Source organism: Chrysemys picta, chromosome 1 (genome assembly GCF_011386835.1).
Source record: "Chrysemys picta bellii isolate R12L10 chromosome 1, ASM1138683v2, whole genome shotgun sequence".
Lineage (NCBI taxonomy): Eukaryota > Metazoa > Chordata > Testudines > Emydidae > Chrysemys > Chrysemys picta.
Window position 1 is genome coordinate 94895002 of NC_088791.1, and position 108138 is coordinate 95003139.

Sequence of the window (108138 nt, forward strand, 5' to 3'; positions counted from 1 at the left end):
GCTGAAGTGGTGGAGCTTCCAGCTTTTCTGGCAATACTATTCCACAGTCTAATAGACCGCACTGTTGATAAATGCTTCCTGATGTTCTGTCCTGGCTCTTGTACACCCCTCATCACTGTGGTATCGGAACATCTTCCAGTAGTGCATTAAGCAGTGTGACTAACATCTCTCACTGTGGTTCTTCCTGTCTCTCGTCCGCTCCCTGAGAGGAAATGGTGTGAGGATATTTTAAATGTGTACATACATCGTATTATATATTTAGATTGGTAAATGCGAGATCAAAGAAGGGGACTCTGCACTTGGAGCGGAAGGTGGTGACGTTTATGATAATTCTTAGTTCCTGTGGAAGTTTGGTCCGAATCTTGAATTAGCAGCTGAGAGAGCTCTGCGCAAACTGCACTCCTGCTGCAGGCAGTTTTGTTGTTGCTAAGGAGCGGAGCAATTGACTGCAGTCTTTGTCTCTGAGCTATAGTAGCCTGGACTTTTTTTTTTGCAAATAGTAAATTAGCCAAAAAACGCATGGATTTGATACAAATTTGCAGAATTGTTTCAGCCAAAAATTCTTTTTGGGGACTAAGGTGTCATTTCACACAACAGCTGGAGTAGGTGGTGCTACTGCCTCCTTTAAAATCTCAGGACTGTGGGTAGGATAATCATCTGGGTTGTGGAAGGTCCAGCATCAGTTCCTCCCTCTGCCTGATGTGGAGACAGGATTTAAACTTAGCTCTCCCACACTGCAGGAGTGTGCTATGGGCTATTCTGATATGGGCCTTTCTCAATCTCTACTGTTGAAGCTCTTCCAGTGGGTATAAATAATAGAGCAAGATTTGAAGTTGGGCTTCCCATCTCCCAGAGGTGAGTGCCCAAACCACCAGGCTATAGAGGCAATCGCTCAGGCCTGCTCTGTAATGAGTTATACGAAGTGGAACAGCTTCAACAGGTGAGAATGAAACCCAGTGGCTAGAGTATACGCCTGCAACATGGGAGACCCAAGTGTCAAATCCATTCTCCATATCAGACAGAGGGGAAAATTGAACCCAAGTTTCCCACAACCCAGCTGAATGCCCTCACCCCTAAACACTCTAAAGCTTCTCAAGGAGGTGGTGCCTGCACTACCTCCTCTTGGGTTTTGGATCTAGCCTTTTAAAAGCACCCTGCCCAAGATGTTCCAGATCAAACATTTCATTCATCCCAAAATGGTCTTTTTCAAGTCACCAGCATTTTTCAAATTCAGTTAGACCCAAACCAGCATTTTTTCAGAACTGCCACCAAACTGAAAAATCATGTATTCACACAACTGTAATTGAATGCTTTGAAGATAAAGGCTAAGGCCTTAAACTGGACACTGTCTTCCATAGGTAGCCAGTGGAGGAAGCAGAGGACAGCTGTGATGTGCTCGCAGTAGCCCATGTTGCTGAGATGAGTGGTCACATTGTGCTAATATTCATTCCCTACATCTACCCTAGCTCAGTTTCATCCCATTTGATCATGCTAAAATTCCACTTTCCTCTTCAGGGTTTACACCTTTTAAATACTTGTATAGCTGCCAGGACCCAACTTGAGGAACGCAGAGAAAATTGCTGAGCAGGTATCTTGAAATGACATGGCATAGGGGAAGAGGAGGAGTCACCTTTTGCATCAAGAATATTTTTTGTATGACCGTGCTGACTATTCAACACCACTGTAGCATGGCCATGAGGTTGGTGTTGTCTAGGCAGTGTATGCCCCACAGTAGTCGGTGGTGAATGTGGATGTGACACTCAATCAGAATTGGAAAAGTTTCTTCAGCTGGATTTTCTTCTTTGCCAGGCTCTATGCTTGAAGTAGGACCAGCTCCTTTACTGCCACAAGTCATCAATGGCAGCAACCTGTGCTGATGGCCCATTGAGCAGAACCACTTTGGCCAGGATTGCCCAAGGGGCTTTCCCAGTCAGACTCTGCCCCCTCAGATGAGGCTGGAGGTAGGGATTATAACAAAACCATCTCCCCTCCCTTGAGAACAGCATTAGTGACATTCCTAGTATGACTGCTGCTGAATGCCCTGCATTCCTCCAGTTTCAACCAGTGCCAGGCACCACATCTAGCTGAGCCCATCTTTCCACCCCAAGGACTGCAGCGCCTTTGGCTTCTTTCCACAAAGCCAGCCCCTTTCAGTTAACCTTTCACAGCCTCTACTCCAGGGCACAGAGCCAGTCATACCGGCTGCAAATGTGTAACATATTATGTGCAGCATGAGGAAATCTTTTGACAGATGCAAGCTGTGGAACTGGCATGTTTGACTATCTGAGAACAATGCATGCGACTGTAATTATTTAAGGTTTAAAATGGTGTATGTGCAATTAAAGTGTCTATAATCCTAACATACCAGTGACAGATTAAGAGTAGGCTGGGTCCCTTTAGCAGCACTCTTGCCTTACAGCAGTGGTTCCCAAACTTAACAATCTGTGAACCCCTTTCACTAAAATATCAAGTCTCATGAACCCCCTCCTAAAAATGAATATTTCCAGGGATTTTCTCCTTTACCTGAGTATAAATTATAAAAGCAGAGATCTTGGAAATATAATTTTTTTATGACAAGCTTATTACACTTATTACGGTATTTTTATTACACTATGAAAACAGCAACACACTTCCAAGATCTCACTTTCATAGCTTGTATCACTATGAATAAGCCTGTTATAAGACAAGGCCCTATGTTTCATCAAGGAGTATCAGATGTGAAACAGCATGAAGGTATTTAAGAGTTCCTCATACACAAACATTCAGGTCTTGAGCAGTCCAGGCAAACAACACACGTTACAACAAAGCTTAAACTTGTTCTTCATAATTTTAAAAACAATACTAGCTGCCTATTTAATTTTAAAAACAGCAAAAAATATCCACCTCCCTTTCCATTTCTTATAAGGAGTCTTGAAGTTTAAATCTCAGTGTGATAGATATGCTTGCTTTGATCTGCGGAGCTCTTGGAAGTCCAAGGGCTCCAGGCCCCATGCTATCCGGAGTCCCTAGGGACAGCTGTCTGCCATTAGGGAATTCCCCCCCCCCCCCCCCGAGAACCCCCTGTAACATTTTGCAAACCCCAATTTGGGAACCACTGCCTTACAGGAAATAGCTAATGCATTCATTTGCAACTCTAAGCAGAGGTACTACCCTGCTAGGTGTCTCCCTGCAGAAGAGATGTTGAAACAAGTTTGCTGCTGTCTACTGCAGCTGGCTACTGGCCAGATGGAAGTAGAGATCCCATTACACTTTTGGGAAAAATAAGAGTAGCTCAGTAACTCCACTGTTCTACCTTAGCCCGTTTTGAGAAAGCTGTTAGTGTTGGATGCGGTGTACTAGTGATCATGGAAGGGGCACTGTTTGCTGCCATAATTACTCTGCTACTCGTGGCAGATTTACCCTGTCAAAACTGCCAGCCTCATGTACCTGTGTCTGGCTCTTCCCCATAGCCACTCGTGCAGTGGTGCACCCTCCCTGTGCTAGTCCATGAGATCTGTGCCATCTCCTCCTTGAATCCCTCAAGACCCAGTTGTAGTGTGACGCCTCAAGAAAATGCCACCTAATAGCAACTAGGAAGAGGACCAGAACAAATGCCTGATGCAATCTCTTCTCCCACCCATCCACTCTTGCTAAATTGCCTGTTTTCTCAGCGTCTGACTTCTTTGGAGCAGAAAGTGCAGCTTGTATTTGGACAGTGCCTAGTACATAGTCAACATGCTTATAAGGCACAAAAATGAAGTCTAATTATTCCAGAACACTAATTAAACAGAAAATAGTGTGTGAAACAAGCAAAGCCTGACTGCAAAGACCCTCTCAGCAGAAAGGAATGGGTACTAACACTTGGTATATATGGCACATGCTTTCTGATCACTTGGTATATATGGCACATGCTTTCCCCTTACATCAGTTGCTTCCTCTCAGACATTCAGAACTATTTAAAGTTCATCTGCAAGGAGAAAAAAATTGGGACTGGACCTTTTTTGCTTCATTAGCTCATTCAAATAATGCCCAAGAGATTTCTGTAAAAAAAAAAAATTGCTTTTCTACTGGTTTTTCACATCAGGAATTCAGGTCTTGTCAAGCCTGGGGGGGATGTACTGGTGATTGGAGAACTAGAGAAATTGACACAGGTCAAAACATTAAGAGATTTAATCGAAGTAAAATTGTCAATTCATATGAGCAAAATCTCGCCCCACTCCCCTGTGAATGTTTGGGAGAGAGGAAGTCTCACTCCTGGCCCTTCTGTTAAGGTCTGAGAGCTCACACTACACACTGTCTACAAGACCACCAGCTGAGTCTCCAGCAAAACCAGATCTGGTCAGAAGAGCAGACTTATCATTCCTGATATTTCTGAGGTAAAAATAAGCAGAATCCCCTTCCTTTAAAAACCCTCAACCAGCTGCCAGGCCTTTTTACCTCAAAGCAGCAAAAAAAGATCTACCTTTTAACAGAGTCAGAGGCAGCTCAGTTTAAATTCAAGAGGAGAATAGAAGAAAGAGAATGGATGACCAATTTGGTTTATAACCTCCCCCAGCCCCACACTGTGTGATTGCTAGCATTCTCCCTGCCGGTCAATCACCCCTACAGTCTTCTGGGTTCACAGGGTATGTCTTCACTACCCGCCCGATCGGCAGGTAGTAATCGATCTATCGGGGATTGATTTATCGCGTCTAGATGAGACGCGATAAATCGATCCCTGAATGCACTCCCCGTCAACTCCAGAACTCCACCAGAGCGAGAGGCGGTAGCGGAGTCGACGGGGGAGCCGCAGCCGTCGATCCCGCGCTGTGAGGACCTGAGGTAAATCATGTAGCTGAAGTAGCGTATCTTAGATCGATCCCCCCAGTGCAGACCAGCCCACAGTGTCCATAGAGTTTTAGAAAGCAGGGAAGGGGTCTGTTCCCCATCCTTGTTACCCAGAGAGACTGAGAAAGAGAACACACTGGTAGCAACTGCCCCTAGAATGCAACCACCTTCTCCCAAAAAGAAGTTATTGTATCTGGTACTGAAAACACAGCAGAGATTTCAATTGTTTATTAGATGATCTCAGTCCTTTGTTTGGTGGTGTGATCTGAGCAACCTGCTTAGCAAAGAAAGAAATGTCAGCGCCACAGGAGATTCCAGAAATGCCACAATCCTTAACTTCCCTCTCCCACAGCAAATAGAATAATTTCCCCTCCCCCTCCACATTGCCGGTCAGCCTGAGCAGATCTTTCAGGGTCTCTGGCCCATCTTCTTCAGAGTTCGATTCAGCTGGAAGAAAAGAAGCAGCCTGTTAGAGAGGGGAGTTTAAGAAAACACTCACTGCTGGGACTCTCACAAGTGCACCTTCCCAAACACTCCCACACTCAACTGTGCAAACACCCTGAGGCAGTAGTAAGCGTAGTCCACAGTAAGGAGAAAAAATAGTAAAAACCTCCCCACCCCACAACGGGAGATCCGGGACAAGAGGGTATAAGTGTTTTCATTAAATGATAGGGCAAGGAATGGGGTTGACCTGCTTCCATCACAGACAGTTCACATTCTCTCTGCAGTGAGCACTTGAATACAACTGGTCCTGCAGTGGCCCCTGCTGGAAGAATGGGGCCGAGACAGTGTGTTCCTCCTTGCTGAGCATTCAGCAGCAAGAAAGGGCGGGGCTGCTGGAGCAGTGTCCCAAGGCCTTCAGAAGGGTCCCTCCTGCCCTACATAGGATGGTGGCCGTAATGGATTCCCACTGGTGTTACTAATGGAAATCTGTTAGACTCATCTAAGGAAAACTGAGCCCCCACAAGGTGGCAGCAAAACATATCAGAATGATGTGGGAGGAGAACACATCAGAGGTGGATACCCCAGGGAATAGCTTAAAGTTGTGTCTTCCCTGCTGGCACCACTAAATGAGTTAACCTAATCCCTCCCCCCCTCCCATTTTGCAACCGGGACAGTGGTCATGCTGGGCTGCAACAGAGAAGCACATCCTTCCGCCAAAGGGGGGTTCCTGCAATCCTTCCCGATGGCTTTGGTGAGCCACTGAATGGAAACATTCCAGCTGTTTGGTCTGGTCTCACAGAAGCACCCCTACCCACACAGACATCTCTCCCACTAGTCCTAGACCTTCCCCTGACTCCCCATCAGGGATTATTCAGAGTCCCGTGCCCTAGTTACACCCAGAGCTCACCTCTTCAAATTTGTGGATCTGGCGGATGAAGAAGTCCCCATAGCGCCGAGCGACCTTTGTGTCTGCAATATGGATCATGTCCTGCCAAGAGAACATGGAGCAATCAGGAAAGGAGCAGAGTTAATTCTGGGGTACACAGTAGCATTACTGGGGGAAAGGACCCACTGAGGCCTGAGATCAGTGTCAGAGACACCCCTCAGCTGCACTAGTCAACAGAAAGAGCCCAAAATTAAGCCATAACACTCTAATTTAAATTTTCCCTTCGGGGTAGGCTCTTGTTTACTCTTACAAATGGTGGAATCCAAGTCCACAATGTTTTAACTTCCTGTGGCCATGTCTCCATTCAGCCCTGATAACCAATTTGATGGTGGAGGCTCCCCATCTCAGCTCTCGGGCCTTTCAGGGTAGCTTTCCCCTGCAAGGTCTGGTTCACTCTCTGCCTCCCTCTAGCAGCAGAGAAAGAGCAGGGCTCCTGCTAATGTTTGGGAGTCAGTGGCAGTTCCACTTGGTTTGGGTGGGTGGGGCAGGCAAAGCAAGAGCCAGGCCTTGCAGGAAGAGGGTTACCTCAAGGTCCAAGAGGCTAGAAGCGACAATCCTTTCTATCCACCAGGCTCCCTGACAAGATTCAGGTTGGGGGGGGGGGGGGGAAGAGAGAGAGAGAGAGAGAGACCTTCTTTGAAGAGCCAAGTGGCAATGTACCTGGAGGCCCTCGCTTAGCAGGAAGAACTCTTTTCTCCTCCCTGTGCGCACTTGCTGGCCTTGAGCTTCAGGGACAGGCTGGAGTCTGATCATTCTTTGGGTCTGGATTTCCAGCAGAGCAAGCGCTAGCTAAGAGCTGAGGGTGGGCAGAGCTAAAGGCTTTAGCACTTCGTGACGCAACAGCGTGGCCAAGCAAGACTCCCACTTGGTGGGGAAATGAGATGGGCAGGGGAGGCGCTGAAAGCTGGCAAAGCTAGACACTGCATTTAAATTGAAGTCTTGAGCTATTATTTAAACATATCCTGCCCAGGATCAGTGACATGGAGAGAGCTCTGGGACAGGAGTATTTGGGGCCTGTTTACTCAGGCCAATAGGTCTGATGTGTTTCTAGTAGCACAGGCCTAAAGGTTGGCAAAGAGCCTGCCCAGACACATGGCTCCTGGCTCTACCACTTCTCCATTAAGGACGCTGTTGAACAGCAAGATTCTGGCATCATAGCAGCAGTCTGAACCATGTCCGGGGATGAGCTCCCCATTAAGAGTATGAAATGAGGAGAGAAGGCGTATACGCCAGAGACTGGGCTGAATATCTGATCATGGTTTTTCATGCCTGGGGCAGAGGGAAAGAGAAACTGACCTTGTCAATGTAGAAGTCAACCTCAGAGGCTGACTGGAACTCCCCATCCAGGGCTGAGATGCCGCTGGTCCAGACCAGGTTCTTCATCTTATGTTTGAAGACTAGCAGCTGGATGCGAAACTCCTGCTCCGTGAGGTCCAAGAAGCCAGCCAGCTTGGCCACAGGCATGGTTGTGTAAAGCTTCAGGAAGCTGCGGATGGTGGACAGCTGGGCCTGCTGCTGCACCTCATCGGCGAATACCTTCAGCTGCTGCAGGAAGGGCTCCTTGTGGTAGTTGGGATGCACATTGTCATAGTTGGGGACCACGGGAGAGAGGAATTTGGGGCAGGCATAGCTGAAGAGCTCCTCATACACCTGTGGGTCACCCTTCTGCATGCGCAGCATCTTGTCCCCATACTTCTCCCTCAGCTGCAAGTGGATGCTCTCATCTATTCGCATGGGGTACATGGTGAGAGCAATGGCCAGAAGGGCATGCATCTGCTCGTTCTGCTTGTTAATCTGAGACAGAGAAGACAGTCATTAGAAGCCGTCCCTCCAGTGTTATTTTACAGTGCCCAGGAGAGAGCTTGGTGCCACACAGTACAGAGACATGCCCTTTCCCCAAAGCATTTATAACCTGGGACACCAGGTGATGAGCGTGGAGTAACAATAGGAGGGGAAGGCATGAGGTAAGACATGAGTTACAGAAATGCTGCTAATGCTCGCCTGGTTAATCAGTTTAGACACACGCCTCTATTGGTAGTACAAAGATCTCCCTTTCAGTACCTACCATTCACTCAGTTGTTGTATGCACTGTGGAAAAGCAGAGTCTAAAGCAGTGGTTTTCAAACTTTTCTGGTGACCCAGTTGAAGAAAATTGTTGATGCCCGCGATCCAATGGAGCTGCAGATGAGGGGTTCAGGATGTGGGAGTGGGTTCTGGGCTGTGGTGCAGGAGGGGGTCAGGCCTCTGGGCTGGGGGTGCAGCCTCTGGGGTGGGGCTGGGGATGAGGGGTTTGGGGTGCAGGAGGGGGCTCAGGGCTGGGGCAGGGGGTTGAGGCGTGGGAGAGGTGCAGGGCTCAGGGTGCAGGCTCTGGGGTGGGGCCAGGGATGAGGGATTTGGGGTGCAGGAAGGGGGTCTGGGTTTTGGGGGGCTCGAGGCTGAGGCAGGGGATTGGGGCACAGGGTTACCTCGGGTGGCTCCCGGTCAGCGGTGAAGGGTGGGATGCTAAGGCAGGCTTCCTGCCTGTCCTGGCACTGCAGACCACACTGCGCCCCGGAAGCGGCCAGCAGCAGGTCCGTCTCCTAGCCAGAGGAGCACAAGCAGCTCTGCATGGCTCTCATCTGCAGGCACCGCCTGCCCCCCAGCTCCCAATGGGAGTGCAGCGCTGATGCTCAGGGCGGGGGCAGCACACAGAGCCCCATGGCCCCCCTGCCTAGGAGAAGGACCTGCTGCTGGCCACTTCCAGAGCGCAGCGAGGTGTCAGAACAGGTAGGGACTAGCCTGCCTTAGCTGGGCAGCACCGCTGACGGGATTTAACGGCCTGGTCGGCAGTGCTGACCGGAGTCGCCGCAACCTAGTGTCTCACATTCCGCGACCCAGTACTGGGTCATGACCCGCAGTTTGAAAACCACTGGTCTAAAGGAGGGGGCTTGAAGAAGGAGTTGGTATTGGCTTGGCACACCAGAATTGAGGTGTACCAGGAGAAAGGGGTTATGGAAGAAGCAGACAACTGAGACAGCAAGCCTGGCACCAGTGGCAAAGCAGAGAGTGCAGGAATGATGCGATAAAAGACAAGGTCAGATATGTAAACCTAGGCAGAGTTATACAGGGTCTTGAAGGGGAGAACATATTTAAAAACTGATGGTGGGTGGAACAGAGAGTCGGGGGACAAGTTTAGATCAATATGCAAGGAAGACAATTTTAGCAGTCACATTTTGAATGCATGTGGTGGGGGATGTGTGTGTCATGGAGGCCAACAAGGAGGTGATCACAGCAGCTGAAAGGTGAGTCAGGCTGTGGAGAGCACTGTTAGCTGTCTGGCTAGAAAGGAAGAACCAAATCTTTGAAATGTCCTGGAGTCAGAAACAGTGGGATCTGGACATGTGAGGAGCGAGAGGGAGGAGTCAAATGATCCATCAGGATACAGAACCTGGTGTTGTCAACAGTAAAAGAACAGGAGAGTAGAAATTAAGACATAAGACATACTGGGTCAGACCAAAGGTCCATCCAGCCCAGTATTCTGTCTAGCAACAGTGGCCAATGCCAGATGCCCCAGAGGAAGTGAACCTAACAGGTAATGATCAAGTGAGCTCTCTCCTGCCATCCATCTCCACCCTCTGACAAACAGAGGCTAGGGACACCATTCCTTACCCATCCTGGCTAATAGCCATTAATGGACTTAACCTCCATGAATTTATCCAGTTCTCTTAAACGCTATTATAGTCCTAGCCTTCACAACCTCCTTAGGCAAGCAGTTCCACAGGTTGACTGTGTGCTGTGTGAAGAAGAACTTCCTTTTATTTGTTTTAAACCTGCTGCCCATTAATTTCATTTGGTAGCCCCTAGTTCTTGTATTATGGGAATAAGTAAATAACTTTTCCTTATCTACTTTCTCCACATCACTCATGATTTTATATACCTCTACCATATCCCCCACCCCTTAGTCTCCTCTTTTCCAAGCTGAAAAGTCCTAGCCTCTTTAATCTCTCCTCATATGGGACCCGTTCCAAACCCCTAATCATTTTAGTTGCCCTTCTCTGAACCTTTTCTAGTGCCAGTATATCTTTTTTGAGATGAGGAGACCACATCTGTACGCAGTATTCAAGATATGGGCGTACCATCGATTTATATAAGGGCAATAAGATATTCTCAGTCTTATTCTCTATCCCCTTTTTAATGACTCCTAACATCCAGTTTGCTTTTTTAACCGCCTCTGCACACTGCGTGGACATCTTCAGAGAACTATTCACGATGACTCCAAGATCTTTTTCCTGATTAATTGTAGCTAAATTAGCCCCCATCATATTGTATGTATAATTGGGATTATTTTTTCCAATGTGCATTACTTTACATTTATCCACATTAAATTTAATTTGTCATTTTGTTGCCCAATTACTTAGTTTTGTGAGATCTTTTTGAAGTTCTTCACAGTCTCTTTGGTCTTAATTATCTTGAGCAATTTAGTATCATCTGCAAACTTTGCCACCTCACTTTTTACCTCTTTCTCCAGATCATTTATGAATAAGTTGAATAGGATTGGTCCTAGGACTGACCCTTGGGGAACACCACTAGTTACCCCTCTTCATTCTGAGAATCTACCCTTTGTTCCCTGTCTTTTAACCAGTTCTCAATCCATGAAAGGATCTTCCCTTTAATCCCATGACAACTTAATTTACATAAGAGCCTTTGGTGAGGCTCTAATTTGCCCGGTACTGATGTTAGACTTACCGGCCTGTAATTGCCGGGATCACCTCTAGAGCCCTTTTTAAATATTGGCGTTACATTAGCTATCTTCCAGTCATTGGGTACGGAAGCTGATTTAAAGGACAGGTTACAAACCATAGTTAATAGTTCTGCAACTTCACATTTGAGTTCTTTCAGAACTCTTGGTTGAATGCCATATGGTCCCGGTGACTTGTTAATGTTAAATTTATCAATTAATTCCAAAACCTCCTCTAGTGACACTTCAATCTGTGACAGTTCCTCAGATTTGTCATCTACAAAAGCCGGCTCAGGTTTGGGAATCTCCCTAACATCCTCAGCCATGAAGACTGAAGCAAAGAATCCATTTAGTTTCTCCGCAATGACTTTATCATCTTTAAGCGCCCCTTTTGTATCTCGATCATCTAGGGGTCCCACTGGTTGTTTAGCAGGCTTCCTGCTTCTGATGTACTTAAAAAACATTTTGTTATTACCTTTTGAGGGTTTGGCTAGGCATTCTTCAAACTCCTCTTTGGCTTTTCTTATTACATTTTTACACTTAATTTGGCAGTGTTTATGCTCCTTTCAATGTACCTCACTAGGATTTGACTTCCACTTTTTAAAAGATGCCTTTTTATCTCTCACTGCTTCTTTTACATGGTTGTTAAGGCATGGTGGCTCTTTTTTAGTTCTTTTGCTGTGTTTCTTAATTTGGGGTATACATTTAAATTGGGCCTCTATTATGGTGTCTTTAAAAAGCGTCCATGCAGCTTGCAGGGATTTCACTCTAGTCACTGTACCTTTTAATTTCGGTTTAACTAACCCCCTCATTTTTGCATAATTCCCCTTTTTTAAATTAAATGCCACAGTGTTGGGCTGTTGAGATGTTCTTCCCACCACAGGGGTGTTAAATGTTGTTATATTATGGTCACTATTTCCAAGCGGTCTGTTATAGTTACCTCTTGGACCAGTTCCTGCGCTCCACTCAGGACTAAATCAAGAGTTGCCTCTCCCCTTGTGTGTTCCCGTACCAGCTGCTCCAAAAAGCAGTCATTTAAAGTATCAAGAAATTTTGTCTCTGCATTTCGTCCTGAGGTGACATATTCCCAGTCAATATGGGGATAATTGAAATCCCCCACTATTACTGAGTTCTTAATTTTGATAGCCTCTCTAATTTCCCTTAGGATTTCATCATCACTATCACCGTCCTGGTCAGGTGGTCGATAATAGATCCCTAATGTTATATTCTTATTAGAGCATGAAATTACTATCCATAGGGATTCTATGGAACATGTGGATTCACTTAAGATTTTTACTTCATTTGATTCTACATTTTCTTTCACATATAGTGCCACTCCCCCCGCCCCCCGCACGACCTGTTCTGTCCTTCTGATATATTTTGTACCCCGGAATGATCGTGTCCCATTGATTGTCCTCAGTCCACCAGGTTTCTGTGATGCCTATTATATCAATATCCTCCTTTATCACAAGGCACTCTAGTTCACCCATCTTATTATTTAGACTTCTAGCATTTGTGTACAAGCACTTTAAAAATGTGTCACTATTTATTTGTCTGCCCTTTTTTTATGTGTCTGATTCTTTGTGTGAATATTTTTCTTCTGATTTGGCCCTTACATTATCCTCTTCCATCCTCTGCTCCTGACTATAACCTAGAGATTCCCTATCATTAGACTCTCCTCTAAGAAAAGTCTCCGTCCGATCCACATGCTCCTCTGCAGCAGTCGGCGTTCCCCCATCTCCAAGTTTAAAAACTGCTCTGCAACCTTTTTAATGTTAAGTGCCGGCAGTCTGGTTCCACTTTGATTTAGGTGGAGCCCATCTCTCCTGTATAGGCTCCCCCCATCCCAAAAGTTTCCCCAGTTCCTAATGAATCTAAACCCCTCCTCTCTACACCATCGTCTCATCCACGCATTGAGATTCTGAAGCTCTGCCTGCCTACCTGGCCCTGCGCGTGGAACTGGGAGCATTTCTGAGAATGCCACCATAGAGGTCCTGGATTTCAGTCTCTTTCCTAGCAGCCTAAATTTGGCCTCCAGGACGTCTCTCCTACCCATCCCTATGTCATTGGTACCTACACGTACCACTACCACCGGCTCCTCCCCAGCACTACACATAAGTCTATCCAGATGCCTCAAGAGATCCGCAACCTTCGTACCAGGCAGGCAAGTCACCATACAGTCCTCCCGGTCATTACAAACCCAGCTATCTATGTTTCTGATGATCAAATCTCCCATTACTAACACCTGCTTTTTCCTAGTGATTGGAGTTCCCTCCCCCGGAGAGGTGACCTCAGTGCGAGAGGATACCCTAACACCATCTGGAAGGAGGGTCCCAACTATGGGAAGGTTTCCCTCTGCTCCCGTTGACTGCTCTGCTTCCCTGGGCCTTTCATCCTCCTCAACAGCGCAGGGGCTGTCTGACCAGAGGTGGGACAATTCTACAGTGTCCCGGAAAGCCTCATCAACATACCTCTCTGCCTCCCTTAGCTCCTCCAGTTCCACCACCCTGGCCTCCAAAGCCTGTACGCGGTCTTTGAGGGCCAGGAGCTCCTTGCACCAAAAGTGAGGTGCTTGGTTCTAACAGTCAGTGAGACATCCAAGAACTGAGACAGGCTGAAATGCAAGATTGGATGGAAAGAGACAGGTCATGGAATGGAAAGACAGACTGGTGAACTGTCAGCAAGAAGATGGCACTGAAAATATGTAAGTGAATAAGGCTGTCTAGAAATAGGACGTAGAGGGAGAAGGAGGGGCCATGGATCTAACTCTGTGGGATTGGGAAGGACAACGACTCACCCAAGGAGCTGCTGAGAGAATATTACCACACAAGGCAAGGGAGGACAGAAGGTTAAGGAGGAAGTTATTAACAGTATCAACAGCAGCAGAGAGGTCAAAGATGGTATGAGAAGGATAGTGCACTGGCCTCGCTCCCCTTACCATTTCATACTTATAGGTAGTCCTCTGAAACATGCTCTTTGTCCTCTGGATGTAAAGAAGGATATTGGCAAAGACGCGGATGGCATCCTGGTAACGCCGCATCATAAGGTAAGCAAAGCCCACGTAGTAATAGGTGGTGACCTGGCACTCCGGCACCCGGGAATACATGCTCTGGGGAGGAAGAGAGACACAAACATGCAAAGTTAGAAAAGACATCTTCCCCCAACAACCTTTAGCACCTCTTTCCTTCAGGGAGCCCATCTCTATCAGTCTCCAAACCAGTCCTACCATAGAGAAAGGAGAGGGTTGACCTGCTGCCCTCTGTGTTTCCTGTACAGGGAAGTGAGAAAGCTATCATAGAAGACAGACTGGATGATCTAACAGATCATTTCCATCTCCCTGGCAATGGAGGATTGTTGCCAGCACTATGTTCATCTCTTCTTGTCCAGGCTAGTGTTTAAAAGTTCTCTCCTTCCCTGGACAGATTATTTACAGGCTAACAGACACCACTGTTGGGGATTTCCCTCCTCAATATTCTCACTCCCCTCCCCCCCAAAAAAATTTCTCTTCATTTCATCCCACACATGCTAGTTTTATCTGTGTGTCACACTAAACACATCCCATGCCTTCCCACCGGTAATAGGCCTCGGGCTCAGTAGTTAGAATTCCATACATTGCAGGGTGTTTGCAGTCCCTCCACAGCAAGCTGTTTAAGTAGCCCATTCCACACCCCACAGTACAAGCACACAGATGGATAACATGCAGAGCTCCAGACCAGTCCAGTGACCACCCTGGACTGCAATAATCACAACTGTCACAGGGGATGCATGATCCTAGAAAAAGCATTAGATATGTGGGGTAGAATGGTTGGTACCAGCAGGGCTGGGGCTAAGGGAAACAGCAGCTAACCAAGACGGGACCAGGGTGCCATACTATTAAGGGACACTATCCAGCCCAACTAACTAGCACTGCAACATCACTTTAGCGTATGATGCTTCAATCAACATTCCCCTCAGCATGCAATCGTACCCTAGACCCCAGAAAGCAAACAAGCAAGAACACATATACATGCTAGAACAGCCACAACGGCCATCAGGGGACAGCTATGTGTGTGTAGGATTTGCATTAAGTGTTGCATTACGCTGTGATTACAGCCCCATGTGAGGGTGGAAGTAGACACCCCCACCTGACATTCAAAGCAGGAATGAATAGCTCCATAGTTGGGCAGTTCATTGTGATGATCGGGGCCCCCACACCTTTAGATAGCATTTGCTGCCCTTTCAAATAAAGGCACTTTAGACACAGAAGGGAGCATTTAAGAGCTGTGGCTTATTACCTTCTTGTTGAGCTCAATATTCTCCAGAACCTTGATGGCTTGGTAGTAATCCCCCAGCAGTGAATGGAGGCGCAGCAGCCCCACAAGACTGAAGTAGCCCAACATCTTATAGAGGGAGTGACGACCATACTCTCCAGCCACGCTCTCGGGATCACCTGGAAAGAGAGGAAGTGTCACACTTTCTACAGGGGGAATGGGCTCTCTCCCCACAGCTCAACTACCTTGGTGCAAGGAGCTCCTGGCCCTCAGGGACCGCGTACAGGCTTTGGAGGCCAGGGTGTTGGAACTGGAAGAGCTAAGGGAGGCAGAGAGGTATGTTGACATCAGTGGGGTAGATAAGTCAGGAGATGCAACCTTCAGCACTCCTCCCACCCTGTTTCCCAATCAACCTCAAATAATTATCCCTTTCCATGGTAACACTTGCCAGAATTAAAGGTTTAGTTCAACTGCCAATGAAACCAATAGGAAGTCAAAGGGCATTAAACAAGGATTTGTCCCAATCTTTAAAACGTTGCAGTCTCATCCACGCAGCGAACAGTAACACTCTAATGGTACATTTGCATCTCTGGGGGGCACAGACAGCTGAACTTGAAAAGCCCAGACAGCAGCTACTCATTGCCTGCTTTTACCTATTTTTAGAGTGAGTTTGGTGCAGGTGAGAAGTGCAAGACCGACAGCATTGGAGTTTGAAGCCTTCTCTCCTCAGCACAGACGGCAGCAGTGTAAGCATACACCAACCTACCATGTGCATTTGGATGAGAAGGGAGTTATATCTCAGGACCACTCAATCCTGGGCCTCCAAGCTGAGGCTGCTAACAAGGGGGACAATTACTGTCACTTGTGATGGGCTTTTGGTAAATACGATTGAGGCACCTCAGCTCATTTCACAGAACAGTCCCCAGTCACTTCCACCCCAGACTAGAACCAGTAACTTCAAGGAGAAAGACTTTGCATCCCATTCTTAATCTCCCTTTCCCTTTGATCACTCCTCTTGGCCAGGACAGCATACTTGGGAACCCTGACCCCTCACCTCCACTGGTGTAGACCTCTAGCTGTCGGTTGATGTTGGACTTGTCCACCAGGGAGTGCAGCACATTGAGGACACTGTGGACATTCCAGATCTTGGGGTTTGACCGAAGGAAATCAATTTCTTCTTCAGACTTCTTAGCTGTTTTGCAGCGGTACTGGCTGAACGACTGGAACTATGGGACGAGGAAAGGACAAGCAGATAAGGAGCTAGCACGGAAACGCTCATCTAAACACCTGCCCTACGGTTCTATCATATGACTGAAGTACAGGAAGCCACAGGTCCCAACAGCAGCTTAATCTGAGTTATTACTTGGCAGCTCAAGAGGACAAGTTATACAAACACAATGCACCTAGGGCAAGACTAATGTGAAGCAGATACTCCGCATGAGGGAGAACCTAGAAAGCAGCATCACTAAGGACCCAAGGGGTAAGTGAAGGACAGACAATTAGACATGACTGAAGTGGCAGCGAGAATGTGGCTCACATACACACATAGAGGGATCGGTATCACAACAAGAAGGTGACAGTCCATCTCCATATGCAGTTGACAAGATAACACCTGGAATAGTGTGATCAGTGCCAGGCATCTTCACACCAAGACATCAAACAGAAGGGAATTCAGAGAGACAAAAATAATTTAAGGTCTGGGAGGGTGGACTGATGCAAGGGGAAAATAAGGGATATTTCAGCTGGTATCAGGAAATGTCTCCTGACAGCAAGATCTCAGAATGTGGACTAGTTATATTGCTCTGCATGTTTGGACTTGGAGATTATTCCAAATAGAAGCCATACAAGCACCATCAACTGAGAAATTTAAAAGGTGGAAAAAAATACAATATATAGGAAACAATCCTGCACTGGTCAGTTAGGGTGGACAAACACTCTAATAAGTTCTGTAACTCTAGATGATTTTAGCCAGGCAGCTTCCCATCATTTAGATGTGGGAGAGCTGGGGTCAGGGAAGATGCACTTTACAGAAATAGGCCAGGATGCAGGAACTTGAAATGGAAATATGGGTAAAATGCCAGAGTTTCCCAAATATCCCCCAATAACGTGAAGGAATTGTTATAATTTGAAAAAAAGGTCTTTGCTTCCTATGGACCTCAAATCTGAGTACCCCCTTGGATACTCTGCATGTGGGGAGATCTCAGCTACAGGAATCACGTGAGATGGAAGGGGGAACGATGGAGAACTGAACAGCCTTAAGCACCTATGCTACCAGGAAGCCCAGCAACAGGCCATGTACCTGGTAGATGAATTCATCAATAATATCCCACAGCCACTGGTTGGGCAGTTCCAGAGGAGCAGGGCCATCAGCATCTGTAGGAGAAAAACACAGGTAATCACCCACAATCAAGGGGTAGGATGACAGTGACATGCAGCTGTAGGGGGAAATATGGGCATCACTGTAACTTTCCCCGTCAAGGGTGGAGACAGAGCAGAACTCGCCCATTGAGCGAGGTCCCCAGCAGAGAGATGATGCAATAGCTCTGGCTGCACCCACTGCCTCCTCATTTGAGGAAAACACAGCAAGGGCTTCATGACTTAAAAGCCCAGCTTTTTGAGTTTGATTACTAAATACTCTACAGCAGTATTTCTCAACTGGTGGGTTCTGAGCCCCCCCAAGGGAGACGGGGAACAAAAGACAATCTGTGCGTTGTGAGGCACTGAAAGCTTAATACAATCTAAATTCAAAGAAAATCTCACACCCCCACTTCCTCCCACCTCACTATTCCCCTTCAAAATCAAGTATTCTCTATCAGACTCTCTAACCACAAATGGATAAATAGGCATAGCATTGTTATTGATGCATTTACTATAGAGTAATAAGTGCAAGGGGATGACAAAAATGCGTGACTTTGAATAATGGGTCTCCAACCTGAAAAGGTACAGAAACACTGCTCTCTCTTTCTCTCCATTTGCTCACAGCTTCACTCACGCCCTCTCTCCCCCCCGTGCAAAAGGAGAAGACACCTCCAATAACTCACCTACCATTTGCAGACCTAAAGAAGGCTGATTCTCTTTTTTTGCTCAGAGCAGTTCAGATTAGTGGAGGGATTTGGAATGTGTGTGTTTTCAGATGGATGAATGAGACGTGCTATCAATTCAACAATTTCTTTCCTTGGGTAAGACCATGGGATTCTTTCCTCTATAATCCATAAACAAGCATGCTTCTGTTCTTCCTCCCTCCCTCCCCCCCCCCCCCAAAAAAAATTCACACACCAGTAAGTGGATCATAGTAACTCACTCAGAATGTAGTTGAAGAGATTGCAGTAGTTGTAATAAGACTCAAATCTCTGCTCCAGAGAGGGGCCACCCTGTAATGAAAAGGGGAGAGAGTGGGGAAGTCAATACCGTCTACTTAGCTTCACTAACTGCCTAGGGCCCCCCAAGTGTGGCAGGAATGGGTTCAGGGCTATCATCATGCCTTTTGTGCAGCCACAATCTAGAATAGCTGAGACATTCTTCCACTGACAGTAGAGCTGCCAATGTCTTTATACTCAACCAGGCTAATCATCATCATACACCCCACCACCACGACCATGAGTGCACACCATTGTTATCAAGAAGCAGTCTTGACTGTTCATGTGCAATGAACTCCTTTCAGAGGTCCTGCTGCTTTCCCAAACTAAACATTTCACGAATGGAACTTCTCCCCTTTCCTCCTAAACATCCTCCTATCACCACCCAGACTCAAAATCTTCAGATTATCTTAAAGAACTCTGTCCTCCTCCCCTCACAGGCAGGCTCTTGACAAATCCTGTCGAACTACCATGAAGAGGAAGAATTAAGTGTTTCATTATTTTATTGACCACTTTGTAAAATGAGCAAGCGTGTCAGGGAAGCACCCCCATCCCTCAGTATTTCATTTTTAAGAACTCCACAGCACAGAATCACCGTGCTACACCTGTAAAATCTGCTCTCCCGCCCCCTGCCCTATCTATTCCTACTAGTAAATCCCTGGATCATGTCTCACGCTAATGAAACATCTCTTTCCTAATCTCCCTGCTTCTCCCCTCTCTAAGTCTATTCAAACAGTGCAGCTAGATCTTCTTCCTTTTCCACCCGCTCTGAACCATCACCTGACCATCTTCCTATTCTGGCATTCATTTCAAGTCTCGCATCCTCCCTTTCAAGTCTCTAATTAGCTTCATTCCTCCCTACGTCTCAGCTCTCTCCTTCTTCCTGTTCCCACCTCTTGAACCATTTACTCTGCCCAATCTTCCTTCTCCACTAGGGATTCAGAACCCTCTTTCACACTCCTCCTCTCTGTACTGGTAGGCTGTATTTTCTTGCACATCAGTTTCATTTTCACTCTAGCACTCCACCACCAGTCTCCATTCCACTGCTTCTTACACCCACCCATCTGACAGTTGTAAAAGTTGAGTAAAAAGCCACAAAACAAGCTACACTTCTCCTGGAATTACAGCTCTGTCAAGGAGAGAATCCAATTGTTTTCTGTTGTCTCTTCTTTCCTTAATTCACCCACCACAATAATCAGGTGTCATTTGTAGTTATTTATGTGTATGTCCATAGCACCTAGAAGCCCCAGTCACGGCCAGGGCCTCACTGTGCTAGGTGCCGCACAAACACAGAACAAAAAGACTGCCACTGCCCCAAGGAGGTGTTACCTAATTTAGATCATAGACTTCTCAAAGACCTTGTCTTCTTACATGAACGAATTATTATGAACTTTGTGCTAGTAATCACTAGCAAGAAGTAGAAAGCAACGAAGAGTCCTGTGGCACCTTAAAGACTAACAGATGTATTGGAGCATAAGCTTTCGTGGGTGAATACCCACTTTGTCAGATGCATGTTGTATTCACCCACGAAAGCTTATGCTCCAATACATCTGTTACTCTTTAAGGTGCCACAGGACTCTTTGTTGCTTTTTACAGATCCAGACTAACACGGCTACCCCTCTGATACTTAGCAAGAAGTAGAGCCAGATTACAAGCCTCGGCAGGGGATGGAAGATCAAGTCTTAAAATGTCAGAACTTAAATGAGGCATTACCAACCATAAGCTTGCACAAGTTTCTCAAGATCCAATCAGAACCTCATGACAGCATATCAGAAGTGTGAACAGATTTGTTCTGCAGGAGTTATTTGAATCACAGACAGTGTGGTCCAGAGGGAGGAAAGGGCAAGTTTTACAGAACAGCCATCGGAAAGCCTGCACGTAATTAGCAGGACCACATAGGCAAATACTCACACTGACTTTGGCGTAGATGTGCCTGTAGTAGAGCTCCTTGTACAGAATCAGGAAGACCGCATCTGGAAGAGATGGCAGAACTGGACATTAGCAAGACATTTGGCCAAGTTGTCAACATAGCCAGATTTTTCAGGTACATTGGTGGTCTTCCCCCTGCTACAGTAAGAGAAAGAGGAGCAAGAGGGTCCCGCTATGGGGCTTGAGTAGGGAAAATATTTAAGAACTTGTGTTTCCCAACCTTGGGGACATTGGACAGAGGAAAGGAGCAGAGAGCATAGGGAGAGTTGCATGGCTTTGGATTCACTCCCATTGCCAATGACAGATATGCTGTTGTGGATAAAACAGTGGGCAATTCTTTGAAGCCCACTTTCCCACCCTTCTTCTTTGGCAGTTCCTGAAACAGTAGGCCACAGGAACAGCGTTCAGTGGTTACAGGCTTGGGAAGCTCTCACCATAGAATTGAGCTCCAAAGCATATGTCTCAGCCCTACCAAACACCAGCAATAGCCAACCCTCAACTTGAGGAGCATGAAATCTGGTGTGCTGGGAGGGAAGGAGACAAAACTAAACAAACAGAAAGCAAAGAACAAAATAAGGGGGGAGGGAGAGAGAGAAGAGACAGAAGGAGAGAGAAAACAGACAGAAGCAGCAAAGACAGCATCTGTGCCAGGGAACAATATGAAGATGTATTGGGGGTCCAGCTGCCAAATCAGCAGGGGAGGCTCCAACAGAAAGGAGCGAGATTGCAAATCACTGCTTTCTTTGCATAGGAGATACTCTCCGCTCCCTTGACATTTTACCACATTTATAGCACTTCCACTTCTCATTATGATGCTTAGAAAGCCTGCTTCTGAACTGAGTGGATTCTCAGCCACACAGAGTGGGGACGAAGAAAAATAGAAAAAGTGCTGGAGAAAATCCAGTGTCTGCCTCGACCAGAAGGATTAGATTGCACTCCTCCCATGCAATTCTTGCTCAGATAGCCAGAAGGACTACTCCTAGGGGAGAAAGTTTGATCTCCAGATCTCATTCAATTCTTGGCCTGTCTGCTCTCAAGAGTGCCAAAGGAGTCAGTTATGGCTAATGGGTGGATGTGTAACAGGAAGGCACAGGACAGAGACATCAGCTGGGTCTCTTTCCAAAGTAAAGCAGTTTGCTTCTCTCTTTCCTCCAATAAACAAAATACCTACCGTTTCCAACCTGTGGTGCAATGGCCTCTGCCTCTGGCCATGGGGTGTTCTTAAAGAACCTTTCAGTCAGTTTGGTCCAGCTGTGAAAAAACACATGCAGAGGGGATTACAAATTAAACTATTCATTCATCAGTGAAAGAAGGATCGAGTTAAAGATTTCCAATCCTGAAGACATGCTTTGTTAGATCAAAACTATTTCCACACACAGATTTATAAATGAGTCTAGTATACATGAAAGGGACCAGTTCAACAGATCTGGAAACTGAAGTCCTCTTTTACCCTTAACACAGAGAAGTAATGCAAGCTTGTCTCACACACCACCTGTGCCAGTGCGACTTAGTCATGAGCTGGAGGGACCATCGCTAGAAAAGAATCAGACACGCCATGGCCTATTTGACCCTCGGCATGTTCTGATGTTATCAGCAAGTGAGCTAATTAACACCAACGGGAGCACTATTTTTGTAACATGCACATTAGGAACTGGACTGAGACTCATTTGGTATGAATTTCAATCACTAGTGACCTCGGTTTGAGTCAAATCAGTTATCTAGAAGTGAAAGGACCTCTTCCTTCTCAGACATCCAAATCTACTCCCAGTCCACATTTTAAATAGAGTCCAAATTTGGATCAAATCAACTGACTGGTGCTCCCTTTAATAAAAAAAAAAACAACAACACAAAACCCCCACAGGAGCAGTTACAACAGCAATTCCCACCCTGGGAGTGATAGCTTTGTACCTGTTTTCATAGATATCTTGGATCTCATACACCTTCTGGTCAATGACATCGCTGGAGACACGGCTAGCCTGAAGCTCATACACCTTCTGATCAATCAGATCCGAGACAGTTTTATGAAAATACTGGATGAAGTTTTTGATCACTTCAGGGATCACCTGGTAGGTCTGTTGCTCATATTGGCGTTCATAGGCTAAATCCTGCTTGGGGTCTCCTGTGGAAGAAAAGGGCAACAATGCAGCAGATGATTTATGAGCATAGCTCTGTGTCTTTCCTGAATTTAATAAAATGCCAGGAACCTCAGAGGGATGCCCAGAGACAGCACAACCAGGCTGTATCTTGGATCCAAACCAGCTGGCCCCAGGGTGAGATGAAGACACCTCCAGTACCAAAACAGCAGAATAGAGTTGAGTAACATTTCAGGAAGTGCCTTGCTTGGTCAGGGTCCTTCCCTGGGAATTCCCACCCCTTAGAGCAGTGGTTCTCAACCGGGGTCTTCCAGGGGGTACATCAACTCATCTAGATATTTGCCTAATTTTACAACAGACTACATAAAAAGCACTATCAAAGTCAGTACAAACTAAAAGTTTATACAATGACTTGATTATACTGCTGTATATACTATACACTGAAATGTAAGTACAATATTTATATTCCAATTGATTTATTTTATATTTGTATGGTAAAAATGAGACAGTGAGCAATTTTTCAGCAATAATGTGCTGTGACACTTTTGTATTTTTAGTCTGATTTTATAAGCAAGTAGTTTTTACATGAGGTGTAACTTGGGAGTACGCAAGACAAATCAGACTCCTGAAAGGGGTACAGTAGTCTGGAAAGGTTGAGAGCCACTGACTTAGTGACATACCATGTCTCTGACCAACTACCAACACACACAAAAACAGGGAAATCACTAACGGGACTGTGGAGTGGGCAGGGATGAGATCCCCACCTCCGTTGGATAATCACATGAATGTCCCCTATGTGCCAGGTTTCAGAGTGGTAGCCGTGTTAGTCTGTATCAGCAAAAAGAATGAGGAGTACTTGTGGCACCTTAGAGACTAACACATTTATTTGAGCATAAGCTTTTGTGGGCTAAAACCCTAACGCCCCTACTCTACTTACGCTACATTGATGACATCTTCTTCATCTGGACCCATGGAAAAGAAGCCCTTGAGGAATTCCACCCATGATTTCAACAATTTCCATCCCACCATCAACCTCAGCCTAGACCAGTCCACACAAGAGATCCACTTCCTGGACACTACAGAGCTAATAAGTGATGGTCACATAACCACAACCCTATACCGGAAACCTACTGACCGCTATACTTACCTACATGCCTCCAGCTTTCATCCAGACCACACCACACAATCCACTGTCTACAGCCAAGCTCTAAGATACAACCGCATTTGCTCCAACCCCTCAGACAGAGACAAACGCTTACAAGATCTCTATCAAGCATTCTTACAACTACAATACCCACCTGCTGAAGTGAAGAAACAGATTGACAGAGCCAGAAGAGTACCCAGAAGTCACTTACTACAGGACAGGCCCAACAAAGTAACAGAACGCCACTAGCCATCACCTTCAGCCCCCAACTAAAACCTCTCCAGCGCATCATCAAGGATCTACAACCTACCCTGAAGGATGATCCCTCACTCTCACTGACCTTGGGAGACAGGCCAGTCCTCGCTTACAGACAGCCCCCCAACCTGAAGCAAATACTCACCAGCAACCACATACCACAGAACAAAAACACTAACCCAGGAACCTATCCTTGCAACAAAGCCCGTTGCCAACTCTGTCCACATATCTATTCAGGGGACACCATCATAGGACCTAATCACATCAGCCACACAATCAGAGGCTCGTTCACCTGCACATCTACCAATGTGATATAAGCCATCATGTGCCAGCAATGCCCCTCTGCCATGTACATTGGCCAATCCGGACAGTCTCTACGCAAAAGAATAAATGGACACAAATCAGACCTCAAGAATTATAACATTCAAAAACCAGCCGGAGAACACTTCAACCTCCTTGGTCACTCAATTACAGATCTCAAAGTCGCAATACGCCAACAAAAAAAACTTCAAAAACAGACTCCAACGAGAAACTGCAGAGTTGGAATTAATTTGCAAACTAGACACCATTAAATTAGGCTGGAATAAAAATTGGGAGTTGATGGGTCATTACACAAAGTAAAACTGTTTTCCCATGCTAATTTTTCCCCCTACTGTTACTCACACCTTCTTGTCAACGGTTGGAAATGGGCCATCCTGATTATCACTACAAAAAATTTTTTTCTGCTAATAGCTCACCTTAATTAATTACCCTCGCTATAGTTGGTATAGCAACACCCATTTTTTCCATGTTATGTGTATATATATTTTCCTACTGTATCTTCCACTACATGTATCCGTTGAAGTGGGTTTTAGCTCATGAAAGCTTATGCCCAAATAAATGTGTTAGTCTCTAAGGTGCCACAAGTACTCCCTATGTGCCAGTTCTAGCTCAGGGACACACGGGCGGGAAGGGACTCCTGGGGGGTGATCTGGGGCGGGGGCAGGACAATGCGTGGGCACCCTGGCTCGGCCGGGCAGCAGGACTCACCTGTGTGCATGTCATAGTCACCCTGGTACGTGTAGGTTTCCTGAGGGGAGAAAGAGACGCAGAAGGGGGGGTCACCACGGGGAGCTCAGATACACAACAGACGCTCCCTTCCCCCGGGCGGGCCTGGGCCTCCCCCACGGGCCCGGGTCAGGAGGGGAAGCCAGGCCCTTTCCCGCCCCGTCCGGGGGGGAGGGGAGCTTTCCCCGGGCCCCTCAACCAGCTTCTGGCCGTGAGTCAGGCCCCCACGCCCGGCCTCTTCGCGCTGCCGGGCCGGGCCGCCATGCGGGCTCCTGGAGCCGCGGCTGGCCGGGTCCCCGGGGGGGGGGGGGGGCGGGTACCTCAGTGTCGTAGTCCTCGGCCGGGTAGGCCATGGTGCGGGCGGGGGGGTTCGGCACGCGGCGGCGGCGGCGGCGCAGCAGGGAAAAGGCTCCGACCGGGCACGCGGCCGCTTCCTGTAGAGAACCGGAAGGGGCGGGGCTTAGGCTGCGCTCGGGAGGGGGCGGGCTTAGGGCTTGGCTACAGCTAGATAGAGTACAACTGGACTAGGGGGTGGGGCTCGGTGGGGGGGATGAGTCGTGGCTTTGACGGGCAGGTTGGGGTGACGGGGCGGGCAGGTGAGTGCTTGGGGAGTTGTCCCCCGCCCCTTCCTCTTTCCAAACCCAAATAAAGCCTTATTTACTTCTCCGGCCTCACCCCTTCTCTGATTGACTGCTGGTCGGAATACCTAGATCTTTCATTGGGTGAAATACCGATCTGTCATCCTCAGACTTTCTCTCATTGGCTGCTGCCTGGAGATTCTCCTCCATTTGGATGAAGCAGTTGCCTGTCATTCATTTCCTTCTCCGGCGCTTCCCTCATTCCACCCCGCCCCCGTTCCCCCCTTTCTGATTGGCTGCGTGGGGCCGGATTCTGTGATTGGGGAAGGCAGTCACGCTTCTGACTCCCCGCCCTCGTTACTATAGTTACTAGGTTCTGCCCGCCCTCTGTCAGCGCGTCTGGGCCCGGCCCTCGGAAGGCCGCGCGGGGGCGGCGGGGATGGACGGCGCTGGCGCTGGCGGGGCCGTGGCGGCCTCGGACGAGGAGCCGAGTCCCCCGGGGGGCGGGTTCGCGCTGGCGGAGTTCGGGGCCGCGCTGCGAGGCCCCCCGGAGGCGCTGGGCCCGGCCTCGCTCGGCTACCTGCACGTCCTGTGGCAGCGCGACCCGCCGGCGGGCAAGATCCCCGCCCGCCGCCAGCGCAGGGCCGCCCGGCTGCACCGCGCCCTGGGGCCCACGGGCAAAGAGATCCACGGTGAGGGGCGAGCGCGGGGCGGGGAGATGGGCGCGATCCCCGCAAGGGAGGGGCCCTCGGCCGCAGCCCCCCTGCTGGCATGAGGCTCGAGCGCAAGGAGGGAGCCCCCTCCCCTCCCGGCCAAGGGGAGAAGCGGGGGGCCCCACTCTGCGAATTCTTCCCCTCGGTTGGAGGCGACTTGCTGGGTCCAGCTGGTGCAGGGGAGCAGGCAATGCAATCTAGGACTCTACTCCAGCCTGGGCCCCTGCCCTGTCCCCCTGAAGACCATATGTCTGATTGGAAAACAATAAATGGTGGTACTCTCCTCCAGTCAGGCACCAGCCCCAGCTCTGTCCTCTAATACATCATAATGAGAGTCCATTCACAGGTAAATCGAGCTGCGCTAAACAATTGATTAGCACTGAAATGGCTAGCATAAGTCATATCACTAGGCTTTAGAACTAAAACTCTGCCAAACTGTTGGGTCAAGTTGGTTGTAGGCTCTGACAGATGTCCTGGCATATATTTCGTTTACAGCGTGCCCTTTGCAACCATAAGGGCTGGAGACTTATTCTGGTGCACAGGATGGCAACCACCAAAGAGGAATACAGGTCACTCAGTTGCTGCCAGTCAAACCCCATCAAGAGCCATTTCCCACTCTGCTGCTAAGAATACAAAAGAGCACAATACTTTCCATTAATATATAAGGAAGAAACACTCTGAAATGCTTTGGGAAGGAAAAAGGATGGTAGGAATAGCATGACATTGCAGCAACCTGACACTGAGTCAATGCTGGCAATGGGACATGAGATGGGTAACCAGGTACAGACACATAACCAAGTTCTCAGAGTCTAGGTGGAAGCCCTTGTATAACCTACCATTCCAATAAAGATGTTTTATTAGAATGCATACACCCTTTGTTGGTGGAATAGAGAGGAGATGGCTGAATCTAAGGGCTTGTCTACATTACCCACTGGATAAACAGCCAGCGATCCAGCGGGTGTCGATTTATCGTGTCTAGACTAGACGCGATAAATCGACCACTGAGCGCTCTCCCTTGGACTCCATCATGGCAAGAGGCGCAGGCGGAGTCAACGGGAGAGCGTCAGCCATTGACTTACCGCAGTGAAGACACCACGGTAAGTAGATCTAAGTACATCGACTTCAGCTATGTTATTCATGTAGCTGAAGTTGCGTAAGTTAGATGGATTCCTTCCCCCAGTGTAGACCAGGCCTAAGATTAGCTGCATGCGGGAGTTGGGAAAAGGTTCTCATTCACTTTCAAATTTGAGCTACTGTAACCCACTCACCTCCTGGGTGTGGTTTTCTGCCCCATCTAGTGGCACCAAGACCACTTAAGAGAGGTTAATGAGTCTACTCTACAGCCTTAGCTAACAGCCATATGGCTTTTAGCTCATGCTAAGGCTAAGGCTCATGCACTTAGCTCCAGAGGTCCCAGGTTGAGGACCAGGATCTGTTGGTGTTACACTACAAAGAGGCTTCCTTGGGAAGTGCTGGCTGGCAGGAAAGGCTAATGACCGCCTTACAAGAAAAGCATGAAGTCTCCTACTATCTGGGGCCTTGATCTCACATATCCCTTCCTCTAGGGACAAGCCAATCCTTCCAGTGTGGTTTAGCTCCTGAATTTGGGACTTGACCTGAAGAGAGGGTTCTAATAATGGAACTACTCCTGTTCTCTATGCTCTTTGCAGTAACCCTCTCTCTTTTCCACAGCTCTGAAACGATTGAGAGAATCCGCCAATGCTAACGACTTAGAAACAGGTGAGCCTGCACCAGCCAGGTCAACTCAGAACCTTTCAGTTTTGCAATTGGCTTTGTAGGGGAGGAAAGGGAAATGCAGGTGGTTTGTAGAACCAGCAGTTCAGACGTTGCACATGCAGAAATAGTTTTGTTCTGCTAGGACAGGGCTGGGTGTAAAGTTCAGTCTAGCATGTCTACCCTCTCCAGTTCATGGTTTTTTATATATGTGATAGAGGCTTCAGCCAAGGTATCAACAATAATAACATGTCCTGCTGCAGAGTGACAGGAGAGCAAAGCTCTTTTTGAAAGAAAGACAAGTAACTGTTGCACAAACGGCCCCAGTCTGTTGTCAGGCAGCATGGCACACTAGATAGGAGAACAAGACTCGGGCAACGCAGATTCTATTCCTGCCTCTGCTACTGTTATTTGTATGACCATATCACCTAGGCATCCCAGTCACAGACCAGGTGCTGTACACAAAACAAAAAGATGATCCCTGCCCAAAAAGAGATTACAATCTAAGTATAAGACAAGAGACAACCCATGGATACAGACAGATGGGGGAGAACAAAGCAACAATATTGAGTATTGACTCACTCTATGACTTTAGGCAAGTCACTGCGTGCCCATTTTCCCATCTGTAAGGCAGGGAGATGACACTTGCTCATTTTTGTGAAGGGCTTTGAAATCTGTTGCTGCAGAGCGCTAATGAACATGTCTCGGTTTGAGGTACTGAGTCAGAAATGACTTATACAGTATGACCCTTTTGTATTAAAAGCCATGTGTCCCACTATATTATAGTTGCAAAACGTGTTCTAAATCTATATGCAGATCCCTTGTGTATTAAATCTTGCAATGTTTTATATCTTGTCGTGCCAGTGAAGTGATTGCTATTGAATCAGTTACTCATCAGCTTGGAAATAATCTTTGATCTTTTCTGTCATTGCACCAAATCTTCACTCATCTCAAAACATTGTCAGAGTGAGAAAGGTTAAATTGTTTCCTGCGGGTCTTGGGAGATGATTAGGTGGGACTTTACATTAACGTTTCCTCCTAGTTGGCCTGTCAGTCTTTCTCCTTGTCCCCTGGCTAAGATAGCAGAATTGCACCTATTCTAAGGGCACAGTCATCTTTTCAGGTGTTACTTCCAATTTTAACCCCAAACCATTTTCTGCCACCAAGTTTAGAAATAATCCAGGAGGGGCGGGGGAAGGAATCCCAGTTGTAATAATGGTTCCAACCCTAGAACCCAGGAGGAAGGTAACGTCGGAACCGCCACACTAGAACAGGCCAATAGCTGGATCACTTCAGTGTCCTGCCTCCAACACTGGCCAGTAATGAATGCTTCAGAGAAAGACTTAAAGCCCCCTAATTGAATAACCATGGCGGGGAGCTTCTTTCTGAGCTGGGGATTAATTTATACCCCAAAGAATGAGGATTGATAACTCTTGTAATCTTAACCTCGCTCATTTCACTGCTACTCTTAGTCATACAAAGGTCACTGACCTTGAAGAAGAGCCATGAGAATGCTTAAGGGATTAGAAAAGATGCTTTACAGTGATAGATTCAAAGAGCTGAATCTAGATAGTTTAACAAAGAGACGGTTAAGCAGTGATTTGATTACAGTCCATAAGTATCTACATGTGGAACAAATGTTTGATAATGGGCTCTTCACTCTAGCACACAAAGGCATAACACAATCCAGTGGGTGGAAGTGGAAGCTAGACAAATTCAGACTGGAAATAAGATGTCAATATTGAACAGTGAGGGTAATTAACCACTGGAACAATTTACCAAGGGTCATGGTGGATTCTCCATCACTGACCATTTTTAAATCGAGGGTGGATTCTAAAAAAAAATATGCTCTGTAGCCTGTGTTATACAGGAGGTCAGACTAGATGACCACAGTGGTCCCTTTGGGCCTTGGAATCCATGAATTCTGTTTGCTCCAATAATATCCCATGACTGTGAGTTGTACTTGTTACTCATTCTCCATATAAAGAAACATTTCCTTCTCTGCTGAGGAACGGAGGCAGTCTAAGTTGTACCAGGGTCTCCCTTCCATTGGCGTTAAAGGGGTAGTTGGATGGATGGGAGCAGAGAGGAACAAGTAAGGTGGGACAAGGGGATCCCTTTCCATCATCAGTCTCTCTCATTCCCATATCTGGGCTCTAGCACTCATCTGGTTGCATGTCTCATAGCTGCTCTATGGATCAGCTTTCCCTCCCGATTAACACGGTCTCTCCTTCTCTCTTTCTCGGCGATGTCAGTGCAGCAACTCTTAGAAGATGGGGTTGACCCCTGTGCTGCAGATGACAAAGGCCGTACAGCCCTGCACTTTGCCTCCTGCAATGGCAATGATCGCATCGGTGAGTGGGAAGGGGTTGTTCCATGAGCCGATTTCCTTGTGGGAGGGGTTTTGGAGGAATCTGTGCGTTTCTTTCATTGCGCACCTTGCTAAAAGCAGCATTTCCCCGTCAATCCCTGGCATGTGCACGTGCTGCCTCTCAAGATCCTCTAAACCGTTCAGTGCGGGCAATGCTGGCTCTTCCCTCTTAGACCTGCTGGGCAAAGGGAAGAGACTGAAATGGGCCCATTTAATTGTTTCTAGTGCAGTTGCTTTTGGACCATGGGGCAGACCCGAACCAGAGAGATGGACTGGGGAACACTGCATTACACTTGGGTAAGTGCCAGGAGCTTGAAATCAGGGCTTCTGTAACCTGATGATCTTTGTGCCCAGAGTTGTGAAGATCCCCATTAGTTTCCTTCCTTTCTTTCCTCCTCTGTATTGTGGCAACCAATCCCTGTCCTGGACTCTTTGGGTTCCATCAGCTTTGTTCTTTAATTGAAGACTTAACGGTCAGAGCTGAAGGAAGTACATCTCCTTTCTCCTGCTGGCCCTGAGAAACAAGAGGCCCGTTTCAGACACTATCCAGCTTGCTGGCAGAGGCAGTAAACCCTGATCGTTGAGCAGGCTTCAAAGGGGAGTGCTGCCCTACCCTCTGACAAAGAACCCTGTAGGGAGCTGGTTGCCTGTGCTGTGGTGCCCAGGGAACTTAGTCCTTGCAGGATCCCCTTCCCTGGACTGTAGCTCTACTCTGAGTTGTGTGTCTCGTGTTTTCCCTTCCCAGCTGCCTGCACGAACCATGTTCCTGTCATCACCCTGCTGCTGCGCGGAGGTAACATTTCCTCTTTACAAATTATAAAGCTACCACCACCACCTCTTTGACCTTCCCTCAGGGCCGCCGCCGCTTTTAAACCAACCTCTCTCTCCCCATGCACGTGCACCTTTCAGGAGCCAGAGTCGATGCCTTGGATCGAGCCGGGAGAACTCCTCTGCACCTCGCCAAGTCCAAGCTGAACATCCTGCAGGAAGGGCTCTCTCAGAGCCTGGAGGCCGTGCGCCTTGAAGTGAAGCAGGTGAGAAACGTTCATGCTCCCTGATACTGTGTGCATCTGCTCTCCAAGCACTGCCTTTCTTCAGTGCACTCTGTAGGACTCTGGGGGTTTAGTAACTGCTTTAAGTGCCTCGCTTGAGTACCTCAGCTGCTCCAGCATGAGGTCAGGACTCGTGACCTTCTCCCTCCCAGACTCTGATAACCCACCTCTCTCTGCCTCTGGAGAATATCTCCCTAAACACCACTTGGAATTGTTGCAGGATTTCTCCAGGGCTTGTGGGTCCTAGAATGCACTGAATGGCAGCTAGTGAGAACTAAGAAATGGCTATAGGAGGGACCCCTTAGAAATCCCCTTATGTTCTTCCAGTGCAAGCATTAGGCGAGGCTAGCTACTAATAGGAACAGCCATGCACTTTCCTGGAGTACTGGTTGGCAGGCCCTGAACCCCCACCTGTCCAGGTTCACAAGTCAGGGAACAGAGGAGAGGAAAGGGAGGCGATTTGGGTAACGCAGACCTGAGGGGGAGAAAGCAACAAGAATTTTTTACCCAGGGAACTACTGGATGTGAGGCTGGTCCTTTGAGGACTTTGGTCTTTTGGTCTCATCACTATGTTCTAATAGCCATGGATAGGAATCAATTGAATGACCAGCCCCTCTGAAAAAACGCAGCATCTGATTAATATGTGGCCTGTCTTCTGGTGACACATTGGACTGCGCCTCTACAAATGGCATTGTCCAGCTGTTTTGGAGCATGGCTCTGATCTCCTGTGTGGGTGCCTACCTCCAGACCTCAGAAGTGACACTGTGCTTGTGGCAGTACTGCTAATAGCTTGCCTACTGCGGTTGTCCCTCTGTCCTTGTACCACCAGTGCCCTGCCTTGGTTACAGCTGTCCTGCTCTTGCATCTCACCACACTGCCTGTTTCAGATTATCCAGATGTTGCGGGAATACCTGGAGCGCCTTGGGCAGCATGAGCAGCGGGAGCAGTTGGATGATCTCTGCTCCAGGTTGCAGATGACCAGTACTAAGGAGCAGGTGAGAGGCAGCCAGAGTGACTCCCATACTGCGTTGCTGGCTTCACACATACATCCAAGAGAGAATAGACAGCTTCAGTAGGGTAACATCCGAGACTGGGACCAGGATACAGACACATTCCCCTCCATGTCACTGGTTCACATTAGAGCCCAGATGTAATGACTGAAAGATTCACAGTAGCTAGGTGTTGTAGTAACTCATTTGGTGGGAGTGGGTAGTGAAAAGAATGTCTGTCTGTATTCTGGTGGGTAGATATTCACAACACAGAAAGCATTGCCAGTGCCCAGGGTACCCTTAACGGTAGACTCAGCAGAGAGGTCAAAGACCAGATGGACTAAGAACATTGAATTTCCACACTCATCTACACACATGGGCCCTTCCAGGCAAGGAAGAGGTACATCCCACATTAAGCTCAGTCTTCCTTCCTTTGCCGCCTCTGCTTGTCTTATGATAACAAACTGCATTGTTTCTACGGCAGGTGGATGAGGTCACTGACCTCCTGGCCAGCTTCACCTCACTCAGTCTACAGATGCAGAAGATGGAGAAGAGGTAACGGGATTTCAGATCATTCCCCTGGTCAACAGGAGAGGCCCCAGGGGAGGGGCAGCTGGAGCGCATCACCTAGAATATAAACATTGCTGCCACTGCCAGATACCCTGTTCCTGCTGGACCCTCTCCCCAGTGTAGCACTCAACTCTCAGACTATCCCCTCCAGTGCTGCCATCATCACCTTCTTCTGAGGCACCTAGGAGGACAATTGAATGCTGGAGCTCCTGACTTTTGGAGCAAAGGGCCCCTCTTATCATCCTGCTCTAGATCGGATGGTTTAACGAATGTGCTGGCCTTGTGTGGCATGTCCCTCTTTTGAACACGCAGCCTTCCTCAAAGCATCCCAAGCTCAGAGTGGTTGGCACTTACCAGTGTGCCCCTGGTCACCAGGTGCATTCAGGCAGGGACAGCTCTCAGACATGCCTTTGTACAGATCTGCTTGTACTAGGCACCACTGGACATGGTCACAGTATCTAGTTGCACAGGGTGAGTAGACTTGTTCAAATGGTGGGAGAGACTGACTTCCTGCACTCACGGGAAATGAAGATGGAAATTCAGCAGAGCTCACTGAGCAGTGGTTGGAGTAGGTGGAACCAGGAAGAGGGGGGGAAAAAAATAAATCAGAGTCTGGGCCTTCATCCTCAACTCCCACGGGGGCCTGCTGTCAAAGGGGAAAGAGTCTGTCAGTGTGGGACTGGGATACAAGCTTTTCACCACAAGGTTGCGGCTTCCAATGTGATCCCACCTCAAGGAATCACTAAAACTTTGTGTTCAGAGACCACAGCAATCGGTTTGTTCAAAATAAATATATAGATAAAGTTGTTACCAGATTATGGCTGCCCAGTTACAGAGTTGGGGGACACACACCCACTCCTAGTCCAGTTCTAAGGGGACAGATATCTATGTCTCACAAGACAGCACCATGGCTGACTTCGATCTTCCCTTTTATTAGCCGTCTCAGCCAGGAGATCAGGCCTTGATTTGAGCCATTAGAACAGCTCATCTTTCCACCTCAATGTGGCTGACCTGTAACTTAGACCTGAGCCATGTTGCTAGCATGGGGGCAAACTTATGTTGTTGCTGCCCACGTATCACTAATCCTGGGGCTAAAATAAGTGCCAGTCTGAAGGCCTATCAATCGGACACATTTTATCAGCACTAAATTCATTTGAGGGGAAGGGATCTTAAGTAAGTTCAATGGACTGGATGAGTTGTGATGCCCACAAGAGGCCTGAAACGGGGAGCATGGAAAGGATGCAGGGAGTTGCCACAGAACAGCATGTTCTTCGCCATCTGTTGGGGTGTGGTCATTCATAAGAGCTGGGTGGATTCTGTTTAAGGTACTGATTCTCAAGAGCAGCCAGTACTTTCCCTGAATCATGAACATTCCAAGTTGTTTTTTTAGACCCAGAGGACAATAGGATTGGATGCTGTTTCGTAACAGGTGTATCCCTTGTCTGAGAGGAGACTGACTAGACGCATGTATCCAAAGCTTCGATTTCACCCTGATGCATGCAGCTTAGCGTGGTCTATAAGCTCTTCAGGGGAGGGAAGTCTGGGACTGACTCTGTGTTTTGATTTTGCTGGAGCTGTCAGTGTGAATATTAAGATGTTGTTCTGACATGCTGGCTAAAAGACACACAAAGGGGGTGGACGACAATCTGAACTCCTACATTTTACATTCATTAAAAATACTGTCCGCTTTTTTGAGTCCTCCACCAGTTCTTTCGTCTCAGGACTCACATCTCTCCCTCCGTCTATCTCCTGTGCCTGGGGCCTGACACTGGACCTGGTAACAACGTCTCTGAAAAAGCAGTGCTTGAATTAAAGATGACAATGTCGAGTTGCCGTGAGCACAAACGCTGGCCTCTTTGCAGACCCCTGGACCCTGCTGCTGATTCACCATCTGATCTTAAATCCCATTGCTGATGAATCCAAACCATAAATACATGAATTTGCTGTAGAACCTACACATCACAGTGTGTTGTAGGGCTCCAGGCCAGGAGCTATCGTGCACTCTGCAGAGAGGAAAGCAATGCTGTCTGACCACAACTGGTCTGAGAGCAAGCATTGGCGTGCAGCAGGAGGGGAGAAAACATGGTAAAATCATCGCGGTTTGCCAAGTGAAGAATGTGACAACGTGCTGGGGCTCAGACTGGTATTGGCCAGATTCTAAAAATTACAGGGGAAAGAGCATCCCACAAGTGAGACAGAAGGGACTATTAAAATAGCTAAAGAAAGAGCAGCTAGGGTTGTTTTTAATGCCACAGTTGCTGTCGGTGATGCTCGTATTGAAGCTAGAACTGCGGTTTGCTTTTGTTGCGGTTCACATCTTAGATCAGAGCTCTTTTGGCTAGGAGCACAAGAAGTTGCTGCATGCAGTGTGTCATGGCCCCACAGTGTGAGGTTAGCTGCTGAGCTTTTACAACACCTCCTCCTTAAACAGGGTTGGAGTCATAAAGGGTGATGTCTGGGTGTTGTTGATGGTGGTTGCCTGCTCTGAGCTCCTGCAACTACCCACTAATGTCTACCTCTCTCAGAGGGCAGCTTTTTAGGTTTCTCACTCATCAACCCACTAGCTGGGCCATCAGCTGTATGGATGATGGGATTTTGGGGGAAATTGCCACTGCTGCTGGTTAGTAAGAGCACTTGGTTGCAGATAAAATACCTTAGGGGAATTAGATCCTTTTTAAATGGTGAGCAGACCGATCACATGGTACAAGTTGCCCTTCGCAGTTCTGCTTTTCTACTGCCAGTCCAATGGGATGAGACATACCCACAGACCAAGCTGGCACCAGGGCTCACAGTGACATTCCACAGGGCTCTTTCCCTCTGGCCAGAGAGCAGCACATTTCTGTCATCCAGCCATGCACAATCCTGGGCTGGAAACAGTCAAATCTACCATCCCGCTCAGTTCGGCAGTCCTCATCTGAAGCCGATCTCCCAGTTGCTCTAGTTTACTATAAGAGTGAAGGGGTGGCTATGAATGTAGAAATTGTATCTTCATCATGCTTCACTGTGTCTGCGGTACCTGATTTCCTTTAGCTGTCCTGCCCACATTGCCTGTTATGCATCACCTAATAGGATCCCAGAGCTTTCCCTTGGTGGAAGGCCCCATGTGCTTTACTGCAGGCTTATGTAGCACTCTTCTGTGGCAGCTTCAGGTACATTTTACAAATGTAGGTTTTTACTGAATTAAAGATGAACATGAATAATCCAGTCAATACAATCTCCCCTGTGCTGTTTATTTTGATATTGAATTCAGCTTCCCGTTGGTCTCACACAAATTGTCATCAGTAGGTTTCAGAATTAACAAATGGCACAGTTGACACCACTCAGAGCTATTGGACCAGGCCGGCTGCACACTCAGGCAGGCAGCATGTTACGTACCATTCCCATTTTCAAGCTTTTCCTCGCAACCATGAGACCTAAGACATTTTTCAATTTCAGCTTAGATTCTGCAGCAAGGAGTGAATTCCACAGCGACTGAACACGCAGCCCCCAGCCTTGGGGACTGGCCTTGGCACTGAAGGCCATGCCAACGAGCATGGAACACAAGCCATAGAACCTCATGGATAGTGCCAGCCAGTTTGAGGGATGGGTTTGTCAAGGCACATCCAATGTACGGGGCTAATACGTGGCTGCATTGCACTGAGGCGCTGGAGCACATCCGTGACTACGTACAAATACTATGGAGAAATTATATCGATGCCAAAGAACAAAAGGACTTACTCCAAAGCAGCTGCTCCCATGTATGATTACAAATGAATGGGAAACATACTCTCCAGCGTGTGCAGGCACATATTCACGCAGAAATACCTCGCTCTTCAGCTGCTGAAATAATTAAACTCTAGGGCATCAAGACAACTTTCTCTTCAGAAGAGAAAACTATATTACTCCCACCCTTCATCTCCCTTTACTAGCTTCCTCGTGATCTCCAAATCCTGGTAATTATCCTTGTTGCCAAAAAGATGCAGGAAACATCTCCAGCTGCCCCCCACCCAACCTTTCATCTACCTCTGTCTGCTCCCTCAGTACTTGCGTCTGATCTTTTATCCTCCCTGCTACAGAAAGATCCGTGCAGAACGAGCATCATTTCTCTTCATAGAGCCAGGCCAGCGTGGGAAAGCAGCCTTGGCAGCTCTGAGCCCACTGGTGAATCAGTGAGGAGCCAGAGTTTGATTAGCAAGCAGATAAAGAAGAACTGGCAGATAGAGAGTTTATTTGGATTTGTCTGAAAGCTTCTGAGAGAGTCTGTAACATGAGGTTATTAAGAAAATAAAGTACGCAATTGAGATACAAACCATGATCATGGATCAGGAACTGGTTAAGAGACAGAAAATAAAGGCTAGGAACTTACGGACAATTTTCATTGTGGTTTACGGCTAACAATAGGATGTCCCAGAGCTTCAGTATTTAAATAGGATTGCCCCTTTGGCCCAAGCGGTTAGCCAGTATTCAGGCTCTTGCAGGATGTTTTCTGTTAGGATGGGAAATCCGTTATGTGTCAGGTACAGTAACTCCTCGCTTAACGTTGTTATGTTCCTGAAAAATGTGACTTTAAGCGAAACGATGTTAAGCTAATCCAATTTCCCCATATGAATTAATGTAAACGGGGGGGTTAGGTTCCAGGGAAATTTTTTTCACCAGACAAAAAACTATATATTATAGCTCAATGGTTTGAGCATTGGCCTGCTAAACCCAGGGTTGTGAGTTCAATCCTTGAGGGGGCACTTGGGGATCTGGGGCAAAACCAGTACTTGGTCCTGCTAGTGAAGGCAGGGGGCTGGACTCGATGACCTTTCAAGGTCCCTTCCAGTTCTAGGAGATGGGATATCATTTATTTATTTATTTATATAGATATACACACAGTATACATTTTAAACAAACAATTTAATACTGTTCACAGCTATGATAATTGTGAAGCTTGGTTGAGGTGGTGAAGTTACGAGGGTGGAAGGAGGGAGGGAGGGATATTTCCCAGGGAATGCCTTGCTGCTAAATGATGAACTAGCACTCGGCTGAGCCTTCGAGGGTTAACACGTTGTTAATGTAGCCTCTCACACAAGGCAGCACGAAGACGAGGGAAGGGAGACAATATAGCAGACAGAGACAGACACACACCTTGTGTGTGGGGGAGAGAGAGAGAGAGATGCACAGTGCCCCTTTAAGTAAGCTGACCCACTCTTAAGTGCATTGTCTTTTTAAGTGGATAAGGAAGTTGAGACAGCAGCTGCTGCCCCAATCTCTCTCTGTGTCTCTCCGTCCGTCCGTCTCCCCTCCCTGCTCTATATGGAGAAGGGGTAAGCGGGTGCAGGAGCAGGGGGGAGTGGGACACCCTGACATTAGCCCCCTGCACAGCAAGCAGGAGTCTCTGGGAGCAACTCCAAGGCAGAGGGCAGGAGCAGCACATGGCAGTGGGGGGAGGGACAGCTGAACTGCCGATTGATAGCCTGCTGGGCGGCTGCAGCACAAGGAACTTCAGGGAGCGGGGAGCTGGTAGGGGGGCTGCCAGTCCACCCTGGTTCCAAGCCCCCACCAGCTAGCTGCAACGGGCTGCTCTTCCTGCAAGCAGTGGACAAAGCAGGCGGCTGCCAAACGACGTTAGAAGGGAGCATTACACAACTTTAAACGAGCATGTTCTCTAATTGATCAGCAATGAAACAACGTTAACCGGGACGACTTTAAGTGAGGAGTTACTGTATATTCTTGGTTACAAAAATATGTACACAAAGTCCTGTTTCCCTCAACATAGTGGAAGCAAACAACAACAGACAATTTCATTGCTCAGAAATCCCCAAATCTAATCCTCCAACAGGCTCTGTACCCAGGAAGTCTGGTCTTCCTGCTTCCTCTCAGGATCACGCTCATATCAGCTTCACCCAGCGTTTTGCCTCCAACACTCGCAGCCTGCAACCCATATTCTAGTCCCTGCTTTTGCAACCAGGACCACCCCTCAGGCCATGCACTTAGCTCTGACCTGCCATGCAGCCTAGTTCCCCAGGCTGTAGCCCCAAAGCCTCCAGCTATTTTTACTATATAAAAGGGCTTTGTTGCTGCTTCTGTTGACATTGGCTTAAGGAGGCCTATGAATGGGTCTTGGATCCCAATACCCACCTGCTGGCAGCCATTAGCACCTTTCAGCATAACAATATATTTATCAGTGATCCCAAAAAAGGTAAGGGGGCATCATTTGCAGAGGACACAAAATTAATTAGGTTAGGCAAGGCTAGAGAAGACTGAGGAACTCCACCACAAGGACCTGAGAGAGCTAGGCGACAGCAGGTAATAATGTAGATCAGTGCAAAGCCATGCAGAATGCATTGAGCAGTTAGGACTACTCATACTCATTTCTGGGATCGAAATTAACTGGAACCAAGCAGGAAATAGAACTAGGGTTGCGAACAGCTATACAAAAACCTGGTGTGTGCACACGCACATGCACAGGGAGGTATAGAACAGAACTGAGATGCATCAGCAGAGAGTACCAGAGTTAAGCTTGCATTATTCCTGCTTCTAGTCCATAGCCATTGGACTTTCCTTTCATGAACATTAAAATCCACCCCACACAAACCTTTGCTGCTCCCCTGCCCTTGGTGGAGCAGTGCAGCTATCCTTTCCCCTGCAGAGGCTGGGTCACTCTTGAACTTCTCCCATAGGGTGACCAGACAGCAAGTGTGAAAAATAGGGACGGGGGTGGGGGTAATAGGAGCCTATATAAGAAAAAGACCCCAAAATCAGGACTGTCCCTATAAAATCGGGATATCTGGTCACCCTATTCTCCCAGAATAAATACAAGGCCCTCTTTTCCTTGGTGTGCTTGTTCTTTTTGATTAGATGCAGACATTTATGCCATCCCCCCACCAGACACACTACTGGCTCCCCTTGGACATGTTCCGAGGCCTGCAATTTATTCAAATGACTGAGCACTTGTACAATAGCAAGGTGGGGCTGACAAGGCATATTTCTGCAGTCTACAATCACACTGGCCCTGGCAACAGCCAGCAGGATTCCTGTGATCAGCTGGAGCGGGTACACAAATGGGAACCTGGGACTAGATCGTTGTCTCCCTCCCAGTGAGTGGGCAGCAGCTGTGGTGCTCTCGGCTATTTAACAACATGGCAAGTCCTCTTCATTACAGCCCAACAAGAAATCCCAAGTTTGCTCTGCCAAAATGCTAGACAAGGGGGAATCCCTAAGTTTTAGGCTGATAGCCAAGAAAGGGCTTATGTTGGACTGAGTGTTCCCATCGGGAGTGATACCGATATAATGACCTAGGTTTATATCCACCCCTTCACTTATGCAGTATAACTTTCTCATGTAGACAAAGCTTTGTCTCTGCGCACACTAGCAATATTGATTTTTTATAGTACTTTCCATCCAGGGATCTCAAAGCAAAGCACTTTACAGTCCTTACTGAAGCGGGCGCCTCTCAAACACACATGGTAGGCCAATGCTATCCCCATTTATAGTCAGTAAGCGGAGGCCGAGAGAGAGCATGGCTTGCCCATGGTCACAGTAAGTCAATAGAGGAGAGAAAGAGCTATTAAAAAGGTTGGTCTTGTGGTTATAATGCTGAACTAGGCCCCAGAACATCTGAGTTCAGCTCGCAGACTGCTGGTATAGCCTGGGGCAAGGCACTGCCATTCTGTGTCTTGGCTCCCCGGCCCAGCTGTAAGATGGGAATCTTCCTTCATCTTGTCTATTTAGATTGTAAGCAGTTTGGGGTCAGGGCTCTTGCCACAGGCCCTGCAGTACAAACTAATGGGGTACGGATCTCATCTAGGGCTCTAGGCCAGTAGCTCTCAACCCTTCCAGACGACTGTACCCCTTTCAGGAGTCTGATTTGTCTGGCAAACCCCAAGTTTCACCTCACTTAAAAACTACTTGTACAAAAATCAGACAAAAATACAAACGTGTCATAGCCACTATTACTTAAAAATGGCTCACTTCCTCATGTTTACCATATAATGATAAAATAAAATCAATTGGAATATAAATATCGTACTTACATTCAGAGCCATCCCTAGGGTAGGGCAAATCGGGGCAACCGCCATGGGCCCCGCACTTCAGGGGGCCCCACACTTTGTGAGGAAGCGGGCGGGAAGGTGAGGGAGGGGCGAGGAGGAGCCGAGCCTCCCTAACAACCTCCTCCCAGCACCCCCTGCCTGCCGGCAGGCCCCACCAATCAGTGCGTCTCCCTCCTTCCCAGCACCTACCGCCAATCAGCTGTTTTGCAGCGTCTGGAGGTGCTGGAGGGAGGGGGAGAGGAGCAAGGGCGCAGCGCGCTCAGGGGAGGGGGCAGAACTGGGTGGGGAAGAGGTGGGGCAGGGCCTTGGGGAAGGGGTGGAGTGGGGGCAGGACCTGGGCAGAGCCAGGGGGGAGCACCCCCTCAGCAGATAGAAACTCGGCACCTATGTCCCGGGCTCCGCACCCCCCCGTAGGGACGGCCCTGCTTACATTTCACTGTATAGTAGATAGAGCAGGATAAACAAGTCATCATCTGTATGAAAATTTAGTTTGTACTGACTTTGCTAGTGCTTTTTATGTAGCCTGTTGTAAAGGTAGTCAAATATCTAAATGAGGTGATATACCCCCTGGAAGATCTCTGCGTACCCCCCGGGGATATGCCTGTCCCTAGTTGAGAACCACTGCTCTAGGTGTTACCATAATACAGATAATAATGTGGTAGAGCTGGGAATAAAACCTAGGAAACCACTTCCCAGTTGCCTGCTGTGACCACTAGCCTGTACTTCCACCAGCTAGGGTTGCCAGGTGTCTGGTTTTCGACTGGAACACCCGGTCGAAAAGGGACCCTGGCGACTCCAGACAGCACCACTGACCTGGCCACTAAAAATCTGGTTGGCGGCGCAGGGGGGCTAAGACAGGCTCTTTGCCTGCCCTGGCTTCGCACAGCTCCTGGAAGTAGCCAGCATGTCCAGCTCCTAGGTGCAGGGGTGGCCATGGGCCCTGCCCCAAGCACCAGCTCCACAGCTCCCATTGGTCGGAAACTGCGGCCAATGGGAGCTGCAGAGGTGGCGCCTGCCGGCGAGGGCAACACGCAGAGTTCCCTGGCCCCTCCGCCTATAAGGCGGACATGACGGCTGCTTCAGGGAGCCACCTGAGATAAGCGCTGCCTGGAGCCAACACCCCAAACTCCTCTTGAACCCAACCCTCTGCCCCAGCCTGAGCCCCCTCCTGCACCCCAAACCCCTCATCCCCAGCCCCACCCCAGAGCCTGTACCCCCCAGCCAGAGCCTTCACCCCCTCCTGCATCCCAAACCCCTGCCCCAGCCCAGAGCCCCCCACACACCCCAAACCTCTCATCCCTGGCCCCACCCCAGAGCCTGCAACCCCAGCCAGAGCCCTCAGCCTCCCTTCCCCCAGCACTCCCCCCTTCCCCCTGTACTCCAACCATCAGCCCTGAGCCCTCTCTCACACAGCCCTCATCCCAGGCCCAGAGCCTGTACCTCCAGCCAGAGCCCTCACCCATTCCTGCACCCCAACCCTCTGCCCCAGCCCAGAGCCCCCTCCCGCACCCCAAACTCCTCATCCCCCAGCCCCACCCCAGAACCCACATCCCCTCCAACACCCCAATCCCAGCACAGTGAAAATGAGCGAGTGTGGGGGAGAGCAAGTGATGGAGGGAGGGGGGATGGAGTGAGCAGGGGTGGGGAAGGGGCGGGGAAGGGGACAAAGCAAAGGTGTTTGGTTTTCTGTAATTAGAAAGTTGGTAACCCTATCACCAGCTGGGTGAGAGGCATCCCAGTCCAGTTCCTACATGATGTGCTCCTCTAATAAAAACTTTGTTACTGTGGTGCTAACACCCTCCTCCCTGCTTGATGGCAGTACCAGCAAAGGTGGCAAGGAAGAAGTGGGCCATGGAGGTTTAACTCCCCTCTTCCCCTAAAGATAGTGCCTCCCATTCCCCAAGCTGTGCAGAGGCACCTTCTTGCAGGGTGTGAGAGAGCTTGTGAAGTTGCTGCCTGTGCATGATCCCTTATGGGAACACAGAGGGGACTTCAGTCTCTCGTAGGGTGAGCAGATGTCCCATTTTTATAGGGACAGTCCTGATTTTGGGGTCTTTTTCTTATATAGGCTCCTATTACCACCTGTCCCGATTTTTCACATTTGCTGTTTGGTCACCCTAGTCTCTAGCCAGCACCTTTCACCAAGAGGAAGGTGGGGGAGAGAGTTCATCTTCTTGCCTGCCCACACATGCTCCAGGCCACCCGGACCCTCAAATGATATTGGCTGAATTTTCAGGGCTTGTTCAAACTCTGCAAAACCAGCATCTGCCCCTTTAATTCTTGGAACATGCCAGCTGACTACATCTCCGGCCCCTTAAATGCACTGCAGCCCCTCACAGCTCCCTAACCCTCCTCCCCACCCAAATAAGTCAGCAGCTGCCTAATTCCCCTGCCAAGTGTCCCATCCTCACTTCCTGTGTTAACCCCCCTGTAACCACCTCCACCCCCTCTCAGAGCCAGGCCAGCCTGGATTCCTCAGCCAGCCCTCCATAACAACACAATGCTGACACGCCCTTCCCACCCAGCTTCTGATCTTTCCTGCAAAACCTGCTCTATCTCCCCTCTGTACCTAATGTCAAATTCACCCGGTCAAGCCAGTTTTCCAAAGGTTAATCAGAACAAATGACCAAAGTGAAAGAGCAAACTGATTTTAATTACAATGAGCCGCTGGGAGCAGAGACATCAGAATGTTAAACCTGTTTGTAGACGAGGCTGGGCTTTGAAGACGGACTGCACCAAATATATTGGAAGGTTGGTTTTGTGGCAATCAGTCTTACTCTACTTAAATTAAACCCTGTGACATGGTCTCCTCTGTCCAGCTCCAACGTTTTCTTGTTTCACCAAGGAGCTGATCTTTTATTATTGCCGTTCTTAGGAGTGTATGAATTTTCCATACTGCTCAGGCACTAGTTGTGTCTGCACAACCATTTTGTATCCCCCAGATTTGGGGCACCTGTGCTTTCAACAGGGATATAACATCCAAACTCCCTGCTTTTCTTAACCAAGTGTTCATGAAAGCAAGGAGGCGATAGGGCTGAATTCAGCTGGCCAGAGCTAGAGGACAAGTGCAGGGGTGTGTGGAACCTTCCAATCTGCAGCACCCCCTGCCACTCCAGTGCTGATTTCTCCCTGCCCCCCACAGCTTTCCCTGTTGACCTCAGTGTTGACCTGCAGCACTGCTTTGTAATCCAAACCTGGGGGTCTCCTAACACAAACAGCTCTGCCAATGCATTTCACTTGTCTTTCCCTGGCCCTGCGAAGGACTGCTAGAAAACCCAGCCCTGCACTCCAGGCTGAAAACAGGGATCCAGCCAAACAAGAATACAATCACTTTACATGTATCAGAGGGGTAGCTGTGTTAGTCTGAATCTGTAAAAAGCAACAGAGGGTCCTGTGGCACCTTTAAGACTAACAGAAGTATTGGGAGCATAAGCTTTCGTGGGTATTAACCTCACCTACCCCTCTGATACTTGACACCATGCAAGGCACTGCATTTAGCCGTATGGAATGGAAATCTATCTGACTTGCATCTGAAGAAGTGAGGTTCTTACCCACGAAAGCTTATGCTCCCAATTCTTCTGTTAGTCTTAAAGGTGCCACAGGACCCTCTGCTGTTAATCACTTTACAGTAATCTGTGCAGGTTTATAACTCAGTTCTATTCCCAGCTCTGCCACTGACCTGCTGGGTCATGTTGGGCAAGTCACATTGCCTCCGTGCCTCAGTTTCCCCATCTGTAAAATGGGGATGAGGATTTTGAACTTCTTTGTAAAATGCTGTGAGATCTAGGGTTGAAAAGTGCTGTATAAGTAGAGCCCTAATGGATACAAAATTTGGATCCGCATTCGATCTGCAAAAATGGTTTTGAAGGGCTCTACATATAAGAGCTAGGTATTATTATGCTATAATATAGTTGGGATGTTATAACTTGATTCCCACACCCCCCACATAGTCATCTGGCCAGTGAGCTTGTTCCTTACTCAGAATTCATTCAAGTTACTTTGGAGATCACCATGACCACATGCACTGATGACTGTCTAAGGAGCCCTGAACAAAGGATAATGGGAATAAATAGCAAACTGGATGGGGTTTGAAACTGCATCCCATCTCTGTTAGTGAGTAGAAGGAGGGTATAAGCAGTGTGTTAGTGACATTTACAGAGGCTGTTGAATTCAGACGAGCTGCAGACATTAGGGAGGACAGAGAAATAATACCAAGGGACCTTCAGAGATCAGAAACAGAGGCATAAGGTCAGGGAGAAAGTGCACAATTAAACATCCAAATGAAAAAATAATCCCAAACACAGCCATTCATTTGGTTGGCTGGAAATGCGGGGGAGAGCTTTCTAAAACAGTTCTACTAGGCTGTGGAAGAGCCAGCAAGGGGTTATGAACGCCTTATCGTTTGGGAGTTTTAAGATCAGGCAGGAAAAAGCATGAGCAAACATGCAGTCAGGACAACAACACACAAGTCAGAGGTGAGGGATGGCCCTAAGGGTTTCCTTTTTAGCTTTGTCCAACCAGCTCTGTTAGTTGTTAATAGAGACTAGGCCAGTCCTTCTCCACCTGGGCAATTATTGGACTGACTATATGCTCTTCAGAGCCCCTTCATTAGGGTGACCAAATGTCCCGATTTTATAGGGACAGTCCCGATTATTGGGTCTTTTTCTTATATAGGATCCTATTACCCCGCCACCCCCCTGTCCTGATTTTTCACACTTGCTGTCTGGTCACCCTACCCTTCATTAACTTACATGTAAATAGCGGGAATGGCAGGCAGGCAGGCAGGTCATCAACTCTCTTTCTTTCTCCTGGAAGGTACCACAACATATTTCAATCACCGAAGATAACTTCCCACCACTCCCCCCACTTTCCTGAACTTAATGGGCAGTTTCACCTTGACAAGGGGGAACCATAGACCACCTCTGTTCCCTCAGCTGAGCTGGGATTGGAGAAGCAGCAGGAAAGGGTTTCCTGCTCTCTGCTAGCTGTTGAGCTCTTCCCTGCATGTTAAGCTGTTTGTCCAGGAAGAGGATGGTGGGGGTGGTAGTGGTTAGGTGTCTTTAACACAACCCAGCTGGGTGGGGGTGGGATTTGGGAGGAGTAAGCCAGACAGCTTATCAGAAGGAACTCTCAGTCACAGCTCTGGAAGGAGAGGACAGAGGAAAGGAGATCAGGGTCACCAGTGCTCATGTGGTCTTTTCCACCCCAATGCCATGATCCAGCATCTCGGTTGTGTCTGTTATAGCTTAGAAAAAATTGACACTTCCTCAGAGTGAAGCCCAGCAGGAAAGGCCCAAGCTATTTTTGTGCCCTCTTGGCACAGCCAACAGGAGCAGTCCTCCTCAAAGGGTAAGTCATGTGGTTCAATGGACCAACTGACCACAGTGTTATTAACCAGGAGAATCTATGTTTTAGTCCCATTGCTGCCCTTCCTTCTTTCAGTGGGCACAGGGACTAAGGGTATGTCTACACTACGGGAGTACTCCGGTTTTACAGAATTCAATTTTTGGCAACAGGTTGTATAAAGTCGAGTGCATGCGGCCACACTAAGCACATTAATTCAGCGGTGTGCATCCATATTACCGAGGCTAGCGTTGACTTCCGGAGTGTTGCACTGTGGGTAGCTGTCCCATAGTTCCCTCAGTCTCCCCCGCCCATTGGAATTCTGGGTTGAGATCCCAATGCCTGATGGGGCAAAAAACATTGTTGCGGGTGGTTCTGAGTACATGTAGTCAGGCCCCCCTCTCCCTCCCTCCGTGAAAGCAACGGCAGACAACCGTTTCGCACCTTTTTTCCTGGGTTACCTGTGCAGACGCCATACCACGGCAAGCATGGAATCCGCTCAGCTCAACGCAGCAGTCATGAACATTGTAAACACCTCGCGCATTATCGTGCAGTTTATGCTGAACCAGAACCTGCAAAATAAGGCGAGGAGGAGGCGGCGATGGCACCGCGGCGACGAGAGTGATGAGGACATGGACACAGAATTCTCTCAAACCGTGGGCCCCGGCGCTTTGGAGATCATGGTGTTAATGGGGCAGGTTCATGCTGTGGAACGCCGATTCTGGGCCCAGGAAACAAGCACAGACTGGTGGGACCGCATAGTGTTGCAGGTCTGGGACGATTCCCAGTGGCTGCGAAACTTTTGCATGCGTAAGGGCACTTTCATGGAACTTTGTGACTTGTTTTCCCCTGCCCTGAAGTGCCAGAATACCAAGATGAGAGCAGCCCTCACACTTGAGAAGCGAGTGGCAATAGCCCTGTGGAAGCTTGCAATGCCAGACAGCTACCGGTCAGTCGGGAATCAATTTGGAGTGGGCAAATCTACTGTGGGGGCTGCTGTGATGCAAGTAGCCAAAGCAATCAATGAGCTGCTGCTACCAAAGGTAGTGACTCTGGGAAATGTGCAGGTCATAGTAGATGGCTTTGCTGCAATGGGATTCCCTAACTGTGGTGGGGCGATAGATGGAACCCATATCCCTATCTCGGCACCAGGGCAGCCAGTACATAAACCGCAAGGGGTACTTTTTAATGGTGCTGCAAGCACTGGTGGATCACAAGGAATGTTTCACCAACATCAACATGGGATGGCCGGAAAGAGTTCATGATGCTCGCGTCTTCAGGAACACTAGTCTGTTTAAACGGCTGCAGCAAGGGATTTACTTCCCAGACCAGAAAATAACTGTTGGGTATGTTGACATGCCTATAATTATCCTTGAGGACCCAGCCTACCCCTTAATGCCATGGCTCATGAAGTCATACACAGGCAGCCTGGACAGTAGTAAGGAGCTGTTCAACTATAGGCTGAGCAAGTGCAGAATGGTGGTAGAATGTGCATTTGGACATTTAAAGGGTCGCTGGCGCACTTTACTGACTCACTCAGACCTCAGCCAAACCAATATTCCCATTGTTATTGCTGCTTGCTGTGTGCTCCACAGTCTCTGTGAGAGTAAGGGGGAGACGTTTATGGCGGGATGGGAGGTTGAGGCAAATCGCCTGGCCGCTGACTACGTGCAGCCAGACACCAGGGCGATTAGAAGAGCACACCAGGAAGCGCTGCGCATCAGAGAAGCTTTGAAAACCAGTTTCATGACTGGCCAGGCTATGGTGTGACAGTTCTGTTTGTTTCTCCTTGATGAAAACCCGCCCCATTGATTGACTCATTCCCTGTAAGCCACCCATCCTCCCCCCTTCGATCACAGCTTGCTGTCAAAGGAAATAAAGTCACTATATTTAAAAAACCATGTATTCTTTATTAATTGATTATAAAAATAGGGAGAGAGCTGACAAGGTAGCCCGGGTGGGGTGTGGGAGGAGGAAAGGAAAAAGCCACTTCAAAACTTGTTGAATGACAGCCTTCTGTTGCTTGGGCTGTCCACCGGGGTGGAGTGGCAGGGTGCACGGAGCCTTCTCCCCCCCCCACCTCCGCGTTTTTGGGCGTCTGGGTGAGGAGGCTATGGAACTTGGGGAGGGGGGTTAAACAGGGGCTGCAGTGGCACTCTGTGATCCTGCTGCCATTCCTGAAGCTCCACCAAACGCCGGAGCATGTCCGTTTGATCCCGCAGTAGCCCCAGCGTTGCATCCTGCGTCCTCTGATCTTCCTGCCGCCACCTCTCATCTCGAGCGTCCCTCCTGTCTTCACGTTCGTCCCTCCTGTCCTCACGTTCATTGGCCGCTTTCCTGTACTGTGATACTGTGTCCTTCCACTCATTCAGATGAGCTCTTTCATTGCGGGTTCACTGCATGATCTCAGAGAACATTTCATCGCACGTGCGTTTTTTTCACCGCCTTATCTGAGCTAGCCTTCCGGATGGAGGAGGGAGGCTTGAAAAATTTGCAGCTTCGGGAGGGAAAAAAGAGAGAGAAATATTTAAAAAGATACATTTTACAGAACAATGGGTATACTCTTTCACAGTGAACAACACTATTCACATTACATAGCACATGTGATTTCGGTACAACGTCGCATTTTGCATCTTAATATTGAGTGCCTGCAGCTTTGGTGTTAGAGATCACAGCCGCAGGGCCGGGCAACAGAATTTGGCTTGCATGCGGCCATGGTAAGCCATTGTCTTTCGGCTTCTGCAACCTTCATAAAAGCAGCACCCTCCTTTCCCATACCAAGCATAGCCTGTTGAGTGCTGCGGACACAGTGTGCTCAGGACAAATTAATCATTAAAAAATGCTTGCTTTTAAACCATGTTTTATATTTACAAAGGTACACTCACCAGAGGTCCCTTCTCCGGCTTCATGGTCCAGGATACCGCCTTGGGAGGGTTGGGAGGCTATTTCAATCAGGCTGAAAAAAAGATCCTGGCCGATGAGGAGAACGGTGTGCTGTGTGCTCTCTGCAAGCTCATCCTCATCCTCCTCCTCCTCATCTTCCCCACCCACAAAATCCTCAGGCATGGCTAAGAGTACCCCCTCATCAGAATCCACAGTCAGGGGTGGGGTAGTGGTGGCAGCCCCCTCTAGAATTGCATGCAGCTCAGTGTAGAAGCAGCATGTCTGTGGCTCTGCCCTGGACTGTCCGTTTGCTTCTTTGGTTTTCTGGTACGCTTGTCTGAGCTCCTTAACTTTCACGCGGCACTGTAGTGAGTCCCTATTGTGGCCTTTCTCCATCATGCCCTTGGAGATTTTTTTCAAATATTTTGGCATTTCGTCTTTTGGAATGTAGTTCTGCTAGCATGGAATCGTCTCCCCATACAGCAATCAGATCCAGTACTACCTGTACGGTCCATGCTGGTGCTCTTTTTCAATTCTCGGACTGCATGGTTACTTGTGCTGATGAGCTCTGCATGGTCACCTGTGCTCTCCACGCTGGACAAACAGGAAATTAAATTCAAAAGTTCACGGGGCTTTTCCTGTCTACCTGGCCAGTGCATCCGAGTTCAGATTGCTGTCCAGAGCGGTCACAATGGTGCACTGTGGGATAGCTACCAGAGGCCAATATCATCGAATTGCATCCACACTAACCCTAATTCGAACCGGCAATGTCGATTTCAGCGCTACTCCCCTTGTCGGGGAGGAGTACAGAAATCGATTTTAAGAGCCCTTTATGTCGAAGTAAATGGCTTCGTTGTGTGGACAGGTGCAGGGTTAATTTGATTTAACGCTGCTAAATTTGACCTAAACTCGTAGTGTAGACCAGGCCAAAGACACAAAGCCCTTATCCATCTGTGTAATGGAGATAACTATCCTTTCCCAATCCCAGAGAGGCACCCAAGGGGTTAATATTGCAGCACACTCTGAAGATGTTCTCATTTACCGTTGCAGAGATGGAGCTGGATCCCTGTGCCCCTATAAGGGAAGCTGGCTGCAATCTCTGGGAAGAGCCAGCCCTGGATTTCCATGCCCACTGTGAACAGGCTCAGCCTGCAGCCCATCGTCACCACAGCTAGCATCTAAACACAGCCCGTCTGGGATGTGGCTTGATGTTGGTAACTCAAAAGCAGGGCCGGCTCTAGGTTTTTTGCTGCCCCAAGCAAAAAAAATTTTGGCTGCCCCCCATCCCAGCCCTGGGCTCCTCGCCGCACCCCCCTGCTGCCCCAGCCCTGGGCTCCCCCCCCCCCCCTGCAACCTCAGCTCTGGGCTCCCTCATTCCCCCCCCACACACACACACCTCCTTCAGCCGCAGCCCTGGGTCACTGGCAACTCGCTCCCACGGCAGGTCATTCAGCAGGAATTTTAGATGTGCACAGAACACAGACAGGATTGGTTCCCATATGGTTACAGAACTGCAGTAAAGTGGACCAATTTTCAGCTTGTGTGATTGGAGGATATCTGGGTGCATGTTATAAGACTGTCCTACATAAATGAGGAAAAGTTGAGGTGCCTTTATTATTCTTTTGTTCCACTCTTTCTTTCTATGGGGAATTTGCCAATGCAATAGCACTGTCTTCCTTTTAAACAAACAAAAAAGGCAATGGCTGTTGAAAATAACAATTCCAGTCCTAATAACCACTGGGAAGCATTTCTTGCTCAATTTTAGCCTACTTTTTCTACAGCAAGTTACAGTGGATCAGTATATTTGATTTGGGAGAAATGAAGTAACAGCTGCCCAACCTGAGCTTGAGCACTCCTGAATTTTGAGGTGTTCAAATCTGGAAGGCAGGTGCTGGGGGGGGGCCCTGTGGCGCCGCGGGGGAGCACGGCAGCATGTATGCAGCAGTGTGTGTGGCGCTGCGCGGAGCCAGACACGCTGGTCTGAGTGGCACGGTAAGGGGGCTGGGGGGTTGGATGGGGTGGAGGTTTGGGGGGGCAGTCAGGGGCAGGGAGAAGGGGGGTTAGATGGGTCAGGGGGTTGGGGGGGCAGTCAGGGGACAGGCAGTGGTTGGATAGGCATGGGAGTCCCGGGGGTTTGTCAGGGGACAGGTAGGGGATGGGGTCCTAGGGCGGAAGTTGGGGGGGTCTCAGGAGGGGGCAGTTGGGGACAAGGAGAAGGGAGGCTTAGATAGGGGGTGGGGTCCCAAGGGGCAGTTGGGGGCAGGGGTCTTGGGAGGGGGCAATCAGGGGACAAGGAGCAGCAGCGCTTAGATTGGGGGTGGGGTCCTGGGGGGCAGTTAGGGGCAGGGGTGATCAGGGCACAGGGAGCAGGGGGGGGTTGGATGGGTTGGGGTTTCTGTGGGGGGCAGTCAGAGGGAGTGGATGGTGGCAGGGTGGGGCTACCCTCCCTCCCTGTGGAGTGTCCTTTTTTTCAATGTTAAAATATGGTATCCCTACTCACAGCGCAGCTCTCCATTCACAGAAGGCTGCAGCATGAGGTCTCAGCTACCTCACTCCCTCCCCCTTTCCTGTTGGTAGTGGCCAAGGGAATGCTGGGACATGTAGTTCTTTCCCTGCTCCAGGGCTGGCTCTATAGGCAGGGAGCTAACCAAGGAACTACAGCTCCCAGGGCCCCCTGTTGGTTCTCAGCTCCCATGCTGGATCCCTGCCGCCCCTGCAAATGAGCTGCCCCAAGCACGTGCTTGCTTTGCTGGTGCCTAGAGCCGCCCCTGCTCAAAAGCAGCAGAAACCTCAGCATAGCTACTCCCAGTGAGCCACTCCTACCCCCACCCCCCTTAGATCCTGCACCTGGCACAGTGGGAGTGACTCACTGGGACAACACAAGAGTTACACCCCTCGGTGACACCCAGACTGTGAGAGCTTATCCCAGACTCACCCTGGTTTCTCTTTGGCCAGCCACTAATGATTCTCTCTTACAGCTCCTTGTAGATGGCATTCTGCCTGGGGAGCCCCTCACTCCAGCTTCCCCAGGGAATCTCTTTCTAATTGCCCCCTTTGCTTGTTCATGTGGACACACGATGATGAGGTGAGGTGGAATGATCTCCAAACTGGTGGTGCCCATGAATCATTAACCAGTTTCTCTCATTTGCTTTTCTCGCTCTTCTTGTCCTGACATTCTTCATCTCTGTGTCCCTCTGCCTCCTGCTCACTCCTAGTGACATTCGCTATTAATAATATTCAGCATTTGCAAATTGCTTCTCTTCCAAAGACTTAAAGGGCTTTAGGCAGACGGAGAGGTGTCAGTATTTCACTTTTATAGGTGGGGTATTAGAGGCACAGAAAGCTCAAGCGGGTCAGTGCAGGGCTTGGAATAGAAGAGGTCTCCTGATTGCTAGTCCAGTGCTCCGTTCCCCAGACCACAGGTGTCTGCTTCTGCAGCATCCACCCCAGTGTGCCTGATGCTAATGCTTTTCTCCTCTGAAAGGTGCTTATCAGAGTTAACTATAACTAACCCATTAGTGTTTCATTTAGGTGTTGTCTACATAGAGGGGTTCATCTGCATTAACTTGAATTAGTATGCAGTCAAATGACCTCCATCCGCACGATGCATCATGCCATGCTTCAGAGTGTACTAACTCGCTAGGTAACACCTATTCCATAATCACTTTGATGGTATATTAAGCTCATCACTTATTGAGTTAGTGTGGACTAATGCTCATGTGAACACACTGCCCCTTCGCACTAGATTGGCAGTCTGCCAACTGCTATCCCACACTGCTTTGTGTGACACCAGGACCAGACTGTTTGTTTATCTGTTTGCTCTCCTGTGCTCCGGGGTCACGTTGATCAAATGAGACAAGACACTCTGTACTCCGCAATTCTGCAGCTGTGGCATCCGTTGCAGAATCCACCCCTTGTACCAGGATTTAAGCCTTTGTTTCAGATAGATTCAGTCTCCAGGCCTTATAGGAGGAAAGAAAACCGGCCAAATATGCACTGAGTGTAAAGCACAGGGCAGTGCGAGCTGCAGACAACCTGGACCAATCAGTGGATCATTTCAGCAGAACCATCTAACTGATATCTTTATCCAACTGCTCCCCATGCCTTCCAGGGAGCCTACAGTCCTAACTGTCCCCTGCCAAGCTGCCAAAACCTCCTCCTTCCAATTTGAGAACATCTAGGATTCATTTATGCATTTCCAGTACAAAAATCTGTAGTCTGCTAAAAAATTAAACATTTTAGGGCAATGCAAAACTAATGAAATTCAATAGCTAATTAAATAAGAGGGAGAATATCATGCTGAGTGTAATAATCATTTCCAGATGAACTTTAATGCAAACAGGTATCTGAACCTGCAGCAGAATCTGCTGTGCTGGATTGCCACAGAATCCAGGGGTCTGGCTACAGAATTTAGGACCAGCTTGTCAGGGAGCATACAGAGTCTTGGGTCTATCGAGTCTGTCCTGGATCAGACAATGGGGTATTTCCTGAGGGGGAGCTGTGAACAGAGAACGCTCTCTGGAGTCGTTGCGGGACAAGTTGGGAGAGTCTGAAAAACAATGATGGGGCCTAATCACATCTCTGTGCACACAGCTCCCCTTGATGCAAGTGCACATGAATCTGACCTTTTGCTGTGGACAGCTGGGCCTGTTGGGATTTTGTTTTAATTTTTATTATAATAATGCCCAGAGGTCCCAGCTGAGAGCAGGGCCCCATTGTACAAGGCTCTATATACATCCATGAGTCCCAAAGAGTTTACAGTTTATGGCCCCAAACCTGAAAAACATGTGCTGATCTTTACATGCATGAGTTATCACATTGATCTCTGTGAAATTGAGCACCTGCTTCACTGGTCACAGGATGGGGGCCTAAACAGACAAGACAGAGAGTGGGAGAAAGGAATTATTATCACCCCCGCCCCACGGGGAACGGGGGCATAGGGGGAATGAAGTGCCTTGCTCAAGGTCACACAGGAAATGTGTGGGAGAGCTGGAACCGAATCCAGATTTTAAAGTGATGCTTTCTTTGAGTTCTACACCTTTCCTATTATACAGACTCACTTTCCCCTTCTTTCTACAATATCCTTGACTACTTAGTGTTCTCTGGGTCAAATTCAGCCCTGATGCAGCTCCATTGACGTCAAAGGGATTTCACACACTGCACAGAGCCCTGAGTTTTTATTTTTTAATCTAGGGCTGTGTTTCCCTCTAAAGTAGTCATGGGGTCCTGGCTTTTAAATTAGCTCTATAAAGCATTGTTGGAGAAGACAGCAGTGTGGAGGAGGCTGGGGTGCAGTGCCAGCTCTCTGCTAAGTCCCTGCAGCCTGATACTTGGCAGACCTTTTGCTGTGAGAATTGCAACTGTTGTGGCCGTTTCCCTGTTGTTGGTTAGTTTAGCCCTCCAGCTTAGCCAAAATGCACATACCCCCTTGTGGACAAATGGAAGGCCAAACAAGAGGTCCAACTAGGGTGACCAGATGTCCTGATTTTATAGGGACAGTCCTGATATTTGGGGCTTTTTCTTACATAGGCACCAATTACCCCCCACCCCTTGTCCCGATTTTTCACATTTGCTATCTGGTCACCCTAGGTCCAACCTAAAGCCAAAACTTTAACCTAGTCTTTTCCCTGGCTCAAAATGCTCCTGTGAGAGCCTGACAAACTGTGCCTGGCTACAGTACTGAGCCCTAGGGTATGTCTACACTGCAATTAGACACATGCGCCTGGCCCCTGCCAGCTGACTCAGATGGGCTCAGGTTGCAATGCTGTTTAATTGCAGTGTAGACATTCCATTCCAGCTCAGGCTGCAATGTGAGCTCTGGGACCCTCCCCCCTCACAGGGTCCTAGAACCCAGGCTACAGGCGAAGCCCAGACATCTATGCTACAATTAAACAGCACCCCTCCCCCCAGCTGGCACAGGCCAGTGGCAGGTTTTTAATTGCAGTGTACACATACCCTTAGAGTCAGTGGGAAGTTCAAAGGCATTAGCCCTGGAGAGGTGTCAAGCCTAGCCAAGGACTCTCCTGACTCCTCCTACCACAAGGTTACCTCCACTGCTTCCCCACAGGCCCTTAATTCCCCTCCTCAGGACTTGCCTCTCCAGATAAAGCATAATCCCCTCCTTAGGGTTCATTGGCTGGGTGTCTTTTTTATGGTTTCTTCCTGGACCCGTTCCACTGTTTCTTCAAAAGCTCCCTCAGGCTCTCCCAGGGTCTTGCACTCAGAAGCTCCTGTCCTTTCCTTGTATGTGTGTGTGTGTGTGTGTGTGTGTGTGTCTGCCTGCCTGTTTTCATAGAGATGCCCAGCAAGTCTTGTCCCTTCCCCAACCTCTCCCGTTTTGAGGGCAGGGCTGCTCCCCTAGCACTTATACCCTGCAGCCTGTGCCATCTCTGGCATTCCCAAACAAGTTTCAAACACCACCACTCTCTCCCCCTTCTTCTTCTTCTTCTTGAGCTACCCAGCTCTTTCCCCATTTTTTTCAGCCGCTACCTCCCAGGATCCTTGCTAGGCCAACAGATCCTGGGCCTCCCTGCCCAGACCTTCTTTTTTGGCTAAAGAAACCCACCAGTTGCCCCTGCTAGGAGCAGGAGAGAGTCACAACCATTTCCCCTCGCTGAACTGGGGAAAGACTGCATCTATACAACTGGCCCACTTCCCAGGATGCCCCCATTTCCTTTTGGCCTACCAGGGAGTTAGCCCCAGTGTTCTCTAGCCTAATTTCATTCTGCTCATTACATTCTGTCCATAACATTTCATTTTTAATTGAGTATGGGATTCCCCTCTTCCTGCCCTGTTGTGTAATGTTCCTGTAGGCTCTGGAACAGCCTTCACCCCAGAAATGGCTGCATTTCTGAGTTACAAAGTGTTCACTCCGGATCGGTACTCTGTAAAACCAGCAGGGTGCTTTGGGATCCTCGGAGGGCAGGTACTGTAGAACTCAGTCATTACTGTGGAGTGAGTATTGTGTGTAACCTCTGTTAGAATTCCTTCGCTGTGCCCTCCTGCTGCAGCCCCAGGGGCTGGTGCTCTCTGTGGGCAAAGACCCCTGCTGTTAGCTGAGAGTGTTCACTGATCTCACTCACAAGCCTTTGATCAAAGGCTCTCTTGCTTTGGGAAGTTTTCTGGCCTCAGAATTCTCTGCTGTGCTGATCAAGGCCAGTTGCGCTGATCTGGGGCCTGAAACATCAGAGAAAGCTGGCTTAGGACTGGGTGCTCCCGGGGCTTAGCCATTCGACAGGCCTTTGCAAGAGCATGACCCCATGTGAAGGGGGGTGGGTGGGACTAAGACTCCTGTCAGAATGTACAGCTTTCTGTACGCAGGGTTTCTCCTATCTCTGATTTTCTCCTCCACTCCCTAGCCGGCTCCGCTTCCTCTCTCTCAGTGCATCCCCATCGCTTGTCAGTGTGAATTAAAGCAAACTCCTCCATCCTCTAGTCTCTTTGTTGCTTTGCCTAGGAACTGCATCAAATGATTTGTTTCACTCTCCCTCATCCCTCCATCAAGCCCTTGCCTCTCGCTCTCTTTTCTTGCATCTGGGCGCAAGCAAACAATACATATTTTAATACAGCTAAATGTACATGTATACAACTAGGAACAAAGAATGCAGGCCATACTTACAGGATGGGGGGACTCTATCCTGGGAAGCAGTGACTGAAAAAGAGTTGGGGGGTGTGGTGGATAAACAGCTGAACACGAGCTCCCCGTGTGATGCTGTGGCCAAGAGGGCTAATGCGAACCTGAGATGCATAAACAGGGGAGTCTCGAGTTAGAGATGTTATTTTACCTCTATATTTGGCACATATGTGACTGCTGCTGGAATACTGTATCCAGTTCTGGGTCCACAAGTGAAGAAGGATGTTGATCATTGGAGAGGGTTCAGAAAAGAACCACGAGAATGATTAAAGATTTAGAAAACATGCCTTGTAGTGATAGACTCAAGGAGCTCAATCTATTTACCTTAACAAAGGGAAGGTTAAGGGGTGACTTGATGTCAGTCTATAACTACCTACATGGGGAATAAATATTTGATAATGGGCTCATCAGTCAAGCAGAGAAAGGTGTAACATGATCCAATGGCTGGAAGTTGAAGCTAGACAAATTCAGACTGGAAATAAGGTATAATTTTTTAATGGTGAGAGTAATTAATCATTGGAACAATTTACCAAGGGTCATGGTGGATTCTCCATCAGTGACAATTTTTAAATCAAGATTGGCTGTTTTTCTAAAAGATCTGCTCTAGAGGAATTATTCTGGGGAATTTCTGTGGACTGTGTTATTCAGGAGATCAGCTAGATGATCACAATGGTCCCTTCTGGCCTTGGAATCTCTCTTTCTCATGACTCCCTATTGAATTCCAGTGATGCTTTCAGCTCCTTCCTGAAATGCTCAGAACTGCCCCCTACATATAATTATGCAGTATGTGTTGGGTCAATTTTTTACCCCCAGTTAGTAATCCAGTCTCATCAGAAAGAGGGTCAGAGAGCTCACATAATCCCTGATCGCTCCTTTCCCCCTGTCCCAAATAGGGAAATAATCCCCATTGTGTTAAATGATTGTGGCTGGAGCATGGAGAATAAGGAAGAACACAGACCAGGCAAAGAAACTCACCAAGATTTATTAATCTCACACAGGAGAGAAATCCCAGCAGCTCCTCAAAAGCAACAATCCCCTTTGCCCCAAACCCTGCAGGTTACATCCCACCCGCAGTGTGTTCTCCCCCATGGGGTCAGCACTGGGGGACGTCAGCCACTCTCTTGTCAGGGGCTAGACAGTGTTGTATAAATGGGAGTGGTTCAGCTACCTTAATGAAACATTCCATTGAGACTGCAGGACTAGGTGGGAATGCAGGGGAACAGTTGCAGGAACAAGGGAGGGTTCCAGGGTGACTGCCCTGAAGCCAGGGGACTCATGCAATGGAACAGCTCTAACTTTGGATACAGTGCCAGTTGTTATCAAACAAAGGGGCCCATTTCTTAAGCCAGATCTTCCCCATGATTCCACCCCACTAACCAATCCTGTTCCCATACCCGCCTTGCAGCCAATCGAGATTTCCATGAAGACAAAGAAGCATTAGGACAGTAGTGAGGAGTAAAGATTAAACTAAACCTGCTTTGCTGCCATGGGTGCAGTTGCTTGCGGTCTTCTCCCCAGAGGCTGGTCAGGACCAAGTCGCCCTTTGATGCCTGTAGCCTCGTCTCACCAGCTGACTTTGCAACCTGGTTAAGTCCTCCGGTGTTGACTACTCCTATTGTGGTGTCATCCACAAATTTGATCACAGTTATAGTTACACCAAAGAAACATCTGACATGTCAGGCACTGGCAAGATCCAACCTGGAACATTGCATTGAATTCTGGGACTCACAATACCTGTGAGATATTGACAGATTGGATGCAGGTCAGAGAAGGCCTGGAGGGAATTATTTATATGAGGATATTGAAATAATTAAATTACATATAGCTTAGCTATACAGCGATCCAGGGGAGCGGAACACAATAGACTCTTAGCTATTTGAATGGTGTAAACACCAAGGAAGGAGAGGGATTATTTAGGGTGGAACAAAGGGGTGTAGCTAGGAATAATGGGATGAATTTGGAAAGGAACCAAAGACAAATATCAGGATACACTGATGGAAAGATGTATTAGTCTTAGGAAGAGTCCCAGGAGAAGTGGTGGAAGCTCCATTGCTTGGGACATGCAAAGCTAGAGTGGACAAAGCACTAGGAAGTGTCCCGTAGGGAATAATCCTGCTTTGCTAGGGTGGAGGGAAGAGACCGACTTAATAAACTAACAGAGCTTTTCCATCTTGAGCTTCTATGAGTCTATCAGCATGTGTGGGAGGGGACACTAAGATGTAATAATACCAGGTTTTCCATTTTTTACTTGCTATATACTCATTTTAATAATAGTGATGGTGGTAAAATTAGTATAATAAACTATTAATATGAGTTGCTGACTTCCTTGCAATTGGGGTTTGGGGCTAGGATTGCAAACAAGGCCCCCTCTGATACAGAGCGGAGTAGCTGGGGGTGGAGGATTAGCACTGGAGCACGGCCTAAACCTGCTGGGAATTACTAGAGAGGAGAAGACACACAGGCGGGGAACAGAATTCCGCTGCTTGGGACGTTAGAGACATTGCCCCAGTTTTTCCAGTGACGGAGGTTTTGAACTGCCCCACTCTCACATACACACAGAGAGATCCTATTCCCATCCCTAGTTCAAACAAAATGACTAACTCTCTTCACACATAGCTACACACATTCTTCCAACCACTCCCCCCAGCATTCTGATACCCACACTACAGCCTATGTTTTCAAACAGGGTACGTCAATTTTGCTCATCTCAATTTTCCAGTACCCAAGATGCCATGCAAAATTAGTGGGCACTGTTGAAAATGTAGGCCTAAATGTGTAGGGGGAATACCCCCTGGGTGACTGTGAGCAATAGACACACACACAGGGCTTATCAAGGGGCTAGTTAATCTGGTTAATCTCAAGAGGGAAGTTCAGATCCTTGAACCCCAACATGTGGGCAGTGCCTTACACTGGATCACACAGTTAATTGTGTGGTGTCATATCGTACATGGTGGTAAAACTCCATCCCCTTCTCCTCGCCACACACTTTCAATATAGGCAGTGGGAGTGCAGTCCTTTCCCCAGTGATCATGCTGTGTCTAGTTCTCCATGTCTCTCATTTTTATGTTAGCATGCTCCTACTTTCTGAATTTCCATTGATGGATTCCACTGCTCCCACAAGAATGGTACAGGCAAGTGGGTAGGGGTGGAACAATCATAAAGAAGCCACAGCTGACACTGTTAAGATTAGCCATCACTGCAGTGCAATTTCCCAGTGGCTACATCATTCCATCTGCTTGCATACTCAGGGGTGGAAGGGTGACTCCCTCACTGAATTATGCATTTCTCCTCTTGCTTTATATTATCAGTGGACGGTCAGCAGGCCCTGAGGTCTCCCTGGTGAGGTCACAGCCAGTGGGTTGCCAGTTGTTACAGAACTTTCTTCAGCCAGCAGTCCTCTCTGAGCAGAGACAGTGGCGTCCTGTAGCTGATGAGTCCATGCCTCAGGGAGATGGGTGTCTTCAGCGCCTTTCCGCAGCGGGCCCTGGCAGCACCTGGCATTTTCCTCCTGGATCTGGGTGACCTCGGTGTTACCTCCATACACACCTGCAGCATTGTTGGCCACATTGGTTACGTGGACTTTATTGCCAGCTCTCTTCTTCTTCCGGCTCTTGTTCTGAAAGAGGAGGCAAGTGAAGACTTGCTTGAACTTCTTGCGGAAATGCTTAGAGATGAGGGCATAGACGATGGGGTTGAGGCAGGAGTTGGCATACGACAGGCAGTGGGAGGCCAGGCGGCAGGCATAGGTGGCTCGGTTGAAGGGGAAGTAGCCAAACCAAAAGCATAGGATGACCAGGTGGTGGGGCAGCCAGCAGAGGCAGAAGATTATGGCCACAGCCACAATCATCTTGGTGACCTTGCACTTGGCCTTACGGGACTCTGAGATTCTCTCGATGGGGTCTACGGAGGTCCACAGGAACTTGATGGTCCTGGCATAAGCCAAGCTCACGACAACCACAGGCAGGAGGTACCCAAACACAAAGGTGAGGATGTCCAGGATCTTCCGGCGTTGGTCCTCCCAGATGGGGACACAGATGGGCACCCCGTGGTAGTGGACAATCTGGTAGTAGCTGAGGTAGGGCCCTGCAAAGAGCAGTGACAGAGTCCAGATCACTATGATGGCAACCGCTGCATTCCAGGAGGTCCGGAGATCCCGGGATTTCAGTGGGTAGCGAATGGCCAGGTACCTGCAGAAGGGATGGGGTGAAGCAGGGTTTAAACAGCAACACAAATGAGTCAGCAAAGGAACTTCACTGTCACTATCCTGCTATTCCATGCAGCCCCCTCCCAGGTGCTGTCTCCAGTGAGGCCTCTCATCTTCCCTCCTCCACCCCTTGGGAGGGAGGATTAAGCAGAACCCCCTGGGCAATTTGATCTTTCTTTCTTCCACCACTCAAGCATTCTTCCCCCCAATGGACTCTTTGATCCTCCTAAGCCAGCCACGGGAGAGATTCTAGTTTCCTCACTGACACCCTGTTGCACTGGGCCTGGGGGATTGATGGGTTTGGAGAGCAGAAATCCAGCCTCAATTCACTCTTGTCTGGAAGAACAAACCAACCTCTCCCCAACGAGGAAGAAAAAGGGCTAGGTAAGCAGACTGTGGGAGAGCTTGTTTTGGGTGCTGAGAGAGAGGAGGAGGAGGAGGAGGAGGTGAGGAGCAACAGAGAAGGGAGGGAGAGAGGAAAGGGAAATGGGAGAGAGGGATAACGAGAGAGGTTTATGGGGGGAAGGGAGAATGGAGGGAGTTGGGAGGGGAGATCTGTGGGTTGGCAGAGAAGGGAGACCTGTGGAATGAGTCAAGGGAGGGGATGGAGATGGAAGATGAGGGAGCTCTGTGGAATAGGTCAGGGTGGATCTGCTAGGATTGTGGTTGAGGGTAAGAGCACATGCATGGCCCTGTGCAACAGCCTGCCACTGGATCAGAAATGGATAGCAGTGACAAGGGGCTACAGGGGATCAAATCCCAGACACAGTGAGTGACCCTGTCCTGGGTGGGTTGTGCCTGTTCCTGACAGACACCGGTGGGGTCTGCCTTTCTCCTACACTTACCTCGCCATGCCAATCCAGTTTTTTTAACTGAAGCGAGAGACCCAAAGCATGAGTGGGGATGGGTGGGGGAGGCTCACCTGTCAACAGAGACGGCTGCCAGGGTGAAGCTGCTGGCATACATAGTGAGGTAGATGAAGAAGTGCACAGCCTTGCAGGCAAAGGAGCCAAAGAGCCACCCGTCCAGTGTGTAGATGGTGGCTTGGAAGGGGACGCAGCAGATGATGAAGCAGAGGTCTGCCATGGCCAGGTTGAGGATGAACAAGTTGGTGGTATTGTACTTCACCTGGCCATTGTGCAGCAGCACGGCCAGCACCAGCCCATTCCCCACTGTGCCCAGAAGGAAGATGAGGGAGAAGACCACCGGCACGATGATGCCCGCAGCACGCACCTCCAGGCTGTTGGAGGAGGCATTCCAGCTCTCTGGCATCTCCCCATCAGACAGTGGGCCTGGCAAGGGAGGGAAGAGAGAAAAACAGCAGATCCTCTGTGTCTACTGTGCATCTCCAGTGTGTCCGCTGGGTGTCAGCGGCACAAGAACACCTCTCAGTGGAGAACACAGCAGCTACTGTCAGCCCTGCTCCTATTGACTCCGCCTAGCTGGAGCTCCACCTTTGTGGCCCCTTTGTGGTGTCTTAACAAGGCGAACCCATGAGTCTCCCAGTGAGAGGCCCTAGTGTGCATCTTAGCTATGCTGGTATAAAGGAGCGGTGGTGGCTTTAGGCCTATGCAGCTGCATAGATCCCTGTCCTTCCAAGGTCTCACTTCACACTCCCACTAACCCATCATACCAGGCCCCATCCCTGGTCCCCAGTCTGTGGTCCCGTTGGAGTGTGGTGCCCAAGGGCTGTGGCAGGGGGTGAATTTCATAACAGCTCTTCCTACCCCTGCTTAGAAAGCTGTACTTTGGCTCCATCTCCTGGCCCGTATGAGGGAGGGTTCCCAGGAGCCACAGAGCCTCTCTCAGAGGCGAGAGGGATTTGCTACAGCCTGAGAGGGTCACAGGCAGGGAGGAGGAGACTGGGGGTGTTGTGGATATAGGGAGGTGGGGCTTGAACCTGAGTGGGGCAAGAGCTGTCACTTCACATAGAGCCCCACAAAACCAAGGGCCAGTTCTGGCCAGAGCAAAAGCAAACACATGCACAGTGAAACCCCAGTGAGGTGACTGAGGTGCAGTGGCATTTGGGGTGAGACTGGGCGCTAGGAGTCGAACCCTGGCCTGCTGTCACATCAGAGCACGGCGGTGGGTCATAGCCTTTGACACCCTGCTAAACTAAGAACAAGTCCTTTCGCTGATGCCCTTGTGGCCCCTGAGGTCCAATCTCCCATTAGACGTCAACATCCAATAAGCTGATTTAACGATGACATCAAGAGATGCAGAGTCCCTTCATCAACTGTGACATAATTGACTGGACTTCTATTGGGATCAGTCAGTCAGGATTTGCTTGGCTTTAGGTCACCACAGGGACCCTAGCTGTGCTAAATCCAAGACAGCCGCCTGCACCAGCCAACGCTGCATGGGTGCAAGTACCAACGGTGACACCGGCCTCTGGTGGGGGAGCCTCTGCCAGGCACCACTTGACCCTCTTTACTCCATTACATTCCCAAAGCCGTTAAACCTCTTGGGATTTCTTGTTTTAGTGAGTTTTAATCTCAGCTTTCCTTTGACAGGGGCTCAGCAGAGGCCCCCAGGGAAGTAGGAGGCAGCCCTTGGGGGTGGGGAAAGGGACCCCTGCACCTTCTATCCCCACAGCATCACCTAACCAGCTCTGATAGCAGGGAGGTCTCCTAGGCCGAGGGGTTCTGCCATCTAAGTTAGAAGGGACACAGTCAGCCCTACCTTACAAGAGCAAACCAGCATGCATGGCCCCAGCGCCCTCCAGCACGGCTCCCTCTGCTCTGTCCCACACCAAAAAGGGGTTAGCGCTCTCTTTCAACCCAGCGTTCCCACTGTTGTAAAAAGTGGTGGGGCCAGCGTCTAGAGATCACTCGGTGTCCCACACCAGGGGATGGCTGCCTATTGCCATGTTTGAAGTAATAAGAGATTGAGGGATGAATTAGAAAAATGACCAGTTTTGTGTGAGCAGAGGCAGTTTTGTTCAGTGGACACAGCCCAGGCCTGGGCATCAGGAGACCTGGGTTCTACTCCTGTCTCTGTGACCTCGAGCAAGTCACTGTCCCACTCTGCGCCCATTTCCCTTCCTCCCACAATTTGTCTGGCCTGTCAATTTAGACTGTGAGCTACCGGGGCAGGCACTGTCTCTATGTGTTTATTTAGCACCTAGCAGAATGGGGTCCTGGTCTCGTCTGGCTCCTAGGCACTACCGTAAGACAAAGTAATAATCATTAAGAAGCTAAGTTCAACTACATGAGCAGGGAACTGGAGTATTCTGGCTAATTCCAGGACTTCGCACACACAGTGGCCTCAAGCAGAGCACTGCGTGACAGCGCACATCACCAATGAGGCACAAGTATCGTATAATAATATCCTTCTTATTATTACACCAGCAGAATAAATTGTCATTGGTTGATCAGTAATCATAAGGGAAGGACACTGTTACCGAGCAACATCTGATGATCAACTATTTATGGGTGCAATGAGCCCCCAGAGTCTCTTCTGTCTTACTCCAGCAGGGACCAGGGCTTTCCCTCTCATTCACAGAACTTCACTCCAGCAGGTTGTCTCTGCACTCCTGGCTCTCGAGGGGCTGACTCTGTACCTCTGGTCTCCACAGCTCTCCCGCCCAATGTCCTCTCTTTCCCATGCGGAGAGACCTGTTCCCATAGCTCTGACACATGAGTAAACTTTGCACCACATGGAGAAACCTGTCCCCATACATCTCTCTCCCCAGAATCTTCTCTGCCCCACACAGAGAGATCTGTCCCCATAGCTCTTCAGAATCCCCTCTACCCCACATGGAGAAATCTGTCCCCACAGCTTTCCCTCCCAGATTCCCCTCTGGCCCACACAGAGAGACCTGTTCCTATAGATCTTCCCCCCAGTATCCCCTCTGCCCTACACAGACACCTGTCCTCCCAAATCCCCCTCCCTTCCCAACATCCCCTCTGCTCCACACACAGGAGCGGCACCAGGGTTTTTGCCGCCCTAGGCGGCAGCGCTCCTCCTCAGAGCATTCGGAGGTGGGGGTCCTTCCACTCCGTGTCTTCGGGGTGCTTCGGTGGCGGGTCCCAGAGCAAGTGAAGGACCCGCCACTGAAGTGCCCCGAAGACGCGGAGCGGAAGGACGCCCGCCACCGAATTGCCACAGAGGATAGCAAAATGCCGCTCCCCAAATCCTGCCACCCTAGGTGACCGCCTAGGGTCACCTAGTGGAAGCGCCGGCCCTGTCCACAGAGACACCTGTCCCCACAGCTCCCCCCCAGCATCCCCTCTGCTCCACACAGACACCTGTCCCCCCAACTCCCCCCCAGCATCCCCTCTGCCCCACACAGACACCTGTTTCCCAGCTCCCCACCCCCAGCATCTCCTCTACCTCACACGGACACCTGTCCCCCCCAACACTCCCCCCCCAGCATCCCCTCTGCCCCACACGGACACCTGTCCCCCCAACCCCCCCAGCATCCCCTCTGCCCCACACGGACACCTGTCCCCCCAACCCCCCCAGCATCCCCTCTGCCCCACACGGACACCTGTCCCCCCCAACACTCCCCCCCCCCCAGCATCCCCTCTGCCCCACACGGACACCTGTCCCCCCCAACACTCCCCCCCCCCAGCACCCCCTCTGCCCCACACGTACCTGTCCCCCCAGCTCCCCCCGGAGCCGCACGGCAGCAGCGGGCGGGCTCTGTCGCTCTCCCCGTCGAGTCCCCGGGCTCTGGCAGCGGGGCGCTCTCTCTCGCTGGCGGCGCCCCGGCCCCAGGCCCCGCGGACGGGGCAGGAGCAAGGGGAGAGCGACCGCGCTGCCTCCGCCAGCCCTGCCCGGCTCGGGCCACTCACCTGCGCCTCGCGCCGGGGCGCTGCGATCCCGCTCCCGCTCCCTCCCCACGGGCCAGAGGGACCCGGAGTTTGCCTGAGCTGCGCCTCTCCCACGTGGCGCGGGGCCCCCTCTGGCTCCCTCCTTCCCAGCGCTCCGCCGCGGAGCCCGCCGCGCTGCTCCGCTCGCCGGGAGGCTGGCGCCGGAGTTAACCCCTCCGCGCCCGGCCTCGCCAGGGGTCCAGCGCCCCATGCAAAGGCCGGAGGCTGCCTCGGCACAGGAGGCTGGTGGCTCACAAGGGCCAGGGCAGAAATTCCCCCAGAGCCCGCAGCTCTGCGGAGACCCACTGACCTGGCCCGGCCCAGCCCCGCCCCTCCGATCTACCCCCGGGCCCTGCACCCCACCCTGGGGTACAGAGACTGAGCGCCCCCAGGCTCATGATTAGCCTGGCCAGCACCCAGGAGCCCCAGGCACAGCCCAGCTCCCCAATCGGCCCCAGGCGCCTGGGGAGGACAGAGCTGCAGCATGTGTCACCTCAGCTTCCCCAGCAGAGGGTGCTGGGAGTCCCCTGTGGGCACGGGGCAATGAGAGACACCCCGCAGGCAGCCAGACACACAGGGGCTAGTGGTGGATGAGGGGCTGTGCCTTCGCCAGCAGGAGTTGCTGGGACGCCTGGGGAGGGGAGGTGTTTGGGGTGGGACCGGAGCGAGGGGTTGCAGGCAGAGCCGGTTGTGGTCCCTGCGGTGACACTAACACACAGGCCGGAGTGCAAAGGGCACCATGAGCCCAGCTCAGCCATGGTGATATCCCATCAGCGGGAATGGAGTGTGCAAGGACTCCAGCCCCCCAGGGGCCTGCGGCTGGGTAAATTAGTTAAACACACGGGATTAAACTCTAAAGCAGCAAGGGAGGGAGATGAAGGGCCCCAAAGCCTGTGTGTCTGGCTGACCACAGTACTCTTGCCGCCATGAGAACAGGCCGTTTGGAGGCATGTGGCCCTGTCAAGGCACAGTCAAGTGGGGAGTTCCTGGCTCCCCTGCTCCCCAAGGGATTTTAAATGAGATGGATCCAAAGTCTCTCAATCGCAGCTTCTTCCCATCCCACTGTGGAACACACAATCGCTGCTGGGAGAGGCACGTGCTGGGGAGGATGAGCAACTAACCCTCCCCGCCCCCATCCACTTCTCTCCCTTCTCCACGGGTCCAGGCCTATACTTCAGTGCTGGGCTAATGGATGCAGCGCCGTTTCATTCAGGAGTGAGCTTTCCCAGGTGGCTGGATGCAGTGCTTACCACGTCAGTTATTAAAATTAAAAAATTGCTTGATCTTCAGCACCTATTTGCTTGAGCCCCGGCACCTCTTTCATTACAAATTAAGCAGTGCTGGGATCAGTCCTGCACAGAGGCAAGCAGCCATTCACATTCACTCTGCATGGCTAGTGGTCTTACACTCACACACCCCTTGATGCTGCCTGCTCCGGTAACTCTGCTCAACAGGACTTAGCCATGAGATTTCCCTCAACACCCAACAACAGATGGTGCCTCCAGCAGCATCTCCCTACACCCTCAGCAGCACCCATCGCACCTCTACAACCAGCAGCACATCTACAACCTCAGCCACACCCTGCCACAGCCCCACTTTCCCAGCAACATCCATTGTCCCTCCTTGCCAAGCAGGACATATTGCACCCCAACACACAGAAACATCTTTACATCCCCACTTACCACCCCCCACCAAGCAGATTCTCTAGACTGCCAGCAGCACCTGTGGGACCCAGCAGCATCCACAACACCATGCAACCCCAGCAGCACATACTGTTGCTCTACAATCAGCAAAACTCACTCTAATCCTACCCTCCAGCACCACTCGTATTCCTGCAGCTGCACCCACTGTGCGCGCGCGCGTGTGTGTGTGTGTGTGTGTGTGTAGCTGGTTGTGTCTCTGTGACAGCAGCAGTGTCTGGTATCAGACTCTGTAACTAGGGGAAAGGGGAAGGATTTCTCTCAGCCAAAGGGATCCACTGATAACCAGAGAGGTAGAGGGAGGGAACTCAGAGTGCCAGCCTGCAGCAAGACACACGCAAGGGGAGCCCCGAAGGAGCTGCACCCATCATGGAGATGGCCAGAGTAGGTTTCATTTACCTGCTGCTGCTGGGGAGCTGGGCCCAGGGGCCTCTTCCCTCTGGAGCCTCTCTCCTCTCCCAGGAGGGAGACCTTCCTCTAAGTGAGGACCTTCTGCTGCCTGAGAAGATCGGTGAGACCACCCCACCCAATCCTGACATCCACCTCATCCGGAGCAAGCCATCTGCCCACGTGAGGCCATATAGCCTGTCCCGCTCTCCGAATGACTACCACTACTCCCCCAAGCCCAAGCATCTCAGGGCCCCTCGGTTGTTGAAGCTGCTGGGCCCCTCATACGACCCCTTCTGGATGTCCCCACAGGATCCACGAAGCCGCAACACCAGTCTGGAGCAGCTGGGCACCCTGAGCCAGGACCTGGCCGATGGCACCAGCCGTTACCGGAAGAAGCTGCTGCAGGAGGCTGAAAATGTGGAGCTCCCTGTCCTGCTGCCCCCTGAGGAGGGGATGGCCAGCAACCTAAGCCAAGCTGTCGCCAACCGCCTCCGTCAGTGGCTGGTGGACAGCGCCACCTGCCACCTGACCTCATCCTGGGTGGATCTGGGGCCTGTCTTCTGGCCACGTTGGGTCCGCCACACAGAGTGTGACACTTCCCACACTGGCTGCTCCTGGCCTCCTGGCATGACCTGCCGTCCTGCCCAGTTCACCCACATCAAGCTCCTGGTCTGGCACTGCTGGATGAGCAAGGACCCAGCCATAGACACGGGCAGGATTCTCCAGCAATGCACCTGGAGGCAGATCCCCTACCCAGTAGTGTCTGCTTGCAAGTGCTCCTGTCGGTAATAGGACAATGAGGGGCAGGGGGCTCTTCCCCCACTGGAGGGGTGGGATCACGGGTGCATTGCCACCTCGGTGCTCCTTCAGGGGGTTGCTATCATGCTGCAGCAGTTTGAAATTGCCTGCACAGCCAGGGCTTGAGAAGCTGAGCGGCGGACAGCATGATCCCACCTACGTTCCCTACTGCAGATAGAGCTGGGAGTCCTCTCCAGATGTTCTCCTCTCCACCTGGACCAGCAAGATATCACAGAGAGATACTCCTCTGATCTCTCCATCCACTACAGCCAGGATCCAGCATCCTCCTGGAGGAAGTACAGAAGAGGGGGAGCCGGAACTTGGGCTCCCCTCCCATATCCAAGGGAATGAAGCCAGGAACAGAGTGCCATGGGAACTGGGGGGACCAATAGTCATCTCAGGTTTAGATTCATAATTCTACGGCTTTGGGATCCATGGGGGTATTGTGGTGCAGAAATGCTGGTGACGATTATTACCAAAAGGAAGCGCAGCTGTGTGTGTGCAGAAATAAAGATACAGAATAAGAACTTGTAGGAATCTGTGCAGTTTAATATATAAATGGAGCCAAACTGACCCCTTTGCTATCTACAGCTGCTTGGTTACGTGGCACAGCCTGCTGGGCCTTTGCTTATGGGTCATAGGTTCGAATCCCCACTTCGGGACATTGGCTTGTCCCCAGCGCTACCCCAACAAGGCTAATCCAAAGGGAAGTAAGTGCTGTGCTACTCTGTTAAACCAAGGTCCCCGACCCCTGGTATTGGAGGGTTCCCTGTGGTGGCAGAGGAGGGCAGTGCTGGGTCAGGAGGGGGTGGGTTCTGTACTATGGGCCTGAACCATAGCTCACTGTAATCCTGGGAGCCTTCCCATTAAGCTTACTGGGCACTGGCACGGGCTCTTGGAAGTGGGGTCACTTCTGCTCCCTCTGTCCCTTACCTGGGCACGAGGAGAAGAGAGACAGCCAGAGGGAGGCAAGGGGGCCAGTGCCAGGCAAGGGGGCCAGTGCCAGCAGGAAGGGCAGTGGTTAGCTGTTTACACAGGGAGTCCTTGTGCCTGCCTGTTGTTTGAGCGATTTATCTGCTGTGAAGGACTGGGGACAGGGTCGGCTCCGTTTCCCGACACAGCCCAAACAAACGAACCCAAAGCAGCCCTGTGCTTCTCATCGCCGGGCCTGCAGCAGCCTCCACGGCTACCTTGTTTCAAGCCTTGCTCTCCCCTCGGGCTTGGTCTGTGTCTCCTGCCCTATACCAATTACAGTGAAACGCTTGCCTGCAGCTCAGTACTTCTCTGTGTAGAGCAGAGGTAATGGGGCTCGGGAGGACCGGCATCAGTAATGAAATGAGCTCGGTGGTCATTAGCCCAGTGCAGAGCACCAACGCACTGCTAACAGACATCTGACTGTCTCTTCCTCGGCGCAGGATTGGAAGAGCAGGGGGGGAGCTGCAGATTCAGATCGAGATACACTGGCTGCACGTGTGCGCATTGCAAACAGCGGCAGGTCAGGCATACAGTTGCTGCAGGGCAAGGGGTACTGGTGTGGGTTGCGAGGGATTGGAGTGCGTGGGGGGGGGGGGGGGGAGCGGCAGACCAGCACTAAGGTGCATCAGCAGAGCTGTGGAGAGCCCTAGACTAGAATAGCAGGGGATGCATGGCCTTGGCTTTGTGTAGTCTGCTGAGCAGCCGGCACCCTCTGATTTCTGTGGGGCACAGGGCGGAAGGAACGCTGGGAGAAGCTGCGGCGTCTGCAGCAGTGTGACATACACCAGGAAACCGTGAGAAGCAGAGCTTTGCAGTGAATTCAGTACTAACACAAATCCCACACTCGACGGGGCGTTATTCGTTTGCAAGATTTCATTTCTCCAAACCTTTGCTTGCTCAAGAGCTGCTGCAGAAACTGCACAGTTGGGTCTTGAACCAGAGCAGCTGTTGGGGAAGACCTGGATGGAGACAAAGGGTTTGGCAGCTAAAGGGGAGCGGGAGGATGGAGGGCACAGAGGAGGCAGCTGTGGCAGAGGGAGTGGGGAGGTTTGGGCAGCTAGCAGTAAAGTCAAGCTTTTCTCACTGGGGCAGGTCTGACAGCTGGGTGGTGTGGGGCTGGGAGAGCTCGCCCCTTGGGGAGGGGTTGGCAGTTGAGGGGGAAGAGGGAAACTGGGCCACTTGGGGAAGGAGGCACAAGAATCTTGTTACGAGGGGAGAGTTTGGCAGCAGCAAAAGGGGCACTGCCTCTCTCCTCTCCCCTCACTGGTCTGTTTCCTCTTTCCACCATCAACGTGTGTGCACCGGCTCAGCAACACTCCTGGTTGATGTGGGTGCTGGATTAGAATAGCAGGGAGAGCTGCAGACCAGGACGGAGGGGCACTGGGAGAGCAGGTCTGGAGTAGCAGGGACCTGCAGATCAAGAATGGGGCATATTAGTATTTGGCAGAGCTGTGTGGGAACCCAGGACTGGAACAGAAGAGTTGCTGCAGGTTCACTCAAGTGCACCAGATGCAGGGGCAAGCCTAGGGCTGGGTGTGCTACCCATACTGGGGAGAAAAGGGCATCCGTAGATACAGGATATGAGAGGATAAAACTGGATTCGATGATAAAAAATGGTGGAAGCTTTGCTTGGGGGCTCAAAGCACCCCCGCACACCCAAGGCTTAGCCCCTCCCTGCTGGTGTCATGGTACAATGGGGCCCGAGTGGCAGGCAGCTTCCCATCATTTTCTGTGGCCATGAGACAGAGCTGGCTTGTTCTGCGTACGCTGGCACTGACACGGCTATCTTCCTCTCAGCTAGGGGTGCCCCATGGCAGGGGTTTTGCTCAGAGTCAGCTAACGCCAGTGCTAGCAGGCTCTGACAACTGGAGATCTTCCCAAGGCTGGAGCTTACCAGATCCGAAGCACTCATACAGGAGCCCTTTGGGAACCAGAGCAAATGTTCTCCTGATCGTTTAGCCCCCTCTCATTTTAGAACAGGGCAAGTCCCATTTGTTTTCATGATGGAGACCAAATCTAAACAGAAATTGTCTCCTGGATAGCTCCCTTCCCAGGCCCCCAACCATCTCTCATCCCATCCCCAAGTGCCCAGTCGCAACTGCGGTAATTGCTTATGTGGAAAAGTAACAGGAAAGAAATGACTGTACCCGGTCCTGCGGTGGCTCTGCTGCCCAGGTGCTTTCTCCTGGTGCCTCTTGTGGGCCAGCAGCTACCAGTGGAGACAAACCAGGCTAGTTCCGCCTCCCTGTTCCAGCCGCTTTTTACAGGTGTCGTGGTGGCAGTTTGACAAGCACAGCCAACTAATTTTCAAGCTGCATCACTGGATAAAGAACTGCCAAGAGAGATACCCGAGCTCTCACTCTTAATAACAACCATCTAGAGGCTTCACCAGGGGCAAAACACAGCTGTCCATCTCCTAAGCGAGGTGGGCTGCCTTGAGCACGCACCATCTGGCCTCCTGGTTGCTGCTGGATACAGTTCAAGGGGCTGGGGAAAATCTTACAGGCCTTGTGTAGGCCAGCACCTCCTTAACTTGGGGGCTGCCTCTTGCTCTCTAGAGCGGCAGTAACACTTCCCACCACTGCTGCCAGGGACGCAGGGAGGATTAGCTACCAACTAATGTTAGCGCTGCCCTGCCCTGCAGAGCGGTGCCAACACACGGCACCCGCGTGCACGCACACAAGCGGGAGATTTCTGATTTAGACCAAAGACGATGCCAAAAATTCTCCCGCGTGGTGTCTTGGGTTCACTTCTGGTTCCTGCAAAGTGAATCACTCACAAAGAGTTTGAGCAAACAAGTTCCAGCACCCAGCCTCGCTCCATGTTTTCTGGCATGTTATAATTGCAACGAATGGATCCAAATTATAGGTTTCTGTCATCAAATGCGATCATCTCCTCAAACCCTGGAGACAACACAGCCTCTGTGAACTCCCTCCCCCGCTCCCTCCTCAGCCTTCCTGTATGAACAGATGTTGGGCAGCAGCGCCCTCTACTGGATGGTAATTGTTGTTTGTAGACTGGGTAAGAACGGTACCAAGAACCAACCCAGCCCATTTAACACGTGGCCTAGTCCTGACGAGACACCAGAAGGCCACGGGGTACAATGCTGCTGGTCTACCTACTGAGCTGCATGCCCTCTCCCTCCTACAGAAGGAACAGGAGAGACAGACACGGGAGGCGAAGCGTTCTGAAGACCGGGACAGCACAAGGGCTTAAAATGGCCAATGCGACATGGAAACTATTAACAGAGGGGGAGAGTGGCCCCAACCCCCTAGCTACAGTGGCACCAACATCCCAGTCAGGGCTAATGGGCCCTTTACAGCAGTTAGAGTGAAGTGGTGCACCAATGGGCATGACATAGAGCTGTTATGCCAGCTCCCATCTGCACTGGGGGAATTCCCTGGGGGCCGGATCTGCTGGTTTTCCAGCCCCTTTATGCCACTGGAACGGTTTAGAGGGGCTAAGATGAACCATGCCTTTTAAGTGTACAATGGTTACTAACAGCAGGCTCTAATCCCACACGACCGTCTTCAGGGGGAAACACCATTTCCCCACCCCTCCAGGCTCCCCACCTCTGCAGGCAGCAGTGGGAAGGAGGGGAAGAACAGACTGCAGGCCTGGGATGGGAGAATCACACCAAGATGCTTGTTTGTGCTGATTTTATGTCTTGGTCGAATCTTTAATATGTATTGTAACATGAAGAGCCACCCCCAAACCATCGCCCCCACCACTGTGAACGCTATGGTGGCTAACGCCTCCCAGAGGCCAGGATCCGTTTATCTTCAACATCCTACTATCTTGTGGGCATCACTCTGGTTATGGTTCTTCCCCAGGTTAGGCACGGTCTTGCTTGTGGAAAGGCTGAGAAAGGCCCCATCACATCCCCTGTGCTAGCTGGTTAGTCAGGGCAACGCTCCATGTTTACGCCCCACCTCTGTGAAGGCCTCCACGCAGCGGTCGATGTCGTCCTCACTGTGGACGGCTGAGATCTGCACCCGGATCCGCGCCTTCCCCTTGGGGACCACGGGGTAGCTGAAGCCGATGACATAAATGCCTGGTGATGAGAGTCATGTGCAAGGGGGAGGCAAACATTAATACTGGGGCTCGTTTACTAGTGGGAGGGAGTCTTCAGGGGTTTTAGCTCCTTTTCTCCCCCCCCCCCCCCCCCCAGTAAGCAGGGATCAGACACAGCAGCACACAACTCCATGCTGGTGCTGGAAGGGCGCCTCCTACAGAGCTGCGAGGGAAGCCCTGGGAAGGGCAAATGGTATATGTGCTGCCCAGCAGAGTGGCAGGGTAGGGAAAATTTCTTCTCCAAGGCCCTATAGCAAAGCAGAGGCAGTGTGAAAGGGAATAACTAGAGCGGGGCGCTTCCCCATTGCTGGAGGGGCTGAGGAGGTACAGAAAATCCCCTACGGCTACCAGACATGGAGTAAGATAGCTACAGGGAAAGAGGATCAGAGGCCATCCCTTCATCTGCACGTGACACCACCACCTGACAGCCCCAGCCCCAGCCCTATCTGGGTTTACCTCTCTCCAGCATGTCATCAGCCATCACGGACGCTAGCCGGGCCTCGCCCAGCATCACAGGGCAGATGGGGTGATCATTCCCCGAGATGCTGAATCCGGCTGCAGCCATCTTGCTTCGGAACCTGCCCGGGGGGGAAGGGGAAGAGGAGCACATCATCCCTGCTTGGCGAAGCCCTTCCCCTCAGCCCACTGCTCTGGCACCTGCGTGGCTCTGCACTGTCCTAGCTTCTCCACGGCCAGGATCAAACTCCGCACCACCCAACCTGCGTGCGGAACGGGCCATTCCTCCGAGATCCCCTCCTATTTTCTGCCCACAGGCTCCGCTGTGCCACTCTGGCTATCATGGCGCCTTCCGCATCCAGACTGGTGCCTGGCATGTGGGGTCATGCTGGACCTTGCACTAGGTAATCCCACAGCTATGATATCACAGCCATCTCCCTGGAAACCACAGGTGGTGCTATCAGCAGAGGATGGGAAAAGAACCAGAGACAACTCACTCCTGAGCAGAAAGGAGTCTACTGGCCAAGGGAGTGAGATGGGCAGGGAAGTGACTGCACGGAGAAGGGGCTTGTTGGGGGTCTCCCGCAGAGAAAGGATTCCAGGTCCTCAGCCCTCACCGCCTGGTCTTGGCCACCATGGACTGCGCAATGGCATTGCTCTCCATGAGCAGGTCCAGGGCCTTGGAGGCGCAGCCCACGACAGCAGGAGGCAGGCTGTTGGAGAAGAGGTACGGGCGGGAGCGCTGGCGCAGCAGGTCGATAAGGGCCTTGGGGCCAGTTGTGTAGCCACCTGCAGGGGGAGGAGACAGAAAGAGAGCATCCTTTGGGACAGGGGGAGGAACAGCCAACAACGGGACCCCAGGAAACGCCCCCCCCCGGTAACACAGGCAGCAGTGCCTGGGATCCCAGCTGGTTAGTTTCACTAAAGGGTTCCCTCTTGGGTGCCCAGGTGTGACGTCTCCAAAGGGAGGTCAGAGGAGGGTGCACCTGGCAGGGCTTGCTAGACCCCCTTCACCCTTGCTGTAGTGACCCTCGTTGGGTCCAGGCCCTTCAGCTCCTGTCCATGTCTTGGTGTTCCCCATCAGTTCTGTACTGTTAAAGGGAGGGGGCAGAAGGGTTTCGGGGAGCTCTCGGGTACAGGGCCACGTAGAAAGACAAGGCCCCAGAAAGGGGAATATCTGAACCTGCTGCTCCTCCAAGTGCCTTCCCCAGCGTTGAGTTGACAATGTCCACTTGGTCCATTACCCCCAGCAGTTCATCAGTACCCCTGCGAGGAGAGAACACGACCCCATCAGCCCTGGCAGCTCCGACCTGGGGGGCTGGGCCGTGGTGGCTGTGCCCTGGCACCAGTTCATTGCCACTTTCTCTCCAGCATGGCTCTGATGTTTTCCCAGTCCTGATGGAATAGCCACGCCTCCAGTGGCAGGTTAACCCAATGGGCACCGCCACCCATTTGCATTCCCACCACCAGCTTTGTGCTAAAACGAAGGATACGCAGAACCAGGACAGTAGCTATGGATGCAGGATGTGAAATCCCGATGTGCCGTGCTGTGGGAAGGCCTTGTCCAGTCAGCGGCAGCGTAAAGCAGCAGGGAGCAGGCCAGGGAACCATGCCTAGCCAGCCTGGCTGGCCTCCTCAGGGGAGTTCTCTCTCCAGATGGGGTGAGGTCGCCTCCTGCAGGAGGGAGCCAGCCCTGCTAGCAAAGGCAGAACTGGGGGCTCGGCGCGTGGGCTCCTCATCCCCCCCCAGTGCAGGCTGCTCTTACTTCCTGCACACAGCAAACTGGTGGTTTCATAAGCCAGAGCAGAGACACAGCCCCTCTGAGTATGCTCCGAACAGGCCCCCGCCCACCCACGCCCCAAGACTGAGAATGCTACCCCCAAAATCTGAGCCCACCCCCGTTATGCCACTCCCTGACACAAAGACAGGTGTAGAAAGGAGGGTGCTACCATCTCGTAAGGGGGCGGGGGAGGTCAATGGCCAGGTGGGGATCCCTTCAAGGACTAGTGGCTCTAAGGATCCACAGCCCCACAAGAAAGAAACCCCCTATTCAAACCCGTGGCTGGTCTAGCCCCAGAGACTGAGACGTGGGACTAGCAGGAAGGTCTGGTCTTGTACCGCCCATTGGGCCCAAGGAAGCCAGTGGCATGGCATTCATCGATGAAGACGAGGGCCTGGTATTTCTGGGCCAGGCTGCAGATCTCCTTCAACGGGGCGATGTCACCATCCATGGAAAAGGCACCATCGGTAGCCACCAGCCTCAGGCGGTGTTTCTATGGAAGAGAGTGTGGCAGGCTGCAAGGGATCATGGGTAAAGACAACAGCTTGAGCAAATGTGTTTGGGAAGTGGGAGGAAATGGAGACTGGGGTCTAGTACTCCCAGTACGTGACTATATGGCCCCCACCCACCATCTCCCCTCCATCCATTCTTGAGCTCACATTCTGGCAGGCTTCCTCCTGCCAACGAGCAAAGGATTGGATTCTCCCTAGAGTCTAGCAAGGCGGCTTCGAATGCTGGCCAAAGGAGGTTACTCCTCTAGGAGATGCAAAGTTATTCTCTGGGAGATGGGCACCTTGCTCCTAGACTGACAGTGGGTCACAGACCGAGTGCATCCCCAGGGGAGACCACGTCTTTGTACCTGTGCATCCTGCAGCTTGGCCTCCAGGTCCTGCATGTCCATGTGCTTGTAGCGGTATTTATTGGCCTTGCACAGGCGGATCCCGTCAATGATGGAGGCATGATTCAGCTCGTCCGACAGCACTGCATCTTCTGGGGTCAGCAGTGCCTGCAGACAGCAAAACAATGGGCTGCGGTGGGTTACGGGGGGAGTGTCCTTGCTAGATGCATGAGCAAAATTCTGTGTCGCCACAGTACTCTGGCTTGGCAGCCTCACTAGCCGACCACCAGAACCCTCTGCATCCTATTGGTGGTCAGGCCACTCATGGGGCAGTGTCAGGGCACCACGTCTCTCCTCATGTCATGGGATACACCACTAAGGCTTCTATCTCTCAGCTCCTTTTCCCCGCCATGGGGTTCCTCTCCCTTTGCATTCTTTGTTCCATAAGCCACGTCTCTGCCAACCCTACAGGATGCGCTGACTTCCTCTACCAGGGCTGGGCCTAGGTTGGGGACAGTCACCCCTTGCCCCACACTTTTGGGATCCTCGCCATCACCATGCACCCACAAGGGGCTACCCATCCTCCCCTGCAGGCCTCAGCCACCCTCGCCAGTATGCATGAGCCGCCTCCCCTACTTTTTAGGTGGAGTGGCTGCATCCGTTTTGAATTCTCATGTGAGCGGGTCCAGAGAGCTCAGGTTGGGGATGTTGGGGGCTTGCAGAAGGTGGCCAACAGTGATGGGTCGCTCTGAGGAGACAGCTGGATGGGTTCCACTGCAGAGGCCCACCCAAAACTTAGGATTCGTTGTGATGGTCACCCTACTAGGAAGGAGGAGATGAAGGCTGACTAGAAAGCTCCATGGCACCTCAGCCCCCCACCCCAGCAGCACACAGAGCCATTGGGTCTTCTCTCTATCCCTATCTCATCTCCCTTAACTTCAGCTTGCAACCTGCTGAGGGAAATGTGATCATCAGCAGAAGCAACTGCTTTGGGAGCTTGGTTTGTTGCCTATGTAGCCCTTCCCCTTGCTGCCCCCTACACACAAAACACAACACATGCACTATGAACCTCAAAGATACCAGCATTGGCATCAAAGCAGCTGGCATAGAGGATGGCGTCTTCTCTCTGGTGGAAACGAGAGATCTTCTCCTCCAGGTTCTTGTGTATATTCTAGAGACAAGACAGAGAGTGAGGGATTTCTATTAACATGACCAGTGGTCCAGCTAGAGTTCCCTGCTTGCCATGGTTTTCTGCGTGGGATGCCTATTTTTTTTCCAGATGAGTTTTCTCACAAAGGAACCTAAATTGTGGTTATAATTTTTGGTCCCACAAACCAATCACTACAACCACAAGACTCCAAATCAACACAGACACAGGGCACTTGCGCTGAGGCACTTACCATTTTTAACTGAGACGTTGCCCCAAAAAGTTTAAGTGGCACACAAAGGGCCCAGATCCTCAGCTGATGTAAACTGGGGTAGCTTCATTGCTGCCATGGAAGCTACCTCAAGTTATTGTAGCTGCAGGTCTGGCCCTGGGAAATTTGGGGTGTTTATTTTATAACTAGAGATCCTCAGGGTTTTTTACAACCCTGGGGGTTTTTTTTATTGGTTTAACGAGAAAGCCTATTTTATACCCTTAAACTGACAGTGCATGTAGGGGGGTGTCTGTGTGGCCACGTGTACGGATAAGCATGTAGAGCTGTATCTGTGTGGACATGCATGTGCTGATAAGTGTTCAGAGAAAGGGAAGCACGCGAGCAGCATGCCTGCTCTGTTGTTATAGGTAACTATGGAGGCAAAGCTGAAGGCTTCTTTCCTCTGTGGTGGATATAGGATTGGTTTGGGGGAAATCAAGATCCTGGGAAGAAATCATGGAGAATGGCAGCTAATTAATATACATGGGAGTGAGGGCTTTGCCTTCTCCCAGGAGCCCATGTGGAGACCGGGGGGGGGGGGGGTGGGGGAGGGATAGCTCAGTGGTTTGAGCATTGGCCTGCTAAACCCAGGGTTGTGAGTTCAATCCTTGAGGGGGCCACTTAGGGAATCTGGGGCAAAATCAGTACTTGGTCCTGCTAGTGAAGGCAGGGGGCTGGACTCGATGACCTTTCAAGGTCCCTTCCAGTTCTAGGAGATGGGATATCTCCATTAATTATTATAATTGGTTATTTATTGGAGTGGAAGGGACAGGCTCACACAGTAAGGGGGGGGGACACCACAGAGTGAGGAGTAAAGGGAAGGGAGTGGGGACAGCACATCCATGGGGAGAGGGACAGGAGAAGAGATCAATGGAGGAGGAAAGGAGAAACAAGTAGGGGAGAAGAGGAGAGAAAAGAGGGGCTAGACCTAAAGCACTCTACTTGGTTCCACCTGGGAGCAGTGTGGCTTGGTGACAGATTATTGGGTTTTAGACCCAGGGAAAGGCTACTACTCCACTCTGGATTCCGGCCCCACCCATACCTGAGTCCCGCAGATGAAACGGACAGAGCTGAGACCAGCTCCGAACTTCTCCAGGGCCTCTAGTCCAGAGCGGATCACCTCAGGGTGGCTGGAGAGCCCTAGATAGTTATTAGCACAGAAATTCAGGATCTCTGCAAAGAGGAGGAGGGCAGGAAGGAGTGAGCAATGCATATAAATCCTACCCACCCCCTGATGCAGCAAGACAATAGAGCAAACCTCAGCCAATAGCAGGACTGAAGCTAACACACCAAAAGCAGCCAGGTATGTGCCCGGAACCATGGAAACATTCTTATGTCACATTTCCAGCGTGCCCCCTGGGCTGATTATTGAGCAAAAGTAGATAAGTCCAATTGCTTCACAATGACCCATTATTGAAGTGGGCTGTAGCCCACGAAAGCTTATGCTCAAATAAATTTGTTAGTCTCTAAGGCGCCACAAGTACTCCTGTTCTTCTTGTAACAGTTTAGCCAGTTTCCTCTGTCTCTCTCCTCACGTAAGCAGAGGCATGGCAGTGAGGATCTGTCTATCTGGGATCTCCATCCAGCAGGAGACAGGCGGTCTGTTGCTTCAGCAGGCAGGCTGAGTTTCCGGTTGTACTGGTTTTTAAATTCAGGTTCCAAAAAAAAGGCTGATTCAAGGACAGCGCTAAAATTCTGGCTTTTTCTGGCCACTTTGTTTTTTGAATATAGGATGAAAATCTGAAAACTCAGATAAAAGTAGGCAAACCAATTCTCAGATGACAACACGAGCAAGTATCACCTCTTCCAGGCCCTAAATAGAAAACCAATGTCACAACCGAGTCCCGCTCTCTGAACAGACTCCAGTCAGTTGTGACTGGCTCCAACCACAAATCCCATGTGCTGCTAAGCTCCCTGGGCCTGGGTAGCGACTGGTCACTATTCCTACCACTAGGTCTTTCAGGCATACTCCCAGGTGCAGGCCCTACATCTGACACCCTTCGTGGGCACTGAGACCCCAGAGTCCAAGCACCTCAGAGCCAGGAACCAGTGCCCCAGCCTCGGAGCCCCCAGTTGCTTAGACACATTCCCCAGAGTCCATCTGGCTGTGGGATCGCTGTTTTTTTCTAGTTAACCCCTCCCAGGACAACACAGCAGCAAAGCAAGGACATACAGGCTTATCAAAGGAATTTCTCACACATACTTTATTCTTAAAAAGCTCAAGAGTGTTACAGATCTATTGAAAACAACAAACTTTGGACACAGCCTCCTCAGTGTCCTCTCCCCCTGGTGAGTCCTGGGTTTGGTTCTGTCCTTTAGGGGAAGCCAAGCTCCACCTGCCTCCACTCCCTCTAGCTGTTTCTGGCAATGACTCAGACAGCATGTCTTAAGACAGCCTCTGACACCTTTTCTGTGCCTGCTCTTCCTCTGGGGATTCGTCCAACACCCACCGCCAGCTTCCAGGCAGGGAGGGAATCAGTCAACATTATTGGCCCTGCCAATAGAACCCCCGTTGCTCTAGGAATGGATTGCTGTGCTCTGTCCCAGCTTTTCAGACAGTTTCTGGACATGGTGTTGAGTTCCTGCTACAGACTGAATGCTCCAAGCCATACTGAAGATTACATTTGAAATGAAGGTTGAAATACAATAGGTGTTCACAAAACAAAAATGGGATTCTGAAACGGACACTGACAACCCCCTTTCAACCGTCACCATTGTGGCAGGTCCCAGACACAAAGGGCTGGGAACGGATAAGGACCAATGCTTATTATTTCTGTTTAACATTTATACTGTGGTAGAAGCCAAAGGCCTCAGTATCAGAGTCTTATTGTGCTAGGTGTTGCGCACACACACACACACACACACACACACACACACACACACACACACAAACAAACACAGTGTGTCCTGGCCCAAAGAGCTTTCCATCCAAATAAACCCTCATTATGGCCAGTTAATGCAGACAGGGTCAAACCATCTTTAAAACAAAACAAAAAAAACACCAATTAAACTACAACAACAACAAAAAGGGGGTGGGGCGGTGTTTGTTTTAAATATGTAGAAATCAGCAAAATTAGGCCCTGATCACACTGGCTTGCCAAACCATGACCCCATATCCTGCAAATACTTATGCATATACTTATCTTTACTCACACGAGTAATCCCATTGAACTCAAGGAGATCACTCGCATGCTTAAATTAAAGCATATGCATATGTTTGCAGGATCAGGGTCAACCTAGGCCCTTAAAAACCAGGTTAGCAACAAGCATGTTTAAACACAGTTTCTTTATTCCATTTGTAGAACAGAGTTAGCGCCTAAGGGCTTAAGATATACTACAAAAGCCTCAGTGTCAGAGGACTGAGCTGCAATATGCTATCTAGACATGGTCAAAGGTTGGTTCTCTCTTGTAGACAGGTCCTTACCTATGTATTAACCATATTAGGGGGCCTCAGGAAGTCAGCTTCCCCAGTTCTGTTTGTTTGGTTTTTCTGTTGTGATTTAGTATAAATGGGCCGAAATACTGCCAGAGATAGGTACTTGTCTAGACAGGGATCATCAACAGCCAGGTGTGGGTTAAGCCTTTTATAGAATAGGAATATTACATTTCTACAATATATCCCAGAGTGATACAACCGAACAGCTCATGGAAGATGGAGGTTGGCCATGTGAGTGGCTTAGGTTTTTTAAGTGGGTTTTGAAATTTATATACAGTGGGGTAGAAAGTCTGCATTTTCTCCATGGGTTTTGTCAAAAAAACTAGAGCTCCTACTCTCAGTGTACCAGGCCAATTTTTATTCTTTCTATTACAATAGTGCCCCAACTGTGACTGGGGCTCCATTGTGCTGGGCATCATAAAAAAATATAGCAAGAGACAGAGAAAGTGTGGGAGAAGGGAATATTAATAATATTCCCATTTGGCAGATGGGGAAACCGAGGCAGATATTCACAATGCTGAGGCCGGAAGGGACCAGTGTGATCATCTATTTGACCTCCTGCGTAACACAGGGCATAGGAATTAATTTAGGGAAGTCCTGTTTGGATTAGAACATGTCTTATAGAAAAAAAAACATCCAATCTTGATTTTAAAATTTTCAGGGATGGAGAATCCACCATCACCTTTGGTAATTTGTTCCCATGATTAATTACCCTCACTGTTAAAAAGTGCACCACACACTGGAAGAAAATAAACAAACAAAACAAACAAAAACAGGAAAGTTACTTGGAAATGATGCAAGAAATCCAAAACAACTATATAAAAAAAAAAAAAAAAAAAAAACCCTCAGGACAGCCATCCAACACAAACAAAAAGTGGAACCAACTACAACTACTCCACAACCCACAGAACAACACTGACCCAGAACACCTCTGGGAGAAACCATGGCACCGTACCTACTACATGGACATTACTCGGCATCCAAACGTCATCAATTTATGGAGCTGAATTATCTGTACTCTCCAAGGGACGGAGCTTCTGTCCCACTACAGAACCTGATGCCATATTAACATGTGGAAAACTAGAACAATTTTTCCACTATCTCCTCCTCAAAGAATAACGACATCACTCACAATTACCATGTCCCCACATACAACTTCCGTACCCGATGTGGCCCTAGGGCCAAAAAGTTTGCCCACCCCTGTTCTACATGCTTCCCAAGATACACAGACAAGGGAACCCAGGCAGACCCATCATATCTGGCCACAGCACTCTTACTGAAGGAATATTGGAACTCATAGAAACCATCTTCAAACCACTCACTGCACAAAGGCCCAGTTTCCTCCAGGACACAACCGACTTCCTCCACAAACTCCGTAACATTAACAATCTCCCTTGGAACACCATCCATGTCACTTCCCTATACAACAACATCCCTCACAATGACAGCATGGCTGCCTGCCTCAAATATTTACAAGACAATGGACAACCCACAGATATCCACCCCAAACACTCTCCCAACTCATCCATTACATCCTCACCCATAACAATTTTACATTCAACAACAAACACTTTGTCCAAACCATGGGAACAGCCCTGGTTACTAGGATGACTCCCCAATATGCCAACCTCTTCGTGGGCTACCTTGAAGAATTTCTGGACAAGTGCACCACAAAACCAATGATATACCTGAGATACATTGATGATATTTTCATCCTCTGGACAAACTGCTTAAACTCCCTCTCAGATTTCCACCACAACTTCAAAAACCACTATCTGTCCATTAAACTCTCTCTGGAACACTCCCACACTAGCATCAACTTCCTGGACACCCCAATCAGCTTCAGCAATGGAACCCTACAGACAATCATATACAAGAAACCTGATGGATTGCCACACCTACCCTCATAGATCCAGTAACCACCTCTAACTCCCCAAGAAATCTGTTGTCTACAGCCAGGCACTCAGGTACTACAGAATATGCTCCAAGGAGAAAGTCTGGGATATACACATTAATACACTCAAAACCAACTTCACCAAACAAGGACACTCCACCAGAGAAGTAGATCGCATCACCTCACGCTGGAACCCATATGGGGTTTCATCAAACAACTACAATCCATACTAAGTGGAGACCTCATCTTGAAAGAAATCTTTTCTGATCCCTCACGTCTGGCCTTCAAACAACTCCCCAAGCTCATCACCAGAAGCAAGCTCCCCATAAACCAATACACACCAACTCAAAGCAGCACCAGACCCTGCCAGAACAACAAATACAAAACCTGCAGACATATCTCCACTGCTATAATGATCAACACCCCCCACAACACACCTTTCAAAATCCATGCATTCTACACATGCAGTGTACCTCAGCCAATGCACTAAATTCCCCAATAACAAATACTGTATGTGTGTGAAACCAGACAATCATTACGGTCTCAAATGAACTCACACAGAAAAATGATAAAAGACAAAAACTGACTATCGCCTGTGGGTGAACACTTTTCACTCTCTCCCAGGACTCTGCCACGACCACACAAGCCATGTTAAAGCGCTGCGTTGCCAGTGTAGACTAGCCCTTAGAGCGTCTTCAGCAGACGCCCTACAGCAGTGCAGCTGCATCAGTTCAGGTGTAGACCTGCCCTTAGCGGTGATGCTCACAGTACCTTTCCCAGCCCTGAAGAAGAGTTTGTCTCTCTCCCCAACAGAAGTTGGTCCAATAAAAGCTATTACCTCACCCACCTAGTCTCCACCTTATTTCAAGTCTGAAGAGACAGAGAGTCAGGCTATGTCTACACTAGCACTTTTGCTGGAAAAGCTTGTCTGTCAGGGGTGTGGGGAAAAAAAAAAAAAAACAACAACACACCTCTGAGTGACGTATGTTACACTGACAAAAGTGCCAGCATAGACAGTCCTATGTCGGTGGGAGACATAGCTACCGCAACTCATGGGGGGCGGTTTAATTATGCTGATGGGAAAGTTCTCTTCTGCCCACATAGAGCGACTACACAGGAGACCTTAGAGATGTGCCGCTGTAAGGTCTCTAGTGTAGACACAGCCTAAGGCTATGTCTACATTACACAACTTTTAACAACATGGCTGTGCTGCTAAAAGGCATGCAGTGTAGCCGCTGTTTGTTGGCTCTCCTGCCAACAAAAAACTTCCACCCACAACGAGCAGCGTTTGCATTGTCGGCAGGAGAGCGCTCCTACCAACAAAGCGCTGTTCACACGGACGCCTGTCGTCGGCAAAACTTTTGTCTTTCAGGGGGGTGGAGGGGTGGTGATAACACCTCTGAAAGACAAAAGTTTTGTCGTTCAATTGCCAGTGTAGACATAGCCCAAGTGACTTGCCTGAGGTCACGCAAGAAATCTGCAGAAGAGCGAAGAACTCATCTTCCAAGCCCCAGTCCGGTGCTCATAAATACTACTGCCTTGTGTTTGTCATCCAAAAAACCTTAAAAAGAAGGAACAAATTCATTCCTAACCCCTGCAGTGATCACTCTGCTTCTTGAAGTGTGAGTTTGGATTGCCTTATTTTAGCTGGCATAAACACAAACGTTATTATTGGTCATAAAATCATCCAACTCTTTTTTAAATACTCCAATTCCAGTATTTGACTCCTGCAGCGAGGATTCCACAGGCTGGACTACACACAGCAAGAAGTAGTATTTCCTTTGACTGGCTTTAAATTTACTTGCCATTCGCTTCATCAAGTGAGCCCAGGCTCTCATATTATGGGACTTCATAAGAGGGCAGGATCTGACTATCTTTCACAGTAGTCCTCATAATAATAAATCTGTCAGTTATAAGCATAAAGACAGGTCAAATTAGGCCCAAAATGTATTTGTTTAAAAACAAACAAAAATAAATGAGGTTTTAGAAAAACTGATGCCCACAGAATTGGGTTTTGGTTTTTAATTCAAAGAGAAAGTTCTCAAATAAAGACACAAAAACAAATGAAAAGCCCCATACTATGTTCACAAACTGCCTTGCCACATTGTGCTTGTGCAGAACCCAAAAGATATATTGACTAGAAACAAAACTGAATCTGGCTAATCTAACATCATTGTCCAAGATGAGAGAAATACAAAAAATAAACAGTGTATAAACAATGTCCATTAAACTAGATGTTCAATATTCTTTGTTTTACTTTTTTTTTTTAAATATTATTTTAGCCTGACAATGCTGCTTTAAATCTTCTCAAACACTTCTCCCAGCTAAATCAAACAATCCTTCATTCCGCAATCTTTTGGTGTATGTAACTTCTACCCAGGACCTATCGATCTTCATTGCCCTTGATTTAATAATCTCAGCTACCTCTTTTGTAATCTGAAAACACATTGCTCCAAAGCAGGAGTTTCCTGAAATAATATTGCATTTTCCATGTCTTTTATAAAATACACTCAATAATAATGTTCATGTTTTTACTGCATATGCACACAGGGTTCTCTATCGAGGTTCTCTCCCCCCAGCACATGGGTGGGTCAGACTGTTTTGGCCTCTGTTCATTATCTGATGAATATTAAAGCTGAGTTTCATCTGCTACAGTGCTGCTCTCTCCCCTAAACAGTCTTAAATTCATATGGCGTTTCTCATAATCCTCTGTGGCTTTTTACTAACTGCGCTGTGTGTCTCTCCTCTCCCCCTGTCTAGCCAACACCGGAGACGCGTTAAATTTCATGGATGCAATACCTACCTCCTCTGCTGCCTTCTACGTGGATGTGTGGCCCTTGTTTTGATGTTATAATCCTCTCACTCTTCCAGGTACCAGCGCCTCGGATGCTCTCTAGCTCAGCCTCCAGGACGTGGTTGAGTTGGGCCAGGGCAGCCCTTGCTCTGTAGGAACTACATTGCCCCTGGGAGAGGGGGTAGCTCAGAAGGCGGCTGCACCACATTGCTCCGGCTCAGCTTCACAGTGAGAAGGCAAGCGGCAAAGAACCCGATAATGGCAACATGTGGCGGAGGCGGAACCTGAACCAGCCAATCAGAAAGTAGCAACAGGCGCACCAATCAGCGATAGAGTTTATTTAAGGGGACACGGCTAACAGTAAAGACTAGTGTGGGGAGAGCCGAAGCACGAGTACAATGACTGAAACGTGCCCAGCTCTGGTCAGCGACCTCAGCCTAAGGATTGAGGGGCATTGACCCACTGCATGGGTCTCATAGCTGTAATAACAAGTGGGTACTACAGGGGAGGATTGAGATACATGGGGGATCTCAGGACTGGAACAGGACAGTTGGGACTAGGGCGCCCAGATAGCAAGGGTGAAAAATCGGGACAGGGTGTCGGGGGTAATAGGCACCTATATAAGAGAGAGCCCCAAAGATCGGGACTGTCCCTATAAAATCGGGACATCTGGTCACCCTAGTTGGGACCACAGGCCAGGAGCAGTATGTAGGGACAGAGGGGTGTGGATGTCCGAGGGGAATGGAAAAGCCGGAGCTGCTGCATGTCATGACTGAAGTCCAGGCAGGGGCAGATTTAAGGATCAGAGTTTGGTCAGCAAACCCGCTGCCTGGGGTTCAATGGTCACGTCGCCTTAGGCTTATTTAAATATGAAAAGTAAAAAACAAAAAACACACAACACCCCAATCAAAAATCACAGGCCTAAACAAAAGTGGACTCTAACTGTGTTGGCTTGTGTGTTTCCATTTGGAAACCTTGCACCACAGCAACACGTTTCCTTGGCAAATTGCTCTATGATTCTGTCCAGCTCCAATCTTGCAATCTCATCTTTCTCAATTTTAAGGAGAGCAAGGTCACTCAGCCGTGTCTGTAATAGTGTTGAACACTTTTTGCACGTTCATCACCAGCCACTTGGTAGGGTGAGAAAGAGTCAACACATTTCCATTTCTGGTAAGGTAAAACATCATCAAGAGAACTTGACTCTATGAAATTCAAGTAGCTCTGGACAAGAGCTGTTCCAAGTGACAAACTGAACACCTCTGTGTCTTTTGTAAAATAATACATCTTGAAAGACATAATCTTGTGAACCGAGTTTAAAGAAAAATATGAGTATTTTCCCATGAGTTTAAGAACTTCCTCCTTTGACTTTAAAGTTATTTTGAAGTTGTCTGGGATGGAGGAAACCAGATAGAATAACTACCTCTTCATATCTCTCACACTGAGATTTTAGTTCCCCGATCATATTGTCTAAGACAGGGGTAGGCAACTTATGGCACGCGTGCCGAAGGCGGCACGCACGCGGATTTTCAGTGGCACTCACACTGGCAGGGTCCTGGCCAACGGTCCAGGGGGCTCTGCATTTTAACTTAATTTAAAATTAAGCTTCTTAAACATTTTAAAAACCTTATTTACTTTACATACAACAATAGTTTAGTTATATATTATAGACTTATAGAAAGATACCTTCTAAAAACGTTAAAATGTATTACTGGCACGCGAAACCTTAAATTAGAGTGAATAAATGAAGACTCGGCACACCACTTCTGAAAGGTTGCCGACCCCTGGTTTAAGACCTCAAATATTTCCTTTGATAGTTATCTTTTGCTTCTAACAGAGAATCATGTGCAAATTCATCATCCATGCGGTGTACATGTCTCTTCCTATGACTTGAATAGTTTGCACTTTCAAACCCTATTGCTTCTTACCTGTTGTGAGATTCTTTTATAATTTCCTCATACTTTTCTTCAGATCTGAATTTGCATAGCTCATTCACTGTGCTCTCAAATATCCAGCGGACTTGGAACAGATCAATTTTCTTTGACCAAAGGATTCCAGAGACTGCAGCCACTGTGAGTAAGATCTTATGCCACTATAACAGATTGAGGTAGAACATCCAATGCATCCGAAGAAGTGGGCTGTAGTCCACGAAAGCTTATGCTCTAATAAATTTGTTAGTCTCTAAGATGCCACAAGTACTCCTGTTCTTTTAGTCTCTAAGGTGCCACAAGTACTCCTGTTCTTTTAGTCTCTAAGGTGCCACAAGTACTCCTGTTCTTTTTGCGGATACAGACTAACACGGCTGCTACTCTGCAACCCATCAAAGACAGGTTGCTTTTTGCTCAACGTATGTCTTACGACTCTTGCATTCAATAACAGTTCCATCTTCTAGGCATTCAATTATACTCTTAAAATTTACTATCATTGCCTCAGAGGCTTTCATTCACACTGCCCATCTAGTCTTGCAGAGAACCTTTAGATTTAAAGGGCTACTTTGTTCTTCAGAAGCCTGTCCAATTTCATCTGTTGCATCAATCCTTCCAACTTCTTCAGTGCACCATCAAGTTCCTCTTCTCTTTGCAAAACTGTACTCTCTCAAGCAAGAGTTTGAAGATACAGATTATTTTTAGACCTAATCATTAGCTTTTCCCATCGATGGTTAGAGTTCGCAAAATATTTATATATTTCTGCAAAGTTGTGAAGAAAACCTTCAGGGCTGGACTGGCCTTAACTTCAGCAGCATGCCCCAAAACTAGGTTAATTTGATGTGCTGGACAATGGATGTATGGTGCATACACTTTGTCTCCCTTGCCTGAAAGCTATTTTCTCATTTTTGTTTGCAAACCTCTATGAGCCCCAGCCATAACATTGGTCCCATCATATCACTGTCCAGACATATATTTGGGTTGTAATCCATAACCACAGGCTAAAACATTAGTTAACTGGTCACACAAGGATGCAGCATCTGCCTCACTACCACAAAACAAACAAAGTGATATTTTATATCTACTTTTCCTTCAGTACACTCAATACCAACACAAGGAAGCAAAATGGCTATTTGATCAACATGGCTAATATCTGTGGTTGCATCTGCAATGACAGTAACAAAAACTTATTGTATTTGTAGCTATTAAACATGCACCTCCTGGTTTCTGATACCAAAAGACTCATAAGTTCATCAGTAGTTGTCTTGTTCAAGTATTTGATTCTCTTGGTGTCACTGATATGTTGGGCAAAAGCTGTATTATGTCTGGCAAGTAGCTTAATTATGCTCAAGTTCATATCACAATTGTTGCTCTCCAATACTTCACAGTGACTGTGGAAGGGGAGATGTAAACTAGCTAAAATTTTGACTGTGTCAAGCAATATTTTTAGTATTTCTTGCCATTTCCTAATACACTTCTACCCCGATATAATGCTGTCCTCGGGAGCCAAAAAATCTTACTGCGTTATCGGTGAAACCACGTTATATCGAACTTGCTTTGATCCGCCGGAGTGCGCAACCCCGCCCCTCCAGAGCGCTGCTTTACCGCGTTATATCTGAATTTGTGTTATATCGGGTTGTGTTATATCAGGTAGAGGTGTATTTTCATTGATACCATGTCCCTTTGTGAACTGTGGAGCTGCTATATGACTGCATGTGTTGTTTGCTCTTCCCATTAAGAGACATCGATGTTATCATATTCTTCCCATCATTGAAAATCTATCACCCACATTGATTTGTGAGTGTCTGTACCCCTGGACAACCAACAAATGTGACAGTATGCATAATCTGAAAGATATGGGTATGCTAGGCAGTTGACATGCAAATCTACATGCAGTGCATTTTTCATTCTGTACAATGAAAATGAAAAATGGTAGTTTGTAGGAAAAAAAGGAAACTGTACAGTTGGTATATCACTGTCAGTGGACTGGCAAGAATCAATACATAAAATATACACAATAGGTCAGGTGATAACACTAAATCTGGAAAGTGACTTATCAGATGGGAACTTCAAACCTATTTCAGCAGGAAGACAGCTTTGACCTGCTTCATTGTTGACATGCTCATCTACATGATCTTTGTTGTGATTTTTTTGTTTTAAGATAATCTATGGTATCTTTGGCTTTGTTGGTTTGTAGCTCATCTTACAGGATCTTCAATATGCTGGTTCCAAGCAGAGTGTCTCTGGAGATATCATCAGCTACTACTACAGGTGCAGCTTCAGTGGTACTGCACTACTCGTTTTCCTGACTTAAACCTTGACACAACGACAGAGTCCTACTTGCCGAACTGATATGCAGTTCTTGACTTTCTACTTCAGACTGCAGGGGTTGATCAGGAAGCTTATAAAAAAGCAGTTACCTACCTTTCGTATCTGTTTAGGATGACCAGACAGCAAATGTGAAAAATCGGGACAGGGGTGGGGAGTAATAGGAGCCTATATAAGAAAAAGACTCAAAAATCGTGACTGTCCCTATCAAATCGGGACATCTGGTCACCCTATATCTGTTGTTCTTCTAGATGTGCTTCTCATGTCAATTCCATGTTAGGTGTGCATGCGCCGCATGCACCGCTGCTGGAGATTTTTCCCCTAATGGTATCCATAGGGCTGGCTCTAGTGTTCCCTAAAGCTCCATGCTCATGCGTCAGTATAAGGGGCGCCACCGGCCCCGCACCATAGGCGCCGACTCCGTGGGTGTTCCGGGGCTGAAGCACCCATGGGGAAAAATTAGTGGGTGCTCTGCACCCACCAGCAGCCAAACTCCCCGCCCCGCCTCACCTCCTCCTCTGCCTCCACCAGGGCCGCCCAGAGGATTCAGGGGGCCTGGGGTCTTCGGCGGCGGGTCCCGGAGCAAGTGAAGGACCCGCCGCCGAATTGCTGCCAAAAACTCTCGTGGGGGGCCCTGAAAACTCTCGTGGGGGCCCCTGTGGGGCCTGGGGCAAATTGCCCCACTTGCCCCCCCCCTGGGCAGCCCTGGCCTCCACCTCCTCCCCTGAGCATGCCGTGTCCCCGCTCCTCTGCCTACCTCCCAGTGCTTGCCGCCACCAAACAGCTGTAGCAAGCTCTGGGAGGGACGGGGGAGGAGCGGGACCGTGGCGCGCTCAGGGGAGGAGGCGGGGAAGAGAGGGACAGGGTGGGGATTTGGGAAAGGAGTCGGAATAGGGGCAGGAAGGGGGCGGAGTTGGGGCGGGGACTTTGGGAAGGGGTTGGAATGGGGGTGGGACAGGGATGGAGTCAGGGCAGGGCCAGGGACAGAAGGGAGTCGAGCACCCACTGGCCCCCATAGAAGTCGGCGCCTATGCCCCGCACCCCTCCAGTTTCTTCTCGCTGTCCACTCAGACAGTGGGGAAGGAGAGTGGGTCATGGAATGGACGTGAGCAACAAAAAGGTAGGTAGCCATTTTTTCTTCTTTGAGTGCTTGCTCATGTCGATTCCATGTTAGGTGACTCACCAGCAGCATCTCTGGAGGTGGGCTAGGAGTTCAGGGGCATGCTGACTATAACACAGCTCTCCTGAAACTGGCATTGGCTCTGGCCTGTTGGATAATGGCGTAGTGAGATGCAAACGTGTGCTCTGATGACCATGTCACGGCCCTGACAAAGTCCTGTATTGGTATTTGTGCCAGGAAAGCCACTGAAGATGCTTGTGTTCTTGTTGAGTGGGCCCTTACAATGGCTGGAGGTGGGGTCCCCACTTGCTTGTAGCAGGCCCGGATACAGGCCGTGATCTAGGACGAGTTCCTCTGGGCTGACACCTGGAGCCCTTTCATTCTGTCTGCTATCGCAACAAAAAGCTGCGTTGATTTGCGGAAGGGTCTTGTCCTGCCAATATAAAAGGCTAAGGCCCTTCTAATGTCCAGAGAATGCAGACGCTGTTCTTCTGTCTTGTGAGGTTTTTGGAAGAAGACCAGCAGAAAGATGTCTTGGTTGATGTGAAATTGCAACACCATGTTGGATAGAAAGGCTGGGTGCGGAAGCAGCCAGACCTTATCTTTGAAGAAAACGGTACTTTGGGGTATGCAGCCAGAAGCCCCTGCAGATCCTGCACTTATCTTGGACATGAGCCTCCCCCAAGCACTTTTGGCAGCTGGAATGGGGGTTGCTCACCAGCACTGGCATGGGTTCAGTATAAGCTGCATATGGTTTGAAGCCTGAGGATCAGGGCATGCCCCGTCCTGGGATCGACGTCCATTAAGGGGACTAGCTAACTAACAAGAACTAGAACTGACAACTACTAACTATTTACAAGAAGAGATCTGTAAACCACTAGGGGAGGCTTGTCGAAGCAAGAGAAGAGGACTGTTCCAGCAACCGTCACTGGCAGTAAGAAGGAACTGGAGGAATGCGGGGCTAGCAGCAACCCTTATACTGGTGCATGAGTACAGGCCACCAGGGGATGCTAGGGTCGGCCCTATGGATACAACTAGCAGGAAAATGTCGGGCAGCAGGGCACGCGGCGCACACACAGATAACATGTAATCGACATGAGCAAGTACTGTACTCGAAGAAGAATGATCGTTTCTGCTGCTTAGGATCTCCGGAGGCAGTTTGTAATAAATGTATTTTTGCTTTCTAAAACCAGACTTGTATGTGTTTATGGTTTTCATTTTCAGACATCTTCCAGCATGAGAATAACTAAGTTGGAAGTCTAGGTCTAAATAGAGTGTATTTTTGTGCTTCTTATTTTATCCTTCAGTTGAGAGAGTAGTCCTAAAAAAATGTTGATTGTCTCTGCAGAATTTAGCAGTAACAGGCAGAACTAGACTGCGGAATGGCTGCGGAGAGTGCTGTGGGAGAGTCTGGAACAGGCAGACAGACACACATGCCTCTCAGTGTCCCACAGCAAGAGGAGGCTATGGAAATAAACTACATTTCCCAGCAGCAGCCCCTTCAGCACTGGAGCATGCCCAGTAGCTGCAACCCCTGTTGGATAGGGTAGAAAGAATGAGTACTTGTGGCACCTTAAAGACTAACAAATTTATTTGGGCATAAGCTTTTGTAGGCTAAAACCCATTTAATCGGATGCATGCAATGGAAAATACAGTAGGAAAATATATATACACAGAGGACATGAAAAAAATGGGCGTTGCCATGCCAACTATAATGAGACTAATCAATTAAGGTGGGCTATTATCAGCAGGAGAAAAAAAATTTGGAGTGATAATCAGGATGGCCCATTTCAAACAGTTGACAAGAAGGTGTGTGTGTGTATGGGAACTTAGCATGGGGAAATAGTTTTTACTTTGCGTAATGACTCATCCACTCCCAGTCTTTATTCAAGCTTAATTTAATGGTGTCCAGTTTGCAAATTAATTCCAATTCTGCAGTTTCTCATTGGAGTCCGTTTTTGAAGTTTTGCAACTTTGAAGTCTGTAATCGAGTGACCAGGGAGGTTGAAGTGTTCTCCGACTGGTCTTTGAATGTTATAATTCTTGACGTCTGATTTGTGTCCATTTATTCTTTTGCATAGAGACTGTCCGGTTTGGCCAATGTACATGACAGAGGGTCATTGCTGGCACATGATGGCATATATCACATTGGTAGATGTTTTGTGTAATGACCCATCCACTCCCAGTCTTTTCATGTTCTCTGTGTATATATATATCTTCCGACTGTATTATCCACTGCATGCATCCGATGAAGTGGGTTTTAGCCCAAGAAAGCTTATGCCCAAATAAATCTGTTAGTCTCTAAGGTGCCCCAAGTATTCCTCATTCTTTTTGGTGATACAGACTAACACGGCTACCACTCTGGATAGGGTAGGAAATTCCTTTTACTCCCGGCCACTGCTGGGCATGCTCAAATGCTGTGGGAAGTTTGCAAAGGCAGAGCAGGACAGGTTGGTGAGTGGGACCCCAGGGCTGATGGCCAGGTGAGATGTTAGAGTGTAGACACATGCAACTCATGCAGTTGCCCTGAAGCAGCAAGAGGACCCCTGCCCCCTTGCCATGGTGACTGACTAAGTTACTTGTGAGAGTGGGGCCCTAGAATCGAGTGGGAGGGGGCAGATGGCAGAGGAACAGGTGGTGCAGCTGCTCAGGGTCCATGTGGAACGCCAATAGACCCCAGTCGTCAGCGGACAGGATTGAACCTGGGACCTCTGGAGCTTAGTGCATGAACCTCTACACTACAGCATGAGCAGACCCATTTTATCGCTCTCTTTAAGTGGTCTCGGTGCCACTAGAGGGGACAAAACACCACACCCAGAAGATATGTGGGTTACATATGCACTTGGAGGACCCCTGCAGGCTCAGCACTGCTCAGCCACACAACATATACGCTGCTGCCATTGTTTGCAGCCTGCTGGTCCCCACTGCCCACGTTTGAATTTGCCTGGGGAGGGAGGCCTCCAAAATGGTGGCTGTGCCATGAATTCTGATTAGCAGGTACCACCAATGGTCGGAGGTCCCTCCTCCCCTCCAACTGACCAGGCAAATTCAAATGTGGGCAGCAGCAACCAGCAAGGCTGCTCTTCCTAGCAGCTCTGACTCCAACTCTGGTGGCAGCAGTAGTGATTCATGGCTCTGGCTTCTACGACAGCAGTTCTGGCTTTGGTGGGAGCAGTGGTCCTTGCTCTAGGAGGCAGCAGAACTGGTGCACAGTCCAGGCCAGAGAGAGCAGATGGCAAAGCATGGAGCTGGGGAGGAGGGGAACGGGGGAGGAGAGGCAGAGATGACTGCAGGGGTGGGTGAGGTGAGAGTTTATTTTAATTAATGTGGGACATGTGATGGCATGTGGGGGACCACAATCTAAACCTGGACCGGGGCCCATCTTTTTGCTTCTCTGCTACTGGCAAATGGGAAGAGGGAGATGGGGGACCCAGACTGGGGGGAGGCAGTCAGCATTTGCTGACCCTTCTTACTGTTAAATCTGCCACTCTAGCCAAGATTTGGAATAGCAAAGGCTAGCACAGGTCAGGACAGAAAAGCATCGGCAAAATTGTACAAATGTTCCCCAGAAACAGAGCGCCTGAGCAGTGGCCTCACAATCTGCTTTTCCACCGCCAGCTGGGATGCAGTAAAATATTCTTTTAGTACACTGACAATATTTCAGTGGCAGAGTCCATTTGACAAATCAGGAAAGATGGAAGGTGATTTGGACACTTTCTGTGCTCAGGGTATTCTAGCTTGGATACCCAGTCTGTCAACCTAGAAGCCAGGTGGCATTATGCTTGTGAAATGCCCCTCATCACCACTCCCTTTTACTGAAGGAAGCTTTCCCTCCCAATCTCTTTCAATTGTTCCGACCCTGTGTGACACCCCATGCTCTAGGTCTAGGGTTTATCTATAGTTCAGGCACCAGCAAACTTTCCTTATCCCTTCAGCACCTTCTTACATACCAGAGAGCTATCAGTGTTTTTACAAGTTGGAAGAGTAATCACACCTTACCAGCCAACCATGTGTGCACACACGCATAACCCTTTCTCCCCGTGTTCCCCTCTCCAGCTTGTGTATTTTTAAATACTAAAGAATACAAAGAAGACCGTGAATGAGGGAAATTTCAACCTTCCTCTATTTATTTGCTGTTGTTTTAAACTCTAAAATTACAAAGACAGCAAATTATTTCCTGCACAAATTACACTTACAAAATAAAATGAACAAGCGTCAATCCTGAGATTTTCACTTGGTTTTAAACAGCAAACCCACCAAATATACTTTTTTGTTTTTATTGGAAATATCCCCTCCACACTGCCCTCCCAACCACCCCTCCCCAACTCCCCCCCCCTGCCCCCATCTGAAGCAATAATAGTACACAGCTCCAGTTCCATAAAGCAACTTTTGACAGATTCAGTATCGGTTACATTTCTCCCTCCCCCTCCCCAACCAATCAAAAAAAATCTACACCTAAAGAAACTGTCGGTCGTGTGCCCTTTCTATTGTAGATGTATGGCTACATACCAAAGCTATGGATCAGGAAGTGGGTGCTGCAGAGTTGGAAAGCACTCAGAGAACCCAGCATAACAGTAAGTGGTGAAGGGATGGTTTTCTTAACCCCTTTTCTTAATCCACAAGATATTAGACTCTGAAGGGATTAGGACGATGCTTCACATGCAGTTGGAAGCAGAACCTCTTTTTTCTCTCATTTCTTTTGAGGGGATGGGGGAATTAGATCTCCCCCCTCTGTTTCCACTTCAATGCCATCACCCACGATTTTCTGCAAATCCATCCTTTTTAGGAAAAATCCACTTTGCAAATCTCACCAGGAAATCTCCACTGATCCCCATTTAAAGCCTCTCAGTTAAATGGCAACCTCCTCCCAAAAGAACAAAGTAGGTGGACAGATTACCAACTCCAGTCCATTCCTCTCACTGGGTGGGGAAGACACACCACATGCATCATGAGCTGATCTCCCTGTCATTAGTATATATACATATAGGAAATGCTGAACCATCAGACTGAGGTTAAAGAAAATGTAATTTATGCTACAGCAATTTATCCCATGTGGTCATGATCTTCCAGCATAATTATTTTTCTCAGACCCCCTTCATTTAGGCATCTTTGTCCCCATACTCTGGCATGGGCAAGTTCCATGCACAGCCAATTTACCTGTATGATACCCTGGAGCTGTTAGGAGACTGGGGAACTCAATTCCCTTTTATCCAACATGGATTCCCCCCGCTCCCAAAACACAGATAAGTATTTCATACATTAAAAAATATAGAGAGCTCTAATATTACAAAGGAAAAAAACCCAACCAATAACACTTATAAGACAAGTCTCAGCACTGCGTTGTTGTTTTTTTTAGTAATTGAATTATTTTAACTATTTCAGGGAAATAATAGTCCAGTCTTTTATAAAGTTGCAATAGAAAGAGAGAAGAGAATAAAGGAGAAAACTATTTACAGAAGTAGAGGTGAAGAAGAGTGTCCAAGAAAGAAGATCCCAGGCTTGCACTTCACTTCTTCTTGGCTGATTTCTTCGCACTGGACTTTGCTTTGGGTTTCGATGGCTTTGCCTTTTTAGGCTTCGATGCCTTCACTGGCTTGGCCTTGACAGTCTTTGGCTTCTTGGCTTTCTTTGGAGCGGCTGCTGGCTTCTTTTTGGCTTTCTTGGCGGCAGCTTTGGGCTTCTTGGCTGGGGACTTGGTGGCAGCTTTCTTGGGTTTAGCTGCTTTCCTGGGCGTCGTGGCCTTCTTGACTTCCTTCTTGGCCTTCTTAGCTGGGGGTGGCTTCTTCGGTTCATCACCCTTGGCCAGGCGGAAAGAGCCAGATGCACCAACCCCTTTGGTCTGCTTGAGGACACCAGTGGTGACCAGCCTCTTGATGGCCAACTTGATTTGGGAGTCAGCATTCTCTCCCACTTTGTAGTGGCTCTTAATATATTTCTGGATGGACTGGCGAGAAGAGCCGGCCCGGCTCTTTTCAGCTTGAATGGCGGCCACTATCATGTCAGAGTACTTGGGGTGATCTGTTGACTTCTTGGCCGCCTTGGCCCGTTTGGGCTTGGCGGCAGGGGCTGAGGCGGAATTCTCCGTCATCTTTTGCTTTCCCTCTGGGCCAAGGGAATCAGAAGAACCCTGTGCACAGGGTCCTCAAGCCGCCTTGCTGCTCCCCAGATGCTCTCGCCACGTGCGGTGCTTCGTCCCAGTGGCCGTGCGGAAGGCCGGCCTGCGAGATGGGCACCGGGCGGAGGGTTTCTCCTTGCAACGGGCAGACGGGTTCGCCCCCTTGCAACCGGCGTCCCCTCCTGGCGGTGGTGGGCCCAGGTGCCTCTCTGTGGTTCTGTCCCTCGTGGGCCTGGTCTGTGCCTCTGTGTCTGTCAGGCTGTGAGTGGCCGCCCCTCCCGCCGTCTGCGGGTCTCGGTCCCCCCCAGCAGGCTCAGCTCTGCCTCCTCTCCGCCTCCCGCGCTGTGTCTGGCTCTCCAGGCAGCAGCCGGCGCATCCGGGTATTTAGCGCCGCGGCGCGGACCGCGGTGAGGACAGGGCTGCTGGCTGCCTGCTCAGGGCCCCGAATGGCGCCGCGCCGCCGACATCTGTGTTTCTTCCGCCGCCCCAAGCGGCCCTTTTCCCCCTCCCCGGGCGGCCCCGCGCCCCCCCGCCGCCGCCCCCGGCTGCCCCGGTCCCTGGGCTCCCCGCCGCCGGGCCCCGCTCCCGCCGCCGCCGCCCCCCGCCCGCTCAGGCCGCCCCAAACGGCGCCGGGTGCCGCCGGGGCCCCGCCACATTTCCCCTTTGCGCCCCCATAGCCGGGCGGCCGGGGGGGCCCCGGCCCGGGCTGAGCCACCGGGGGCAAGGGCCAGGTCTGGGCCGCCGGGGGACCCCGATCCCGCCCCGCTGCGGGCCCCGGGACCCCCTCGGGGGCCCCGGGAACAGACCCCAACTAACACAGGGAGCCCCGAGCCAGGCGAGGCGCAGCCCGACCTGGCCGGGGAGGGGGGGAGGGGTGGCTCCCCCAAGCCTGGGGGGGTCCCCGGGGGGAACCTCCCGCCCCCAGCCCCGGGACCGCCACTCCTGCCCCCTCCCCAAACTCCTGCTCTGCAAAACTTTCTTTGGTATTAGATGGGAAGTTTGCAGCCATCCCCCTCCCCCAGAGTCCCCCTGGCTGCCCCCTGTCTGGGACTGGGGGCACACGGGCAGGGGACATGCCCCACCCATGCCTGAGCTATATGGGGGGCAGCGGGGGCAGGGAGGGGGGGTTCTCTCAATTGTCCCTCTCCCCAAAAACCACTGCACTGGGCACAGAGATTCCTAAACAATAACAAACCCAGCTGCCATGGAGAAAAAATTGGGGGACACAGACACCCCACACGCCGCATACCTTACCCCAGCCCTCAGCACACACCCAGCCAGATACCCCACGGGCTGCACCTGTCCCCTCCCCATCCCGTTTGCCCCCCACAAACTGCTTTAGGGACTTGCACAGGGGCAATCCTGAGCTGTTTTATTTCCTCCTGCATTTTTTAAGTGAGGAATTGATCTTATCCTTTCAAAACATATTTCCACCCTCTTTGAGGGGACATGGGGAGGGGGAGCCTGGGACTGGGAGAGGGGCAGATTATCGCTAGTGTGACCGTAATTTACATACATATCTTGGGAAAGTGTTTAATTGCTATTAGGGGATTAAATGTACGTGCCATCGCCATTTTGCTGGAAGGATAGCTTGTTTTTTCTTCCCCCTTTTCCTTCTATTTTTTATAACAAATGGGAATAAAATAACATCGTGGCCGCAAAAAGTGAGGTGCGGGACTGAAATCTGAGACCTTATGGTACCGAGTCACTTCAGATGGAGAGAGTTAAAATACATCTGAAACACTTTTTAATAGCCATAAAATAACCTGGAATCCTAACAACACGAAAACCACCACCAAACAAATATATATACATACATGGACCCACAGATCGGGACGCACCCACCCTTCCCAGCTCAATTACAGGGCATGCCATAGGGAACAATCGGACAAATAGTTTGTCAGTTTATAAACAATGCACGGGAAGAATTATTTTATTTAGATACAGGATTTAAATAATCAACCATTTGTCCTTGAAAATTTCCATATCTGTTTCTCTCCAGCCCCCTCTTCGTGTGCTTGTCTACCCCGTCTAATAGCTTTCTCCTTTTTAATTCAGATGGGTGTTTATTTTAATTGGGGGGGAAGAGGAGAGGTGAACACACGATTTAAAAATAAATAAATACACGAAGCAGAGAAAGAGACAACCTAATAGGTGCAGCTCGATAGTTTAAGGGGAGAAAAGCTATTCAGTGAGCTCTAGGCAGAAGTGAGAATATTAGGTGAGAAGGGGGTAGGATCTGACCTCCTAAAATATTTTGATCCAAATTGTGGATCGGTTGCTTTACCAATAGGCACGCAGGGATTAAACGCTGGACGCTGTTGCTTCATTCAGCAGCTACATTTTCATCGAGTGCCTCACGTACTTTAGCAGCAGTTTAACGTGTATGTGACAGTTTATTAAACACGAGGGGATTTTTTTTTCAAAGACGTGGATGCGTAACGAAACCAGCAGGTTTTAAAAAAAAATCTTTTTTTGTTTTAAACCCACCATTCATCTTGGAGTGGCTCATGCAAATGAGTCTATATTAACATGCTGTGCTAGAACGAAAATTTAGATAGAACAGCAGCAGCAAACACAAAAGTATTACAGGGGTGGAAAAGTAATGCATTAAATTATTTGCAAAGTCCTGAACCTCAACAGAAATCATTTGAAAAGGGAAATAAACGGTGGAGAGGGATGGAAAATCCCATTTTTATGTGTAAAAAGTATATCAAATGCATTGCAAACAAAAAACAAAAGAAGGCATTTGCTAAACACTGAGGTGGGAAAACTTCTGGGAGGGGAGACCAATTTATGCAGTATTTCCCCCATGTTTATTTATGTATTTAGTTGTGTTGGCTATGCATACAACAGGAATGATTTCAGTGGAGGGGGGATTTACATAGATTTTCAAGGCTTAAATAAAAAACTTCACCGAAATATACTTTGATATCGTTCTGTGTTATGCACTCAGGGAATAGTACATTGCTCTCTCTCTAATCTTTTAAATTTAAAATCACCCACGCTAACCCATTAACAATCCTGCGTGGAAGGCAGCCATAGCTGCTGTGAAGAATTTCAGTCAGCTGATTAACATTTAAAGAGGCGAATAGATAAAGGATTCCTGAGTTTAACTACAGGCCACCGTAGGACGCCCAAGCAATGCATTGTGGGAAATGTAGTATCCTCGTCAATGCGTTCTCTTGTTAAGCAACAAATCCTATGGCAGTGCTGCTGCTTAGGGTGACCTTTCAAGGATATCGAAGGCTACTGTATGAAAATAGAAGCTAAGCGTTATTTCTGATTAATACTGCGCCACAGTATCAGGTTTAGGATGCAAAGATGCTATATATACACAAACAATACTGTCCTTGTGTGATGTTTTCAGGCAATACTTTTGTGATCAAATGCATGGCCATTGGTTATAACTTATGGAATAGAGTTGTAGTACATAAGGCACCTGTGGTGCAAAGCTGGCATGCCCATTATTTATTAAAAATGCACGAATGCAATAAGTAATCCTACCTCCCTTTGATGGAGACTATGCTCCCATCACATTACCTGTGTTCGCAAAGCGGGGGTTGTATTGGATCCCAAGCTGTTGTCTTGTTGGATGATCACATAGCAGTAGATCTATCTGGAAATTTAAGATGGTACAGAAATTGAGCAACAGCCATCTATAAAAGCAGGGCTTCCTGTTGGCAGCATGTGTCACTAGTGATTTATGATCAGTATTGCTACCTGTTGTTTTTTTAGATTGATTTAAACTGCAGGTTTTGATCTATAAAGCCCTAGATGGGCTGGGATATTGCTGCTAGAGAGACTGTCTCTCGCTGTGTCACCCTGCCACAACTGCAATCAGTGAAGGCATTTGTGTGGGATCCTCCTCGATTTAAAAGAGCAGGGGCTGGTGGTGGTGGTTTCTGTGAACAGCCTCTGTGCTGACACAGGCTTCCTCTCCGGTCTGAAATAGCCCCGGATTATTGAACTTCAGAATATACTGCAAGACATGCCTATTTATGTGGGCTGCTATGGAGGTGGGCCTTTGAGATTCATCAGATGGGTGGGAGAGAGAAGAGTTGGGTGTTTTATACATAATCTAATTCTGTTTATGTAGTTCATGGTAGGGACACCTGGCATCTTGAATAGGATCCCCCCCTTTCTTTTTAAATAAATCTAATAATACTTCTCCCTTCCTACCATTGCACCCTCAACTGTACTGAACTCTCTGTTCAAATCTTCTTTGCCTTAGAATCATGAATATTTCATTCAAGACAAAATTGACAATAGCAGGGAGTTCTCTACCCTGCTGGAAGGGATAGTAGTAGGTGGGGCTCTTACAAATTTCTATTTTCTGTTTGAATGCAGAGTATTTTGATCTTGGAAGAATGCTTATTTTCGAGCCTTGGCTCAATGCAGAGCCTGCTTCACGTATTAACATAGTCCACGTGATGTATTCAGACGATGTACAATCTGAGTTTTTCTACGTTTCTAGCTCTCAGAGTTGCAAAGAAAACCTTTACAAATTGGGAGCTGAGTATAACTGACACACTTGCTTTCCTCAGTCTGCAGCCTGCCTGAAATAACACCCCAGCCCCTTACTAATCTCCATGGAGAGTCAACGCCAAAGGCTAATGAAAACACTTAATGTTGACATTAGCTATATCAATATTGCGCAGAATAGTGGACGGAATGTTGGCAGGGCTGGTACAGGGAAGAACCAGGGAGCTGCACAAAAGGTCAGAGTGAGCCACAAATACAAAAGAGATTAAACAGCAGTGCTCGTCAAAATGCCACTATTTCCCCCACTGAGTGATGATGAATGACAAGAAGGTACCAAATAAATAAAGTTTAGATACTACCTAACATCCATATCTAACCTTTGATCTTTGTGTAAACCTCCCATTGCCAGCAGAGGGAGTTGTGGTACAGCTGCTGAACAGTACGCAGGCTGAAATTCAGACCCCAGACCATAGTTAAGAATGGAATTTTGCCGTCTCCATTGAATGAGTTGAGAGCTTGGGCTTGGCAGAACCTTACTGCAGGTGAAGTGCATCTAGCTGGGGCTTCTGGAGAGCAGCATCCGTTAGGGCTAGCAAGCACACAGCACCTGTATCTTCATGTGCTCGACCCCAGGCTGTATAAAGAACCGCTGGAAGCAGCAAGCAGCCGCTGAAAGGTATCAGGTGCTACCTTCTCAGCCCCTTGCAGGGATATTTAACATAAGTAAGAAAAAATGCTGCTACAAAAGTTTTAGGATAACCAGCATTAGGAATCTGCCAGTGTTTTGGCTGCATGGAGTACTTCTGCCCTCCCCCTCAACCCCTATTATTTTTTTGAGCATCTTCTGCATCGTGTGTCTTTTGACCCACGACTAAGACCAAATCTACTAGCTCCCAACAGTGGCATCAGAAGAGAAGCAAGAGGTCTGTAATAGATGAGCATGTTAATTAGGGGCACATTCCCAACTGGCCTTTCATCAATTGCCTAGATAAAGGCAGTTCTATCACCCCCCCTATTGGAGATACGGGTGAGGGTACTGCTCCCAGTACTGACAATCCAGAGGAACCAGCCTTCCGGTCTAACAAGTCAGGCCCCAGCAGCAGAAGGCCCATGCCTGGGAACTTCATCTCATCATGCCATATGGTAGTAGGCTTAGACGCAGGGTCAAGCACAGCCAGCCCAAAGGAGCTCTTTGACCTCTCAGCTGCAATCGCCACCATGCGGCAGTATGTGATTACAGGGATCAGCTCCGTTGGTGGGATTGTGCTTGTTCCTTGGAGCACAAGGAGGAAGAAGAGAGGGAGGTATGTGTCTCATGCCACAGATGGATCTGGTGTTTTGGTAATTCAATACTTGAAACTTGCTTGATGGCAAGAGCCTGATCATATCAGGTGTTTTAGCATCAAGGAAATTTGCATCTACTGTTTCTGTGTGGGCTGCATTGGACTTTGGTCTCTTGGTGTCAGTGAACTGTCAGATGGTGGTTCCACAGGACCTAAGTGCGCAGTGCCGTCATTTCAGAGATGAGGAAGAATTATGTGATCTAAATGTGCATCCCCACATGAGAGGATTTCAAGGGTTGCTGGTGCTAATCCCCAGTGGTTGAGTAGTCTGACATTCTTCAGCCAAAACCCTCTGCTAGACAGCTCTCTAACTAATCCAAGTGACATGAATTACATTCCTCTCCTTCCCCACACCCATTTTGACTATACTGCCTCAGATTAAGTACTAAGGGTCTTTGCCTTCTTAAATAATTGTCATACACTGCACACTAATCATGCTATATGAAGTCTACTGAAGATGCAGCAGCTAGCAGCTGATGCCTTTTGAGATCAAAAGATACAAAAGGTCACTTGTTAGTGGCTGTGTGGATTAAGGGGAGGAAAGAGCAGGCTCATTATTAATGTCCATGTCTTTGAGGGATGGGCTTTTTTCTTTTGCTAGGATTCTAACTCATTGAAGGAACTATTTTCCCAGAAGTAGTGAGTACCCATCTCCCTCCAACTTGCATCAGGGTGCTAAGTGCTTTTTTCCACATTGTTTTACTTTAAAATTGAGTTTGGACAATGACAACCAGACCTTTTCAATGGAGGAATGCAACTGGCCAATGACATTTGGGATCATGCCACCAACTTGGCATAACTATATAGTTGGTTACTGCTGTGTTAATTTTCATGGAATAAGTGGGTCTAGAGCAGTGGTTTTCAACCAGGGGTCTGTTTACATCTGGGGATGCACAGAGGTCTTCCAGGGGTACATCAACTCATCTGGATAGTTGCCTAGTTTTACAACAGGCTATATAACAAGCACTAGCAAAGTTAGTACAAACAAATTCCATACAGCTAATGATTTGTTTATACTGCTCTATGTACTATACACTGAACTGTAAGTACAAGATTTGTATTCCAATTGATTTTATAATTGTATGGTAAAAATGAGAACAAAATTTTTCAGTAATAGTGGCTGTGACACTTCTATATTTTTGTCTGATTTTGCAAGCAAGTAGCTTTTAAGTGAGGTGAAACCTGTGGGTACACAATCAGACTCCTGGAAGGAGTACAGTAGTCTGGAAAGGCTGAGAACCAGTGGCCTAGAGAATCAATTATGTTAACATGATCTGTCAGTGTCCCACAGGAAGCAGTTCAATATGGTTCAGGATTTTGAGTACAGAGCTCAGGTTGCTTAGGCCCATCCCATACACAATTTTTTATTTTTTTTAAAAAGGAAGTGTTCCTAAATAGGGAACAAGAGCTGCACCTTTAATAGAGAGTAGTGGTAGGATAGAGTAGTTACAACATAATGACACTTTTAGAACTTTTTTTTTTTTTTTTTGGAAGAGGTGCATGCTTCCTTAAATCAGTCAATGTTAACTTTTACAAGAACACCTTGCTAAGAGATCTGGTGGATTCTTCCTCAGCTTGGTTCCAGGGGATGCATTTCTAGAAGATAACTTGTGATTGAACTTCATTATAGCAGGCTCACTGCAGGAATTGTGTAGTTCTAAAGCGTATGTCAGACTAGATCAGGGGTTCCCAAACTGGGGGTTAGGACCCCTCAGGGAGTCACACGGTTATTACGTGGGGGTTGCGAGCTGTCAGCCTCCAACCCAAACCCTGCTTTGTCTCCAGCATTTATAATGGTGTTAAATATATAAACAAGTGATTTTAATTTATAATGGGGGTGTCATACTCAGAAGCTTGCTCTGTGAAAGAGGACACCAGTACAAAAGTCTGAGAACCACTGGAATAGATCAGAATGGCCTCCTCAAGGCTGAATCTAGTGGACTTTGATAAAACTCTTTGCTATCCCAGCCACTGCAGGCCTCCCAGTTTCTCTAAGCACAGCACAGCCGATCATCAATTACACTGAAAATCCACTTAGGATCTCCTTATTTAACATGCCAACATTCTTCAGGAATGACCACATTCCTGCTTAGGATGTCAGCACATGGCCTTGGGATGATATGTTGTTTTCTTGTTGACTTCACTGCAGAGCACGAAGGGTGGGGGCAGGGGGAAGAGGAGTTAAGAGTCCCAACAGGATGGACCTTGGATCAGTCAGTTATTTGTTGTCACTGCACTTTAATAGGGCCAGCCCCCTCCAGCCAGGAAGATAAGTCACAAGCTCAAGGTACAAAAGTTCCCTGGCATCCGCTAGACCTAGCTCGGCCTGAAACAGATCTCCCCTTCTCTGTCCCACGCCTGCTATATCAAACCTAGTGGCAGGAAAAGAGGGCTGGGTGGGAGCAGGGGAAGGAGCAGTTGGAGCGAGATGAGCCAAGGGTGATTTTGGACACTGCTTCTGTGGCTAAATAGCTTTCCTTCTTCTTGAGGAGGCTGCAGACAGCGCTGGCCCAAAACAGAAGATTGCTGCTGTTAGAGAATGACAGCCACAGGAGGCCCTGCTTCAACACCAGAGGAACTTCAGATGGCTGCTCCGAAGACCAGAGACTGGTTTGTAAGAGAGCAGTGCAGGGCTAATATATCAATAACTAGTCCCATAAGCAAAGGCATGAGAACAGGCAGAATCCAGACCTACCTTTAAGCCCCTCAAATGAGGAAGAGGATACAGCTCAGCAGCCTTCCTCTTGCATCACTGGTTTCTATTATATGGATGTCTTTACAGGCAAAAAGGAAGTCTTTAGCTAACCCTGTTGTAGTGGAGCTAGGGCCCACAAAACGCTTATCACAATCTTTAGGCACCAGTTTCCACAGTCCAAGAATCAATTAAGGTGCCACAGACTTTAACCAATTCGAAGTGAACATGTGCACAACTTTCCCTCGCTGCTCCCTGCACACCTGACACCCTTGGGTGAATTCACCTACAATTAAATTAGCAGATGACACTAACATTAGTGGGATAAACACAGACAACCAAGCTGCAAAGTGATCTGGAGAGATTAGGGCAGCCCTGCACCCAGCGGGGGGAAGAAGCCTAGCACAGATACACCCCAAATCATTCTATAACCAAGCAACGCATCCACTGAGTGAGAGCACTAGATTTTAGTCTCATCCTGTCCATGCCACTCCACCCTATCCTTTTAGCAAGCCGAGCACTACAGTTGGCTCAGGGAACTTGTGGCATCAGGTTTGTGCCCTGCTCCAAGATATTTGAGCCCCACTGATTTCAATGGATGTCAGGAATTGAGAGATCTGGGCCTGGATCCCTATTTAGCTGGTTAGGGTCTCAACTCTTTCAGCATGAACTGATGTAACCTCTACCTCCAATTGTTTATGCCTTATGTTCCATTCCTAAGCACAGTTCCAGCATGTGGCACCCTGCCCCTGCAATTGATATCTGGAGTCTTACAAGGGTTGCACCAGGGCAGGCCTGGACACTTTGAGGTGCTACTTTTCCACAGCTCCAGAGACCGTTTTCTGAACAAAAGCTCAAGTGTTCAACTGTTGGTCAACAGCAGAGTGGGCTGAAAGTGTGAGGAGCAGTTACCAGTAGGTTTCACCCATCTCCTCATCAGATCTATCTGTCAGCTTTTTACACCAATAAGTGATCTGTAGCATCCAAAGTGCCTGGGGGGCAGGGAGGAGAGGAATTACATATTTCTGGTTTGCATCCTTCACCCCTCTACCCCTTCCCCATCACCAGTCCTTTGAACTGCCCATTCCCTGCTTTTTGTTATTGTGCCAAATAGATTGTGACATCCCCCCCCCCCCCAAATAAATAAATAAAATATCCAGCACCAGTTTAACAAAACAGGCAAAACGTGGACACTTAATCTAGTCAAAATACTCTTACCTGTACGGACGGGGAGAAAGTGAGCATGGGGTTTTTGAGGAATCAGTGGGGTAGATCTTCCCCCTCGCTACACTTGTGTAGGGAAAGATATTTATCATTGTCTTCTCAGGCTGGACAGAGGGGGGATCCTCTCACTTCCTTGGACAACCAGACTGGGGATTTTTCTGGAGTAGGGGTATGAAATGATCTCCTTCACTCCATCCACAAGCTCAAGGCTAGTGGAGCGGAGCTGCTGGTCAGCATTCCCGCTCTGCATCCAAGCCTGGGCTGTAGGAAAGCCCTGAGCAAGCAGAACCTCCTGCTCACACCAGCAGGGCTCAAGACTCCCAGGCCAGCAGTAAAATATCCTCCCGCTAGGAGACAAATGTAGGTTCAAAGGCAGATCTGACTGTGAATGAGAACCATAAGGGAATGTTGGAGGTGACCGCCACTGAATGGTGGAGAGTTGACAGCCCTGATTTGACTACACAGAT

General features: G+C 49.2%; 6 protein-coding genes and 1 long non-coding RNA gene across 13 annotated transcripts; 2 read left to right on the forward strand and 5 right to left on the reverse strand.

Annotated features, from left to right (window-relative positions):
* Positions 1-5019: 5019 nt before the first annotated feature.
* Positions 5020-25607, reverse strand: EIF3L (eukaryotic translation initiation factor 3 subunit L). 2 transcript variants are annotated; one of them, XM_008179319.4, is made up of 13 exons: positions 25308-25607; positions 24970-25009; positions 22357-22567; positions 21620-21699; positions 20431-20492; positions 18465-18534; positions 17463-17536; positions 16218-16389; positions 15188-15342; positions 13852-14022; positions 7493-7990; positions 6158-6238; positions 5020-5253 (listed from the first exon to the last, which is right to left on the reverse strand). In XM_008179319.4, the coding sequence occupies exons 1-13, from the start codon at positions 25338-25340 to the stop codon at positions 5215-5217; spliced, it is 1686 nt and encodes a 561-aa protein (XP_008177541.1). In that variant the 5' UTR covers positions 25341-25607; the 3' UTR covers positions 5020-5214. The 2 variants fall into 2 exon arrangements, with proteins under 2 accessions (XP_008177541.1, XP_042699492.1); XM_042843558.2 differs by lacking the exons at positions 21620-21699; positions 24970-25009; positions 25308-25607.
* A 321-nt stretch (positions 25608-25928) lies between these two features.
* Positions 25929-34683, forward strand: ANKRD54 (ankyrin repeat domain 54). Of its 4 annotated transcripts, none has more exons than XR_010597814.1 (8): positions 25929-26257; positions 27971-28018; positions 30268-30366; positions 30609-30680; positions 31129-31176; positions 31293-31417; positions 32265-32430; positions 32909-34683. XR_010597814.1 is itself a non-coding variant. In XM_005302634.3 (8 exons), the coding sequence occupies exons 1-8, from the start codon at positions 26005-26007 to the stop codon at positions 32981-32983; spliced, it is 828 nt and encodes a 275-aa protein (XP_005302691.1). In that variant the 5' UTR covers positions 25938-26004; the 3' UTR covers positions 32984-34683. The 4 variants fall into 4 exon arrangements, 3 of the variants coding, with proteins under 3 accessions (XP_042699493.1, XP_065437436.1, XP_005302691.1); XM_005302634.3 differs by having other exon boundaries at positions 25938-26257; positions 32323-32430; XM_042843559.2 differs by lacking the exon at positions 30609-30680 and having other exon boundaries at positions 25933-26257; positions 32323-32430.
* A 13582-nt stretch (positions 34684-48265) lies between these two features.
* LOC135980907 (uncharacterized) lies at positions 48266-52518 on the reverse strand. Its single transcript, XR_010597834.1, has 3 exons — positions 52171-52518; positions 49238-49829; positions 48266-48849 (listed from the first exon to the last, which is right to left on the reverse strand). It is a non-coding gene; the product is annotated as an uncharacterized LOC135980907 (long non-coding RNA).
* A 5316-nt stretch (positions 52519-57834) lies between these two features.
* Positions 57835-66212, reverse strand: GALR3 (galanin receptor 3). 2 transcript variants are annotated; one of them, XM_024100081.3, is made up of 3 exons: positions 65872-66212; positions 61995-62364; positions 57835-61055 (listed from the first exon to the last, which is right to left on the reverse strand). In XM_024100081.3, the coding sequence occupies exons 1-3, from the start codon at positions 66098-66100 to the stop codon at positions 60173-60175; spliced, it is 1482 nt and encodes a 493-aa protein (XP_023955849.3). In that variant the 5' UTR covers positions 66101-66212; the 3' UTR covers positions 57835-60172. The 2 variants fall into 2 exon arrangements, with proteins under 2 accessions (XP_023955849.3, XP_065437356.1); XM_065581284.1 differs by lacking the exon at positions 65872-66212 and adding an exon at positions 65672-65854.
* A 1581-nt stretch (positions 66213-67793) lies between these two features.
* LOC101952693 (noggin-like) lies at positions 67794-69305 on the forward strand. Its single transcript, XM_005302633.4, has one exon. It carries the CDS (start codon positions 67959-67961, stop codon positions 68766-68768), a length of 810 nt encoding a protein of 269 aa, XP_005302690.2. The 5' UTR covers positions 67794-67958; the 3' UTR covers positions 68769-69305.
* Positions 69306-73400: 4095 nt separating this feature from the next.
* On the reverse strand, positions 73401-86721 carry GCAT (glycine C-acetyltransferase). 2 transcript variants are annotated; one of them, XM_005302474.5, is made up of 9 exons: positions 86452-86721; positions 79361-79491; positions 77970-78071; positions 76922-77068; positions 76401-76555; positions 75466-75548; positions 74900-75071; positions 74283-74404; positions 73401-73806 (listed from the first exon to the last, which is right to left on the reverse strand). In XM_005302474.5, the coding sequence occupies exons 1-9, from the start codon at positions 86648-86650 to the stop codon at positions 73655-73657; spliced, it is 1263 nt and encodes a 420-aa protein (XP_005302531.2). In that variant the 5' UTR covers positions 86651-86721; the 3' UTR covers positions 73401-73654. The 2 variants fall into 2 exon arrangements, with proteins under 2 accessions (XP_005302531.2, XP_005302533.2); XM_005302476.5 differs by having other exon boundaries at positions 79361-79458; positions 86452-86705.
* Positions 86722-95912: 9191 nt separating this feature from the next.
* LOC101937657 (histone H1.0) lies at positions 95913-98299 on the reverse strand. The gene has a single exon (XM_005302472.5). It carries the CDS (start codon positions 97898-97900, stop codon positions 97319-97321), a length of 582 nt encoding a protein of 193 aa, XP_005302529.1. The 5' UTR covers positions 97901-98299; the 3' UTR covers positions 95913-97318.
* Between the last annotated feature and the right edge of the window lie 9839 nt (positions 98300-108138).

Excerpts from the sequence above, each read along its gene's own strand:
- LOC101952693 (XM_005302633.4), top strand. The coding sequence starts at position 67,959 with ATGGAGATGGCCAGAGTAGGTTTCATTTACCTGCTGCTGCTGGGGAGC.
- ANKRD54 (XM_005302634.3), top strand. The coding sequence starts at position 26,005 with ATGGACGGCGCTGGCGCTGGCGGGGCCGTGGCGGCCTCGGACGAGGAG. Across the intron at positions 30,367-30,608 it reads CAATGGCAATGATCGCATCG|TGCAGTTGCTTTTGGACCAT; the intron begins GTGAGTGGGAAG and ends AATTGTTTCTAG. Across the intron at positions 30,681-31,128 it reads GAACACTGCATTACACTTGG|CTGCCTGCACGAACCATGTT; the intron begins GTAAGTGCCAGG and ends TTCCCTTCCCAG.
- EIF3L (XM_008179319.4), bottom strand. The coding sequence starts at position 25,340 with ATGGCCTACCCGGCCGAGGACTACGACACTGAG. Across the intron at positions 20,493-21,619 it reads TGCACCACAGGTTGGAAACG|ATGCGGTCTTCCTGATTCTG; the intron begins GTAGGTATTTTG and ends CATCTCTTCCAG. Across the intron at positions 18,535-20,430 it reads ACATCTACGCCAAAGTCAGT|GGTGGCCCCTCTCTGGAGCA; the intron begins GTGAGTATTTGC and ends TTTTCATTACAG.
- GCAT (XM_005302474.5), bottom strand. The coding sequence starts at position 86,650 with ATGTGGTGCAGCCGCCTTCTGAGCTACCCCCTCTCCCAGGGGCAATGT. Across the intron at positions 77,069-77,969 it reads CCAATGCTGGTATCTTTGAG|GCACTGCTGACCCCAGAAGA; the intron begins GTTCATAGTGCA and ends TGCTGTCTGCAG. Across the intron at positions 75,549-76,400 it reads TTCCTTGGGCCCAATGGGCG|GGGTACTGATGAACTGCTGG; the intron begins GTACAAGACCAG and ends CTCTCCTCGCAG.
- GALR3 (XM_024100081.3), bottom strand. The coding sequence starts at position 66,100 with ATGGGGCGCTGGACCCCTGGCGAGGCCGGGCGCGGAGGGGTTAACTCC. Across the intron at positions 62,365-65,871 it reads CGCCCCGGCGCGAGGCGCAG|GCCCACTGTCTGATGGGGAG; the intron begins GTGAGTGGCCCG and ends CTCCCTTGCCAG. Across the intron at positions 61,056-61,994 it reads GCAGCCGTCTCTGTTGACAG|GTACCTGGCCATTCGCTACC; the intron begins GTGAGCCTCCCC and ends TCCCTTCTGCAG.
- LOC101937657 (XM_005302472.5), bottom strand. The coding sequence starts at position 97,900 with ATGACGGAGAATTCCGCCTCAGCCCCTGCCGCCAAGCCCAAACGGGCC.